General features: G+C 37.1%; 4 protein-coding genes across 6 annotated transcripts in view; 2 read left to right on the top strand and 2 right to left on the bottom strand.

Annotated features, from left to right (window-relative positions):
* Nucleotides 1-11,479: 11,479 nt before the first annotated feature.
* Nucleotides 11,480-22,892, bottom strand: LOC128220725 (type-2 ice-structuring protein-like). The gene is made up of 2 exons (XM_052929226.1): nucleotides 22,405-22,892; nucleotides 11,480-12,610 (listed from the first exon to the last, which is right to left on the bottom strand). The coding sequence occupies exons 1-2, from the start codon at nucleotides 22,741-22,743 to the stop codon at nucleotides 12,224-12,226; spliced, it is 726 nt and encodes a 241-aa protein (XP_052785186.1). The 5' UTR covers nucleotides 22,744-22,892; the 3' UTR covers nucleotides 11,480-12,223.
* Nucleotides 22,893-27,248: 4,356 nt separating this feature from the next.
* LOC128219119 (type-2 ice-structuring protein-like) lies at nucleotides 27,249-27,620 on the bottom strand. The gene has a single exon (XM_052926940.1). The coding sequence runs from the start codon at nucleotides 27,618-27,620 to the stop codon at nucleotides 27,249-27,251; it is 372 nt and encodes a 123-aa protein (XP_052782900.1).
* Nucleotides 27,621-35,513: 7,893 nt separating this feature from the next.
* On the top strand, nucleotides 35,514-113,922 carry LOC128219718 (TPR and ankyrin repeat-containing protein 1-like). 3 transcript variants are annotated; one of them, XM_052927653.1, is made up of 54 exons: nucleotides 35,514-35,675; nucleotides 41,278-41,416; nucleotides 43,208-43,379; nucleotides 44,012-44,099; nucleotides 47,163-47,334; nucleotides 51,531-51,666; nucleotides 53,220-53,267; nucleotides 54,555-54,730; nucleotides 55,586-55,711; nucleotides 56,183-56,320; nucleotides 59,078-59,328; nucleotides 59,595-59,748; nucleotides 60,874-61,038; nucleotides 61,843-62,082; nucleotides 62,735-62,903; nucleotides 65,413-65,510; nucleotides 66,205-66,358; nucleotides 68,080-68,194; nucleotides 68,988-69,147; nucleotides 69,553-69,740; nucleotides 70,110-70,233; nucleotides 71,273-71,411; nucleotides 72,092-72,228; nucleotides 74,217-74,419; nucleotides 74,852-74,993; nucleotides 75,728-75,868; nucleotides 79,659-79,781; nucleotides 81,082-81,237; nucleotides 81,715-81,860; nucleotides 82,346-83,335; nucleotides 83,672-83,876; nucleotides 84,388-84,562; nucleotides 84,896-85,070; nucleotides 86,112-86,322; nucleotides 86,647-86,808; nucleotides 86,958-87,079; nucleotides 89,610-89,738; nucleotides 90,056-90,172; nucleotides 90,973-91,128; nucleotides 91,540-91,659; nucleotides 92,273-92,597; nucleotides 93,202-93,329; nucleotides 93,424-93,670; nucleotides 97,558-97,685; nucleotides 99,126-99,234; nucleotides 99,825-100,046; nucleotides 101,632-101,798; nucleotides 102,794-102,952; nucleotides 104,469-104,633; nucleotides 105,701-105,789; nucleotides 106,501-106,643; nucleotides 106,836-107,053; nucleotides 107,770-110,625; nucleotides 111,026-113,922. In XM_052927653.1, exons 2-54 carry the CDS (start codon nucleotides 41,317-41,319, stop codon nucleotides 111,209-111,211), a joined length of 11,865 nt encoding a protein of 3,954 aa, XP_052783613.1. In that variant the 5' UTR covers nucleotides 35,514-35,675; nucleotides 41,278-41,316; the 3' UTR covers nucleotides 111,212-113,922. The 3 variants fall into 3 exon arrangements, with proteins under 3 accessions (XP_052783613.1, XP_052783611.1, XP_052783612.1); XM_052927651.1 differs by having other exon boundaries at nucleotides 35,514-35,683; XM_052927652.1 differs by having other exon boundaries at nucleotides 35,514-35,683; nucleotides 41,263-41,416.
* Nucleotides 113,923-119,904: 5,982 nt separating this feature from the next.
* The window catches only part of LOC128219864 (ras-related protein Rap-2c-like), a 20,241-nt gene continuing 13,853 nt past the window's right edge, over nucleotides 119,905-126,292 (top strand). The window contains exons 1-2 of the mRNA XM_052927992.1: nucleotides 119,905-119,989; nucleotides 122,955-123,699. Of these exons, the coding sequence (XP_052783952.1) occupies nucleotides 123,120-123,659 (540 nt within the window). The 5' untranslated portion in view covers nucleotides 119,905-119,989; nucleotides 122,955-123,119 and the 3' untranslated portion in view covers nucleotides 123,660-123,699. The remainder of the gene's footprint in view (nucleotides 119,990-122,954; nucleotides 123,700-126,292) is intronic.

Genomic DNA, 126,292 nt, shown 5'->3' with positions numbered 1-126,292 from the left:
TGCTTCGAATGAAGACTTTAAACAAAGATAACTTCACTATTTCTTCACCATTTTAAATGAAGCATAGCGCAGTCTACGCCGCTTACGGAGCCCCGCCTTCGGTCATCTACCAGATATTGATTGAGCGTTTAGTTTCTTAAAACAATTCGACAAAACTTTTCACAATACGGCCGTCTGACGGAGCACTGTCAAAACATTATTTTGGTAACAGGTTTTTCGAAGTGTTTGATGAAACTAATCACCTTATCAAACTTCGGAAATAAAATGAAGGCGGCGCTCTTAAGGCGGCATAGACTGCCCTTTGTTTTATTTAAAATGATGAAGTAAAAGAAAAGTTATCTTTGATTGAAGTCTTCAATTTAGGCAAAATATTGCCTTCCTACTTAGCATATATGACGTTATTTATGATGTGGTATACATACACTGTTGTATTGCCTGAGGCCAGAACACAGTGTTTTTTTGATAGGTGAGCAATTATTATAAGGGTCTTAATGGTACTTTTCGGAAGAACTATATTCATAATTGTTGTATACCCTGACAATATTTCTGAACTAAAATGCATAATGGCTATGTATTTCTAGTTCTGGTTAATATGGCAGGGTTTATAAAATATGACTTAAGGTATTTCCAAGAGTACTTTAAAGGCCCTAAGTCGCTCACTTAACATCAAACCACAGTGGCTTAGACTGGTATGTTGGAGAGTGGAGGATATATTTGAAGATAATGCTGATCATGGATTTGATACTCAAATATGGCACCTTATCTGAAGCGTCCCCTCACCTGCGTTTGAGACTAAAACTCAAAAACATAAATTTTTAAATTGGAAAAAAAGTTTATTAATTTCACTGTTATTGACACAATGCTTTATTTATTTATGTATATTGATTTTTTGCAAAAAAATAAATATTTGCAGTTTTCCTGAGTATAAAGTCTCGATCTGCAGCCTGTGCTAACCAGGCCTACACAGGTTTCTGTTAATCATGACTTGGTTCTCAAAAATGGCATCTTATCTGCAGCCTGTTTGTGAAACAGTGGATGTTGGGGAGATGCGAGTTTCTTCTTTATTAAGATGGTCATAAGGCCTCCAAGTTCACGTGTCACAACACTTGCACCATCGGTTCATAATTGTAAAGGTTAATCATATACACATCTTTTTGCTAGCCTTCAAAATGCGATTTTTTTTTTTAATTATCAAAATCACCTTTCGCCGGTTCGTTATATCTTTGAAATGCATTAATTTAGGAGTATTCACACTTATCTATAAGCTAATATTTAAAGATAAAACTTTAAACGTATACTATTCTTAATTTGTTTTTAGAATTAAAGATTAACATTTACGTGAGCAGTATAAATGTTTTTGATATATTCTTACAATAATCTTATTTAAAGGACAAACAAAATTGATATAAGTTTCCCGAAATTGTCAAAACATAACATTCCTTAGTGAATAATAGTGCTATTAAAAATACATATTTCTATCATATGTTAGTAATAATAGCTTGATCATCATATTTTTTTTATTATATATGATATGTAATATAAACTATTTGAATTTTATTCAAAATATCTAAAAAAAATTGTAATAAGTAACTGCATAGCTGACGTATATGTATGGGATTAGCAAGGTTTAGGACAGGATGGTGCAAAAAAGGTTCAGGGTGGTGCAGAAAAGGTTCGGGTCAGGGTGGTGCAGAAAAGGTTCAGGGTGGTGCAGACTCAGGGTGGTGCAGAAAAGGTTCAGGGTGGTGCAGACTCAGGGTGGTGCAGAAAAGGTTCAGGGTGGTGCAGACTCAGGGATGTGCAGAAAAGGTTCAGGGTGGTGCAGAAAAGGTTCAGGGTGGTGCAGAAAAGCTTCAGGGTTGTGCAGAAAAGATTCAGGGTGGTGCAGAAAAGGTTCAGGGTGGTGCAGACTCAGGGTAGTGCAGAAAAGGTTCAGGGTGGTGCAGACTCAGGGTAGTGCAGAAAAGGTTCAGGGTGGTGCAGAAAAGGTTCAGGGTAGTGCAGAAAAGGTTCAGGCTGGTGCAGACTCAGGGTGGTGCAGAAAAGATTCAGGGTTGGTGCAAAAAGGTTCAGGGTGGTGCAGAAAAGCTTCAGGGTTGTGCAGAAAAGATTCAGGGCGGTGCAGAAAAAGTTCGGGGTGGTGCAGAGTCAGGGTGGGGCAGAAAAGAGTCAGGCTGGTGCAGAAAATGTTCAGGGTAGTGCAGACTCAGGGTTATGCGAAAAGGTTCAGAGTGGTTCAGAAAAGGTTCAGGGTGGTGCAGACTCAATGTTGTGCAGAAAAGGTTCAGGGTGGTACAGAAAAGCTTTAGGGTGGTGCAGAAAAGGTTAAGGGTGGTGCAGATAAGGTTCAGGATGGTGCAGAAAAGGTTAAGGTTGGTGCAGAAAAGGTTCAGGGTGGTGCAGAAAAGGTTCAGGGTGGTGCAGACTCAGACTCAAGGTAGTGCAGAAAAGGTTCAGGGTGGTACAGAAAAGCTTTAGGGTGGTGCATAAAAGGTTAAGGGTGGTGCAGAAAAGGTTCAGGATGGTGCAGAAAAGGTTAAGGTTGCTGCAGAAAAGGTTCAGCGTGGTGCAGAAAAAGACAGTGTGGTGCAGAAAAGATTCAGGGCAGTGCAGAAAATGTTCAGGATGATGCAGAAAACGTTCAGGGTAGTGCAGACTTAGGGTGGTGCAGAAAAGGTTCAGAATGGTGCGGAAAATGTTCAGGGTAGTGTAGACTCAGGGTGGTGCAGAAAAGGTTAAGGGTGGTGCAGAAAAGGTTCAGGGTGGTGCAGAAAAGGTTCAGGGTAGTGCAGACTCAGGGGGGTGCAGAAAAGGTTCAGGGTGGTGCAGAAAATGTTCAGGGTAGTGCAGAAAAAGTTCAGGGTGGTGCAGAAAAAAGACAGGGTGGTGCAGGAATGGTTCAGGATGGTGCAGAAAAGGTTCAGGGTAGTGCAGACTCAGGGTAGTGCAGAAAAGGTTCAGGGTGGTGCAGAAAAGGTTCAGGGTGGTGCAGAAAAGGTTCAGGGTGGTGCAGAAAAGGACAGGGTGGTGCAGAAAAGGTTCAGAATGGTGCAGAAAAGGTTCAGGGTAATGCAGACTCAGGGTAGTGCAGAATAGGTTCAGGGTGGTGCAGAAAAGGTTCAGGGTGGTGCAGAAAAAGTTCCGGGTAGTGCAGACTCAGGGTAGTGCAGAAAAGGTTAAGTGTGGTGCAGAAAAGGTTCAGGGTGGTGCAGAAAACGTTCAGGGTGGTGCAGAAAACGTTCAGGATGGTGCAGAAAAGGTTCAGGTTGGTGCAGAAAAGGTTCAGGGTGGTAAGCGAGAAAGGGGACATTGTGCAGCATTCAAACGTTATGAATTTCATAGAAAATGTTAGGAATGATATTAAATTGAAGTAATTTAAGGTTTTAACTGCTAAATAAGTCAAGTTTGTATGAATTTGAAGTCCTATTTTAAGTTGTATCAATACAAAAGAAATACTTGATAAGCGTAAGCCTATAATTTTATAAAGGCAGGATGATTTACATGCTGGTCTCCATGTGGACAGAAGGGGTCATAACACTTTAGCTTAAACCCTATTACATGTTGTCCGGCTATAGCGTCGCGGCTTTGATGTGCGTTCTCTTACTTAAATATACACACTCACCGATCATTTAATATTTGTGCGTTTTCAGATATTTAATATCCGGTTACAATCTTGTTATCAATCATTAATAATATTCCTTAAACGCATTATTTAGTAAGTAGTTAAAGGTGTAAAATTTCAAAATTTATCTTTGTTATGGTTGTGTATGTATTGATTTTAAATTAGAGTGTCACTTTTTTAAAGCATTTTGTTCAATCTTGATAAAACTTGGTTAAACTGTTTATGGGCATCGACTGAGTTTGATCATAAGGCCGATTTCAATAATCTAACTCAAAATGCCAAATTCACCATGTTTCCTCCCTTACTTAAATATTTGTTATCAAGTCTCAAAACTCTTCCACATGTAGGAATATTACACAAATTATACCAACGCAAAAGTTGTGTGCTAAGCTTGATCATGTAATAAGAGTCTTAAAATTGTTCGAGAATTTAAGACCAGAGGTAGCCCACACCACCCAACACTGCTGAAACCCTAACCAACTAAAATGCTGTAGTCCAGTATAACATTGCATTGCTTTAGCCCTAAACAAGCTTACACTGGATGCAGCTCAACCCCCAATATGCAACTCATAATATTAGCAAACGAATAAATCAGACATAGGAAAAAAATATTCAAACAAGCATACAGTACGAATAGTGTGACGTCACGTATACGATTTTTTGTGATGTACATAGTTTCATTGTCGTGTAATCATATCCCGTTTAAAGTAGTTTCATACGAAATGTTGAATGTTGCAGCCATGCGTTCAGTAAACATGTTTGCGGCGAACGTTGGCTGTTTGGTTCCCCGCTTGCAGTGTATGCGCTGCATTGCAGCAGAGACATGACGCAAATACATTTGTGACGTTCATGGGAATATGTGTATTAAGTTTGAAATAAATTTCTTGGACTGTTTTATTAGTTTCGCATTACGACAACAACACTTACTTTACAAAGGCCTTCACAATACCCCCCAAAACAGACGAGCTGAAAATAAGGTTCAGAATACCTCCGGGGTCATGGCGTCATCAAGGCAATCACAATACCCCGAAAAACGGCTGAGCTAAAAATAAGGTCCAAAATACCTCTGGAGTCATGTCATCATCAAGGCTAGTACAATACCCCCGAAAGACGGCTGAGCTTAAAATAAGGTTCAGAATACCTCCGGAATCATGCCGGCATCAAAGCTAGAACAATATCCCGAAAGACGGCTGAGCTTAAAATAAGGTTCAGAATACATCCGGAGTCATGCCGTCATCAAAGCTAGTACAATACCCCGAAAGACGGCTGAGCTTAAAATAAGGTTCAGAATACCTCCGGAGTCATGCCGGCATCAAAGCTAGTACAATACCCAGAAAGACGGCTGAGCTTAAAATAAGGTTCAGAATACCTCCGGAATCATGCCGGCATCAAAGCTGGTACAATACCCCGAAAGACGGCTGAGCTTCAAATAAGGTTCAGAATACCTCCGGAGTCATGTCATCATCAAAGCTATCACAATACCATGTAGAACACGAGACCTAAAATAAGGTTCAGAATACCTCCGGAGTCATGCCGTCATCAAAGCTAGTACCATACCCCGAAAGATGGCTAAGCTAATATTAAGGTTCTTAATACCTCCGGAGTCATGCCGTCATCAAAGCTATCACAATACCTTGTAGAACACACGACCAAGAATAAGGTTCAGAATACCTCCGCAGTCATGCCGTCATCAAAGCTATCACAATACTTTGTAGAACACACGACTTAGAATAAGGTTCAGAATACCTCCGGAGTCATGCCGTCATCAAAGCTATCACAATACCTTGTAGAACACACGACCTAAAATAAGGTTCAGAATACCTCTGGAGTCATGCCGTCATCAAAGCTATCACAATACTTTGTAGAACACACGACTTAGAATAAGGTTCAGAATACCTCCGGAGTCATGCCGTTATCAAAGCTATCACAATACCTTGTAGAACACACGACCTAGAATAAGGTCCAGAATACCTCTGGAGTCATGCCGTCATCAAAGCTGTCACAATACTTTGTAGGACACACGACCTAGAATAAGGTCCAGAATACCTCCGGAGTCATGCCGTCATCAAAGCTATCACAATACCCTGTAGGACACACGACCTAAAATAAGGTTCAGAATACCTCCGGAGTCATGCCGTCGTCAAAGTCAGCTTGAACAACAGGTGTTTCGTGAATTTGTTATGTTACTGTAGCAAAGTGAAATGAAAACTGCATGTTAAAGCTGCACAAAAGATCAGATCGCAGATTTTCAAATTTTCGTACGAAAATTAACGTTTATGGCTAAAAGCGTTATGAACTGTTTAATAAAAATGCATAAAACATCAATTTTTGAACTTGAATATGAAATCTGCGATCTGAATTTTTGTCAGCAGTCTTATACCACTAGTTTCCATGCATTTTCGCATAAATTGCCTCCTTCCAAGACAAAAATAAAAAAGTGGTCAAAACGTTAAATCTGTGAGAGTGCAGCTGTAGGTAAATTTTAAAAGTAAAACTAATTACAACATGCAAAAAAATATATTTTGTAAAAAGCAAAACACATTGAAACAATTTTTACAACTTAAACACTGCCAAACAGTAACTCTGTAATGCATGCTCGTATAAGGAGCCATTGTAGTAATCTTAATTTTGACCTCTATAATAACCATTTGCTTAATAGCACTAGATGCCAGTGTGGTTACCTAGTTGAAGATGTAGACCAATATTTCTTTAGGTGTAATCTTTATACTCAGGAACGTATATCCATGTTTCGTGGAACACGTGCGTTTCACCCACTTAGCATTGCGTCGTTGGTATTTGGAAAACCCTCACTCTCCGACGATGAAAATATTGTATTATTCCATTATGTACACTTATTTATAAAACACTCTAAACGGTTTACGGATAAGCCCCTTCTTTAATTATAACTGAACCAGGTTGTTTTATTGAACAGTTTACCACATATCACCTGTGTAGCAGTGAGCCAGAATTATTCTTCTTTTCTTTTTACTTCCTGTCTTTTACTGACATTTCTTTCACTTATCCATTTCCTTACCTTTTTCTTATTTATATTTATTGCCAAATACTTATCAAGTTTATGTGCTCATGGGGAAGACGTTACTAATGTTGTTAGAACTTGTGTCCAACCCATTTGCTTTTTGCATACTCTATATCATTGTTGTAAATACCGATTATGTTGAAAAAAAGGCAATAAAATATGTTTAAATCAAATCAGTAACTTTAAACACAAAATAGACCTGAAAAATATTATTGAACTTTTTTCATTTGAATTTAAATAATATGCAAAACATATGCATTGTTTTCAAATATTTACACAATTAGTCTACCAGCTAATTCCATAAACATAGCATAGTAACATTTCTATTTTCGAGCCTTTTGTCACAAATTAAAACCTCAATAAATGCTACATGTATAGTCTAAAAACTGTATGCGGTAATTAAGTAAATCAATTATTTTCAACAACTGTAGTTTCAAGAAATCTATACTAGTTCAGTGTTATTTTATTTAAGAACCTTACTAAAAACGGGCATTCCTGTGATTGAAGGGTCACAAATGAATGAAAGAAACTTAAGTACAAAGTCATGGAAAGAGTATAATATTGGGTTGGAACCTAAAAGATACAAAATAATGTACATACATGTCGTATATCAATACAATTGAAAATTCACAACAAAGCATATTGAAAACTCATTGTCAATAAACTATTTTGATTTCCCGATGATGTTTACAAATCCTTCCGAAAAAAACAAAAAAGTGTTCAAAAATAGACGATGAAGACAGTAACATAAAACATGTAATAAACCGAATAATGTGTTTTGCCAAAACCAAAATACGAGCGATTTAGAGCGCACGGACGACTCCAAGCTCTCCCAATACCGGACACGACCCCAATGCCCTCACAATACCAGAGACGACCCCAAGGCTCTCACAATACCAGAGACGACTCAAAGGCCATCACAATACCAGAGACGACCCCAAGGCTCTCACAATACCGGAGACAACCACAAGGCCATCACAATACCGGAGACGACTCAAAGGCTCTCACGATACCGGAGACGACCCCAAGGCTCTCACAATACCGAAGACGACCCCAAGGCTCTCACAATACAAGAGACGACCCCAATGCTCTCACAATACCGGAGACGACCCAAAGGCTCTCACAATACCGGAGACGACGCAAAGGCTATCACAATACCAGAGACGACCCCAAGGCTCTCACAATACCGGAGACGACCCAAAGGCTCTCACAATACCGAAGACGACCCCAAGGCTCTCACAATACCAAAGACGAAAACAAGGCTCTCACAATACCGTAGACGACCCCAAGGCTCTCACAATACCGGAGACGTCCAAAGGCTCTCACAATACCGGACACGACCCCAATGCCCTTACAATACCAGAGACGACCCCAAGGCTCTCACAACACCAGAGACGACCCCAATGCCCTCACAATATCGGAGACGACCCCAAGGTTCTTACGATACCGGAGACGACCCCAAGGCTCTCACAATACCGGAGACGACCCAAAGGCGCTCACAATACCGGAGACGACCCCAAGGCTCTCATAATACCAGAGACGACCACAAGGCTCTCACAATACCGTAGACGACCCCAAGGCTCTCACAATACCGGAGACGACCGAAAGGCTCTCACAATACCGTAGACGACCCTAAGGCTCTCACAATACCGGAGACGACTCAAAGGCTCTCACAATACCGGAGTCGACCCTAAGGCTCTCACAATACCGGAGACAACCCAAAGGCTATCACAATACCGAAGACGACCCCAAGGCTCTCAGAATACCGGAGACGACTAAAAGGCTCTCACAATACCAGAGACGACCCAAAGGCTCTCATAATACCGATGACGATCCCATGGCTCTAACAATACCGGAGATGACCGAAAGGCTCTCACAATACCGGAGACGACCCAAAGGCTCTCATAATACCGATGACGATCCCATTGCTCTAACAATACCACAGACGACCCCCAGGGCTCTCACAATACCAGAGACGATCCAAAAGCTCTCACACTAATAGAGATGACCCCACGGCTCTCACAATACTAGATACGACCATAAAGTCCTCACAATATCGGAGACGACCCCAAGGCTCTCACAACATAGGAGACGACCCAAAAGCTCTCACCAAACCAGGGAGACAACCCAAAGGCTCTCACAATGCCGGAGACAACCCCAAGACTCGTACAATACCGAAGACGACCCAAAGGCTATCACAATACTGGAGACGACCCAAAGGCTCTCACAATACCACAGACGACGCCAAGGCTCTCACAATACCACAGACGACGCCAAGGCCCTCACAATACCGGAGACGACCCAAAGGCTCTCACAATACCGGAGACGGCCCAAAGGCTCTCACAATACCAGAGACGACCCAAAGGCTCTCATTATACCGGAGACGACCCCAAGGCACTCACAATACCAGATACGACTCAAGGTCTTTCATATTAACGGTGACGACCTCAAGACACTCACAATACCGGAGACGAACCTAAGGCTCTCACAATACCAGAGAAGACCCCAAGGCTCTCACAATACCGGAGACGACCCAAAGTCTCTCACAATACCGGAGACGACCCAAAGACTCTCATTATACCGGAGACGACCCTAAGCCACTCACAATACCAGTTACGACTCAAGGTCTTTCATAATACCGGAGACGAACCAAAGGCTCTCACGATATTGGAGACGACGCAAAGGCTCTCACAATATCGGAGACGAACCCAAGGCTCTCACAATACCGGAGACGACGCAAAGTCTCTCACAATACCGGAGACGAACCCAAGGCTCTCACAATACCGGAGACGACCCAAAGGCTCTCACAATACCGGAGACGACCCCAAGGCTCTTACAATACCGTAGACGAACCCAAGGGCCCTCAGAATACCACAGACGAGACAAAGGCTCTAACAATACCAGAGACGACCCCTAGGCTCTCACAATACCGGAGATGACCTCAAGGCTCTCACAATACCGGAGACGACCCAAAGTCTCTCACAATACCGGAGTCGACCCCAAGGCTCTCACAATACCGGAGACGACGCAAAGGCTATCACAATACCGGAGACGAACCCAAGGCTCTCACAATACCGGAGACGACGCAAAGGCTCTCACAATACCGTAGACGAACCCAAGGCTTTCACAATACCACAGACGAGACAAAGGCTCTAACAATACCACAGACGACCCCTAGGCTCTCACAATACCGGAGACGACCTCAAGGCTCTCACAATACCAGAGACGACCCCAAGGCTCTCACAATACCGGAGACGACCCAAAGTCTCTCACAATACCAGAGACGACCCAAAGACTCTCATTATACCGGAGACGACCCCAAGGCACTCACAATACCAGTTACGACTCAAGGTCTTTCATAATACCGGAGACGAACCAAAGGCTCTCGAAATACCGGAGACGACGCAAAGGCTCTCATAATTTCGGAGACGAACCCAAGGCTCTCACAATACCGGAGACGACGCAAAGTCTCTCACAATACCGGAGACGAACCCAAGGCTCTCACAATACCGGAGACGACCCCAAGGCTCTCACAATACCGGAGACGACGCAAAGGCTCTCACAATACCGGAGACGACGCAAAGGCTCTTACAATACCATAGACGAACCCAAGGCCCTCACAATACCACAGACGAGACAAAGGCTCTAACAATACCAGAGACGACCCCAAGGCTCTCACAATACCGGAGATGACCTCAAGGCTCTCACAATACCGGAGACGACCCAAAGGCTCTCACAATACCGTAGACGACCCAAAGTCTCTCACAATACCGGAGACGACCCCAAGGCTCTCACAATACCGGAGACGACGCAAAGGCTATCACAATACCGGAGACGAACCCAAGGCTCTCACAATACCGGAGACGACGCAAAGGCTCTCACAATACCGTAGACGAACCCAAGGCTTTCACAATACCACAGACGAGACAAAGGCTCTAACAATACCACAGACGACCCCTAGGCTCTCACAATACCGGAGACGACCTCAAGGCTCTCACAATACCAGAGACGACCCAATGTGTTTCATATTAACGGAGACGACCTCAAGACACTCACAATACCAGAGACGAACTTAAGGCTCTCACAATACCGGAGACGACCCAAAGGCTCTCACAATACCGTAGACGACCCAAAGGCTCTCATAATACCGGAGACGAACCTAGTCTCTCATAATACCGGAGACGACCCCAAGGCTCTCACAATACCGGAGACGAACCTAATGCTCTTACAATACCGTAGAAGACCAAAAAGCTCTAACAATACCGGAGACGAACCCAAGGCTCTAACAATACCGGAGACGACCCAAAGGCTCTCACAATACCGTAGACGACCCAAAGGCTCTCACAATACCGTAGACGAACCCAGGACTCTCACAATACCGTAGACGACCCAAAGGCTCTTACAATACCGGAGACGAACCCAAGGCTCTCACAATACTGGAGACGACCCAAAGGCTCTCACAAATCCAGAGACGACTCAAAGGCTCTCACAATACGAGAGAAGACCCAAAGGGCTCTCACAATACCAGAGACCCAAGGGCTCACACAGTACCAGAGACGACCCAAGGACATTCACGATAGCGGAGACGACCCCAGGGCTCACCAGTACCAGAGACGACCCAAGGCTCTCACAATATGAGATCTTTTATAAAAAACAGACGAGCTACAAATACACAAGTTTGTTCATACATGTTTTTCTCAGCAAGAACTTTTTTACCAAATATAATTTATGGAAAATAGTGGCAAATCAAAAACAAGAACATAATATGTTTAAAATTTACCTTTATTGAAAATTGTAACACAAACATTAAAGGAGCAATGTATAAGGCTCCACAATGATTGTTATATATCCGTTTGAGTTATATAAGCAATGTATTTTAATTTTTGACGTTTAGCTTCTTTATGTAAACCAAAAAGTTCATTTGTCATGAATGTTTTAATAATGCATAACAGTGCACTTTATTTCTAATACTCTAATTTTTCTTGTTTTATTTATTTTATACCAAGATTAGCCTTCGTTTCTAGTAATCTTATTGTGTATCACAATATAAGAGCATTACTTTATGTTGTATGTATATCATTCATTTGATGAAATAGTTTTGTTTTGTAACTATAGTCTCCTGCAACTCATTCTTTGACCGGCAATTCATAATGTTATAATATCATGAAATGTATACAGTCAAAACTCGATATGTCGAAGTCACTGGGACAACGTATATGCTTCGAGATAAAGAACAATCGAGCAAACCGAAATTTAAAAAAAAAATGTTTAACTTAACCCAACACATTTTAAAAAAGTTCGACATAACCAGATCATCGATATAACATAGTTCGACATAGCGAGTTTCGACTTATATCGCATGTTTATCACAAGACTGCTGTGACGCCTTCTATTGCTATATTTAGTAACAACCATCTTACACCAAGTCCGAGATAAGTTGAATTGATGAGACTTTAATAAACTACCAAACTCAAACTCTATTGAACCGTATATATGTTCTAGAGAAATGAACGTATACTAATTTTATTCATACTTGACGTTCATATTTATTTCAGTTTCAACTTTCAGGCTATTTTCTCGCACACGTACCGATATGCGTGCATGCAATCCCAGTCATGCCACCCGTTGTAAGATATTACCCAGATGCCCATGCAAAGGTAAGTTTTAAGATATTCCCAGTCCTCGTAGCCCCACGCCTCCCCCGTCTCCCAGAGCCACGGATTCTTCGGGCTTGCTCTGCTCCCCCCTAGCCAGTAAAAGTTTGAGCCATACGTTTTTAGCAGGTCTTTCAAATACGTATTTTCGGTTTGGTCTTTGATCGAGGCCAGAGTCGCTCCCACGTCCATGCACCTGTCCCGGGCGGTGAACCAGTCCGAAGGCTCATCTGACACAAAGTACGAAGAGCCTTCGTTGCAATGCCATCCATCTCCACACACTTCTGCGTCCTGAAACTGAAAATATTTTTTCGTAAAGATAAAACAATATCTTTCGCTTAGCGATTTTTTCCAACATGGCCAACTTTGGAGAAATCCAGTGAAGCGAAAATGCCTAAAGAGTTATATAGGGAAAATGTGGTTAAACAGTTCTCACGAATTAGTGTTTGAACAGATCAACTTACTTAACACATATAATTTAGGGTAATTCTTGCCATTAAAGATGATGATTTTGTTTAAGTTGCATGATTGTTTACGTTTTGGTCCCTTTAAGGGTTTTGTTGGTCACCCAAAGTTACATTGAATTCAGAAGGAGCTAAAAATGTTTTGCTATTTAAGGTTATTTTTATAGACACTCGATCGCTTAGCTTCCAACGGATAACGATGCAGAATTGTTTTCTCTTTCAAATGCACTTTTTGAAAAAATGAATTTAAAAATATGTTTTGATCATTTTTGAACATTTATGTAAAATAAGTAGAAAATTGGTGCCAAGAAATTGTGTATTTAACTGTACGATAATTGTTTGAATGCCCCTCATGCGGCTTTTCACGGCAGGGTGACAAGTTTATGACTCTTTGGGTATGGCATGTGCAACAAAGGTTGTCATTTATAGTAATAAAATTATTGTATTTATAAATTTTATATCTATTCTCAATATAACTTTTTCGCTCCTTAATTCGATCTGAAAATAATTTGTGATTTATGCTTGCCTGCATTTTTTTGCTTATATCATTATTATTTAATTTAAAAAATGATACTTGATGTGAGGTAGATTACAAGTAACACTTTTCTTATAAAATATTAATGTTTCAGATTTAATTGGCAAAATTGGAAATAAATATTGGCTATGAAAGATAATAAATGAGGATATTGAAAGATAATAATTTGCATATCTTCATCGAGTCAACATGTTCATTAGTAATGCTAAGTGCTTTTTTAAATGTATGCACTTAACCCAACCTGTTTAAAATCATATCGTAAATAAGTATATTATGATTCAGCAAAAAAATGTGTTACATTAAATATGTTCAGCATGTTTTGGTAACGAATGCACTAGGTTTACATAACGTGTTCAAATGTCATTAAATCGACGAGCTTTGAAATAAAAAAGGTAGACCTGTCTGATTGACAATACATCGAATACAATATTTATATGAAAAGCTATAGAAGTCCATGAAGCCATATGATAAGGTAATACATCATGGTCACATGCATGTGCGAATCTTTTAATTATTTATTCCGTAGAACACAACTACATGAATTCGTTTTCAATTACAAAATTGCAACGAGCAATGTTAGAGAGCATGTTAATCCGGAAATGTGCAAATCATTGATTAAAATGTTAAATATGGATTATACTCTCCTTCATGCTTTTGATTGTTATAAATGTTTATACGTTGTCTAAACATACATGACATTTTAAATTGTTATCGTAAAAGACCGGTACTAAATGATAGCAACAGCAATTAATATTCCATTTCATCGCCTGCTTAGCGATTCATAGGTTAATCGCTACAATTTGCATTTTTCTAGTTGAGGCTTACATGAATAATACATGTTTGTATTATGAAACTGAAACTACTAGTTGTTTAAGTAGCGAACTGGCTGTAAATCGATATCAATATAATACAAACTGTCAAGTCGATGATAACATGTATAAAAACCGTACGTTGTATGAAGCTGAAGATATTTCAACACGCGTTACCGATTGATCAATATGTTAACAATTACAGTGCTTCCTCCGAGTATTTAAGTGTTTATGAAAATAAACATAAATAACGTACATGTAAACACCACTATTAGAAATTTACATTTTTTGTCCCTAAATGTATGCGGTTTTAAATCTAAGCTGCATTGCCCCGAATTCATTGATTTAGTAAACCAATATGACGTTTTTGATTTCATAGAAATCAAGGGTTATGATATAGTCACTAAAAAAATGAAAATCTATCGTTATTTATTCGCGCAAGTCAGGCGGTATTGCGCTTTTAGTTAAAAGTAATATATCTAAATAAATAACAATTGTAAACACTGATAGTAAGTTAGTTAATGGTTCTCCATAAGTAAAGAGCTAGTAAAAACATATACAGATATTTTATGTGGTGTAGTATATTTAGCACCTGAAAATTCGTTACATATAATAGAGGACTCTTTTTTAAATATAAAGAGCGATCTTGAGACGCTTTCTCACCAATACAATTATATTTGTATGTTAGGAGATTTTAATGCCAGAACTAAGTGTTTTGATGATTTAACTTTGGTAGATAAAGAATTTGCTGAAAGGCAATACTTTGAAGCAGTTTACGATGAGTTTCTAGGTGAACTTAGTAAGTTTGAAAACTGGGAAAATGTATTAATTAAACTCAATAATAGTGACAAATCCATTAATAATTATGGAAGAAGGCTTATCGACTTCCTTCAGCGAAATATTTTTTATTTTTTATTTTGAATAGACGAACACATGGTGATATGACAGGAAACTCCATCTGTAAATGCGTTGGTACAGTTGATTATTATATATGTACATCAAGCTTATTTAAGAATATAAACTGTCTTAAAGTCAATTTTATCCCATGCACACAACTCTGTTAGTTTGACATACAAGTTCGAAATGCAGGATAGCATGCATCAAAAATTCGTGCTAAGGTGCATTTGGCCTAACAAATTCCAGTAGTTGTAATAAATTGAAAGATCATGAACATAATATCAGTAAAGAACACTCAAAAACAATAAGCCATGTCTGTGTGGCATCGATCATGTTAAAAATGAGCATATAAAAAGTAAAAAGTAATATAATCAAGGATACATATGAAATTGTATTCAATTTTATCTTAGACAAAGGAACTGTTCCACAGTGTTGGACAACAGGTGTTATTAACCCTATCTATAAAAATAAAGGTGATCCTAGCCGTCCGGAAAATTATAGACCGATTATATATTATTAAGTTGCATTGTTAATTTATTTGCTTGTATAAAAATTAACCGCCTCGATAAATACGTTTAATCTAATAATATTATCGATGGCAGTCAAGTCGGTTTCAGAAAAGGATATTCAACGACGGACAACATGTTTATACTAAACCAGTTAATACAGTATTCGAATAACAGAAAAAAGAAACTATTGTGTGCATTTATAGACTTAAAGCAAGCATTTGATACGGTATGGTGATCTTACTTATGGCAAAAACTAATTAATACAAATACCAATGGACAATGTCTGCAACTTATACAGAACATATGTAGCAACATAAAATCGTGTGTTACTAAAGATTCCAAATACTCAAACTTCTTTCCAAGTAAAATTGGCGTCCGCCAAGGGGAAAATTTATCCCCGCTCGTTTTCTTGCTGCTTTCAAACGACTTGCACTCCTATTTCCCCAAAATATAATGAATGGCGGTGTTGATATTCAAGATCCTGCTCATTATGACAATATGCATACGTTCCTTAGATAATTAATTTTATTACATGCTGATGACACAATTATCTTGTCAGAGACAGAAATAGGACTACAAAATGCTATTAACAAGAGCAGTAATGTCAGGTGCGTCCAGGTTTCCTGGTTCATTGATTTGGCTGAAAAACGTCCTCGATTCGGTGAGTATTAACACTGTTTTCTATATGTTTCAACGATATATTTTATTAAAGCATTTGTGCACCGAATGAAGAGCAATTGTTTGTTTACGATGACGCTTGTTTTAGATGAAAATTATGTCTGTATTAAAATATCTCGTGAAAACAATGCACGTTCTTACTATGCTAACCGACTCACTCAGTGCACTTTATTCTTCAAAACTACGATTTAAAGCCATTTTATTTTGTGCAAACCTCATCCGATAGCCTGTTTTGGTCAATGATAGTATTGTTATTGTTTTCCGAGTGCAGATAGCCAGAGTTCGAGATGAATCGGCACATTTAAGGAAATGCTTACTGGTTCATTCTGTACATTTTTAAAACGCAGTTCATCCAGAATCATTCCTATGCCAGAATGCCTAGCATTACCTGTTGACCTACGGATAGAACTCTTTGATAAAACAATTATAACCTATTTTGTTATATGGTGCATAATTTTGGAGATTTGATAACAATAGCTTACTGGATAGGGTTCAACTTAAATACTTGAAATGAAAGCGATCAACACCAAACTACATGGTCTATGGCGAAACAGGCTTGAAACCTTTATCAATAGATATAGAAGAAAGAAATATAGGTTTTGGGGAAGACTACATACACTATACAATATTACACAAGAAAAAACTCTCATCACTGATATATAAAGTGATATATAACTTAGCACTTCCATTAGATGACAGAATAACAAAGAAAAAATATCCCTGGATATATAACATTAGAACGATTTTCATCAAATGTGGCCTGAATAACCTGTGGCTTTATCAAGAAGTAATACATCGCAAGTGGTTAAAAAACAATGTCAAGCAGAAGCTAATGGATTTATTTTTTAAATGATTGGTCGTCGAATACACAAAAAGCAAGCATCCGTATATTTTATAGAATAAAAAGGACTTTGGCTTTGAAAAGTATCTCACGAGATTTCCAAATAAACAATTATTTTCATTCATCAAATTCAGAACAAGAAATCATAGAATGTCTATTGAAATAGGCAATTGGCGTTGAATACCACTAAACGAAAGAGTGTGTACTTATTGCAATGATAAACTAGGAGACGAATTTCATTATGTAAATGTAAATACTTAGACAAAGAAAGAACAGCAACTAAAACCTTACTTTATTAGACAATCTCAATACAAATAAATTAGGAAAACTAATGAACACAAACAATAAGCCAAGACAAATAAATCTCTATAGATTTTTTAATATTATTCTTTCCAAAATTAAGTAACTACATGCAATTTAGTGAATTGATAGTATTTTTAGTGAAGTGCTGTATGTATATACATATTTAAATACCTAATTACACTTATTGAAATTTGTAATTATATGTTAATCAATGTCGATTTGCAGATTTTTCACAAACATATATGTATGACATGGGCTGTAGTATTAATTATTATAATTGTGTAAAAGATTATTACTCTAAAATTGTCGTAAAACGATGTTAGTTAAAAACAAGCTGTGATGTATTATTAACATGTCAGAAAAAACAAAATACTGGATTGAAAACCCTTTAACTTCCTATATTTTTGGTTCGGATAGGTGCTCTCATATATTCAGGGGTTTTCGTATGACTTTATAAGAACAGAACAGTATTATAACAGTATTTCGAGTTTATGGTATGAGTGAAAAAACGGTGATTAACTTGGATTGACTTGACTTGACTTTCCGAAATTTGACACCCAATTTTGTTTTGAAAAGGCTATGCATTTTTTTTTAAACTGTTTTCATAAGGGTGTGCAAAATGGCATACATTAACTGTTTTGTGAACGAATAATTATAGAATTAGATTGTTTAAAAAAGCGCATAATGGTTTCCGAGTTTAAATCACATTTCCTCCAACATCTAAAACAATCCCGTGTATCTTCACCTACATGTAGATATGTAGCGTTTCTCTTCTAGATTAATTATCGGGCCCCTAAGTCTCGAAACGTCTTAAATCCATTATGTATATCATAGCATTAAGCCTACACCCATTACTTTTGTTTTGGTATAATATGTGAAATATTTACATTCTTAAGACATTGGGAACTTAAGAAGCAAATAAACCTAAGTATTATCACCATTAGCTATTTTTTTAAATAATAACATTAATTTTAAGTAAGACTTTTGATAAAAGAAATAAGATGCTAAAAGGGGTCTGATATTGACTATTTATAATCAAAGCGCTGATAGCGCTGCGTAAACAGGGTTTTATACGGGTTTTCACCATAATGATTCACGATCATGTGTGTATTAATAAGGTGCTGATATGTAGCACAGCGAATCTAAGTGTCCCCGTGTAAAACAACCACAGGGGCCGCCCCAGGTTTATTGAAGCATGATGGTAAATGACAAATTAATATTTTATTGACAATAAAGTTTATGTCGCTGTCTAAGCAGGCAAACAAGGATGGATAATGTAACCAATCCCAGCATAACTCCATCCTATGATGTTACAATATAAGTTAGGCTTGCCAAGGATTTATTAACCAAAGAAATTAAATAGAAATTGGTTCAACATCCAGGGTGAATTTAAAATATACACTAAAACCGTTTCCGGTTGGTAATTAGATGTTGGCATTAACACAGACTATACTAATTATGAAATTGAAAACGATCCTTTTCAGGGCCACTGTTAAAGATTTAAATAGTATCTTACAATAATATAAACATTATTTATGTATTGCTCAACGTCAAGGTACTAAGTGACAGGCCGGGTCAAACTCGTATGGATGAAGGGAAAACGTAACACAAGCTTTGAATGAAAATAGGGCATTTATTAATGCCATAAAAGTGTTTTTACGAAATATCGTAAAATAAAACATAAGTGTCAATAGCATGTGTATAATAACATTTCCCGAAATACATTCCTGGGTGGAAAAACCGCCACAAGGAGAATCCTCCGCCGCCACCCAGAGAGACCGGACTGAGATTACTACGAGTTCAACCCAGGTCATGAATGCAAACGGACAAGGAAAGGCAGAAAAAGTTGAAATGATTAATGGTAAAACACTGGAAAACGAACAGACACAATGTGCTTACTGCATATTCAAATACATGATGTGGTCGAGAACATGAGAAAAATATAAAAACAAACAACAGAAATGCAATCCGACTGCGGCCATAAACCGTCAGTAATTGTATAGTATTATCCCAAATGAACATTTATAAGTGAAAGCATAAAGATGCGGCACTACCATCTAAATAAATAAAAAGAATAGATACAGTGATTGCGGCCTAGAACAACAAGGTGAAAACAAAGACATGAAAATAAAAACTGCGGCCTTTAACCGTCAGAGATTGTACAAAAATTGGCAAGAATGACCATTTGGCCATAGAGGCTGTCTGAGATCAAAGGTAAAAGAAGGTTTCATGACACTAAATAAAAACTGCGGCCTTCAACCGTCAGACTATAAACACAAAAACAAAAACGCAATACTTTAAGGCAAAATTTAACAGTTGTTGTAAAACATTTAGCACAGGTTTACCGCGGCCTTAAACTGTCGGTTAAACCAGTGTAATTCATAGAATAATATCAGTAAACATACAGGTACATAAAAAAGTCCACCGCGGCCTTAAACCGTCGGTAAAACCAATGTATCTTCAGTACTACATCAGTCAACGTACACATAAAAAAGAGCACCGCGGCCTTAAACCGTCGGGTTAACCAGTGTATCTTTAGAACTACAACAATGAACAACATATAAAAATGAGCACCGCGGCCTTAAACCGTCGGTGAAATGGTTCTAATGTTTATACAGCAAATAACAGCAGGAAAATGGAAATTGAAAAACCACCGCGGCCTTAAACCGTCGGTGAGACTGCGTTTATGCAAAGTGTAGTGTTAACCGATGGTAATGGCATTCAATATGCTGGGATACTTAAGAGTGATGAGTAGATCTGTTATATAGAACCGTCAGAACTAGTGGTCAAGACGGATATGAAATAAAGGGATGATCTGCTGCCTTTAACCGACAGATCAAAACCGTGTAAGTAGGAATGTAAGCATGAGGTGAGGGTTTCAACATGTGAGAGTTGACGTGTATTATAAGGAAGTAGCTGAATCCCGCTGGCCAGGTTATTGGATATGGAAAATAGTGATGCTGTTTGTGCACGTATAGCTGAAAATGAAACAGGTGGTAACCTGTATACCAGAAAAGGGAAGAAAAAAAAGAGCATTGAAAAGTGCGGTTTGAGGAAATAGGGTAAGAGGGCCTGAACTAAGCACAACGTAGTGTGCACCTGAAAACATGGGGGGGGGGGGGGTGATTTATGTTTGACCAGTAAAATTGGTTATACTGTGCCATGGTAATTTGACGGTGTCTCGTTTGCTTGAGAACTTGCAGTGGTAGGCTGCGTGGGACCCGCTGCAGAAACCACATATGTGAGGTTGCGGGCATTTGGCATTGCGACAAAGCGTTCTTTTGTTGAAATTCCAGCAGGTCTTGTCATGGATACGGTGGCTGTGCGAGCTATTGGTTGTATACACTGCTGTGAATTTGATAAAATCTGATGTCCAGGACTCTATGGTTATGATTTTCTTGGTGCGGGTGGAGGGTCGAAGTGTAAAGTTCGAGTGTTGATCGAGTTGAAATGAGAATTGGGGATCGCAGGTAGACGAAGGGAAAGAGGGTAGTAGAGAAGAGAAGTCGATGAATTTATTTCTCCAAATATCTTTGCAGATTGACCTCTTGATTTGGTTGAGGATGGATGTAGTAATTGGCTCAGTGTATTGAATGCCATTAAATGTCAGCTTGCTTGTGTGATTGGGACTGGCGTGTTGAAAATCATTAGTTATGGAATCATCAGAATCATAAGCACTGTCGATCTGCAAATGACGCGGGAGAGGTTGACTCAATGTCAGGCGATGTTGAGAGTGTGAAACAACTGGAATGAAAACAACCCTGTTCAAAAACGGCTATTCCGAGCACTCTTTAACCTTAACTCTCTTAAATGTTTTCCTTTCCTTTATCAAACAAACTGCTAATATATGTATATATATAATTTTTCTCTTACTTCCTTGTCATCAGATTATTAAAGCTGTCCTTCCACAAATTGACCATTTTTACATATTTCTAGATTCACCTCATTTTGGCATCAATGCCGGCCTTTGATTCAGTCAAATAAGATAAGACAAAATAGCTTGAACAGATCTCAATTGTTCGAAATAAAGGCCGAAAGTAATTGAATCTCGGTATGATAGAGTAAAATAGTTTTTTAAATAATTGAGTTCAGATGTTTAACATGGAAAACTTTTTTTTGTCCAAACCTTTAACTAAATCTGTTTGTTTTCTTTCCTGAATTGGCGCATTTTTTCTTTTGATCCTTATCATTATTTCACTATACATTTATACAACAGAAACACAGCTCGAAACATTACTGCGAACCGGTTTAGTAAATTATGCCACCACGTTGACAATCACACTCCCACGAAATCGATCGAACACCTCGGTTCTTTGCCTATGCTGTCATTCGGAACTCCTCGGCCATTTTTATCGAAAACAACCTCGGATGTATTTGGACGGTTTACAAACTCAAAAAGTGGTACGTTTAAGTCCGCTGCAAGTAGATCGCGTAGTAATTTTATTTAGCAGTTGAACTTTATGACTTAACTCTTTGGAATCTTAATGATGTTTGCAATAATTCAATTCACTGGCAATCAATTTAAACTAAGATCAATAAAACACTACGTTTAATTAATGACATAATTCAAAAAATTACGAACTACTTCAAATGATATACCGGCATACATCCGAGGTTGTTCTCGATAAAAAAGGCCGAGAAGCTCCGAATGCCTATACTGCATTACGACAAAATTTATGTCATTCGGAAATCCTCGCCCATTTTTATCGCAAACAAAACCTCAGATGTATTAGGAAGGTTTACATACCCAAAAAGTGGTACTAGTAGATCGCATAGTAATTTTATTTAGCAGTTAAACTTTATGACTTAGCTTTACGAATCTTAATTATGTTTGCAATAATGCGCTTCACTGGTAATCAATTAAAACTTAAATCAATAAATACAAGTCTAAAACACCACATTTAATTAAATATTTACGAACTACTGCAACCGATGTATCGGCATACATCCGAGGTTGTTGTCGATAAAAAAAAGGCCAAGAGCCCCGAATGAATTTATGTTAGCATTTTCAGCCTTCATAGTCTGTATAAAGAAAGAAACACACATCCTACATACCTGACTCGCTACAATTGTCCACGAGCCATCATTAAGCCATCGTTCTGTGCCCGTGCTACTGCGAGATATCAGTTCACAGGCACGTGTCTCTCCGTGATAACGAGCCGCATGACAACGTTCATCGTCCTCCTCGTGTTGCGCGCACAGCGTGGTGCACCTGACCAAAGAACGGGCCGTTGTTTTCGCAATACTGGTGCCCGTGATCTCCGAGCTATCTGTGTAGCGCTGGTATTCATGAGTTGAAATTTCACCGTTTGTACTCGTCCATAACTGCAGCAGCGACAGGCAAAACAGGGCAGCTTTCATGTTGACGTCTTTCTTCAGAGCGACCAACAGCATGAGAGCTGCAGTCGAGGACTTGTGATTTAATTGCCTCGCAACAACAAGTGTCGACTTCTCACATCGAAATCATCAACCGAGGATCTGCACCTGTTGTTAAGATTGCTATAGATCATTTACCGTTTCCAGAAAATCTGAATCGGTCGATAAACGAGCACAAATAAATGGTTCTGAACGTTTTCCGAGCAATGAATGCTATGATATTGGTCGACCAAAAGCTGGATTTATCCTGTATTTTTTATTCTACACTGCACAGCAAAAACAAAAGACCACACACAGACGCTGATACTTTAAAACAGATATTAGTTTGTGCCAAGAATCAGAAAGCATTTTTGAACAGCTTAAGATAAAAATATAAAAATAAATTCCACTATTTTTTCACTAACACGTGAAATGTTGTTGACACATTAATTTATTCTGTTTTGGTTTTAGGCTGCAGACTTTTATAACCGTATCTCGGAAATCCCATCGACAGATCGACATAACATTTTTAACAATTGACGAATTAATGCGCGCATGAGCGCATCAAACCCAGCGCGGTTTGAACTGCGGTGGTCACCGACCTAATTTACATTAACATTTACATCGAAAATACCGAGTAAGCAATGTGCTCTTATAACTACGGACTGCGTTCTACATATTAATTAGCTTGCTATAAGTAGCAGCGCTGTAATGAGTTTTCAATCTATGTTATGAGGTTAATGTAGTTCGAATAAGCTGCGTTTTGCGTAATATAACGCAATTGAAATTGTACAAAAAGCAATTATTTTAACATCGGCGAATTACAAAACGCAATATAATAAGCAAAATCCGCAAATAGCTTTAAAATGATCGCGTACTAAATCAAAATATACCCGTGTTTAGATTTTGCTTCGGCCGAGGACCGATAATATCTACATGTACAGTAGTTAAGAATAGAATGTGTTTCATCGCATTCGGACGGGTTTATTCCCCGGAAATAAACTCTGAGAAGTCGTTAAAACCCGGAAAATTATGGCTCGTATTATGATGCAATTAAATGCTCATAAGGCGTAAAATATCAATTCAAAATGTTTAAAAAGAAATTATAATACATGTACTACATTTTATCCTACAATCAGTTATTTTGGTGATTGTAGTTCATTTATATATATATTTTCTATATTTTAAATTGCCTAAATCAGCTATAACTTGACAATTTTTATTGAGATTGTTAGTTTTTTCTTGTGTTTGTAAAATGTGTGGCATAAAAATAATATCTTGTGTAAGTACATACAAACAACCTTTTAACCATTACTAAATGAATATTATACACTTTCACCAAACCGCATACGCCAGATTCTTCACCCCCTCATAAGTTTCGCCAGTGAAAAGAAATTCGGCTTTACTTTACAAAGGCAACTTTTTCAGACAAGTATAGCACTTATACCCGATTCAATGTTTTAACAATACATGTTCCAACTCCAACATCGATTTTTAAATAACAATAAAGAAGTTGCTTGCGCAAATATAACAATATGTGTACCCTAAATAACACACAGATATTACGGTGTATTTGGCTCCATTGTTTTGTCGAGTAAAACAAATATTAACTAAATCATAATTCTAAAAAAAAACAATTGTGAAAATTGCACTGTTGTTGTTCAAGAAGGGCTTTTTATGTGAAAATCATATTACAGTCAGTGATCATGTTAAAATTGCATTGAAACAGGTACATGTAAACTTCAAACGATGTTTGTACATTATAATTGCTTTCGAAATAATTTTATTTCATTTTGAAGTGTTAATTCCGCTGAAATAACTCGGTAAATATGAACATTTCTGATGTGCCAGCAAAGCAAGCCTCAATTACACTTTGTGTTCGTGGGAATTTAACTAACATCTTGTCCAATTGACCTATTTGTAGCCACGGCAATCTTCTATGAAGAACTACTGGCTCTCTAAATGTACAAAAATTGACCCACAGATATAGAAGATAAGTGGTTGTGGTTATGGTTATGTTGTAGTAGTAGTAGTAGTAGTAGTAGTAGTAGTAGTAGTAGTAGTAGTAGTAGTAATAGTAGCAGCAGCAGCAGCAGCAGCAGCAGCAGCAGCAGTAGCAGTAGCAGCAGTAGTAGTAGTAGTAGTAGTAGTAGTAGTAGTAGTAGTAGTAGAAGTAGTAGTAGTAGCTAAAGTGGTGGTAGTAGTAATAGAAGTTGTTGTTGTTCTTCTTCTAATTTTGGTTGTTGTTGTTGTTGTTGTTGTTGATGATGATGATGATGATGATGATGTTTTTGATGACTAAGATGACTTTATTATCATATGTTGTGGTGTAATTTCATGAAAAATAACATGAAACGCTAGCATAAAATGTTTGAAAAAACAACAAAAAAGGTTGAACGTCATTATGATTGCGATAATTTCTGACCCAACCGTTGATATTTTTTGTTCATAAAGCATAAAAATGCATCACATATCACATATCATTTATACTTGCAGAAAACACGCTGGTCTTCGCTAAGGGGCGCGTTTGTTTATAAAGCCACCAGAAGATGCCAACTTTTTTTTCACTTACTGGCACTTTGCGGAATTTTATATATTTTTTTGTTTCGACGCGACGTCAATAAATTATAAACTGTATTGTAGGCTGGGTTTATGTAAAAATACACTGTTTTTCAGTGAAATGAGGAGTGAAATGACAGCATTAAAATATCATTTGATAATATCACTACAAATTAACTAATGTCAGTTACGTCCTCAAGATTTAGTTATATATATTGTATATGTTTAAATTGAGTGATTCTTTTAAATAAACATAAATAACAGTTTATAAAACACAGAAAACAAGTTTATTTCCAAACATAGCATCACACATATATACATCAATGTCATAGTCTATGATAGTCCTTGATCATTTTTCTTTATTAAACAGTTGCTTGGCGGTTGATATAAGATTTTTAACTAGTTGATATTCTTTACAGTAACATAAATAGCAGCAAATGTTTAAACTTTTTTCAGATATATTGCGAATCCTTATACAACTATTTAACAGTTGACACTAAAACATATAATAATCATGAATGTAAAGTAATGAAATTCTTTCTCAGAGCAAATGTTTTATTCATGAAAATAAAGAGCTTCATCAACAAACCAGTATGTTCTGTATTCAGCAATTCTATGATTTTATACATATTTAGATGAGTACGATAACGTCGTAGAATATATTCAGATCTAATATTTGTATACAGGCTGCATTCAATCAAAAATGATATTCATCTTCTAAGACATTACAATGTGGACAAAGTTTTTGTTCGAAAACTGTATTATTCCACCTTCCAACTTTTATATTTATCTGATGCGAAGATAATCTGAACTACCATTTTAGCCAAATACTGCCGCCTAAAATCTGAAAATGAAATACCAGTCAACAATGTACACAAAGGGTAACACGCTTGGCCCCAGGGCCTTCATAATATCGGAGACGGCCCAAAAGGCTCTCACCATATGGGTGTGTTTTTTTTTTTAAAAACAGACGAGCTTAAAATACACTAGCATGTTTTTTACATTTCGCAGCAAGCACTATTGCACAAGACATGAATAATAGAAAATAGTGGCAAATCAAAAGCAAGAACAAGTGTTTAAAATTAACCTCTATTGAAAGAAAAAATAAAGGAACATTTTATACAATGAATTTAATATTGCCATGGTAAGTTCTTGGTAATTGTAAACTTTTCACTGATATCGCACGTTATTGAACGTTTACCTTGACAACATGGTGAAAAGCTGTACGTCACGTCATTCAAACACCCGCGCATTTATAATCCGTTTTATTTATGCAAATTGAACTTTTAATATTTAGCTTTTTTACGTAAACCTAAAAGTTCATTTGTCAAAGCTTTTTACTTCCATTTCTTAATTATGCATGATAGTGCGCTTTGTTTTTAATACCCTAATTGTTCTTGTTTAATTTTATTTTTATACCAAGATTAACCGTTTGTTTCTAGTAAACTTATTGTTTCTCACGATATAAGATCATTACTTCATGTTGTATGTATATCATTCATTTGATGAAATAGTTTTGTGTTGTAACTATAGCCGCCTGCAACTCATACTTTGACCGGCAATTCATTTAAATGTTATAATATCATGAAATGTATACAGTCAAAACTCGATATGTCGAAGTCACTGGGACAACGTATAAACTTCGAGATAACGAACACTCGAGCTAACCAAAAAAAACAAAAAACATGTCTAACTTAACCCAACACATTTGAAAAAGTTCGACATAACCAGATCATCGATATAACATAGTTCGACATAGCGAGTTTCGACTTATATCGCGTGTTTATCACAAGACTGTTGTGACGCCTTCTATTGCTCTATTTAGTTACAACCGTTTTACACTAAGTCCGAGGTAAGTTGTATTGATGAGACTTTGATAAACTACCAAACTCAAACTTTATTGAGCTCTATTTATAATTAAGAGAAATTTACGTATACGAATGCTATATTCAGTCATACAGTCATATTTATTTCAGTTTCAACTTTCAGGCTATTTTTTCGCACACGTACCGATGTGCGTGCATGCAATCCATGTCTTGCAACCCAATGCTAGATATTACCGAGATGCCCATGCAAAGGTTAGCTCTAAGATCGCTCCAGTTCTCATAGCCCCACGCCTCCCCCGTCTCCCAGAGCCACGGACCCCCCGAGCTCGCTCTGCTCCCCCCTAGCCAGTAGAAGTCTTCGCCGTACGTTTTTAGCAAGTCGTTCAAATACGTATTTTCGGGTTGGTCCTTGACGGAGGCCAGCGTCGCTCCCACGTCCACGCACCTGTCCCGGGCGGCGGACCAGTCCGAACGTTCAGCTGACACAAAGTACGAAGAGCCTTCGTTGCAATGCCATCCATCTCCACACATTTTTTGCGTCCGGAAACTGAAATTATTTTTTGTAAAGATTATAAGTATCTTCCATGGCCGAGAGTGTAAGATTCCGACCCGAGCGTAGGGTGCTTTGCGGAAACGAGGTTACCGAGTTTCCGCAAAACACCCCGTGCGAGGGTCGGGATGAATCTATCTTACACGAGCGGCTATGGTAGATGGTCTTTCTTCCACCTCAGTTAAAAAATAAGTAAAAATGTATTTTTTGCTGGAACTCTTTTGTGCTTAGTAAAAGGCATTGCGTATGGATATGCGATAATTCGTGGTTGTCATGGATATGCGCGCAGTGATTCAGATTATGTTAATAGTCAAATCGGTCTTTAAATAGTTCTAAGGAGAGTAAAGCATTTTTTTCTTGAAAGGTGCATGCAAATCTGTTTTATGGTGACAATTGAAGCGAGAAATAATTAATTAGCGTTCTAAATATTGCCACAAGACAAGGTTTCCATGATGCTACAGACGACAGTCTTTAACAAGGGAGGTAATTACAATGTGATGACCATTAAAAAGGAGTTCCATATGGGCATTTTATCTTCACCCGTGGGCAAGATAAGAATTTCTAGCATGATTAAATTAATGGATCTACTTATCTGAGGTGGGAGAAAAAACAATATCTGTCACTGTAACGAATTTCTTCCTACTATTTTTTTTTCCAAACCTTTAACTAAGTCTTTTATATCCTATATTGCCTCATTTCAAATCATCTTCTTTTTTTTATCCTTATCATTATTTCACTAAACATTTATACAACGGAAACATAGTATTTTTTTTCTCATTTATTTTGAACATAGATAATATAATAACTGAATGATAATCTCAAACACATTATAAATCAAAAACAGAATTATCTATATTGTTTCATATTTTCAGAATATCAAAAACTAATCACGCAAGCGCAAAAAACAAAACACACACACACGCACACACACACGCACGCACCCACGCGCACACGCACGCACATACGCACACTTACACTTCCCCTTCACTTATTGATGATTTTACTATATGTGGTTGTGTAAAAAAAAAGGAAAAAAGGAATCTATACTATTTATATGCATTCTGGTTCTGTATACAATCGGTATCTTAAAATTGATTATAATTTTAATACATTCCATTTGAGAGTGTGGTAATCATATATATCGTTTTGCATTGCGATATCTCCTTTTGTCTGAGAGTTAAGTATTGTAAATAGGCATTGAATGATGGGATAGTGTTTCGGTATTTCATTGAGAATATATAGAATTTTTATTAATAAAATAAGGAAATTACATATTGGTATGTGTTTAAATTTGATATGGATACCGAAAAATGCTATTTCGTTCATTATAACGATATTTATCGATCGCTGTTTTATAAAGTCATTTAGGGCACTCCATAGTGGTTTAACTTTCTGACAGTTCCAAAATAAGTGATTGTCTCGATTTGTACGCTACAAAAATCACATAGGTTAGAATTTTTTATTCTACATTTATGCAAATATGTATTTGTGGGTATTATTCTTACTAGTAAGAATTTATATAGAGAACTTCGTAATGATGTATCATTCGAGCTTATATAGATTGTATTATATATTTTTTCCATCCAATATTTTCTTTATTCGGGAATGTTAGATGCCATTTAGTTTCTGATGATGGCTTGATTTTTTTTTGTTGTGTCGAATATAGAAACTTATTTGTTTGAATCGATTCCTTTATTTTATCTGTAATTATTTGGGGTCTGTTTCGACTGATATTCTCGGATTTAATCTTCGTTTTCAAATGAATTAGGATACAATTAACTAGTGTCAAATATTTTAAGAAATCGTTTTTATTTATGTTGTATAAGCTTATTATTTCTTCAAAACTGTAAAACTCATTTACCCTGTAGTCGTATAAGTGTTCGAAGAATTGTATGCCTTTTTGATACCATTCTTTAAAATACAGTGTGTGGCCGTTTTGTTTTATCTCTTTGTTATTCCAAATTATTGTTTTACTTACATTTATTTTCGACAGCTCTTCATAAAATGCGGTTTTTAGTTTTAACCAGGGTTTAGTACATCATTTAGGAAAGTTCCTTCTGGTGTTATATAATTTATAACTGTTTGATCAAAATCTGATTTTAGTAGTAGTTTATGACCGTAGTTTTTTAGTTTTCTATGAAAGAACACTTTCCAGTCTCCATTATTTGACGGGTCTATATATCTTTTTATCCATAATGCTTTAATTGAATTCAAAAATGATTCTATATCTGTAAAACATAGTTAACTATACACCCACGTTGATCATCACACTCCCCTGACTGGTACCCAGCGTACTCTGCACATCACACTCCCCTGACTGGTACCCAGCGTACTCTGCACATCACACTCCCCTGACTGGTACCCAGCGTACTCTGCACATCAAGAGTCCGATAATGAAATGGTAAGGGCAGGTAACCCAAGGAACGAATCCAATCGGAACACCTCGGTTCTTTGCCTATATTGCATAACGAAACCCATTCGGAACTCCTCGGCCATTTTTTTTTCAAAAACAACCTCGGATGTATTTGGACGGTTTACATACTCAAAAAGTGGTACGTTAAAGTCCGCAGCAAGTAGATCGCGTAGTAATTTTATTTAGCAGTTAAACTTTGTGACTGAACTCTTAGAATTCTTAATTATGTTTGCAATAATTCAATTCAATGGCAATCGATTTAAACTTAGATCAATAAACACAACTCTGAAACACTACATTTAATTAAAGATATAATTCAAAATTTTACGAACTACTTCAACTGATGTGCCTGCATACATCCGAGGTTGTTTTCGATAAAATGGCCGAGGAGATCCGAATGAACGAAACCATTTATGTTTGCATTATTCACCCTTCATAGTCTGTATAAAGAAAGAAACACACATCCTACATACCTGACTCGCTACAATTGTCCACGAGCCATCATTAAGCCATCGTTCTGTGCCCTTGCTACTGTGAGATATCAGTTCACAGGCACGTGTCTCCCCGTGATAACGAGCCGCGTGACAATGTTCATCGCCCTCCTCGTGTTGCGCGCACAGAGTGACGCACCGGACCACCGAACGGGCCTTTGTTTTCGCAATACTGGTGCCCGTGATCTCCGAACTATCTGTGTAGCGCTTGTATTCATGAGTTAAAATTTCACCGTTTGTACTCGTCCATAACTGCAGCAGCGACAGACAAAACAGGGCCGCTTTCATGTTGACGTCTTTCTTCAAAACGACCATGAGAGCTGCAGCAGAGGACTTGTGATCTCGCAACAACAAGTGTCGACTTCTCACATTGAAATCAAACGAGGACCTGCAGCCGTTGCTAAGATTGCTAAAGATCATTTACCCGGTCCAGAACATCTCATTTAGTCGGTAACCGAGCGCAAACAAATGGTTCTGAAGGTTTTCCGGGCAATTAATGCTTAAATATTGGTCAACCAAACGCTGGAATTATCCTGGTTTCTTTTTATTCTACACCGCGCAGCCAAAAATACCGCTAGTTATTATTATTATTATTATTATCATTATCATTATTATTATTATTATTATTATTATTATTATTATTATCTAATTTACCCCATAAGAAGTGCGATTTAAATTTACTTATGTGCTATTTTTTCAACTTATATCTTTTATTTTCAAACTATAAGACCGCTTTATGCAGACTACAAAGGCAAGATTATAGACGAATACAATAGGGTTATTAGTACTGCGTTTTGATCTGGGAGGTTGTATTCGACTCGAGTGGATTTTTGCAGATTCGGATCAAAATCTGCTAACATTCGCGAGAGTCAATTACGACATTCCAGATCTAAACGCAGTTCTAATAACCCTTTTATTAGATACATTACTGGTTAGATCACTTAAAAGCCACATGTTTTCATAATAAATGTCATTTAAACCACGCACTTTTTTGTTTTATGACGTCATTTTAACATCGCGCAACGATACTTGTTATGGCGTGACGTCACAAGAGTGGAATACGGCCGTATTACCGTAAACACCACCATAGTCAAACAGATAACCCGATATGATCATGAAAACATACATGTATTTGTACTGTATTGGTTACTTGATAAAGTTGAGTGTAAGTAAGGCGTGCGAATACGAAGAGATCACTTGAGTGTAACTCCCCCTTGTCCCACTCAAGTGAGCACTTGAGTGTCCCTTACGTGAATGTGGTTGGAGTGTGAGTGAGAGTGGACGTTCTTAATTCGGCCCTGATACTTTAAAACGGATATAATTAATTTGAGCGAAGAATCAGAAAGCAACTGTCAATTTTCGAACAGCATAAGATAAAAATATTTAAAAAATCCAATATTTTTCTACTAAGACGTCAAATGTTCTTGACATATTTATTTATTTATTCTGTTGTGGTTTTTTTTTAAATATTGTTGCATTTTGTTTTTGAAATTATAATTTATTATTCAAATATTAAATAATTGTCATTTTTATCCTTATGCAGATGACAACTGCCTGTCAATTAAACAGCATATATTTATTAAAAATCTACCTACAAACTTCCATAATTTACCTTCTTGGTTTATATGAGTACCATGCTTACGTAACGTGCGACGTCAAAGACGCAACATATCCATTCAGGGAAAAGCATGCTCGTCCCTGAAGGGGGTCCACTGGTCTTTATATACAGTAAAGGGCTTTGCTAATTTGCATATTACCAAACAAGTTCATCAACGTACTATGAACGTACTTCCGTCTATAACGGAATGTTTTACTATGAACGCACATCAGCCTACAGCGGACCGATTAATTACTTTCCCCTCCGAGAAGACTCGTCCGAGTCTTGGCTGGGAAAATCGTGGGTAAGAAAACTCCGATTCGGCAGTTGTCAACATCCCACCGCTGCCAACAATTGTAACGTGCGACTTCAAACAAGGCCAACAGATCCCTTCAGAGAAAGCATGTCCAACCCTGAAGGGGTCGACTTGTCTTCATATACAATTCTCAACCCACACGGAGCCTGGGCTTTGCTAATTTGCATATTACCAACCAAGTAAACATATGTACTATGAACGTACTTACAAATTCTTCACTCTCTTAATGATGTTTGCCGTCGAAAAGAACATTCTGCTTTACTTTACAAACGCAACTTTTTCAGGCCAGTATAAGAATGTTCAGCACTTATCTCCAATCTAATGTTTTAACGATACATTTGCCAATTCAAACATTAATTTGTATATATATAATACTAAAGTAGCTGAGAGTACTAGTGCAAATAAACAATACTCTCAATAAAACATCGATATCACTGTGTCATCATTGTGTCCTATTTGGTCCCATTGTCGTGTCGAGTAAAACAAATATTAACTTAATCACAGTTCTGAAAATTACCCTGTTATTGTTGAAGAAGGGTTTGTATGTGAAAATCATATTTCAGTCAGTGGTTATGTGGAAATTGCATTGAAACAGGTGAATGTAAGCTTCAAACGGTTTTCGAAATAACTTCATTTTGAAGTTAACATTCCGTTGAAATAACTCGGTAAATATGAACATTTCTGATATGGCAGCAATCCCCAAATACACTTAGTGTTCGTAAAAAATAATTTACATACTGTCCCATTGTCCCATCTGTAGCCCCGGCAAACTTCTATGAAGAATTACTGGCTCTCAAAATGTACAAAAAGACCCCAAAGATATAAAAGATAAGTGTATTGTCATTTGTATCTGTAATGGCAGAAGTGGTGGTTGTGTTGTTGTGGTGTTGTAGTGGTAGTAGTGGTAGTGGTAGTGATAGTAGTAGGAGCAGCAGCAGCAGCAGCAGCAGCAGCAGCAGCAGCAGCAGTAGTAGTAGTAGTAGTAGTAGTAGTAGTATTACTACTACTACTACTACTACTACTACTACTACTACTACTACTACTACTAGTAGTAGTAGTAGCAACAGTAGTTTTGGTTAGTGTTGTTGGTGGTGGTGTTGATGTTATAAAGCAAGTTTAAAACTTTAAAAAGGTTTCATGTGCGTATAGATATGTGATAATTATTGGTTGTCATTGTAATGTTTATTGTTATTTAAATGTCAACCTGTCAACCACGCCTAGCTACATTGGCACCGCCTCCAAATATTTATAATTGGTTTCACTTCTCTGTTTTATAGCATCATAGCAAGCAATTAATTTTAGAAGTATTAAAATATATATAGTCCTATACTATGAAACTCATCTATTGAAATATCATCCGAAAAAAATCCGACCCTCGGGCACGCTGCGTAGCCGGTAACTCGGCAAGCCTCGTTACCAGGCAACGCAGGTGCCCTCGGGTCGGATTTTTCTATCCGGAACGGGAACACATGACAGATATTATTAATCTTGCCCACGGGCGGAGATAAAATGCCCGTATGGAACTCCTTTTACCACATTGTAATTACCTCCCTTGTTGAGGACTGTCGTCAGTAGCATCAATGAAATCTTGTCTTATGGTAATATTTAGAACGCTAGTTAATTATTTCTCGCTTCAAATGTCACCATAAAACAGTTTTTACGCACCATTCAAGAAATAATGCTTCATTTTCCTTAGAACTATTTAAAAAGACCGATTTGACTATTAACATTAACTGGATCACTGCGCGTATATCCATGACAACCACGTGCTATCGCATATCCATACGCAATTATTTTCACTAAGCAAAAAAGAGTTCCAGCAAAAAATACATTTTTACTTAATTTTGTTTAACTGAGGTGGGAGAAAAAAGCATCTACCATAGCCGCTCGTATAAGATAAGTTCATCCCGACCCTCGCGCAGGGTGTTTTGCGGAAACGAGTTTCCGCAAAACACCCTGCGCGAGGGTCGGGATGAACCTATCTTACGCTCTCGGCCATGAAAGATACTTATAATCAGGGGTTGGAGAAAAGTAGATCCAAATATTTGGCCATGCTGGAAATCCTTATCCTGCCCACGGGTAAAAAAGTACCGGCATGCATGGAACTACTTTTTATTGTCGCCAGGCAATTAACTCTCTTGTTGAAGATCGTCGTATGTAGCACTATGTCAACCTTGTTCTGGCATTATCTAAAATCCAAATAATTCATTTCTCGGTTCAAATTGCACCGAAACAAGTTTTCCGGCTGCATTCAAGAAATAATGCGGTACACTCCTTAGAACTATTTAAAGAACGATTTGACAGTTTACATATTTTTAATCATTCCCCTGCGCATATCTATGATAACCACAAATAATCACATTCCACACGCGATTATTTTCACTACGCTCAAAAGAGTTCCAGCGAGTTAATTAATTTGTTACACCTCGCTGAGGTTGGAGAAAAAGCACCTCCCATGGCTGCTCGTGTGAGATAGGTTAATCCAAACCCTCTTACACGAGCGGCCATGGAAGATATTATAATCGTCAGCTTTTCTTAAATTAAAAATCGACATAAATTCATAAAAGATTTCAAGATTTATTTTAGATCATGGGTTATTACAACCATGTGATCAGAACAATAACGCTTTAACAAACAATTAATTAAACATATATATATAAACAAAGTGGACATATATTACATACAGTTTCCTATAATAGGAAGTACTAAGAGAAATAAGTCGTATTGTTTTTAAAGGAGAATGACTATTTGACATTAGATAAAAGGGATTTACAAAATATAGCCAGTTAAAAGAGGGAGATCGCTTTCGTGCGGAAAGGGGACATCACTGCGTTAGAAATTAGAAGCATATCAGCAATGGTAATCGATTAACATTTGCGTCGTATGTTACACTTGCTTAAGCATTATCTATATCGCATAAGACTACGTTATTAAAAAAACTCCTTATAAATACAAAATGATATAGTAACCTTGAATCATATTTACTTTATTTATCTCCTTTAACTTTATCGGTTTAGAATTAAGCTAATCAGATAGTTCCAATATGGCGGGAAACAATTGACATTTTACGGGAAAAGAAAGTAGAAGTTCAAAAGTCATTTTCTAAAAAATATCGGCCATGTCATCATTCTACAGATAAGCGTTATGAAACATAACCAAACACAGAATGAGTAATAAGACCATTCGTTACGTTTTGGACCTGAAAAGTCTTCATTAAACGTTTGCAGGTTTTAAACTTTTTTGCATTTTTTTCATGAATTTACTGATTGTGATGTAGGCGACAGAATCAAAATATTTTGTCATGTTTTCCCTAGCCCATATGTATACAGTTTTTACACAGGAGACTGATGCAAATTTGATTTGATACATATATGTGTTTACAAAGGGGTTTGTCTCAATTTTCGTTATCATGTTACATTTTGTATTTAAAATATATATAGGATTGCGCAATCGGTGTTCTATTCCTTGTCAATATATAATTATGGGGAAAAGGTGTTTCAAATTAAGATGTTTTTATTCTACCCAAAACAAAGAATTAATTTAATTTTTAAGAAGTGCTAAATAATAATAATACTACACATGGTAGTATAATATTATGGAACGCTTGTCACAAGTTTCATTTGTCACACAGTATGTTTTCACATATAAAAGCTGGTCAAATGTCTTTCAGGTGCCAAAAGGTGGTTGAACTGTTATCAGCACACATTTAGGTGGTTAAACCTTAAAAAAATGAGCATGAAGGCTCTTGTACTGTAAAGGAATTGTCAGGAAATTAAAATACCACATTTAAATAATGTTAAAGTAGAAACCATTGCAAAAAATGTGTTTTTGGAGCTTAAACATCATTAAAAGTATCAAATTCTTGCTTCCCATATTTGTAAACAACAGACTGGTCAAAGGTTTTCCTTTAATAACTTTTTTATTCCGTAACCTAGAAGCATGAATCCGAGGGAGGCCTGGTAATTGTAGAGCCGAATGCGTGTCATGATATTTTGGAAACATATACCCTGCAGTCTTCCCCAAATGTGCCAGTCCCCGGACATGTCCGGCAAATTTTGTACGGGTCTGGCAGATCTTCCGAAAATGATGGTCCGGATGACCGACATATTTTGAGACGACTGAATAGCGAAAAGGTATTTGAAAGCGAGATGTCATAAAAACTTTCGCTGATTATTTGCCTTTGCGGTAGTTAGTCGATCCCATACTGATATTGACGTCACATAACATCGCCAAAAGTCGGCAATTTCGGATTTCCGATATGCTATCATGATGTTGATTTCCGGGGATAAATGAGTAAATATGATTCATCAGTAAAGGCATTTTATTACAAGTTTTGATTGGTTCTTGGTTTGCAACAAAGTACAATCAAAATCGTCGGCACTCAATTTATTTCGTCTGCAGTCAAAATGGCGGCGGTTGGTGGAATTACCGGACGACAAAAAAAAGAAAGCACCTAAATGGCGGCGGTGTTTAAATATTTTTTTGCGAGACCAAGTGTGTTTATTTTTACTAAACAACATGTCGATGTAGTGTTTATATGCTGTTGTTATTTTGTGAACTAAATCAGGAAAGCATTAACAGTTGACATTATTTTTTTTTGCTCTTTTAGTTTATCTATACTATGACATATTTGTTCGGACAGGCAAAAACTTCCATAGTACCTGTCTGGCAGACAGGCACATTTTTTTCAATTTCGGGAAGACTGATATACTTAATACTACTTACCAGGCGAAAAAGGGTCCCGAAATCCTATTTTGTCATTGTTTCACCGCTATCTTGAATATAAGACTCCAAAATCTCACTTAAATCACTGCAGATTTGGAATACATGTACGGTGTACCCCCCTGATTAAGTGCAGACGACTGCGGAATTGTGTATGTTAATTAACCCGCCAAAATGTCGTAAAATTTTATACATGGTAGATAATTAATAACACCTTGGGCATGTTGTTTTCTATAATGTTTCATCAGTTTTACTATGTCTTTGAGATTAAAAAAAAATGGATGCCAATTAACAAAAAATATTGATGTGTGGTCTTTTGTAACTTAGCTTCTTGGCTGAAGAATGACCGATATGACAAGTTGTTTATTGCACCATGATCTTTAGAGTGACAGGTTATTGGGGGTATTTTAGCATGGTTGATAGAATTTTGAGGTTTTTAAAGAAAATTTAAGGCCAATTTGAAAGAACTTTGAGGTTTTTATATATTAGAAATATATATAAAAAAATATATTGTTTTTATTAGAAAACCTTTCAACAGCGGTAGATTTCGATGTGGGAGCGGTATAGCGGTAGAGGGGTCTCAAAAGCGGTATATTTTACCTACCACTGGTAGAAACAATTCAATTATTACAACCAACACTTATATAAATTGATTTCACGTATGGCTAGTTCTGCACGTTTTTGTTTATTTAAATCAATTTTGCACTTCAGTACGACCAGCGGATTTGGTACACCTCTAATTATATTGTAGTCTCAATAATTTCATAACAATGGCAGACGACAGGAGTGAGAGTGAATTCGTTCGAAATCCCAAGGGAATTTTTTCTATAATCGTAGTTTTAAATTTTTCAATATTTTGACAATAAAGTTTCCTATTTTATCAACTGATGGCTTTATTTTATGTGTTTTGTTTTAAATTGCCCTTATAAGTAAAAGAAAACCTATTTTATTTCAATTCATAAGGTCTTGCAATATATTGCAATATATATTACAAAATGTGTTTTGGATGTAATTTTTGTTAGGTCTAGCAACATTCAAGTACGATCTTTTGGCATAAATTTGTTTTTTGTTTTTAATGGACTTGCTAAAACATAGGTCGTGTTGGCAATCATGTTTGTGTTCTGTAAACATAGGTCATGTTGGCAATCATGTTTGTGTTCTGTAAACATAGGTCATGTTGGCAATCATGTTTGTGTTCTGTAAACATAGGCATGTTGGCAATCATGTTTGTGTTCTGTAAACATAGGTCATGTTGGCAATCATGTTTGTGTTCTGTAAACATAGGTCATGTTGGCAATCATGTTTGTGTTCTGTAAACATAGGTCATGTTGGCAATCATGTTTGTGTTCTGTAAAGTGAATGTTATTGAGTTTAAATGTGATGTGATTGAATTTCTTATTTTCTGCCAACTAGAGTTGGCATTAAGTTGAGAACAAGGTACATTGAGGCTCTGTGTTTCTTAATATGTACAGAGTTCATTCGTCAGTCTTAAAGGATGTCATGTGTCTTTTTACATTTTTTGGTATCGGCAGACCTGTGGTGTCCATTCTGCCTGTCATTAACTATATATTTAAAGTTTAAAGATATCGGGTGAGAAAATTCATTGGAATTACCAGTTAGTTAAAAAACTAATATTTGGCATGGAAAGATAGACAGGTGCAGGGCTTTTTCTATAGTACCCACGGGTCCGACTATCGGACCCATTCCCAAAGCAAAATATAAGATATTTTTCCCAATCTTCAGAAAAAAATCCCAATCCCCCCCAAAAAAAAAAAAAATTTTTTTTTTTTTTTTTAGAAATTATTTTTACCTGTACTGGTTCATTTTCAACATCCTAATAAATTATGTCATGTGAAGTTTTTTTGGTAATTGAACTCAGAAATCATTGATTTTCATCACATTCAGAAATCGGAAATATGAAATATTATCTGTCATGATTTATTGCAATAGATATTTACACCCCAATGATTGATATTTCAGCCATTGTGGGTCTTTTAAAGGGGAAAACAACTAATATTAAATCATTACCTAATTCGCAGGAGACTAAACAGCTTTTTCTGTAAAATTTCCCAATTTTGGCATTTTCACGACGCAAAATTTCCCAAAATGTCTAGGGTCTTTTTCCCAAAATGGGCAGAAAAAGCCCTGAGGTGCCAGCGCGTAGCTTGGGGATATATTGGATTACACAGATTAATGCCTTTGGGGGGTATATTAATCCCTTTACACTTAACCCCCTTCAGTTTTTATTTCAAATTCGGGGTCTTTGGTATGACAAAATCTTTGACCTATCTAAATTTCATTACGCAACTGCATACAGTCAGCTACGCCCCTTGGTGCTAATCAGTGCTCTCCTGTTATTAAGTTTATCTTTACATGGTGTAAACAATGAAGGCATGCCAAAAAACTGATAAATAAAAAACTGTATTGTAGGCTTGGTTCATTTAAGCATGTTCTGATTTTCAGTTAAATGAGCAGTGAAATAACAACATAAAAATATCATGTGATAATTTCACTACAAATTAAGCGATAACAATTACGACCTAAATTTTTATTTTTTACAATTATTTGAAGTTACAGTTGTACCTTCCTTGGTAAAATATGCCCAAAAAATAATCTGACATAAAACAATATTATATATGTTTAAATATAGATAAAAAAAAATAAATAAACATTTCAAATAACAGTTAATACGGGGAATGGTATTTGTAGTTTGAAATGTTTTTCAAAAGGACCACAATGGAAATAAGAGTTTTCTCTTTTTTGTGTCATCCTTGGTTCGGTGTGCCTGTCATGGCTATTGAAAATATCATGTATGTATAATGTTATTTACTATACATGTTGTTTATTTTAAATGTCCATGTATGTGCATTCCTTACTGAAAGAAATCTATCTTTATCTATAAAGCTGAATGCTCAAACTTTTCCTCTTGTTTAAAATCAACCCGAAACGAAAAACAAATGGTTAAACAAATTTTAATGTTATAGCATCTATTAAATATCGTATAAAACTGTCTGACGTTGTTATAAAAATTTCCCTGGATTTTTTTTTGCAATATTTGATTGGCTAAACTCAGGGCTTGAAAGATTTGTAAAACATAGAAAACATATTGAGGAAGTCTTGATACGAAGTCTGCACAAAATATCTTGCAGACGTTCCTATTGTCTTCTGTATTGCAGGAGTTTTATGTGGAGTTCCTTTTCCATTTAGTAAGTTTGAAAGGACGGTTTATTTAATTTTGGCTTCTACGTCAGATTGGTTTGATCATCGCCATCAGCTGTCGTTGAGTTTAAATATCCATGGGTAAAAAAATTGTGATTTTTTGTTTGTCATGATGATGGGCTGGGCCTCAAAATTGATACTATTTTAGCCAAAATACTGCCACCTAAAATCTGAACATGAAATACCAGTCAACAATGTTCACAAAAGGTAACACACTTTTGTATAATTCATCATTTTGTGTGTGTATACGAGGAAAAAGAAAGAAGGCAAATTGAAAGTGGCTCTTTTTCGAGAGTTTTCACTCATTAAATTTTGCAAGCATCTTAGACCTTCACTCCGCATAAATCACTTTGTCAAATGTCAACACCAAAGCGTTGCCTACAGTTGGAGAAAAACTGAGCTACAAGAGAATCAGCCTGATCTCTGACAGTTAGTGTGATGTGATACCATGAAAAAAAATCAGAAAACTTTTTAATTAAAATGGTAAAATTTTGTAAAGGTTAATCCACGGTTGTTTAGTTTCACATTTTTGGCTTTTCATATATTGGCGACTTGTTCAATTTGGTCATTGTTTTGTAAATTATCTTTCATGTTTTTGAACATATATACATTATTCGAGGTTTAATGCTAAATGTTTAAAAATAAAAATGTCCATTGTTTAAAATATAATCCAATACACCCTTTATTGCCCCTACAGTGTACATCTATCAATGTTGTTGGTCAACTAAGTCGTGTTTTACCACCTCATGACGTTTGATGTTTAAACCAAGAAAAAGTGGAAGATGATAAGAAAAACTGTCAATTTTAATATATTGCACAACTTCTTTTTAGCATGAGAAGTATTTTATTTTAATAATATAAACAGCTTTGTTTTTTGCAGAATTGCAGTGTCAGGGTGTAGCTGACAGTTGAAGACACAATGTCGTATCATGGTGGGAGAAGTGGGAGGGGAAAGGCGAGAGGCTTTAATAGAACGGAAGAGCTCTGCCATAGCTTAGGACTACATTACCCACCAGATGGTAAAATATGGTTGAAGATTGTTTTTATACCCCCCAAAACAAAGTTTGGGGGGGTATACTGGAATCGGGTTGTCCGTCTGTCTGTCTGTCCGTCTGTCCGTCCGTTTTTTTTTTTGTCCGGGATTCATCTTTGTCGTTATTGAACAAATCTTTTTCAAACTTTCAGATATTAATGGCCATGATGTAAACTTGCGCCTCTGTGAAATTGGTACGGGTCACATGACCCTGACCAGAGTTATCTCCCCTTGATGTGTTAAAGTAGGCAAAATAAGCCCTGTCCGGGATTTATCTTTGTTATTATTCAACAAATCTTTATCAAACTTTCAGAAATTAATGGCCATGTTGTAAACTTTCGCCTCTGTGAATTTGGTACAGGTCACATGACCCTGACTGGAGTTATCTCCCCTTGATGTGTTAAAGTAGGCAAAATAAGCCCTGTCCGGGATTCATCTTTGTTATTATTCAACAAATCTTTATCAAACTTTCAATATTAATGGCCATGATGTAAACTTGCGCCTCTGTGAAATTGGTACGGGTCACATGACCCTGACCAGAGTTATCTCCCCTTGATGTGTTAAAGTAGGCAAAATAAGCCCTGTCCGGGATTCATCTTTGTTATTATTCAACAAATCTTTATCAAACTTTCAGAAATTAATGGCCATGTTGTAAACTTTCGCCTCTGTGAATTTGGTACAGGTCACATGACCCTGACTGGAGTTATCTCCCCTTGATGTGTTAAAGTAGGCAAAATAAGCCCTGTCCGGGATTCATCTTTGTTATTATTCAACAAATCTTTATCAAACTTTCAATATTAATGGCCATGATGTAAACTTGCGCCTCTGTGAAATTGGTACGGGTCACATGACCCTGACCAGAGTTATCTCCCCTTGATGTGTTAAAGTAGGCAAAATAAGCCCTGTCCGGGATTCATCTTTGTTATTATTCAACAAATCTTTATCAAACTTTCAGAAATTAATGGCCATGTTGTAAACTTTCGCCTCTGTGAATTTGGTACAGGTCACATGACCCTGACTGGAGTTATCTCCCCTTGATGTGTTAAAGTAGGCAAAATAAGCCTTGTCCGGGATTCATCTTTGTTATTATTCAAAAAATCTTTATCAAACTTTCAGAAATTAATGGCCATGTTGTAAACTTTCGCCTCTGTGAATTTGGTACAGGTCACATGACCCTGACTGGAGTTATCTCCCCTTGATGTGTTAAAGTAGGCAAAATAAGCCCTGTCCGGGATTCATCTTTGTTATTATTCAACAAATCTTTATCAAACTTTCAGAAATTAATGGCCATGTTGTAAACTTTCGCCTCTGTGAATTTGGTACAGGTCACATGACCCTGACTGGAGTTATCTCCCCTTGTAGGCAAAATTAGCTTTGTCCGTCCTAACTCCAGGGCAAACAACCTAGACATGGAGGGGTGGGGGGTATTCGTTAGCCTATGGCTTACAGTTCTAGTTATGAATATGGAACTAGCCTTAGGTGCTGTTGGATACCATGCCTTTACTGGCATCGGGGAAAGTAAACAGGAGAAAAATAGCTGAAATTGCCAAAGAAAAATTGAGTTAATTAAATAATTAGTAGGACATTTTTAACTTCCTATAATTATCATTTACTGAGAATCAGGCTTAAATGGTTTATGGTAATTGACATAAGAATGAATGTATTGAAATTCAGGCTGGTGACTGACATTGTTTATGAGGACAACAATGGTGATTTTTTTATGAGAACAAAAATGATGATGATATTCATGATGACAATGATAACTGAACAATTGCAGCTGGCCAGGTATATGGATTCATCCAGCTGATTAAGGCTGATGCTGAGAAGTTTCTAAATGTTGGTGAACTTAAACAGGCCGAGAATCTCTACACCATGGCCCTGCTGGGTTTTGACCTCTGTCCATATGACCCTGCAGTGGCCAGTGAGAGGCATAAACTACTCTGTAACAGGTAAAACACACAGATTGATTGGTTTGACAACTTTATTTTTTTTCTTTGAATGAGCCAATTTTTGCGGAAGTATCTGCAAACCAGTGATTGAAGGCTGCTGACAAAAGATCAGATCACAGATTTTCATATTTCTGTTCGAAAATGTATGTTTTATGGCTAAAAGTGTTACTAACGGTTTAAGAAAAATGCATAAAACATTCATTTTTGACCTTTAAATATGAATATCTGCGATCTGTTTTTTTTTCAGCAGTCTTATATCACTGGTTTCCATGCTTTTTCGCATACATTTGCTCGTTATTAGACAAAATATATAAAAAGTTGTCAAAACTTTAAATCTGTGAGAGGGCAGCTTAAAAGTCCAGAGGTTACTTAAAAAATGGGCGGATGTTGTTTTATTTTTCACAGAAAAGGAGAGTGAGCGGCCCCGTAATGTTAAGTTAACCTACTTGTAGCTTCTGCAGAGAAGAATTGGATTTTCCAGGATGAGTTCATTTTATTTTATAAAATTGAACACATCTCTTGCAAAAGGCCTTACGCTCTGATATTGAAAGATGCTGACATATGCCAATATTATAAAAAAAAACATATTGAATTTGATGTTAGCTAATTTGATCTGTTATTTTTTTTTGAAGGTCATTGGTGTACCTGAGGATGAGGAGATACAAGGACTCTGAGCAAGATGCCTCGCAGGCAATAGCTGTTTGTCCATCGTTTATCAAGGTACAATATAAAATGCCGCCCAGGCAATAGCTGTCTGTCCATCATTTATCCAGGTACAATGTAAGATGCCGCCCAGGCCATAGCTGTCTGTCCATCATTTATCAAGGTACAATGTAAGATGCAGACCAGGCAATAGCTGTCTGTCCATCATTTATCAAGGTACAATGTAAGATGCCGCCAAGGCAATAGCTGTCTGTCCATCATTTATCAAGGTACAATGTAAGATGCCGCCCAGGCCATAGCTGTCTGTCCATCATTTATCAATGTACAATATAAGATGCCGCCCAGGCCATAACTGTCTGTCCATCATTTATCAAGGTACAATATAAGATGCCGCCCAGGCCATAGCTGTCTGTCCATCATTTATCAAGGTACAATATAAGATGCCGCCCAGGCCATAACTGTCTGTCCATCATTTATCAAGGTACAATATAAGATGCCGCCCAAGCCATAGCTGTCTGTCCATCATTTATCAAGGTACAATTTAAGATGCCGCCCAGGCAATAGCTGTCTGTCCATCATTTATCAAGGTACAATATATAAGATGCCGCCCAGGCCATAGCTGTCTGTCCACCATTCATAATGGTATAATATAAGATGCTGCCCAGGCCATAGCTGTCTGTCCATCATTTATCAAGGTACAATGTAAGGTGCTGTCCAGGCAATAGCTGTCTGTCCATCATTTATCAAGGTACTATGTAAGATGCCGCCCAGGCAATAGCTGTTTGTCCATCATTTATCAAGGTACAATGTAAGATGCCGCCCAGGCCATAGCTGTTTGTCCATCATTTATCAAGGTACAATTTAAGATGCCGCCCAGGCAATAGCTGTCTGTCCATCATTTATCAAGGTACAATATATAAGATGCCGCCCAGGCCATAGCTGTCTGTCCACCATTCATAATGGTATAATATAAGATGCCGCCCAGGCCATAGCTGTCTGTCCATCATTTATCAAGGTACAATGTAAGGTGCTGTCCAGGCAATAGCTGTCTGTCCATCATTTATCAAGGTACTATGTAAGATGCCGCCCAGGCAATAGCTGTTTGTCCATCATTAATCAAGGTACAATGTAAGATGCCACCCAGGCAATAGCTGTCTGTCCATCATTTATCAAGGTACAATGTAAGATGCCACCCAGGCAATAGCTGTTTGTCCATCATTTATCAAGGTACAATGTAAGATGCCACCCAGGCAATAGCTGTTTGTCCATCATTTATCAAGGTACAATGTAAGATGCCGCCCAGGCAATAGCTGTCTGAATTCACCAATCCAAATGGCATGCATCAAAATTTGTACAGTCTGTGCTCCTGTGAACTTAAGCATAGAAGGGTCCATCTCTATTTGCCAATATCCTTTTGCCATGTCCATTTTCTAAAAATACTTTTCCCATTTTATTACGCCTTCCTTCGAAGAAGAGGGTTATATTGCTTTGCATATGTTGGTTGGTCGGAGACCAAAGCATGTCGAAGTGATATCTCAGCAATTTCTGGATGTATGGTCATCAAACTTGACATGAAGGTTGGGCCAGACCAGTAGATGAACCATATTGATTTTAGGGGTCATGGAGTCAAAGGTTAAGGTCACCGTGACCTTTAATGGTAAAAGGATTTGAAAGCTTGTCTGAGTGATAACTCAAGAATGCCTAGACCTATGGTCATCAAACTTGACATGGATGATGGGCCTGACCAGTAGATGACCCCTATTGATTTTTATTGATTTCATAAAATTGTCCAAATAATTCTGACAACATTGCGCTCAGGGGAGGCATAATGTTCGACAAACATCTCTTGTTAAATGTTTCAACTGTATTCCCATTGATTCGGCATCATTATAAAACTGGCTAGAATACACTTATGTCTTGTATACAACTACGAATACACATTGAATGTGTGTCTACATGTCTTTGTATAAAACATTGCAAATTGTTGTAGCATTTCCATTGTGCAATTTTAAAGAGAAGGGCTTGAACAGTGGTCAAAGTATTATGATTTGCCATCTTTGAGTACCGTAAATGATTGGTTATAAGACACTTTTTTTGATTTGATTTCGAACAGTAACAAGCTTTTAACATTTTTTTTCTGAGGTCGATTTCAGGCCGAAATTGGCTCTAATTGGGAATAAATGCGTCCTATAACCCATAAGATAGATTAAAAGTTTTTTCTCGAGTTGTTCGTGAATTTTTTTGGCTGCGTTTTATAATCACTATCGTCTTTTAAACAGTCATTTGCAGTACTTAGTAGCATTCTCTCTGTTCTAAATTTGTGAAAATATGTCCTTTTCTGGTAAGTCATAAGCTGATAAAAATGTTTAGTAAATTAAACATATTTTCTGAGATGGAATGTTTCTATTAGGTTTTAACCTGTTGAAACCTCGTATTCAGAACACTGACTTAAATATATTTAGGTTAAAAAAGTGAATATTTTCAAGATTTTAATATTTATAATTCCTGCCTTGAGGACCTGTACATGTAGCTTTCTTCAAGGATTAAAACTGCTTCCAGCTCATTTACATGTCCATTTACTATTTGACCCATAAACACAGTATGGTAAGTTTGAGTGAGACTGGTAAAATCTTTGCAATTTACATTAAAGACGAAAAAATGTTTAAAAAATTTTTTTAATTGGTCTGGCCCCAGTATCACGAAAATGCTTAAGTCAAACCTCAATCTCAATATCTCATTTTAACATATAACATCAAAAATCAGATGTGTTTTTACACCTTTTAAGAGCACAATCTAATATAGAATATCTTGATTAAAACCTTTGGTCAAGATTACACTGGAAAAATATTCTACAGCCAAAATAGTGTTTGAGTATTATCCCTTATTTTTAACAATTACCCAAGCATAATATTTTCTCTAGATTTTTTTTCTTTAAAATATTGACAATTTTTTATCTACACATTCCATTAAAAAAGTATGTTTTCAAAAAACATGAAAATAATGGAATAGTACTATGCTTTTAACAGATAAAATGAGTTGAGTCTGAGATTGAAATTTGACTTAAGTATTTTTGTGGTATTGGAGCCTGGTAAAAGCTAGCATTTATTTTACATCACAAAGGGTTACTGGCGAGGTAGTCAAGCAGTGAAGGGTGGGTTTAACGGTGTACAGCGGGCAATGCCCTATCTGATCGAGGGCCTGCATCATGCCAACGGAGATGATGGAACCCAGAGTGACATCGTTACATTCCTCACAGAGATCTTTGCTCTTATACCAAAGGCCCCTCGTACAGGTTTGAGAACACTTTTGTTGTGTGCTATATTCATGTTATACACGTTTATTTGGTTGGCTTGTGTTTTAAAATAAAACGGTTGAGTTTTTTTGATAGCCTTGCTTGAGCTACCGATTAGCCTCGGTTGAGGTTGGCATCATTGTTGTCGTGCAAGAGTAGAGGTATTGAAAGCACTTTGGTAATTATGACCCCCTTCAAAGAAGAGGGGGTATATTGCTTTGCACATGTCAGTTGGTCCGTCCATCGGTACACCAAAGCTTGTCTAAGTGATATCTTGACAACTCCTGGATCTATGGTCATCAAAATTGACATGAAGGTTTGGACTGACTAAAAAATGACACCTATTGAATTAAGGGTCATTGGGTCAAAGGTCATGGTCAAAGTGACCTTATATGTTGTCATTCCTTGTCCGAGTGATAACTCAACAATGCCTGGACCTATGGCAATCTTACTTGACATGGAGGCTGGGCCTGACCTGTAGATGACCATATTGATTTTAAGTTTCATCAGGTCTAAGGTCATGGTCACAGTGGCCTTGAATGTGAAAAGGTTGCTTGAGTAAAAACTTGATAATGCCTGCACCCATGGCCCTCAAACTTCAGTTCTCTTTATAGGGACTAGAAGTATTTCATTTCTCCTACTAGGGACAAGGAATATTTCATTTCTATTTTCTGTGGACTAGGAGTATTTCATTTCTCCTTCTGGTGACTATGAATATTTCAGTTCTCCTTCTGGGGACTAGGAGTATTTCAGTTCTCCTTCTGGGGACTAGGAGTATTTCATTTCTCCTTCTGGGGACTAGGAGTATTTCAGTTCTCTTTCTGGGGACGAGGAGTATTTCAGTTCTCCTTCTGGGGACTAGGAGTATTTAAGTTCTCCTTCTAGGGACTAGGAGTATCTCATTTCTCCTTCTGGGGACTAGGAGTATTTCATTTCTCCTACTAGGGACATGAAGTATTTCATTTTTATTTTCTGTGGACTAGGAGTATTTCATTTCTCCTTCTGGTGACTATGAATATTTCAGTTCTCCTTCTGGGGACTAGGAGTATTTAAGTTCTCCTGGGGACTAGGAGTATTTCAGTTCACCTTCTGGGGACTAGGAGTATTTCAGTTCTCCTTCTGGGGACTAGGAGTATTTCATTTCTCCTTCTGGGGACAAGGAGTATTTCATTTCTCCTTCTGGTGACTATGAATATTTCAGTTCTCCTTCTGGTGACTAGGAGTATTTCAATTCTTCTGGGGACTAGGAGTATTTCATTTCTCCTTCTGGGGACAAGGAGTATTTCATTTCTCCTTCTGGTGACTATGAATATTTCAGTTCTCCTTGTGGTGACTAGGAGTATTTCAATTCTTCTGGGGACAAGGAGTATTTCATTTCTCCTTCTGGTGACTATGAATATTTCAGTTCTCCTTCTGGTGACTAGGAGTATTTCAATTCTTCTGGGGACAAGGAGTATTTCATTTCTCCTTCTGGTGACTATGAATATTTCAGTTCTCCTTCTTGGGACTAGGAGTATTTCAGTTCACCTTCTGGGGACTAGGAGTATTACAGTTCTCCTTCTGGGGACTAGGAGTATTACAGTTCTCCTTCTGGGGACTAGGAGTATTACAGTTCTCCTTCTGGGGACTAGGAGTATTACAGTTCTCCTTCTGGTGACTAGGAGTATTTCAGTTCACCTTCTGGGGACTAGGAGTATTTCAGTTCACCTTCTGGTGACTAGGAGTATTTCAGTTCACCTTCTGGGGACTAGGAGTATTTCAGTTCTCCTTCTGGGGACTAGGAGTATTACAGTTCTCCTTCTGGGGACTAGGAGTATTTCAGTTCACCTTCTGGGGACTAGGAGTATTACAGTTCTCCTTCTGGGGACTAGGAGTATTTCAGTTCACCTTCTGGGGACTAGGAGTATTTCAGTTCACCTTCTGGTGACTAGGAGTATTTCAGTTCTCCTTCTGGTGACTAGGAGTATTACAGTTCACCTTCTGGTGACTAGGAGTATTTCAGTTCACCTTCTGGTGACTAGGAGTATTACAGTTCTCCTTCTGGTGACTAGGAGTATTTCAGTTCACCTTCTGGGGACTAGGAGTATTACAGTTCTCCTTCTGGTGACTAGGAGTATTTCAGTTCACCTTCTGGTGACTAGGAGTATTACAGTTCACCTTCTGGTGACTAGGAGTATTACAGTTCACCTTCTGGTGACTAGGAGTATTACAGTTCACCTTCTGGGGACTAGGAGTATTACAGTTCACCTTCTGGTGACTAGGAGTATTACAGTTCACCTTCTGGTGACTAGGAGTATTACAGTTCACCTTCTGGGGACTAGGAGTATTACAGTTCTCCTTCTGGGGACTAGGAGTATTACAGTTCACCTTCTGGGGAATAGGAGTATTACAGTTCACCTTCTGGGGACTAGGAGTATTACAGTTCACCTTCTGGTGACTAGGAGTATTACAGTTCACCTTCTGGTGACTAGGAGTATTACAGTTCACCTTCTGGTGACTAGGAGTATTACAGTTCACCTTCTGGGGACTAGGAGTATTACAGTTCACCTTCTGGGGAATAGGAGTATTACAGTTCACCTTCTGGGGACTAGGAGTATTACAGTTCACCTTCTGGTGACTAGGAGTATTACAGTTCACCTTCTGGGGACTAGGAGTATTACAGTTCACCTTCTGGTGACTAGGAGTATTACAGTTCACCTTCTGGGGACTAGGAGTATTACAGTTCACCTTCTGGTGACTAGGAGTATTACAGTTCACCTTCTGGTGACTAGGAGTATTACAGTTCACCTTCTGGGGACTAGGAGTATTACAGTTCACCTTCTGGGGAATAGGAGTATTACAGTTCACCTTCTGGGGACTAGGAGTATTACAGTTCACCTTCTGGGGACTAGGAGTATTACAGTTCACCTTCTGGGGACTAGGAGTATTACAGTTCACCTTCTGGGGACTAGGAGTATTACAGTTCACCTTCTGGGGACTAGGAGTATTACAGTTCACCTTCTGGGGACTAGGAGTATTACAGTTCACCTTCTGGGGACTAGGAGTATTACAGTTCACCTTCTGGGGACTAGGAGTATTACAGTTCACCTTCTGGGGACTAGGAGTATTACAGTTCACCTTCTGGGGACTAGGAGTATTACAGTTCACCTTCTGGGGACTAGGAGTATTACAGTTCTCCTTCTGGGGACTAGGAGTATTACAGTTCACCTTCTGGGGACTAGGGATATTTCAAGGGCATATGAATGAGTTATCAGTAGTGTTGTGCCGATGATTGATTATAATCGACAATTGATCGGAAAGGCCTACGTCGGCGACAATCGATAGTAAAATTTGAACAATCGATTATAGTAACAAGGGACATAACCGCTTCCGACTAATTTTCTTGTTAATGCTAGTTCATGTTGAAACATTAAGGTGTTACTATGTTCAGTTAAATTTAGTCATATTCTTATCAAGTCAGTATGTCACTACAGTATCTTACTACAAATATTCTTTGTAATTTAAGTGCTAAAGGATTGGTTCTCAATTTCAAATGTTTGTGGTTTAAAAGTAATTTTTAAAACATATTCCTGTTTACTTTTTACAATGTAAGAATTTACTTTTTTCAGTTTTTTGAAAGAATATGTTCTTGTAAAATATATAGAATAATCAACTGCTTGTTGTACTTGTTACTGAATGATTATTAAAAACAAATTGATATATTTCTTAGTTATTATTTTACACATGTATACAATACTAAGTGTAAGACAGAAATTAGAGCCTGTGATCTCATGTTCTGTAATAGCAACTTGTAAACACTAAGGACAGTTGCCTTCTGAATAAATAATGTATTAATGTATACAAAGAATTGTAAAAACAATATTGTAAGGGAGCGTTGGTGCTTAAAACTGGTGCATGTACTGTATCTGCATGCCTTAAATGACCAAATATAATTGAATAATAATTAAATCGATTAATAATTGATCATTGATCGGTTTCATAAACCGATTATCGATAGTCGTTTTTCTGTCTGATTCCCATCACTAGTTATCAGTTATAGTAAGGACATTGGTGTGACAAAAATCTTGGCCATAACTCCAATGTTCAATATGTTGACATGAAGCTTTGTACACTTATAACAAGTGACAATACACATACACCTATAATACTTATATGTTTAACAGGGTAGGTACTAAATATTTTTTCATTCATTACAGTGCAAATGGAATGCCTCTTGAATGATATCTGCATGCCAGATGAGGAGGATGTAGAAATATGGTACAAAGTGATCGCGAAGCTGGCTGCTGGACATCACTGGGAAGGGCTTGGAGTAGTTTACGGCTTTTATCCCAAGTATGTTATAGTGAACTAGGTATACGCTAGAACAGTTCAATTATGTTAGGGATAAATATTCACAACTTTTTTTTCAAATTGATGAGGTGGAGAATATTAAACTATGCGAACATATTACCGTAAATAACTGCTTATAAGACGATAGCGGGTATTAGACGCAGACAAAAAATCGTGAAAAATCTGAGAAAAAAACTTTTAATCTATGTTTTGGGGTAAAGGAAGCATAGAAAATATGTCCAAAACGTCTGTCAATTTCGGCCACCATGTTCGTTGACAGTGACGAAAAGTATATCGTAAGCGATAACCTGTCGAGAATGAAAAGTAAAGTTATGCATAAACCTTATATTGTACGGGTTTGTTCTCAAAATGTCAACACCTACAGAAAAGAATAAAGTTTGCGGAAAAGTGCGAAAAAACAAGACCATGATCGCATCAGTTTGTAGTATTGGTATGTTAAACAGAACTAAAGGCAGTGCAAGTTTTTCACACCTTATCGTACAACTGACTTATTTTGACAGTGCCAAACTTTGCTTTTTTATTTGCATGTTTTACTATTGTTTAATTCAATTTATTATTCAAAATAATATTGAATAACATTAATAAAAAAAAAAATTTGTTTAAATTATAAACGTCTAACGATATACCGTATCCCAATCTTCAACTGCCGTTTTAACCCGTATTTACTCAATCAATATGACGCGAGTAACATCCCTTTCTACATAAATCTAAACAAACTCTTGGCTTGAAATCGACCTCAGAAAAAAAGTTAAAAAAATTGTTACTGGGTATTATACGCAAAAAAAATTGTTACTGGGTATTATACGCAGGCATTTTTTTACATCGAAATCTGAGGGGAAAAAGTGTGTCTAATACCCAGTCATTTACGGTAGTTTAACAATATTTGACAATGAGTTAAATAGCAATGGCGTTGCAATTATAACTTTGTGTTATTGGCCTTATCTATAATTCATAAACTTACTTACTTTGACTGTTTCATTGAATTGGTATGCACCAGTCAATTGTAACCATGGCTCCCCCAGGTCCGGGGAATAACGGGACTTTGACTTTTGGTCCAGACAAGCCGGGGCAAAAGCCCCACACTGAGAGGACGAACTGCTGGCAAAATCCCCGCCAAATGCCCCTGCACCACAGGGATCTTAGGTAAGGCCCATTCCTGGCTATATTTGGCGCGAAGACATAACCACCGCATTCATCCAGCACTGCTGGGCCACCTGGAAGGTAAAAACACGTCCCATTTTCCCGGCTATCCCTGGTATACCACCAGACCTGGGGAACCGTGGTTACTATCGACTGGTGCATTAAAAAGCAATGTTACAAGTAGGTAACATGCACACACAATTAGTTGAGTGATGAATTTTTTTGATGAAATGCATAATAACTCTTTAATCTTTTCATACTTTGTGTGTAGTTAAGTATGAAAGGACTTGCACTGAATGTGAAATTTGTGGTTAGTGTTTATGTTTTACCTTTAAGATTGATGGTTATAAATGTGCTCGCATGTACATACAACCCTTCTGTTTTTCTACCCACAGCTGCCCATCAAGTTCAATAGACGACCTGGACATTGATTGGGAAGGAAGGCAAGATATTATTTCTCGCAATTTCAGTGGTTGGTTATTCGAAGAACAAAATTGAGTAATTTTCATAGCCTTTGTTTACTTATTCCTTTTAACTTGATTGTGATGAAAGCTGATAGAATCACTCTGGAGTCTGGGTAGAAACCAGTACTGTGTCCTTTTCGAAAGGCCATAAGAAGGTAACCCTGGTGGGGATCAAAACCTCAACGGAATGGGTGAAGATGAACCCCTATGCCACAAGACCACTCCCACACTTTCTCTTACAGCCTTGAATTCTGCGCTTAGGTGCTAAATCGTTTACCTTAGCAATTACTTAAAAAATATTCAATATATTCACATGAAACTTTATTGCGTAACCGGTGACAGTCATCCATGTTAAGAGTCTAGCAAGATCCATAAGGCAAAAATAAATTAATTGCTAGTTTTTCATCCAAGTTTTTTTTTAAATGGAGGCGGTGGGTGACATTTTATTTTTTTAAGATGACTGTTTTACAGTTGAATATGAGTTTATGCTCTTTCTTACTGCATAAGAGACCATATACTTGTGTTACTAGATGATCAATGAACATGATTGTAACTATTATCCTTTTTTACATGTGAATGTTATACATTGACACTCTAGGTATGAATGAACGTCCTTCCCGGACAGAACCGGACCATATGCAAATACAAACCCTAGTTCAACATTTTTATCGGAGTCAATAAAATTTAAGGGGCGGGTTGAAAAAGAGGGGGCGGGAGGAGATGAAAATCTAGCAATTAATGTATAGTTGCCTAAACCTAGTTAAATAATTGTCTTATTGTGCACCTTGATCTGATCTTCAGATTTACTGTTATTATTAAGGTAATAATATTTTCAAAATCATGGCATTTCCAGTTGTAGGCTATTTTCATGCCCCCTTATTGTGGAATATAGTAATTGGATAGTCTGTCCATCTGTCTGTCTTTCTCAATCCTTTTTTACATAAAATTTTCAATTTTTCATACCATACTTCTATTCTAGGTTTTCAAAATACGGATGCATTAACATTTATGGTTCATGTGGTTCTTCTTGAAAATAAGCTCCTAAAACATGGAGTTTTATGTGTTTTTTTTTCAAACAAAAAACAAAACAAACCAAATAGCTCATTACTCTTTTGTACATTCATATGTGTAGGTGTTTTATAGCAGTAAGCAATGTTATGAGCCCCATACATAAAAAAAATGAATAATGCTTATTGGTTAAAAGTGACTTTTTCACAATTAAATGCATCTATTTTTACAAAAAATATTAAAAAATCTGTATTTTAGTTGCCAATCAGTTAGTCTGGGGACCATGCTGTGTGAGCTGCAGGACAGTGCTGTCAAGTCATGGGGAGAAGATTTGGCCACATGTCTTATTGACAATGGGGCTTCTGTGGACGAAATCGGCCAGAAAAATGGCATACCGACTATCCACTTTGTGGTCAAACTATCCTTGAGAATAAGTGAGTGTTTCAAGTATGAAGGTCCCATTGTCTCATTAAAGAACATATTGTATGATCGCTTTCAAATTGCCGCGCTGAGTAGTAAAGGTAGTGCTTTCTAGTGTTGGGAGTTGGTTCCAGTTTGACTTTCGATAATCGGTTCCATTCAAGAAGCCAATTAGCGATATTACAATTGTTTTTTGACTAGATCTTAATTGTAATTTTATTCTTGTACAATAGCTTGTAATCCGTAACTATTTGTATGTTGGAAGAAATGATCATTAGGCGACCATATATCAAATTCCTTCACCCCTAGTCGATTCATAAAAAACATTTCGGTCAGGGGTGGAGCTAGTTTACTCTGTATGCCTCTCAATGTGTCTACCATTGTAAAATATTCTTCAAAACGTTTGATTTCTAAATTATTTCACAGAAAAGTTCCTTAGGTGATCCTTTTATTAACTTTTATGTGTTTTTTGGGGGGGGCAGATGGTGTCCAGTATGTTGTTCGATCAATAACTAAGAACCTTTTGTCCGATCAGGTGAACAATGTAGGGCCATCTTGGCCTTCTTGTATAGTGATCCACATAATACTATGTAAACTACTGACTAACTGTTTATATCTGCCGCTTCACTTGATTAAAGTCAATGACGGCTAACTGTTGTATAACTAAAAATAATTTATTTGCAGGCAAATTTGAAGAAAACTGCCTTTACATTGGACAAAATATTATGCTGACCACTAAGTGAAGTAAATTTATCTAAAATGTAGATATATTCAAAATATTTCATGATATATGATCATGACTATGTAAAGTATAGCTATTTATTAACAGTTTGTTAACAGTTTGTAAAACTGATTCCATCTCCATACAGAATCTTTAAATCTGCTGAACAAAGTTCTTGACAGTTTGGATGAAGACAAACAGAATGCCCAGAATGCGGACGGCAACACGGCTCTCCACATACTTACCATATTGGACAAGGCCAACTCTGACATTGGTGAGGTGCATATGTAGGAATAATCACCTCCTCCAGTCCTAGTTCTGTATTAAAAAAAAATCTTGCCTTTTATTTTGTATGACTGTTTTTCAAAGAAATAAAAGTCTGGGTTGTGACAACCTTCGTGTCTTCATTCTCATAGTGCAAAAAATTCAACCTTGTGCATAACTTAAAATCTTTGAGAATATTCAGATGAAACTTTGTACACATGTTGTAGCCAGGAAGGCAGATAACTCTGGCTTTTATAATTATTGAATTATGCCTCTTGTTTGATTGGGAAATAAAAAACGGGTGTTGGTGGTTGTTGTGCAATGCTTTTATTGATGTCAATGTTAATATGAAGCTCATAACATTAAATATGTTTCAATGTGAAGTTCTGAATAATCGGCTCACAACTCAGTCCAGTCAGTGTTCTAATACAGTCTCAGACGATCTTGTTTTCCTCAATCTTATGTGTAAATTGTTTTTCAGGTTTGATGGTTCTCGAGTGTTTGCTACGGTGTAAGTGCAGTACCACAATTGTGAACAAGTACAACAAGAAACCGATAGACTATCTGAAGGAGGAGGATAAGGCCTACCCTTTTCTCCTCAATAGTACAAAAAAATCAGGTAATTTAATAAAGTTAACTTCATACTGGGACTCAGCCATTGACTTTATCTTTAGTCCCTTAAAACAGGATTATGCTAAGCTCACTACTGTAAATGACTTGTTATAAAACGATAGTGGTTATAAGACGCAGGCAAAAAAATCTGTGGAAAACTCTTTTGTTCTATGTCATGGGTTATAGGACGCATTGAAAAAATGTTAAAATCATCTGCCACCATTGGCCACCATGTTTGTTGACAGTGACGAAATTATTTTTTTCGTGAAAATGGCGATGGTTATGCAATACTCATACAAAGCAAAATATTCTTTCTGACGGTGCATTGTAAATGATAACCTGTCGAGAATGAAAAGTTTCGTAAAGCAGAAACCTTATATTGTATGTGTTTGTTCTCAGAATGTCAACACCTACAGGAAAGTATAAAAAAAACAAGGCAATTTTTTTAGTGTGAAAAAACAAGACTATTATTGCAACAGTTTGTACTATTGGTATGTTAAACTGCTTAAAGGCAGTGCGAGTTTTTCACATCTTATCATACCACTGACAATTTTTAAGAAAAAAATTTTCGACAGTGCACAGCTATGCTTCTTGATTTGCATGTTTAATTATCGTTTTATACAAAATAATATTGAATAATTTTATTTGTACAATAATGAAAAATTAAAATAAACGTTTTACGATACACTGTATACCAATCTTCAACTGCCGTTTAAACTCAATTGAGATGATGTGAGTGACATCCATTTCAACATTAATTTAAACAAACTAGTTTTTTTACCATTTATTTCTCTGAAGAGTCAATTTTGGGCTGAAAATTGTCATCAGAAAAAATTGTCAAAAGCTTGTTACTGTTTGTGAGACGCAGGCATTTTTATGCATATTGCTTTGCACAGGCATGTCGGTATGTCGGTCGGTCTGTCGCTAGACCAAAGCTTGTCCGATTGATGACTCAACAATTCCGGGACGTATGGTCATCAAACTTGACCTGAAGGTTGGGCCTGACCAGTAGATGACCCCTATTGATTTTAGGGCTCATCAGTGATCTTTAATGGTAAAATAATTTTAAAGCTTGTCCGAGTGATAAGTCAACAATGCCTAGACCTATGGTCATCAAACTTGATATGGAAGTTGGGCCTGACCAGTAGATGACCCCTATTGTTTTAGGGGGTCATCGGTCTAAAGGTCAAGGTCACAGTGACCTTGAATGGTAAAAGGTTGTCCGAGTGATAACTCGACAATGCCTGCACCTATGGCCCACAAACTTGACTTGGAGGTTGGGCCTGACCAGTAAATGACCCCCATTGTTTTTGGGGGTCATCAGGCCAAAGGTCAAGGTCACAGTGACCTTGAATGGTAAAAGGTTGTCCAAGTAATAGCTCTTCAATGCCTGCACCCATGGCCATCAAACTTGCCTCGGAGGTTGGGCCTGACCAGTAGATGGCCCCTATTGATTTCAGGGGTCATTGGGCCAAAGGTCAAGGTCACAGTGACTTAAAAGGTTGTCCGAGTGATAACTCAACAATGCCTGCAACCATGGCCCTCAAACTTGACTTGGAGGTTGGGCCTGACCATTAGATGACCCCTATTGATTTTAGGGGTCAAGGTCACAGTGACCTTGAAAGCAAACTTGATAATTCCTGGACCTATTGTCATCAAACTTGACATGAAGGTTGGGCCTGACTAGTAGATGACCCCTCTTGACTGTGGGGGTCATCGGGCCAAGGTAAAGGTCACAGTAACCTTTAACACAAAAAAGTTAACAAATCTTCTCCCAGTGATATCTCAACAATGCCTGAACCTATGATCATCAAACTTGACATGCAAGTTGGGCCTGACCAGGAGATGACACTTATTGAGTCATTGGGTCAAAGGTCAAGTTCACAGTGACCTTGAATGCGAAAATGTTTCAAGTGATAATTTGACAATGCCTGCACCCATGGCCCTCAAACTTGACTTGGTGTTGTGTCTGACCTGTAGATGACCCCTTATGATTTTATGGGTCATCAGGTCAATGGTCAAGGTTACAGTGACCTTTAACAAAAAAATCTTGTCTGTGTGATAACTTGTCCATGGCCCTCAAACTTGACATTTAGATTTTTGGTGACCAGCTGATGACTCCTATGGATTTTGAGGTCATAGAGTCAAAGGTCATGGTCATAACACACTCTATCCTCAAACTTTGAATGGTCATTATCTTAAAACTGCCTCAACGGCATCCAATGTCACTGACAAATCAGTTGTCATTTCGGTCCATGCATATTTCATTCAATTGTCCATATAATCCTGACAACATGGGGCTGGGGGGGGGGGAATGTTTGACAAACATCTCTTGTTTTACATTGAAATCTGAGGGGAAAAAAGTGCGTCTATAACCAGTCATTTACGGTATTTTGTCCAGGTATTATTTGTGTAATATTTACATTTAAATACAGGGTTTTGAACTTAAAGGAAATTATTGTTATGATAATCACATTAAACTAAGTTTACTTAATCATATCAAGATTAAGTAAGAAATATGGCTTAATGAAATAAGTAACTTCAACTTTTAGCTTGTTACGCTTAAAGCTGCACTCTCACAGATATACCATTTTTACAACTTTTTTATTTTTGCCTTGGAAAGATCAAGTTTTTGCGTAAATATCTGCAACCCAATGATAAAAGATTGCTGACAAAAAATCAGTTGCAGATTTTCATATATTGAAGAAATAAGGGCCAGCATTGTATTTATTCAAATTAATTACTATTTCTTTCTTGATTTCAGTTGAAGAGTTGAAAAAAGACATAGAGGATCTCAAGAATGATGGCAACAACGCTCTCAAAGCAAAACAGTATGACAAGGCTCTCAAATATTACGACGATGGCATTAAGATTTCCCAGAAGTCCAAACTCCTGTATAAGCATGCGGCCATATTGTATAGTAACTGCGCGAATGTTCACTTCACCCTGTCTCGGTATCAGGAGGCGTTGACCAATGCCAAAGCAGCAATATCGTGGGATAATTCATATCATAAGGTAGGGATTTTTTGACAACATTATATGAATCAAAGGCAATGTTGTCAAACCATTTATTCAGCAAACCTATCGACATATTCATGAATTGCACTTACTGGCTTAATTTGCTATATGCTTATTTTACCTGGTTCGGAGAAACATATATGCTTTTATGGAGAGGAATGGGGCCGAATTTGGGCCCCAAAAAGGGCCTAAAAACACTGTTATGTGTTGATTTTCAAGTTGATTAACTTACACGATAAATATAACTAAAATATTAACTTCAGGGCCACTGGTGGCATGCCAAGACTCTAGTCACAATGGGAAGAATGGAGAATGCGTTCACAGCTTATGTGGACGGTTTTGTAAAAGCTGAAGTCAACACCGACACCAAGGTCAACTTTCTCATGGAGGCCGTGCTGCTGCTCAAACAAATACCCAGTATGTATAACTTTTTGTGTCACATGCTACAGTGTGTGTTTACCACATGATAAATAATTTCATACATGCTACGCCACAAGGTACATTTTGCTTCAAATGAAGACTTAAAACATATATAACTTTTCTTTTACTACATTATTTTAAATGAAGCAAAGGACAGTCTATGCCGCTTAAAGAGCCCCGCCTTCGTTTTATCACCAGAGTTTGATAAGGTGTTTAGTTTTATTAAACACTTTGACAAATCTGTTTCCAAAATAATATATTGACAGTGCTCCGTCAGACGGCTGTTTTGTGAAAAGGTTTGTCAAGTGTTTGAAGGAACTAAACTCCCAATCAAATTCTGGAAAAAAACAAATGTGGGGCTCCGACAGCGGTGTAAAGTGCGCAATGTTTCATTTAAACTGGTGAAATTATAGTGAAGTTGTTTGTTTAAAGTCTTCAAAAAGTTGCCTTCCGACGTATCATTTATGACGTTATTTATCATGTGGTATCATGGCAAACATATATAAAGATCACTTTGTCAGACTTCCTAGTCAAACATTCGTTTTTGAATGATAGAAAGTCTTTAAACTAGGTATGAGTATTGTTTATGCAGGTCAGTAGATGACCCCTATTGTTTTTGGGATCAGTAGGTCAGAGGTCAAGGTCAGTGGTGAACTCGACTAGAAATTCTTTGGGTGCTTCAGACCGGTGACACATCCAATTTAGGGAATTGTAGTGTTGCTTTAAATTCTGTTTATCATTTTAATATTGTTACAGTTGATATAATGTGTATCCTTGCATATGTTCAAGTCTAGGAAAAGTAGTTTGAAACTCAAACCTAGACTCACGCATTGAAGTATGGGTCCATGTGTTATCCACCATATCTGTGTTCCAAGTCTCATTTCTCCAGATTGCTTTATGATTTTCTTTCAGGGAAATATTTTGATTCTTGCCAATTTTGCAGTGTTTAGAATTTAATTAAACATTATTTATTTATCAGAAAACGATCGGGTAATTTTAATTACATTTTACGCTTCATATTACGCTGGGTTTCAAATTTATGATCTGGTTGGTTTAAATATGAAAAATTGCAGAAACCGTTGCAATAATGAAACTACGTACAATATCCATTGTTTATTTCAGAGACACAGCTAATCCATTGTTGTAACCAACTACGATTCCTGGATCGAGAGCTATGGCCTGGTATATTAGCCAAGCTGAGTTTGGTAGCGGACTGGCATTCAATGGCCATTCTTATCATGGGTCATGGCTACGACACAAAGTCAAGATATGGCAAAAAACTTATAGGTAATTTTTCTTCAAAGGCTTTTTCTCATCTACATGTGTTCTCATACTTTGTAGTCAAAGTAATGAATGGGTGAAAAGATTCAGTATTTTTGAAAATGCTATCTTTATACAGTCGAACACTTTTGCTCAAACTCCCGGGGACCGGCGAAAGTACCTCGAGACTTGGGAAAATTCGAGCCAAGGGGGATTGATCAGTTTTAAGAAATCAGCCCTTTACATCTAGTTCTAGCAAATGAGGAATCGAAGCCAAGCGAGTTTGAGCCAACGGGTTTTGACTGTATAATTAATGCTTTGTAAAAATTATATGTTGTAGTAATTGAACACCCTATGTTCAGTTTTTCTGACTAGTCAAACTTTCTCAAATGAAAATGTGTAAATTTTTACCATCAAGAATCATGAAATTTCAGTTTAACTAAATTTGTCCATTCTAAGTTATTCTTATGTTTCAAAGAAAAACCATTGAGGTATTGTCACTCGTGTTCTGATGCATGATTGCCAAACAAAACATAAACCTTAATTTACAGGAAATGCCTGTCTGGTTGGCATCCTGCAGCTAAGACCTTCATTTTAAACCAATGAAATGGCCTGTTTTAAGAAGAAACAGACTTGATTGTAAAAATATCATTTTGGCGCTCATTTGCCTGAAACTCTGTAATGTTCTAAGCCATTTAGAAAATACTATTCTAAATCTCTATGACTAATTACAATGGAACCAGCATACAAACACATTCTTTTGAATTTGGTGCATTAGAATATGTTTTTTATGAAAGCATGCGTTTAATCATATATATGATGTTCTTTCAGTTGAGACCATAGAGGAACTGTGTTCAGGAGTGGCAGGTTCCAGCAATACCCGTGATGTAAAATGCAGTACCGTTTTCGATTTTCTTGGCTCCTGTGGGGAAGTGAAGCATGTTGCCCATTGGCTGGATGCTACACTGTTATCTGTCTATTTCCATGGCGGACAGGCAACATTCCGCAGCTTATGTGTCGATGACAATGATACCATGCCTCACGCTGTTGTCAGATTTGCGCTGATTACAGGTATGTGTATTCAGGTTTTTAGCTATACTTGCCAAAGACCAGAAGAGCTTATGTGATAATGCAGTGTCCATCGTCGGTGTGTTCATCAACAATTGCTTGTGAACTTGATAAATATTTTTTCATCTGTACCTAAATCATCACCGTCAGCAACCAAGGTACTTCATTCAGTGATACGTCATAAGTGCTTGGGACAATTGAATGACAAAATCTCATTTTAATGAATATGCATGAGACAAGATAGACAACTCTCCTTCCAATGAAATGCTTGATATAATAAAATAACCATCAAGTGTCAGTTGGCTCCATGTCCGCGTGGTCTTGACTGCTCTCAAAAGTGATTGTACTTAAAAGGTAGACCCAGTTCAATAGCTGGCTTTTGCCAGAAAGCATCTTGTACGTTGAGTAACCAATGAAACTGCTTCATCCATTATTCATGATTATAAGATTTTCTTTGCCAAAATGCCCACTGAACACAACAAAGCATAGCTTAAGTGTATTGGGGGTATCTGAGGGTGCTTAATCATGTTCAATGTTTTCATAAAAAAGTCTAAAGAGTTAAACATGACAATGCATTAAATTTAAAAAACAATTTTTGGATCAACTTTTATTGTGCGCCTTTAAAGAAAACATTTTATTGTTTGTTTTATTTCAGGTCGAACAGGGCTCTTTGAATCAATCCTCATTCAAGTCTCTCTTGAAGCGTCTGCCAGTGAAAACAAAGTTGGAGACAGCCTTTTCCACACTATCACCAAGCTGCGTCCGCTTCCGGGAGCCAAGATCCTAGGAAAGGTCACCGAAATGCTCATCAATAAAGGGCTTAGGTAAACACTAGTTGGTATTATTTAAAAATGAATCAGAATGATCGAGGTTTTAGGTTCAGTTCTGTTCAAGAATGATAATATCTGTCTTGTGTTTTGAGTCATAAAAGAAAAATACAACCTGAGGGCCTGTGTGTTAATCAGTAACAAGGTTTGCCAAGTTATCTGCAATACTTGCTGCCCAACTGTCAGAGTTTTCTAACTGGACAAAAAACACATGATTGAATTTTTTTCATACTTTCCTTAATTTGTACTTTTGTTTAAAAAAATTAATATTGTTACAATTCCTTTTAAAAAAAAAAATAGATGTCTAGTTAATGTTGTTGTTGTTCTCAGCAGCATTATGAAAAACTTAAACCTTGGTCATAACTCAAAATGGGTTCAAGAAATTCAAATGAAACGCATTTTACTAGTTACTGGTGTCGCGTCACATGATTTTTGGCCAAAAGTTGGAGGCCTTGATTTGGAAAAAGTAATCATTGAACTCATAATAAATTGAGCTATTGTACATAGTATTTTAATAACTTGGTTTCACCAAAATTTAATTTTTGAGACATTAATCTTGGGTTACACCACATTATTTATAAGCGTACACAGGAAAATTTAGTTCAATGCCTACCTAATGTCAGAAATTGAATAGTAACTTGTTACTGTAGATTCAAATAGACCTGGGGCCATATTCCAATATAAATCTTATCCTTATCTTAAGACATGCCTCAGCAATTCCCCTCAACCTATTAGTCATTTACAACAAAATATACAGGCCAATCAATTCACTTAGATTCTAGTCTTAAACATAACTACAATCTAAGGTGAGTATTGAATAGGGCCCCTTGTCAACTTTTCCCGGCTTAATTATTTGTTTCAATATATATCTCATAGCGAACAAGGGTAAAGGATTGAAAATAATGGAATGTAATTAATAATACAGTCGAAACTCGTTGGCTCGATATCTCATGGCTCGATATCCTCGTTGGCTCGAACCAGATTAAAAGAACTGATTTTTTTAGTCTTTGTTCATATAAAATTCGATCGGATGGCTCGATATCTTGAGGATCGATTTTTTTCCACGCTCAAAGTCATTTTCGCGGTCCCAAGTAAGAATTTCACACATTATTTTGTTTGCTTGGGTCGATGTCATTTTCGCGGGTTCAGTTAAGAATCTCACACATTGATTTGTTTGTTTGGCTTCATTTAGCACAAGGCGCTAATCGATTCAAATTGCTTGACTGGTATTAATTATAATTATTGTCAAAATTAAATGGTTTAACAGTTTGAATAAACATGTCATCACTTTAAGTTCTGTCTCTAATTGCTATCCATCTATAAATTTCAATGCATTTTGATATAACTTATAAGCTATGTTTGTGTTACCCACTGTTTAAAATTGCTTGTGTCTTGTTTTCGCATAAATGTATTTTTATAATAAATAAAAAAAATCAAATGATATTTTCTATGTATCGAATAAGTCATGTTACGAATTTTACGATGCGTAACTATGTCCAATAAATACTCTTCTCTTCTCTTGCGGAGATAGCGTAGCCAATAACAAACGAGGTAAACAAGACTTTTTGTAAAGAATAAAAAAACATTCTGTAAGCAATCCCGCTTGGCTCGATATTCTCGAGGCTCGAAGTATTTTGGCCGGTCCCTAGAATATCGAGCCATCGAGTTTCGACTGTACGTATGTTACTATGATGGCCCCCCCATAATGTTAGAATCAGATTATATTATATACTTAACGGTCATTGATAGAGATTAATCAGTGAAATATAAGTGATATTTCAATGTTTCAAGCAGTGAAGTAATATTTTGATATTTTTCACTTCTTCACTGTTTTTAAATTTTAGCTCGCTCGTAAATCCAAATCAAACGTCAGCAGGCAAAGGGCTGGGACACAATTTCAACGAAGTCATGTCTGAAATTACCTTTTATTCGAATACAATTTGGCATGCTTTTCTAAAAAAACAGCAATCAACTGTCATTTTATATCCCTTTTTAGGCATAAAATATTATGAGTCTTTTTGGTTCACTGTAACATCGAAATATATTTCACCTCATGAGCACAAAAAGTATATATTTCACTTGTGGCTACACTTCCTGGAAATATAGCTTTTGGTGCTCACTCTGTGAAATATATTATGATCTTACACTGAGACAAACAAATATCCTCTGTATTATGTATGTACATGTATTGCACCAGTCATTTGTAACCACGGCCCGCCTAGGTCCGGGGAATAGCGGGGACTTTGACTTTCGGTTCAGCCAAGCCCGGACAAAATCTCCGCCCTGCGGGGGGGATCTGCTGGTAAACTCCCCGTCAAATACCCCTGCACCCAAGGGACCCTAGATAAGGCCAATTTCCCACTATATTTGGCGTGAAGACAAAACACCGCATTCACCCGGCACTGCGGGGCCACCTGGAAGGTAAAAACACGACCCATTTCCCCGGCTATCCCCCGGGGGCTGTGGTTACAATTGACTGGTGCATAAGAATGTCACCCTGTTTCAGTGTGATGCGGAAGGACTCCACGGGGAGGTTGCCAGTGGACTATCTGGACAACAAATACCCAGGACACATCTTTGACCTGTTCTTCAAGAAAACTAGCCGTATGTCACCTACCTCTTACTCTCAGTAACACACAATCTCCACATACATTTAGCTATTGATATCTTTTAAAAGGTGCACTCTTACTCCCATATAAGCAGTACCACAATTAATACCATTGATTTAACTTACCGAAAAGGTTGAATTAATATCGAAAACAATGGTTCTTATAATGAAGGATACTGTGTTTAATTTGAAAAAAAGTTGCATAAAGAACAGTAGCTCTACCATGTGGGCGATAAGAGATGAGTTGATTACTGTAAATCATTTAGGACTCACCAGTCATTTAATATTTGTGCATTTTCAGCTATTAAATACACTGTCACAAGCTTGTAATCATGCAGTAAATGATTTTTTTCATTAATGCATTATTTAGTAAGTGGTGTAAGGTTTATCACTAAAAATTTATGTTTGTTATATTGATTTTAAATATCTTTAGAATAACTGATGTACAATGATGTAAGGAATTTGGGATTTCTGGTGACCCCTTTTTTTGTTTGTGTCATTTAAAAGGGGTTTATTAGAAGAAAAAATATGTATCTTAAAATTATACCGAGATTTTTTTTGGAAACAACCTATGCAAGATAGGCCATTTCACATCTGACTTCTGTTGAACATTAACTAGCGTTTTCATTAGTTCCATGGTGCTTTTGTTATACAATATCCTTAACATGACTCTACATGTGTTTTTTTTAGATGTGTCGATTAAAGAGATTTTGCGGCTAAAAGATGAGGGGAATATTCAGTTCAAGAAAGGCCAAACCCAGGATGCTGTACATTTGTATTCGGAGGCCATCAATATCTTCAAGAACTGTGGTTCACAGACCGCTCATACAAATTTCTCTCAAAGGTAAGCAGTTCAATGTGACATGTTGCTAATCTATGATGTTATTTTTGAAGGCCATTTTGTTCTTTAACTCATATACGTAAAAGTCAAGTATTAACATAGCACTATTGTCATTGTCCTGGACTGTGTTGTGCAAGATGATTAAGCTGGCTATAACTCACACATATTAGCAGTGACAAAATGAAAGTATGTGTAGCAACGTCCATTATTCTGGCTTTAAACAGTGTGTGAAGTTATAGCCAGCCCTTGGCCATTGAACAAGCATTTGTATTGCCTTGCTGTGCTTTTGTTAGTAGCCATATGTAATGGTTGTTTGTTAATGTGATGATACATGAACCTTGGTTTTGTATGTGTTGATACGTGAGCGTTGGTGATGTTTATGTGATGATATGTGAAGTTTGGTTTCTGATGTGATGGTTGGTTGCTTATGGGATGAAATATGATGGTTGGTTGCTTAAGTGATGGTTGGTTGTTTATTGGATGACATGTGAAGGTTGATTGTTAATGTGAGGGTTGGTTGTTTGTTTATGAGGTAATATGTGAAGGTTGGTTGTTTATGGGACAATATATGATAGTTGGTTGTTAATGGGATGATGTGTGATGGTTGTGTACAGTACACTCAACGAGTTAGACCCACTTTCCGTTTCCCTCCGCGGATTTTTGCTATCGCGGCCAACACAATGATTTTATCGACTGTCCGCATTCCTCGGAGTTTGAATTTAAGGCTCTTGGAGGGTGATCAGTCGACCGAAGAATAACAAACTCAGCGGAGGGGTTAACTCCGCGAAACTCTTCGGACACTAGATAAGAATCTACGCTAATGTTATATTTATTTTATTAAAATTTTCAACCGAATACGAGGGCTCCAGTAAATTGCTATTATTCTTTTTCCTCTGCCCGTTTTGCATGAAGTTAGCTTACCACAAGAATGCGGTCGTATTTCACTAGTTGCACATGCATCTTATAAACGTGTTTTTGCTAATGACTGATAAACACATTTCTTCCGAGAAATTCTAGGTTACACATTTTCGGAAAATCAGGAGGTCAAACACGCGTTCAAAGTTCACAGCGCATGGTTTTGAAAGCCTTCTTGCCTCGTTTTCTGTTGAAAATTCCATGAAACGTCATAGCTATTTTTAACCACCAATAATAAATAGTATATTCTACATTGTATTGATCACGCGCTTGACGTCAGAGGTCATGGTTCAGAATCGTGTAAATAGTCGGCTCCTTTATGATGCAATAACTTAGTGGATATACTTTAATGATTCAATGTTTATAATTCAAGACAATATTCAATTGGCGTTTACGGACATAAATACAAATTAAACGCTGGTACATGTAAGAATCTTTTACGCTTAACAATGTGCATAAGCATAAAAATAAATAACTTCTTAACAAGAATGATTTCTTGCTTATCTGATTAGACTCGGAGTTCCACTGCGGGATCATAAAATCGGACGATTCTCAACGCTATCGTTCATATTACACTCGGCGGTAAGCCAGCCACTCGGAGGAACTCGGGGGGATTTTAGCGAGGGCAACAGTTTTACCCTCGGAGGAAACCCGCGGTCATCGACTTTATCCCTCGGAGTGAGCGAGGAAAGTGGGTCTAACTCGTTGAGTGTACTGTATGTAAAAATTTGGTTGTTTCTTTGATGATTCCTTGTTTATGGGTTGATGTGTGATAGTTGGTGATGTGTATTGTAATACTTTCTCTGCAGGGACATAGCTGTGTTGTATGGTAACAGATCAGAGGCATTCCTTAAGCTGCAAGAGTTTGATCTGGCCTATGCTGATGCTATGGACAGTGTATCTTTTGATGGACATTGGCACAAGGTAGGGCTTTAGATGATTTTAATAATAAAAGTTGATAACACCGCATGTGCAGTTGCAGAATTTACTGAAAGTTAAGTATTTCCTTAGGAATGTTGTGACCTTAAATTATGCATTGAGATAAATTTATATGTAGAACTCATGATTGTTTTAATTTTTTAGCACGCTTAAAAGTAGATCTTCGTCCTAGCGGAAATGCAAATTCCCACTAAAGCATTGATGCATTGTGGGAATTAACTACATTTCAAACATATAAGTACATATATAAAGAGAAACCACTTAAAGGGACTGCAAACCAGATTGGCACCAAAAAAAAAAAAAGAGTTCTGTAACGAATCTCAGGACAATTTTTAATTATAATGTTTTACTCTTTGATATCATAATAGTAAAACATATGCCAAAATGTAAGACAACATCAAGTTGGAGACCGGGCTCAAACCGGTGCCGCCAAAATTGGAGTCCAGTGTTGTATCCACTGTGCTACGAAGGCATACCCTAAACCGTTGGAATATTTAAGCTATATACCTAACTTGGTAATAACATGTGATAACATCATCTAGCCAATCACGCATTAGAATGAATTTTACTAGGTAGACATACCTAGTAATCTTTTTAAATGGAAAAATACAAAAAAAAATGCGAAAAATAAATTAATTGTAAACTATGTGGTACTTCAGTTAGTTTCTATGCATTGTGCACAAGTTTATGTCAGTTTTGGACAATTTTCTTTTTTTCGCTATTTCATCATATGGTGTTTAGCCCCTTTAACTCAGTTCAAATACCTTCTTTCTTCTAGGGTCACTTGAGGGTTGGCCGGGCACTTGCAGGACTGGGCAAGTACACGCAGGCATTAAAGGCACTGGGCAATGCATACCATGACGTAGACCGTGGAACAGATGACAAGGTGAAGGTTGAAGTCCTTGTGGAGATGACAAGTGTCTGCTCTTACATTCCAGGTAATAGAATAACCATTACAAAAATTAACTGGAGATTGATAAAGCTGTCACTAATTTTTGTGGACTTCTAATAGGCAATTCAGGATTCAGATACATGTATTGTGATAACAAAAACAGGTGACTTGAGATTGGTATTTTGAGAGACATCACTAATGATTGAGGTCCTTTATAAAGCAGTTCAGAGATCAGGGGCATATTTGATTAAAGATCTTAGTCATAAAGTAAAAATATGGAAGTGTCATAGCCAATATAAAAAAAAAAACAGAACATAATTGAGGGAAAAAAAACAAAAAAAATTGTTGCCATATACTAACTTATAAAAATGATAATTTCTGGGCTTTTGTTAAGAGAAATATTTCACACTGATTGCTTCATTTGCACTCTGTATTTATGTTTCCGGCTCAGGTAGAAGGCGAGTGGAAGAGATACCCCGTGGTGAGGGTCATGTTTGGGCCCAGGCATGTTACGAGCTAGTAACCAAGGGCAACTGGGACCTTGGGGCTGTCGCCTTTCATCAGTATGACGTTGGGCAGCGCAAACAACCTCATCTGACCTTGACCCTTAAACCTCTGTGTAACCTTGAAAGACTCAAGGTGAGTGAAGGTCATTTGAACCCATGTTTGATGATGAAATAATTTCATTTTAAATATCAAACTTCTTCAGTTTGGGAAACAATTTATACCAATAAAAATTTCATGAGCATATAAGGGAAAGGCTGAAGATGAGAGAAAGTTGGTGATCGTTTATAAAAGCTTATCAGACAAGGGACCTTGCATGTCTCTTAAACCACTGTGTGACGTAGAAAAGCATAAGTGAGTAAGAAAGACTGTGAATGTTGAAGAGGGTTTGCCTGATTATGAGGATGTTTGTGCCACAAACAAAGCCTACTGACTTTGACCCTTAGAACCTCTGTGTGACACATTAGATATGTGGAATTCTAGTATTCTATACCCTGATTCCAGCGGCATGCATGGGGTGTGGACCTGATGAGATTTCTCCTTGAGTGTGGATCGGACAGAAGGACAATCTCACTGGTGAATGGTGACACATATCTGCATGCTGTTGTCCGGATCACACTCCTTGTTGGTGAGTATAACTCGTTTTGTCTGTACAATTTTTCTACTGTTATTCATTAGTTAATAAGATTTCTCTTTGAGTCTGGGTCAGACAGTTGGACAATCTGGACAGAGAAAGTGGACACATATCTGCACACATCACACTAACCGTTAGCAAGCATTTTGCCTGTACAATTTTTCTACTGTTGTTCATTATTTGATGATATTCCTCCTTTAGTTAGATGGACAATCTCATGATACATAAAGGGACACATATCCGTACGCTATTTTCTGGATCACATTTCCCTTATGGGAATATATTTTATCAGATCAATCTTACTTGTTGGTGAGCAGTTGAAATGAAAATAAACTAAAAAAACAAATTCACAAAGCTTCTGCATGGCAGCCCAAGCTTTTCATATTTCAAATAATGTTCTCCCAATCCATTGAATGCAGGATTTTTTGAGGCCAATGTGATCCAAAAATTGGGAAATTTGATACATTATATCTTTGAAATGGGAAATAACTTTTCAAAACTGGGAATAGCTGCATGAATTAAATGGAATTTGCCACTGGAAATGTTAGATCATTGAAATGGGAAATAAACTGTCAAAACTGGGAATTATGCATGTATTAAAAGAATTTTGCCTCTGGGAATGTTAGATCATTGAAATGGGAAATAAACTGTCAAAATAGGGAATTATGCATGTATTAAAAGAATTTTGCCTCTGGGAAAGTTATATCTTTGCAATTGGGACATAGCTTGTCAAAACTAGGAACTCTGCATGAATCAAAAGGATTTTGCCATTGGGAATATTAGATCATTGAAATGGGAAATAACTATCAAAACTGGGAATTCTGCATGAATTAAAGAGTTTTGCCACTGGGAATATTATATCTTTGAATTGGCAAATAACATGTCAAAACTGGGAATACTGCATGAATTAAAAAGTTGCCTTTGGGAATGGGTCAGACCATTTGACCCATGAGATGCCAAGAAAGAGCGGTGGAATGATTGTGTATGTATGGGACAAGTCTCAATATTAATGTTAAATTTTCTGCATTTGGAGGTGTGAGCACAAAGTTCCTGCAGTATCTTGTCCATCAGTATTGTGGTCGTGGCAATATGGACCAACACAAGCTAGATAACCATGGAAACACCGTGCTACATACTGCTGCTCTTGAGAGAGGGGTGGATAGAAACAAAAGGTATAGTGTCTTTATTAAGGTTTGAAGGGATGCATTCACAGAATTTATGTTGGCCATTTTTTATTTTTAAATTGTTGAAATTTGGTTGTTTTACTGACTTTCATGAACAAAGACCAAACAGCAACTGCCAGATACACATTTTCAATAGGGTTACTAATTTTTTTTAGCAGAATAGAGCATCTTTTTTAATTTTTTAAATAATTACTAAAAATAGAGCTGATTTCAACTTTTGTAAATGTTATATCTATGCTACTAGCATTTTATTCTCATTTCACACACACACAAAAAATGAGTTCCTTTAAAGATGCACATACATGTATATTTGGACTTCAGTTGAGTAGCCAAGTTTGATTGGCCTAAATGACTGATATAAATGTCTCCAAATGAGCTAGATCTCTATGGTAACACAAAGCTACATATTGCTTCACTAGAACAAAGAGTTGATGGGTACATTCAAAAAGGTATTTTCAGGTTTGAGATTTAATATCTGAAATATATTGATATATGCATGTCATATAAGCATATTAGACCCACAATGTGAATATAATAATAGCAATACAATGCCTATGATGAACAAAACCAGATATTTATATAAATTCATGATCATTATCAAAATGTCATTCCTTCCATCAATCAATCTTTCCATCCAGCCTTGAAGCTTATGGTAACATTGATTTCAGACAAGAGACGTTAGTCCTGTTGCTCCAGCATGAAGTGGACCCCAGAGTTCGCAACCATTACTCTCATCTGGCTATAGAGTACCTGCCCCCAGAGGAATATCAGAACAGGGAACTGTTGCGGAAGGCCTTCTACAAAGGTGGGATTTGAAGTCTCATGTTATAAGATATTCCAGAATGGTTGTGTGATGATGATGATTATTTTTATGATGATGACGATGACGGCAAAGACAACGACGATGTGGTGGTGGTGGTGGTAGTGGTGGTGGTGGTGGCGGTGGCAATGACCATGACGATAGTGATGATGATGATCTAGAAAGGAGATACATGATTCCTGATCCTTTTTCAAGCATATCATTAATTTGAAGTTTTTAGGAGGGAAATATTGTTATGGCGTTGCCCATCAATCCATCAAACTCACTATCTTTACCATATCTTGTTAAGGACTGGTATGATAATGTTGGTCAGAATGATCCCCTTGGTCATGTTTCTAATGCTTGGCAAGGTGGATCACATGGTGTCAAAAACTAGGTCACTAGGTTAAAACTTCTTAAAAAAAATCTTTGGAACACATTAGAGACGTTTTATTTGGGCCAATATCCCTTGATGAGCTCTTAGACAAATTTAAAACTTGGTCACAAGTGATCACAGGTCGCTTAGTAATTTTTTTGGTCAAATTATGTTCAACTTGGACAGAATGTTACCCTTGTTCAAATCTCACCGCATTATAAAAGTGGGTCACATGGTGTCCAAAACTAGGTCACTAGGTCAAATCCTGAAATTATCATGGGAACATACTAGAGGCATTATATCTGGTTTAATGTTTATGAAAATAAATCAAAATGTCTTCCTTGATGAAATCATTGACTGGTTTGAAGCTGAGTTATTGCCCTTGATTTTTTGAAAAATGCACATTCACAGCCATTTCTCAGTTACTAGCTGGCAGAATTTCATGAAACTTAAAATAAATATGAATTACTATACTGGGATGATGCCTGTTCATTTTTTTTGGATTGGTCAATTGTACTTGGAGTTATTGCCCTTGATTTTTTGAGAAACTCTCATTTACAGCCATTTCTCAGTAACTAGTTGGTAGAAATCTTGAAACTTGAAATAAATATGAACCAACATACTGCGATGATGCCTGTTTATTTATATTTTGGATTGTGTAATTTCTATATGAGTTATTTGCCCTTGATTTATTAAAAGATCCATGTTTGCAGCCTTTTCTATGCAACTAGCTAGTAGAATTTCATGACACTTGGAATAAATCAGAACCAACATACTGTGATGTCATGCCTGTCTATTTTTCTTTTGGATTGGTCAATTTTCCTTAGAGTTATTGCCCTTGATTTATTAAAAAATCATTGTTTGCAGCTGTTTCTCAGTAACTAGCTGCTAGAATTTAATGAAACTTGAATGTTATATGAAACAACATCCTGTAATGAACTTCTTCGGTGAATTTCTACGGCTACATTTTTATCTCAACTATTTCGTACTATTTTGCAATGATTGATGTTTCTGAGTAAGCAGTTTCGGAAAAGGCAGTTTTATTTAATCATCCCTCTGATTTATTTCGTTAAAAATTTTTATCATAAAGTAGTCCCGGTCGATATTTTATAATTTGGCTCGGAAAGGGATAAACCAATGTGCTTATCTTATTCTTTCTGAGATTTTTTTTAACCTTCAAGCCATCAAGCACAAACAAGCCATCGTTGGCGGGGGATATCTTTTCACTGAAAATGCTTGTTTTTTTTATTTTTTTAAATTTCCTTTGAAAGGCATATTTGTATATTCTTAACCACATTTTCATAATGGGAAATCAAGTTATTTGAATGACTTGCTTCATTGTTTGGGCGGGCTGGTGGGAGGGCAGCATCAAAGTCACCTTATGTATCGAATAATTTTAGTTATGTTTGACATAAAGAGACCAAACTTGGTATTATTGACTCGTTATTGTATTCTAAGTCAAAGCGGCATAGTCGAGCGCGCTGTCTTACGACGGCTCTTGTATTTAAACCTTGAATTGTTACTGAAAAATATCACAACATTGTAATTCACATATATTGTATACAGAAAACATTTTTCAAAAGTGTATTCATGTATTTTTCCTCTTTTTCATTTTCAGAAAATATATCAAAATTCCTACCATCCCAGCATTCATCAAAACAAGCCAACCAATCAGGGACCAGAGGCAAGCCTCCTTCTGCAAGCAGCCAATCAGAAGGAAGCAGACAGCAGCCTCAATATCAAGGCAGCCAATCGAACAAGCCAAAAAAAGCACAAGCCTGTGATATCTGTGATGATCTCTATACTCAGGGAAATATAAAGGTGAACAGTTTCAAAATATCTTTATTAGCTCTTACATTAAGCATGAGTTACTCAAAAACATTGAGGTATTGTAAATTTTGTATTTTTCATACAAATCCAATTATATAAATTTCAAGATCCTGGGAGTATGAAAATGTCAAGACATAATTATAAAACTATTTCTATGTTTCTTTCTTTTCATTTTCACATTGTTCGACACACAACATGAGCTATGTAAAAAAAAAAAAAAAAATTGCAATAAAATCAAAATACTCCGAAAAAGGTGTATTTGAACCCCATAAAAATGATGTTACATGTGTATATCATTCTGGCAATGTCATTTTTTATATCAATCTATACATTCCAAACACCTAATATGCAGAAAGGTAGTTAACAATCAACTGGGAGAATATACCTTGAAAACTGTTCAACAATGTTTCAACTCCTTTCCAGTTAAGTGAAGATAATGTAGAAGATGGTTACAGCAGATTAGCCGAGTGCCTGGGCCAAACCCACAAAAGTCTCCGGCATGAGAATATTGCTGCAAAATGTGTCTCCAGTATAGTTGGCAAGCTTGCCGAGTCCCATAACCCTGGTATGAACATTTGTGTGATTATATCTCTTGTTATGAGTAAAGCTTTATCCGGACCAGTTGCCGTATTCATAAAACATCTTGGTAAATATTTTCAACTTCATGAAAATTTCATAATTTTTTACTACGATATTGAAAAGTACCCTCTACTTTTCATCAAATTTATCCATATGCATATTTTGTTTAGACCATTGTCTTGCTTATTTTCATTACTTTTGGTGGTCAAACATTGTAAGCTATCTTAAAATTCAACTTTAAAAATTGTTTCTAAAATGCTTTATGAATTTTACTGTTCTCGCAATGTGTGTTGTATGCCTTTTTAATACATATTTCTTCTTGCTTTCGCTGGAATTTATGTCTGTAAATACATCTACATGTAGGTTGTCAATGAAATGCCATGTATACGAATTGAAAATAGTCAGAAAACTAGTGAATGTCAAGCGTTATTCCCAACAAAAACAGACACATGAAGGTCACATTAAACGGTACACTGATTAGAAATGAAACAAAATATATAAAAAATATTGGCAAGTTCTCAGCGTCTATTTTCATAAACTAAATAAAGGTAAATAGATATATTCAATATGTGGACTGCATGATAACGCAACGTTTATTCAACTATTTAATTGAAATGGTAGATACCACATAATCATCTTATTTTAAACTGACTGGAGATCTTACCTGTGCAAAAGCTTTTTAGATCTCTGCTACACCTGCTATACCTTGTTATTTCCTAGAAATCCACAGCAGTCTTTTGGGGCTTGGCAAGCTGTACGTGGGTGATATACTAGAAAACCTGGCCACCAAAAACAAGTGGAGACAGCTTGACATTCTAGTCAGGAGATACAGAACCAAACATGGCAGTGACCAGCTTAAAGGTAGGCGGGGAAAAGCTGCAATATTCTATCCTAATGACTCAACATATATCTGCTCAATGAAGAATGTATTTTAGTTAATTTACAAAGCTGTTATGAGCGGTTGTTTTTTTGTAAGGAATACTTTATTCAAGCACGTAGTAGCAAGGCATGGGACCAAAAAGATCTTAGCCGATTTTTTAGTCATCAATAATTTAAAAATACCTTAAATTATATTGCCATTTGTGACATTTGAACAGGTTTGAAGGAGCTAGACATCAGATCGTCCATAATCGGCAAATACAGTATTTCACCAAAACAAATCTACAATTGTCAATGCCAGCTAATAGGAGGCCGATAATACAATAGGGTTATTAGTATTGCGTTTTGATCCGGGAGATTGTATTCAACTCCTGTGGATTTTTGAAGATTCAGATTTCACGCGGGGCAGGCTGAGTGAAATTAAAATCTGCAAAAATCTACGAGAGTCGAATACGACATTTTGGATTAAAACTCAATACTAATAACCCTTTTATTATATACATTACTGGTTAGATCACTTGAAAGACACATGTTTTCATAATAAATGTCATTTTAACGACGCACTATTTTGTTTTATTACGTCATTTTAACATGACACAATGATACTTGTTATGATGTGACATCACAAGAGTGGAATACGGAAGTATTTTGCACTGGAGTGGAATACGGACTACCGTATTTTGTGATATGAACTATATGTGGATTTATGATGGGTATATAATAAATCATTTTACATGATTAAAATCATAAATAAACACAGTTTAAATGTGGGATTTTAAGTGGTAGACAACCCCAATAAATTTTGAATTGGAAAAATGTGTTATAAGCTTTAAGTGATACATCAGTAAGTAAGGCTCAATGAGTGTACACAATGATGTCAATTTTATGTAAGGTTTTGACAATTTTCTTTTTTTCTTGCAACTGTATCATCTGGTGTCTAGTCCCTTTAACGTAATTGTAGATAACAACTAAAATTCTATATTGAAATGGCCCTTTAAAAGAAATGTTTGAAATTTATAAATAATAATATAAGGATATTATAAGACGTAGTATGTAAATATGCAAAATACAATTTTCTTTTTAGAGGGGTTGTGATATATGATGGCATTTTAAGAGTTGCAGTTTAGTTTAAATGTTGTTTGTGAAATGTCACTCTGAACTTGTCCTTAAAATTTTGTAACAGTTGATCATAACCCACTTTCCTCATGCTATCGTACGTGTCATTCAAATTATGTTCAATGTGCACATACCTTGATGACATAGTGCACAAGAAAAGTCCATAATGACATAGTGCACATGGAAAGTCCACACATACACCAGTGGGTTTTTTTCCGCTTATAAGGGAATGATGGTAGGGCTCTTTTAAAGGGAAAAATAGCATCGTTTTGGCAAAAAGGGGAACAATACTAAAATGATTCATATAATTTTCAACTTGTTTTTCAACCTTTTATTTAACAAACCTATGAACATATTCATGAATGGTTCTATATTTTTGCAATTGCTTAATGTCAATGCTCCTCAAAAATGTTTTTATGCCCCTGAAGGTGGGCATATTAAAATCGCACCGTCCGTCCTTCCGTCCATTCGGCTCTGTAACTTTCCTTGTATGGACAGATTTTAAAATAACTTGCCACAAGTGTTCCACATACCAAGACGACGTGTGGTGTGCAAGACTCGTGTCCCTACCTCAAAGGTCAAGGTCACACTTAGTGTTTATTCACAATGGAGTGCTGCATATAAGGACATAGAGTATAGGTTGTCGTGTCCGGGCTGTAACTTTCTCTTGTATGGACAGATTTTGAAATAACTTGCCACATGTGTACCACATACCAAGACGATGTGTCGCGTGCAAGACCCGTGTCCCTACCTCAAAGGTCAAGGTCACACTAAGTGTTTATTCACAATGGAGTGCTGCATATAAGGACATAGGGTATAGGTTGTCGTTTCCGGGCTGTAACTTTCCCTTGTATGGACAGATTTTAAAATAACTTGCCAAATGTGTTCCACATACCAAGACAACGTGTCGTGTGCAAGACCGTGTCCCTATCTCAAAGGTCAAGGTCACACTTAGTGTTTATTCACAATGGAGTGCTGCATATAAGGACATAGAGTATAGGTTGTCGTGTCCAGGCTGTAACTTTCTCTTGGATGGACAGATTTTAAAATAATTTGCCACACATGTTCCACATACCAAGACGACGTGTCACATGCAAGACCCGTGTCCCTACCTCAAAGGTCAAGTTACACTTAGTTTTTATTTACAATGGAGTGCTGCATATAAGGACATAGAGTATAGGTTGTCGTGTCCGGGCTGTAACTTTCCCTTGTATGGACAGATTTTCAAATAACTTGCTACATGTGTTCCACATCCCAAGACGACGTGTCGCGTGTAAGACCTTTGTCCCTACCTCAAAGGTCAAGGTCACACTTAGTGTTTATTCACAATGGAGTGCTGCATAAAAGGACATAGAGTATAGGTTGTCATGTCCGGGCTGTAACTTTCTCTTGTATGGACAGATTTTAAAATAACTTGCTACATGTGTTCCACATACGAAGATGACGTGTCGTGTGCAAGACCCATGTCCCTACCTCTAAGGTGAATGATACACTAAGTGTTTATTCACAAGGGAATTCTGAATATAAGGACATAACAGTGTAGGTTGTCAAGTATGGGTGGTATTTTTTATGTTCAGAGGCGATTTAAAATAACTTGCCATATGTATTGACACGTAAAGGCAAGATCAACTTTTCATGTACTGACCTTGTTCGTAGGTCAATGTCACATTCGGGGGCATTCGTCACATACTGTGACAGCTCTTGTTTTAAGGAAATTTAAAGGGATTTTTTTTAGTTGGGCAGTAGTAAAATATTGACTTTTTATGCCCCCGAAGGTGGGCATATTAAAATCGCACCGTCCGTCCTTCCGTGTGTCCGGCTCAATAACTTGGGTCCGGGCTGTAACTTTCCCTTGTATGGACAGAATTTAAAATAACTTGCCACATGTGTTCGACATACCAAGACGACGTGTCGCGTTCAAGACCCGTGTCCCTACCTCTAAGGTCAAGGTCACACTTAGTGTTTATTCACAATGGATTGCTGCATATAAGGACATAGAGTATAGGTTGTCGTGTCTGAGCAGTTACTTTCCCTTGTATTGACAGATAATAAAATAACTTGTCACATGTGTTTGACATACCAAGACGATGTGTCGCGTGCAAGAACCGTGTCCCTACCTCTAAGGTCAAGGTCACACTTAGGTGTTTATTCACAATGGAGTGCTGCATTATAAGGATACAGAGTATTGATTGTTATGTCCGGGCTGTAACTTTTTCTTGTATGGACAGATTTGAAAATAACTTGCCACATGTGTTCGACATACCAAGACCACGTGTCACGTGCAAGACCCTTGTCCCTACCTCTAAGATGAAAGATACACTTAGTGTTTTTTCACAATGGAATGCTGAATATAAGGACATAAAAATGTAGGTTGTCAAGTATGGGTGGTATTTTTTTTATGTTCAGAGGCAATTTAAAATAACTTGCCATATGTATTTGTTTGATCTTTAACTTTCCATGTACTGACCTTGTTCATAGGTCAATGTCACATTCGGGGGCATTCGTCACATACTGTGACAGCTCTTGTTCAGGAGGGGAATGGGGCCAATGGGGAATAAACCACTTCATTCCTGTACAAAAGTGTTTCTCAATTTCACTATTATGATTAAAGCATATCCTCAACAGTATCAAATGAATACAATATGCTCTGTTTCAGGGTTTGCCTGTAGCCTGTCGGTGGTGCCCGTGATCAGGGAACTGTCTCTACTGGGAGCCGAGGACGTTAAACTGCAGATTGTAGTCAACTTGCTCAACAGTGGGGCCTCTCTTGGCTCTGATAGTAAGTCATACTAATATTTCTTATTTTTCCATTTTGTGGAAGTGGTCAGGGGCTGTATTCAATAAGAAACTTTAAAAAAAAAAAAATTAACTTAAGTTTAAGATTAAAAAATTAACAGTTTTGATTTAAAAAATTAACACTTTTGATTGGCCTGTATAGTTAGCTGACTGAATGGACACACTGATGCATTTCTAAGGATAAGAATAAGATCAATACTGAATACTAGCTAAGGGCTGTTTGGATTGTGAAAATAGGGACATGTAAATTGTGAAAGCCAGACATTAGTTACTCAATGCACAAATAAGCTTGTCATGCCATCAAAGCCATTAGGCACTCAATGCACAAATAAGCTTGTCATGCCATCAAAGCCATTGGGTACTCAATGCACAAATAAGCTTGTCATGCCATCAAAGCCATTGGTAGTTACGTTACATTTTGATATCAGGTGACGTCAAATAATTTTGGTATCATTCCAAAGGGTATGTATGCTATCGTAAAATTAATGTCCGAAAACACAGTAAGATATTGTTGTTTGTTTTTTTGTCTTTATTTCAACTGTGAAATGATCTTCCGTAACTGCGCTTTGATTATGGCTTGGCAAATTATTAAAATATCTTGTGTTATTTTAAAATTAAGTATAGTACCCATTTGTGCTTATTGTTGTTCATATTCTGATTCCTTTAGTTTTCCACATAATACATAGTAAACTACAGCAGGTGACAATTTATAAATATAAGACGGCTGATGGTTTTATTGTAAAATTGTCAACTAGTGGAAATACTGTCAGCCCAAACAACTCAATGAGATCATAATTTTTTGTTGATTCAAAATGACATTTAAATTCTATTTATATCAGAAATAAAATAAAATTTGGTAGTCTCCGCATATTTCTGTACTGTTTGAAAGTATAGCTTTTTACTGTAAAAATTCACCCTTTGGGAGCCAGTAACTTAATACAATACTGATATCTACCAATAGCTTATGGGACAATTGCATTATAAATGTAATTAATGTTTAATAATTTGGATTGTCTCCCCCTCCCGTTTCATCGTGGAACTGAGTTTGTTGACACTGACATGATTTTGTTTGAAACATCATTTCTAATGTTTGTTTACATTTTTGACAGCGCGTATGAATACTTTTTTCTGTGATGCGGTTACCTTATTTGCATAGTTATTACACTAGTGATATATGAAAATTATTGCATGGGGTTATATCACTCCTGCGCCATAACGGTATGTTATAAAAAAATATATAGTCAAAGTTTTTGGACTGGTGCTGATTTTGATCCCTGTTTCAGATGGACAATCAGCTATCAAGTCAGCGGTGGAGGTTGAACATTTCCGTGTGGTATGTGAGCTGGTCAAGCGTGGTGCCGATATATCGGGGATGTCAGTGTACAAGGGGGACACTCCCATACATGCTGCCACTCTCATCGTCTTGGAAAAGGAGAAAAGTAAGTGATTATAAGGGTGTGCAAAATTTATGCCCAAAGTGAAACAGGGGCTGTATTTAATAAACACCTTAGATTTAAAGGATAAAAGGTTATAATGGATAATTCACCCCATGATGGTTATAACAGATAAAAAGCCTGTTCTCACCCCGTAATAGTTATAATGGATAAAAGGTTTCACCCTTTGCTTTTATAATGGATAAAAGCTTGTTTTTACCCCATGTATCAGACTTAAAATCGATAGCCTTATAATACCATGAAAAACTCTAGACATAATTCTGAGGAAATTGAAGGAAAAAACCGCATCACTTCAAAATGAATTTATTTTTACATGTTATACAGTAAAATGGCTTTGGAGTGAACTTAAATGGCAAGGATTGTTTTTCCATAATGCTCTTCCAAGAATGAATATCAGTTCAGAAGTAGATAGTACCTTCTTACAGTTAAGAGTTACAATTGAATGGTTTACTTTTGTTTCAGACCTGTCCATGTTAGAATTCTTGTTGGATCAATATGAGGAAAGTCATGAGAAGTATCCTCATTTGGACCCCGAACAGTCGGACAAGAACGGAGACTGTCTGTTCCACCTTGTAGCTCGCGCCAAGTATAACTCCCATGTGCTCAAGGTGGGTATAGTGGAATAGTAAAATATTGAAGTGAAACTCTGATTCAAAATTGATACATATACATGTATAACAAACATAAATTTTAAGTGATAAATCTTTTACTACTTACTAAATAATGCATTTATGGAAAATATTAATTACTGATAACAAGATTGTAACCATGTATTAAATAGCTGAAAACGTAAAAATATTAAATGATTGGTGAGTTCTAAAAGAGTTACTGCGATCTACTATAGTCTCATAAGATAGAAACACCATGTTTTCTGCACCTTACTTTCAAATTAAATTTGGTATCCTTCATAAAAACCATTGTTTTTGACATTTTTTCATCCGTTTTGGTACATTAAAACTATTATATTAATGGTGGTAAATCTTATTTGGGAGTAAGAGTGCTTCTTTAAATTTTGGTGTAAATCAGCTTTATTGGGCTGGTGAATTTTGTGCAGATTTTTTTTTTCAAAACCTGTACAATTTTTACTCTGCAGGTGACCGAGGCTCTTTGCAGACGGACCTTGTCTGCAAACTATTGCAACAAAGATGGCAAGCTGCCCCAACACTACATAATCAAGAAAAATGACCGCAGGCTACAATTTATTCGACTTGCGACATCTGTCCAGCCATCAAGGGAGCAAACCTACCTCCCGAAACACCAGCATAAGGGGAACCACTCTTCCTCCAATCTTGAAGAGTTAAATGACAACTCAAGGCCAGCAGATAGGGAACTAAGCAGAGAAACAGTTCCAGAGGTTGTGAAGACAGTAAGTGTGAAAGAGAAAAGGAGGAAAGACATTGAAGGTTTGATCCGACTACTGCCTGATAGCAGACATTCCGTATTCAGTATCGACTCTAGTCCTTCTACTAAGAAAGGTACAATTGATGGTGCCGGAGATAGTGGAAATGTTGGTAAAGCTGGTAAGACTGATGCTGGTGAAGATGAAATGGGAAGTATAAGTGAAGCAAGTGCTGTTAAAGATACTTGGGAGGATGAACTGAGTAGTAATTCTGAAATTGATGATGGAACAGTGCTCAAAGCAAATCGTTATGCTGAAGGAAATGATGCTCCGTCTACCAAACAAAGTGCCAACAGTATTGACACACTTGATGACTCAGCAGATGAGGACAGTTTTGTAAGTGCCTATGAGGAACTTACCAGTGCAGACACTGAAGTAAATAACAATGGAAATGTTACAAGGAGCAACATTGCTTGTGATAATGTTGTTATAAATACAGTTGATGCAGTTACGGAAAAAGGAGATCACCGTTTTGATACAGGAAAAGATGGTGAATTTGTCGACAAAGCAGAAGAGAAACTAAAAGTCAAGACCAAAGATGAAAAACAAGCAGGTGTTGTCAGTGAACAAGAAGGAAAGGGGAATGACAAAAATGTTGTTGAAAATGTGGATACTGACATTGAAGAAGAGCAACTTGTGGAATCTGATGATGAAGAAGAGGATCAGTTTATCATTGATGCTCAGGTAATGGAAGAGAACTGAAATTTCAATAAAGCTTGAATGCCTCTGGATGAATTTTAATGGAACTTGCACACAATATACTACCATATGCATGTGTAGATACAAGCAGCTTTCCTAAGTTTGTTAAGATTGTATAAGAATGGAATGACGTTCCCATATACACTAGATTTAGTATTATATCCCATCATATAATCGTACCCTCAAACTATTATACCTAGTTGAGATGTCTTAGATTGTAAGAGAGAAAACTGCTACAAATTAAATAAGCCTTATGGTAGGGTTCATGCGTGTCATGTAAATCTACCTTTAAAAATGAATTATATGTTTTTTATACTCCAGGTATTTGACAACTTGGAATGGGAAGTTGAGTGTACCGCAGAAGTGTGGAAGACGCTGCGAGATCGACACGTAACCACAGAGCTAAAGCAGCGCATTGTACACAAGATCCAGCTACTGGCTAGCGGGGACTGGCAACCCCATCTGTGCAAGAAACTGAGAAATGTGCCTGCCACACTTAACCTGTTTGAGGCAAAGTTCAGTAAAGGTAAATTGGATTTAGCTATTTAGATTTTAGCAAAGCTTATCCGGTACAAGAATCAGCTTCTGGCTACCAGGGATTGGTGGCCTCATCTATGCAAGACCTCCCACGCATACCTGTTTGAAGCCAAGTTGGGTGTAGGTTGGTTGAGTAAGTGATTTACTGTAAGCAACGTGCCTTCCAGGCTTGATCTGTTTGAGGCCAAGTTAAGTGAAAGTTGAATTGAGTTAGTGATTAACTTTAAGCAACGTGCCTTCCAGGCTTGACCTGTTTAAGGTCAGGTTTGGTGAAGGTTGAGGGAGTTAATGATTAAATTTAAGGATTTGCCCACACGTTTAACCTATGTGAGGCCAAGTTCATTGAAGGTTTGTTGTTAAAGTAAATAATTTACCAAGTGAAATAAAATACTTTAGCTCGTTATACTTAAGATTTTTATGAAATAGAGGCAAGATTTTGATCAAAAGCCCAACAAACATTTCACAAGTGCAGAGATTGCAGATTGCGCTAATTTTGACAGGGAGAAGGATCATCTGGGAGCTAGCTGTAGCCTTCTCTCCAAGGCTGAGTGAGACAGCAGAGCGGCGTCTACATCTAGAGCAAGAGGAGATAACACAGGCAGTGAAGGGAGGAAGAATCTACTCTGAAATCATCCGGGTCTGGGACATTGTACTGGACCATGACAAAATTTACAGGTTTGTCAATGTTTAATTGTTTATAAAGGTCTGCCCACACCATGAATTAGCAACATTATGGCTCAGATTGCTTTTGATTGCAAATTGTGGTCTTACATGTGACGTCCTACACAATAACAGGTCAGTGGAGGCAGTCACACTAAATCCAATTGTTGGAATTAATAAATCAGTGATCATAATGATTGCAATTGAATTAAAGACCAAATACTCAAATTATTTTACAAATGGCTGCAATTGCCTGCTTATTGTGCTGAATTGTAAATGTGACCATGTCCTCCACAGGATTCATTTTCACTGACTATGTGTTCATCATATCCTATATGCCATCCCTAGGAGTGTCCAGCGTATTAAAAAGTCGCACCAGAGGGGGGAGGATTGTATAATACAGAAGAACCTCCGGGGAATGAAGACGGACGCACAAACCTTGCCCCTAGGGGCGGGGAAACGCTACCCAATACTGTACGCTGAGGAGGAAGTTTCTGAAGAAGCGATGCAGAAACAACATCAGGTGAGTTGTTCTGAGTCTAAGGTCCTTAATAGATAACTGTGTTGCCTGCAAAGCATGGAAGACACATAGGGATTACTTTGTCCGTCAGTGTTGACCCTGTCAGCAGGGATATAACTTAGCACTCGCCCACTCGCCAATGGCAACCTTTTTCTGATCTGGGCGACTGAAATTCAAAAGAAATTGGCCCGAGTGGCGAGTCCGTTATTTTCGTAGGGGTCCGAATAATATGCTCCCGGTCGCAGAGAAAACCCTCTTGCAAAAGAGTACCGGGCGCCGGGAAATAGGATAATTGCGAGAGCCAATCATGCATCAGAAAAATCCAATATGGCCGTGCCCATGTAGACTTAAGAGGAAATTTCTTGAGGGCGTTACGAAGCTTGCAAGGCCGAATAACAAAAGCATTTTGAAGAATATGAAAAAATCAAAGGCCAGTGCTTAAATACTCCCTTAAATGGGCGCCAATACCGATAAAAAAAAGTTCGCTCGAAAGGCGAGTGGCGAACTACCGCCCATGGCCGTGGAATACCAATCATGGTTTGGTTCGTTTTTAGTACGTCTGCCGGTTTTGTAAAATATTTTTGTCATTACTGTGAATTGTATAAACTTGACAGTATTAAAACATGAAACAAGTGATACACACAAAAGGCCCCTTGCTATTCCAAAAGGTGAAGAAAAGCCTTTTGAAAACATTTAGCCAGCAAACATTTTGAGAACCTTAACAAAGCTGCCTATGCCTATTTGAATTGTTTTTAACCTGTCATTCCCTTGTAAAAAGCAATGGGTGAGTCAGTGATTTAAATTGGATGTCAATAAAATATGTTAAATGAAGGGCTCGTGGGTCTGATGCTGGGGTCGTTAATTTAAAAAGCTACGAGCCCAGCTGGCTAGTGGTCCCGAAAAGTTAAGTTATATCCCTGCTGTCATCTGCTTAAACACTTTTAATTCTGATCACAATAAAGGGAAAAATAAACTTTTTTTCTTATTATAAGCTGGACAAATTTGTCTTTATCTCAGAATCTAAAAGACTTTTTTCTCCAACAGGAAATGCAGAGGTTTTTCCCACCAGCCAGTTCCAACGACACGGAGTACCACATCCTCAAGTTCTACTCTTTTTCATCCATACTCGTGAGCCACGTGCTACAGAACATTGAGACCAAGGTGGATTTCCCATTCCGCGTGACTGACCTCGAACATGCCATTATCAACTTGGAATCAAGGGCTCCCATATTACTGCTAGGCAGGAGTGGCACAGGTGGGTGAAGTGAAACATTGGTTAAATGTACTGTTTCATGTGGATTAGGTTTTAGTTTGTCTGTATTTCATTGAAAAAATGGTAACCTGTTTTTCGATGAAGATAGGTCGAGGTATTGTAGTGTTGTGGTCGTAGTACTGGGCCTTGATATTTACGAGCGTATTATAACTGACAACAAGTATACAGTTTTTGAGTTTTGGTGAAGGTTCAGGCTTTGATAATACTCTATAATTACTGGGATTTAGTTGGATATGTTGGGCTTAATTTTCGCAATAGTTTTCCTGTAGGTTTAAACATTTAAAGATTAAATATATGCCTTAACAGGAAAAACAACTTGCTGTATGTACCGCCTATGGAGTCAGTTCCACAAGTACTGGATGAAGGCACGTGAAGCAGACGCCCCATTACTGCCCCGATGTGTCGAGTTTGTACACCAAGAAATGGTAGAAATACTCTCCGAGGATGAAGAGGAGGAACCTGAAGAAGGTACCTTTAGTCGGCTCCCACATATATCTAATTTGCTATATCATTTAATAGGGTTGGCTCTTAGTTTGCCATTACATTTAAGTACAGTCCAATCTTGCATCTAACCAGCATAAATCTTACGCTTAAAATAAAAGCAAATTATCATTCAGATTCCAACACAGGCAGATATGAGAGTGAAGGAGCTACAGCAAGAACAAGTACACCGGACCCTGGAGTTGAGCCAGAGGACCAGATGGCAGAAGGGGACATGTCCTATGACCATCTACACCAGGTAATCCTTATCTTATAAGATGATACTGTTAGCCAACAGTGAATGACACAGTAACTGTGTTGCTTGTAAAGGCAAACTTTAGATATTACTTTAGGGGTCATTTGAGGTGGCAATGGCAGCATTTGAAAGACCTGGTGCAGATGCGACCTTTAGTATTCATTATCCAATTATGATTAATCTTGGTAGCAGTGTCTGTGGGCATTATGTCTGACAAATAAGCTCAAAAAATCAATCAATTACAACTTTTTGCTCCTTTTATATCAAAACATGTATTATGAATAGTTTGACTATGATGGGTAACCAAACAAACAGATGACCGTAACAATTTCAGAAACATGGCATATTTTCTGTATAGTCAGGATTCAACTCTAAGGTTGAGTTCCCTGAACTGCATAGCAAGAAAATCATCTCTATGATTGAGTTCCCTGAACTGCATAGCAAGAAAATCATCTCTATGATTGAGATCCTGAACTGCATAGCAAGAGGATCATCTCTATGATTGAGATCATGAACTGCATAGCAAGAGGATCATCTCTATGATTGAGATCCTGAACTGCATAGCAAGAAGGAGCATCTCTATGATTGAGATCCTGAACTGCATAGCAAGAAGGATCATCTCTATGATTGAGATCCTGAACTGCATAGCAAGAAGGAGCATCTCTATGATTGAGATCCTGAACTGCATAGCAAGAAGGATCATCTCTATGATTGAGATCATGAACTGCATAGCAAGAAGGATCATCTCTATGATTGAGATCCTGAACTGCATATCAAGTAGGATCATCTCTACGGTGAACTGCATATCAAGAGGATCATCTCTATGGTTGAGATCCTGAACTGCATAGCAAGAGGATCATCTCTATGGTTGAGATCATGAACTGCATAGCAAGAGGATCATCTCTATGGTTGAGATCCTGAACTGCATAGCAAGAGGATCACCTCTATGATTGAGAACCTGAACTGCATAGCAAGAGGATCATCTCTATGGTTGAGATCCTGAACTGCATAGCAAGAGGATCATCTCTATGGTTGAGATCCTGAACTGCATAGCAAGAAAATCATCTCTATGGTTGAGATCATGAACTGCATAGCAAGAAGGATCATCTCTATGGTTGAGATCATGAACTGCATAGCAAGAAGGATCATCTCTATGGTTGAGAACCTAAACTGCATAGCAAAAGAGGATCATCTCTATGGTTGAGATCATGAACTGCATAGCAAGAAGGATCATCTCTATGATTGAGATCATGAACTGCATAGCAAGAGGGTCATCTCTATGGTTGAGATCATGAACTGCATAGCAAGAAGGATCATCTCTATGGTTGAGATCATGAACTGCATAGCAAGAAGGATCATCTCTATGGTTGAGATCATGAACTGCATAGCAAGAGGATCATCTCTATGGTTGAGATCATGAACTGCATAGCAAGAGGGTCATCTCTATGATTGAGATCATGAACTGCATAGCAAGAGGATCATCTATATGGTAGAGATCCTGAACTGCATAGCAAGAGGGTCATCTCTATGATTGAGATCATGAACTGCATAGCAAGAAGGATCATCTCTATGATTGAGATCATGAACTGCATAGCAAGAGGGTCATCTCTATGGTTGAGATCATGAACTGCATAGCAAGAAGGATCATCTCTATGGTTGAGATCATGAACTGCATAGCAAGAAGGATCATCTCTATGGTTGAGATCATGAACTGCATAGCAAGAGGATCATCTCTATGGTTGAGATCATGAACTGCATAGCAAGAGGGTCATCTCTATGATTGAGATCATGAACTGCATAGCAAGAAGGATCATCTCTATGGTTGAGATCATGAACTGCATAGCAAGAGGGTCATCTCTATGGTTGAGATCATGAACTGCATAGCAAGAGGGTCATCTCTATGATTGAGATCATGAACTGCATAGCAAGAAGGATCATCTCTATGGTTGAGATCATGAACTGCATAGCAAGAGGATCATCTCTATGGTTGAGATCATGAACTGCATAGCAAGAGGATCATCTCTATGGTTGAGATCATGAACTGCATAGCAAGAAGGATCATCTCTATGATTGAGATCCTGAACTGCATATCAAGTAGGATCATCTCTGTGATTGAGATCATGAACTGCATAGCAAGAAGGATCATCTCTATGGTGAACTGCATAGCAAGAGGATCATCTCTATGATTGAGATCCTGAACTGCATAGCAAGAATGATCATCTCTATGACTGAGATCCTGAACTGCATAGCAAGCGGATCATCTTTATGATTGAGATCCTGAACTGCATAGCAAGAAAATCATCTCTATGATTGAGATCCTGAACTGCATATCAAGAAGGATCATTTCTATGATTGAGATCCAGAACTGCATAGCAAGAAGGATCATATCTATGATTGAGATCCTGAACTGCATAGCAAGAGGATCATCTATTGATCAATAACTGGAAGTTAAAAGAATTTTTCATTGACAAGACAGCTGACAAAGTCTTTAAGAAATGTTCTATATGATTCAACATGTACATTATTATTACAGGTGTTCATCACAAAGAATGCTGTCCTTTGTAATGAGGTGCAGAAAAACTTCAACGAGCTGAGTCATGCTGATGACCTCATGGTAGAGCATGTGCAGCATGAGGACGAGGCCCTTCCTCCCAGACTTCAGGTATGAGGCTCTTACAGGGGTATTAGTAAATTACATACCTTAAGTATGTCCATATAAAAACATTCAGTGGCTGGACTACATGTACGCATTTAATATCTGAAAGGCTGAATAAAAAAATAAAACAAGACAGTTCATGTATTTAAAGTCACATGTTAGAAAACCTGATATACTTTACAACTTACCAAAAAAATGAACATCAAATAATTACAACTCACTCTGAGCGTTGATCAAAGTTACACAGTCAGCTTAATAATTTGATAATAAAAATTGCACAGGATGCAAAGTTATACTCCGTATCATTATATTTAACACTGCAGGACGTTGAGGACTATGGCTTCCCGATGTTTGTTACGTCCAGACAGCTGCTCCTGATGCTCGATGCCTCCATTGGACAACCATATTTCTTTGACAGGAAGGAGGATGGGAGTCTGAAGGTTGGAGTAATATATTGTATTGCATAGTGTGATAGTTGACTCTCCTTTTAAGGTTGTAAGCTTTATCTCTACTTCCTACGGGCCAGAAGAGCTTATGCCATGGCGCGTTGTCCAATGTCTGTGCTTGCATTTGTCTAAACCAGCCAGATCCGTTCATGCATGACTGGATTATGGTCCTTGAAAGAGATTTTTGTACATAAATGTTTTGTTGTAGTAGTTCTTTCCCTTAGCCCTTTGTGAAACATGGTTCACTGATTGCTTCCGTTTGAATATGAGTACATTTGTACAGTATATTACTTAAAAAAGGCATGCCAGTAGAGCATAGGCCCTCATGGGTCTCTTGATCAAAGAATGTTAGGTTATTGTAATTAATGTCAGCATTGTTGAAAACTTCAATTACTCTGTTTATGGTATTAGCATAACATTTGGTATACATTTATGATCAATAGGGCAGTATGTACATGTGAAGAGAATCCCATATCTCGGGTTGAATTTTTTGTAGGTACTTTAAGTATCGCTTGCATTGGAGTCTTGAAACTGTTTGGTTCTTTAACTATAAATCGTTTGGTGAATTATATCTTTTCTCAAATTAGCTTGCTGACAAGTGCTATTTCATCTACTTATGTTTGAATTAACACATTACCAAGCCTCACTGTCTATTAACCCCATAAACTGATGTAAAAACCATTGATGAAGAAAAACACATGGACTTGGAAAAGGAATTCTTGAATGAGCCAAATTGAAATATACATGAGTGTTTATTCTGCTAATGGTTACACATAATATTTGTATTTGTGTAGGTGGACATTGCTGGATGGACAGACCTCGATGGTCCTCTTAGTTTCCTGCCTCTTCTTCATGAGGACTCAGACGCAGAGGATGAAGCAGAGGAATACATTGAAGAAGAAGAAGAGGTGGAGGAGATTCAAAGCGGAGCCAGTGGAAAGAAACTTAAGGTAAGCTTTATATGTTTTATTATAGTAATGTGGACTGCATTTAGCTGAGTATCAGACAAATGGATCATTCTAGAAAGACCAGATTTCTTTAGCACTGCTGGATATAAACGAAATGAGAGAGCATGCTTGTTTTGTACTTAGAGAAAAAAAGAGGTATTGTGGTAGCCTTGTGGTTGAGGGTGGTGGTGTGTAATAGGCCGTAACTCAAACACTGATAAAAATATTCTCATAAAACTTGGTACACATGCTACCAAGTGATGATGGTGAACATGTGTACCAGGGCCCATAACTATGGCTTTGAGAATAGTCAAGTTATTCCATTTATTGACATCAAAAAGAGCGTTGACATCTCTTTCCACTGTGCTTCTTTTATGATGCGGGAATGAAATTATATTGTGCATGTGTTTGAAGGTTGATCCTCGCCGGGAGATAACCTACACTGTGTTTGTGGAGGAGATTTGGCCTCGTATCAAGAAAAAGGCCATCTACCATCCATCCCTGGTGTGGACAGAGATCATGTCGTTCATCAAGGTATGGGACTAGTCTATTAAAATTTATCAGAATCTGAATTATTATCTATAATTTATTTATATATAAATTTCGATTTTACAAGTGGTTTCCCACATTATCAGAGACAATTGATATATATTGCAAAACTAGTAAAGACTGGGGATTTTTTGAATTTATACATGATATCTTCAATCGTTGTTAAAATTAAAGATAACACTTAAAAAAAACACCACAAAAAACCTGGAGTAAGCCAACACAAAGTCCAAACATAAGTGTGATAATTATTTGCAAATATTTTGGAACAGTTCAGCTTGATTATATTGTGCAGTTGCGTTATTTAAAATACAATTTTACCAGACTTTCAAATGAAAATCCAAAGATCAGTGCTGGAGATCACTCTGTGGCACTTTTGATCTCTTGTTTTATGCATTGCTTTAATAGTGAAATTTGAACAAGCTGCAAGCCCCCTGCAAGCCTAAATCATGGAAGAATTTCCAAAAAAAAATGGGTTTTTCATTTGATTATATATGCCAGGTTTTAATATTATATATGCCAGGTTTTAATCTTAAAATATTATTATGAATTTGTAGTATCCAGGGTTGACAAGGCAAATCTTTATTTACATGTATTGTAGGGCTCCTTTGAGGCGCTGTCCAAACCCAATGGCTACCTTGAGAAAGAAGAGTATTTCAAACTTGGTCGCAAACGAGCTCCAAATTTCTCTGAAGAGCGAGACTCCATCTACTCCTACTTTCTGAAATATGAACACTTCAAGAAGCAGAACTCGCTATTTGATGAGACCGACCTGGTTCACGACACATTCCGTCGACTTCGAGTCTTGAAGTGGCGTCCATGGGTTATCCACCAGATATATGTGGACGAGACTCAGGATTTTACCCAGGCAGAACTGTGTCTGCTCATCAGACTGTGTCAGAACCCTAACGACATGTTTCTTACAGGTATGTGCTATTATACTGTATGCTTATGGAAGTACTCTTTGTAATGCACTTTAGAGCCTCAAGGTGCTTAAATTATAATATTAAAGCATTACTGAATGGTTGAAATAAATTCATTTCACTAGGGGTAGTGAATGTGACGCTTTAACCTGATTGCCCGAAACATTTCACTACTTCTGTTTCTCCTCTGAAGCATGGCAGTCACAATAGAGATTGATTGGGCATGGTCATCCGAGTTGTTTGGCATCACACTTGTTTCTGATGAATAACTTGAACTGTTTGGTGTACAGAATTCATACTTGATATGCACATTGGTCATGGTCAGTAGATGACTCCAAATAGATATTGGAGTTATTTGGTTAAAGGTCCATATTTTGGTGATGTTACTTAAAAATCATTTTGGGGTCAAAGGTCAAGGTCATGGTGAAAACTAATAAATATGTGCAATGCTCCAACATAACAAGGATGGCCATTATATTTCAAATCCAACTTGCAGGTTTTTCTTTGATATAAATCTTTTTTAGCTCCTAATAAATTCTTGAATTTTGTTATGTCCCTTTTTATCGAGGGTGATACTGAAGTTTCTTATGTCCCTTTTTTGTCACAGGTGATACTGCCCAGAGTATTATGCGAGGCATCTCATTTCGATTTAGTGATCTTCGGTCGCTCTTCTTTCAAGCCAAAGAATCTATGCAGGCAATGGGCAAAACATCGGCTGTTGAGGTCCCAAAACAGGTATTCATATACTGTAAATGTCTGACATTTTACAACTGTTCAATTTTCTTATGTTCATCATTACTACATAAAATACCCCATGTTTTCCGTTCAGGTCTACCAGCTTACCCACAACTACCGTTCTCATGCCGGTATTCTCTCCCTGGCAACCAGTATTCTCGAACTCATGGTTGAGTTCTTCCCCGAGTCGTTTGACCGCCTTCAGCCAGATCAGGGCTTGTTTCATGGTCCCCAGCCAATACTACTGGAGTCGTGCAGTTTTGGGGACCTTGCTGTGCTCCTCAGGGGGAATCGGAGGAAGACGTCACATATTGAGTTCGGGGCCCATCAGGCTATTTTGGGTTGGTTTTACTTTGCATAAACTTTTTCCTTAAAAGGTCTTTATGTGAAAAAGTCTTCATGTAAAGTATGTAATTAGAGATTGTGTTTAATACATGTAATGTTTTTACCCTGTGATAGAGCTATAGTGTGATAATTGATTTAGTACAAAAATTACTGAAACTAGGATTCCTGCATTTGTATTTTCACTTACAATTTAACTTGAATGTTATTATGTGGAATGGTGAGCTAAAGACTCTTGTAATGAGTCTTTTGTTGACGTTTTATTAAAAGAATGTTAAATATTTGTTATAGTGGCAAACTAGTAAATAGAGAGTTAGGGCTATTCCATTTAAACATATAACCCCCGGGGGGAAGGCATTTTTTTAATTATGGCACCCCACTACAGAAGCAAATTAAACCTTGTTGGGTCCAAATTAGCGAAAAAAGACACCCACCTATATACTAATTAAATAATTGCCTTCCACCCGTTGGTTATATGTTTTACTGGAATAGCCCTTAGCACAGACATGAAATATAATTGAATTTTAATTGTAATGTTACAGTGGCATACTAGTGTAGTACATGTTCCATGTTGTAATGTTACAGTGGCATACTAGTGTAGTACATGTTCCATGTTGTAATGTTACAGTGGCATACTAGTGTAGTACATGTTCCATGTTGTAATGTTACAGTGGCATACTAGTGTAGTACATGTTCAATGTTGTAATGTTACAGTGGCATACTAGTTTCTTAAAAGTTTCATGTAGTGATGTTACAGTGACAAACTAGTGTATTACATGTTGTAATGTTATTGTGGCATACTATAATATTACATGTTGTAATGTTAAAGTGGCAGACTAGTATATTACATGTTGTAATGTTAAAGTGGCATACTAATGTATTACATGTTCCATGTTGTAATGTTACAGTGGCACACTAGTATATTCCATGTTGTTATGTTACAGTGTATTATATTTGCCATGTTGTAATGGTACAGTGGCAATCTAGTGTATTTGCCATGTTCATGGGTGAAAGTTTTCCATATTAATACGTATTTTCGGTCTTCCCAGGGGTCATTTTTCTAAATCATGTATATCCGGCGAGTTTTTCGGGGGGGGGGGGGGGGGGGGGGGGGGGGGGGGATTTACCCCAAACCCCATCATCAACATCGCGATCTACTCAAAATCAAAGATAAAACAAAGTTAAATCTACTGGTTTCCCAATTTCGTTCTATAACTAGCGTTGCCATAAGTGGTAAAATTCTGTCGGCGATATCAGTCGAGCGTTTCCAAGAATAGTCGTTTCTTTTCATAAAAAAAACATTGTCATTCCAATGTTCTCCGAATAACCTCGGCAGTTTCTGCGCCAACAAAAACTTGGATGGCGGAAAAAGCCGGTTTTAGCCGAATATTTACGGTCAGTATCCATTACGACTTTTACGCCATACCGCAAATTGGAGGCAAAAATAAACAATGAAATAAATCTAAATACTGCTGTAAAAATTGAACAATGAAGTTTGTACCCCCAGGGTATAATACTAAAGAGCTTGAACAGCCTGCGAAAAACAAATGGAGGTGGCAATGGCTGTCAAAAGTCAATTCGAAGGGTGTGAAATGGTCCGATTGGTAACTTGATAAAAATACAAAACACTTTTCAATATAAATCTTTTAATTGGATTCTGTTTTTCATTTTTTAACTTTTATTGAATGAGTTACAGAGTTAAATGAATTCTTGATTAATGAGCAAGAATTGAAGTATTGAGGGATGTTTCTGTCAAGGGCCTTATGTACATGCATGTTGACAAAAGCTGCGAAAAATATTATAAATATACAACATAGATTTGATTGATTAAAAGAAGGAAAGGCTTTGAAATGTGTTTTAAAATGCTTAATTCCGGGGGCTGGCGGCCCCCTGTGCCCCTGGCCAGGGCTATGCCCTGGACCCACCAGGGGTCCTGCGGCCCCCCGGCCCCCAGCTTAATTTTTCAGTATTTTGAAAATTTGCAACTTTCACCCATGCATGTTGTAATGTTACAGTGACAAACTAGTGAAGTATATTTTCCATGTTGTAATGTTACAGTAGCAAACTAGTGTATTATATGTTCCATGTTGTAATGTTACAGTGGCAAACTAGTGTAGTATAGGTTCCATGTTGTAATATTACAGTGGCAAACTAGTTATGTTACAGTGGCAAACTAGTGTATTATATGTTCCATGTTGTAATGTTACAGTGGCAAACTAGTGTATTACATGTTCCATGTTGTAATGTTACAGTGGCAAACTAGTGTATTACATGTTCCATGTTGTAATGTTACAGTGGCAAACTAGTGTATTACATGTTCCATGTTGTAATGTTACAGTGGCAAACTAGTGTATTACATGTTCCATGTTGTAATGTTACAGTGGCAAACTAGTGTATTACATGTTCCATGTTGAATTGTTACAGTGGCAAACTAGTGTATTACATGTTCCATGTTGAATTGTTACAGTGGCAAACTAGTGTATTACATGTTCCATGTTGTAATGTTACAGTAGCAAACTAGTGTATTATATGTTCCATGTTGAAATGTTACAGTAGCAAACTAGTGTATTATATGTTCCATGTTGTAATGTTACAGTAGCAAACTAGTGTATTATATGTTCCATGTTGTAATGTTACAGTAGCAAACTAGTGTATTATATGTTCCATGTTGTAATGTTACAGTAGCAAACTAGTGTATTATATGTTCCATGTTGTAATGTTACAGTAGCAAACTAGTGTATTATATGTTCCATGTTGTAATGTTACAGTAGCAAACTAGTGTATTACATGTTCCATGTTGTAATGTTACAGTAGCAAACTAGTGTATTACATGTTCCATGTTGTAATGTTACAGTAGCAAACTAGTGTATTACATGTTCCATGTTGTAATGTTACAGTAGCAAACTAGTGTATTACATGTTCCATGTTGAAATGTTACAGTAACAAACTAGTGTATTACATGTTCCATGTTGTAATGTTACAGTGGCAAACTAGTGTATTACATGTTCCATGTTGTAATGTTACAGTAGCAAACTAGTGTATTATATGTTCCATGTTGAAATGTTACAGTAGCAAACTAGTGTATTATATGTTCCATGTTGTAATGTTACAGTAGCAAACTAGTGTATTATATGTTCCATGTTGTAATGTTACAGTAGCAAACTAGTGTATTATATGTTCCATGTTGTAATGTTACAGTAGCAAACTAGTGTATTATATGTTCCATGTTGTAATGTTACAGTAACAAACTAGTGTATTATATGTTCCATGTTGTAATATTACAGTAACAAACTAGTGTATTATATGTTCCATGTTGTAATGTTACAGTAGCAAACTAGTGTATTATATGTTCCATTTTGAAATGTTACAGTAGCAAACTAGTGTATTATATGTTCCATGTTGTAATGTTACAGTAGCAAACTAGTGTATTATATGTTCCATGTTGAAATGTTACAGTAGCAAACTAGTGTATTATATGTTCCATGTTGTAATGTTACAGTAACAAACTAGTGTATTATATGTTCCATCTTGTAATGTTACAGTGGCAAACTAGTGTATTATATGTTCCATGTTGTAATATTACAGTGGCAAACTAGTGTATTATATGTTCCATGTTGAAATGTTACAGTGGCAAACTAGTGTATTAGATGTTCCATGTTGAAATGTTACAGTGGCAAACTAGTGTATTATATGTTCCATGTTGTAATATTACAGTGGCAAACTAGTGTATTACATGTTCCATGTTGTAATGTTACAGTAGCAAACTAGTGTATTACATGTTCCATGTTGTAATGTTACAGTGGCAAACTAGTGTATTACATGTTCCATGTTGTAATGTTACAGTGGCAAACTAGTATATTACATTTACCATGTTGTAATGTTACAGTGGTGAATGATGCAGCTAGAGAATCCATACCGGAAGAGCTGAGACTTGGCCTTGTGTTGACCATATATGAGGCCAAGGGTCTTGAATTTGATGATGTACTTCTCTACAACTTCTTTAAAGACTCACAAGTAATAATACAATTTGACACGTACATCTTCGGTCACGAGATATTGTTTAAATAGCTCAGCTTGTTGGTTTTCAAAAGAAAAAAGTCAGGGTATTGTGATAGCATTTGCGTCATTGGCTTCCTTGTTAACTTTAACTGTTGCCATAACTTGAAAAAATGTTCAATGTATTCAATTGAAACATGGTTATCATATTCCCAGAGAATATACACACATGAGTGTAAAGGCCCATAACTCTGGCTTTAATAACTGTTGACTGATGCCCCTTGCTCTTATGGAAGCAACAATAGACCAGGATTGGCTTTGATTCAGCATCATTCTTTTTCTTAGGTTGAAGGGCTTGTGATGAATGTTGTATTTTCCCTCAGGCAGCCATTAAAGAGTGGAGAGTGGTAACAGAGTAATAGAGAGACAAAAATGTCATTATTTTTAGTATAAAAAGGGCCATCAATGTGACAATTATTAAGCATAAGTTACATAACTTGTTAGAAAAGAGCGTTTTATTACTGTGAGCACTTTAATAAAGAAGGTTTGAAGTTATGAAAAAAATTCAAACATAATATCTTGATCATTTTAAGTTATTAACAAAACCATATAAGAAACCAGAAAAGCACATATTGTTACTGTGAGAAAGCTAAGAAAGTATGAATTTGATATCTTGACCGCCTGATAAGTTTTTTACCAAAAAAAACATATAAAATGTGGACTGACAGTCAGATAGACTGACAGGGTGATAATTATAGTGCAGCTGCAATTTTTTTGCATGACCCTAACTAAGCCAACAGACATACTAAAAAATGATACCGTTTATTACTGGGTGTAAGACGGTAAAGGGTATAAGACGCAGACAAAAAAATCCATGAAAAATCTGAGAAAAAAACTCTTAACCTATGTTTTTTTTAAATTTTAAACGTCTTACGATATACCATATCCCGATCTTCAACTGCCGTTTTAACCTGTATATACTCCATCAATATGACGCGAGTAACATCCCTTTCTACATAAATCTAAACAAACTCTCGGCTTGAAATTGACCTCAGAAAAAAAGTTCAAAAAATGTTACTGGGTATTAAACGCAGGCATCTTTTTACATCGAAATCTGAGGGAAAAAAGTGTGTCTAATACCCAGTCATTTACGGTATGTGCATGAAATATTGTGCAGATTTTTGTGTCCCCTGATAAGCATGGCCAACACAGGAATGAGTTTGTCAGGCACTGACATCTGGAACAAGTAGATGACCCCTATTGATTTTGTGGTCAGTAGGTCAAAGTCATGGTGACCTTTACTAGAAAAATAATGGGTGCACCAAACATCCCGAGAATTGTCAAGTTGAGTGAGGTGATCACTTAGATGATGATGATGATGATGATGACAGGTGTCACATTTGGATCATTGAATTCTAGTGTGAATATCCCATACCTTCATGTATACTTTCCCTCCAGGCAAACAAGGAATGGCGAGTGGTAACGGAGTACCTGGAGAGACAGCTAAGCCAGCAGACGCAAACAGGAGCCCGATATGTGTATGACAATCTTGTGCAGATTGATAAAGGTAGGTTCTGCCTAAGTAGCTAATCAGGGCATAGTTTCATTACAGGGTTTTAGTTGTTACTTGCAGGCTCTAAGATCTGTAGATAGGGACAGTCAAACCCCATTGGCTCAAATTCGGTTGGTTTAAATTCCTTGTTGGCTCCAACTGGATGTAAAGGCCCAATTTCTTTATACTGAAGCTAAGCATTCCCGTTTGGCTCAAATTTTTCAATGGTTGTGGTATTTTCGATGTAGCAAATCCAGCAAGCAATATAATGCCTTAGCGTTCACACTTTGTGAACACATATTAAATACAAAGCAATTCTTATACTGTTTTAATTGATTTAATTTGAAGGTATGATGTTCTCATTGAAAATTAAGGAAAGAAATCTGTAATCAGCATTTTACCCCTGTGAAAAAGTAATATATTTGAAAAAAAATAATATTTGAAATGTCCTCTTATTACCATTTGTCAAATTGCATTCCACTTGTCTAATTAGATTGCAGCAAAAAGGTTAACAATGGTTTCAACACTAAATGGTTCATGCTAAATTAATGTCACTTTTTCTTTATAGAAAATACCAGGGCAATGTCAATATTCTTTTATCACAGACATCCTAGCAGCCCCAAACAGACCACGGCCCCTGAATTTCAACCCAAATCAACACAAGGTGCTCAACTCTGAACTGAAGCACCTGTATACAGCGTTGACACGAGCCCGCGTGAACGTGTGGATATTTGATGAGGACGATGATAAACGTGCACCCATGTTTGAGTACTTTAAAGCCCGCAAGCTGGTGAAGGGACTGGAGGTGGAGGAAATCAATGAGAAAAGTGAGTATGGCCACTTGTATAGTAATTTATTCATGTTGAGCTGTATTCAATATCATTCTTATCCTGGTTCTTAGACACGCCTCAGTGATTTCATTCAGTCCACTGGCTAGTTACATGAAATGAATAATTGATACTGTCCTCATAATTATCATTAAAGAGAAATTTCATTTCAATTTATACTTACGATCTTAACAATATCTATTTTTAATATATTTCTGTACTTCAGTTCGCAAAACTGCTACCTTATTTTGTTTTTCTCAATAAGATTTGCGCGTATCACTTCATTTTTGTGTCGCCTGAAAAGGCGACATATAGGGGTTGCTTTTGTTGGCGGTGGTGGCGGTGGCCGTCGCGTTCCATTTTTCGCTTGTCTGGGGCATATCTCGTAAACTATAGTTATTGCCCTTTATTAATTTTCATGCTTAAAGTTTGCCTGGGTCATATCTTGTAGATATAAGAGTTTACTTGAAACTTCTTATGAAGATAGATCTCATGAACGGCAAGTGGAGTGTACAAAAACAGTTACTCTTGCTTTCTTAGTTTTAGAGTAATTGCCCTTTGTTAATTTTCATGCTTAAAGTTTTGTCTGGGGCATATCTTAAAGAATATAAGAGGTATCAACTTGAAACTTCATACATGTAGCTAGATATACCTCATTGAGGGCAAGTGCAGTGCACAAGAACTGTAACTCTTGCTTCCATATTTTTGTTATTGCCCTTTGTTGGCGTCCGTGTCCTGTTTTCACTTGTGCGGGGCATATCTCATAAACTGGTATAACTTTAAATTTCATATGTATATAGATCACATTGAGGGCAAGTGCAGAGCACAAGAACTGTTTCTCTTGCTTCCATGTTTACAGAGTTATTGCCCTTTGTTAATTTTCATGCTTAAAGTTTTGTCCGGGGCATATCTTGAAGAATATAAAAGGTATCAACTTGAAACTTCATAGCTAGATAGATCTCATTGAGGGCAAGTGCAGTGCACAATAACTATAACTCTTGCTTCTGTATTTTAAGAGAAAATGCCCTTTGTTGGTGTCCGCGTCCAGTTTTTACTTGTCCGGGGAATATCTCGTAAACTGTTAGTGGTATCAACTTGAAATTTCATGTGTAGATATATCTCATTGAGGGCAAGTGCAGTGAACAAGAACTGTTACTTTTGCTTTCATATTCTTAGAGTTATTGCCCTTTGTTAATTTGCATGCTTAAAGGTTTGTCAGGGGTATATCTTGTAGAATATTAGAGTTATCAACTTGACACTTCATATGTACAAAGATCTCATGGAGGGCAAGTGCAGTGCACAATAACAGTACCTCTTGCTTTCTTAGTTTTAGAGTAATAGATCTTTGTTAATTTTCATGCTTAAAGTTTGTCCGGGGCATATTTTGAAGAATATAAGAGGTATCGACTTAAAACTTCATACATGCCATATGCCACCTACACATGAAATTTAAATGGCAACATCATTGTCTATAAATGAATAAAATGTGAATCCAACAGCTATAATGTCGACAGTAAATAATTCGTCAGGCGACACATCCGAATCGTGGAGTTCTAGTTTTCACCAAATATTTGTTTTTTTGCAGGCCTGTCTGAGACTGTATTTGCTGAGAAGTCAAATCCATCAGACTGGTTGAAGCGTGGTGAAGATTTTATGCGCCATTCTCTGTACACAGTAGCAGCCAAATGTTTTGGTATGGGTGGGGATCATGATAGGGAGACAGTAGCCCTTGCCCATGGACAGGCACTTTTGGTAGGGCTCATATAAGTTGTTCAATGATCAATTATAAAAAGTCTAGTGACCTTCAGGTAAAAAAAACGATATGTTGGCGGTGATCTAAAGCTGAAAAATGCTTTCCACTTAATAACCAAAGAACACATGCACCCAGGAATTTCATACTTAGTATGCCTATTGGTCATGACTAGTAGACGACCCCTATTGACTTTGAGATCAGTAGGTCAAACTTCAAGGTTAAGGTGCCCTTCGGGTGAACAAAACAACAGTTTCTGCTCAATAGAGAATGCTTGCACCCAGGAACTTCAAACTTAGTATGCCCCTATTGACTTTCAGGCCAGTAGGTCAATGGTCAAGGTGACCTTAAGCTGAATAAAGGTTTCTTCTGAATAACTAAAGAACGCTTAGGCGATTTCGTACTTGGTTTGCTTATTGGTCTTGATTAGTAGATGACGCCTTTTGATTTTAAGGTCAGTATGTCAAGGTTACATTGACCTTCAGGTGGAGAACAATTTGTTGGTCACCTATCCGTACATCACACTCCTTTCCATTCAATAGCTTAAGAATATTTGGACCCAGGAACTTCATACTTGGACCCAGGATCTTCATACTTGGTATGCAGGTTGGTCATGACCAGTAGATGACCTCTATGTTTTTTTCTTCTCCAGTCCAAAAGTTCAAATTTTTATGTCCATCATTGAATATTTCTCACCTACGACTGCACAATTGGGGAGACAAGCAATTTCTAGTTTTCGATTTATATTAATTCGCAATGATTTGCATTCCGAACATATCCTAAGATGTTGCGTACATCGTAAAATATTTGCAATTGCCAAAAGGCAGTTCATTTGAAGAATGGATGTTGAGGTATAAATATTGTATTATAGAAGCTGAGACCCTAGACAGCTGCTGAAAAAGTTTCTATATGTGACAAAGCACTACAGAGAGTGGAACCAGCCTGCAAATTGTGGCCTCAGTCTCTAACCTATCACTTAATATTCCCAACCATACAGGCATCCAGACTAAAGGACAACCCCAGAAAAATGAGGGATGAGTTTCTATATGCGGCAGAACTCTACCTTGAGTGTAACAAGCCTGCAAAAGCTGCCCTGTGTCTTCAGAATGCCAAGGAGCGGGAACTGGCTGCTGAACTGTTCGAGAAACTGGGACAGGTTTGTGTCAATATTATCAAGAAAAAATTCCTAATCCCTGCAATAAAAACTAAAACATGTCATAAGTGGCACCATTGCATTGGGCTATTGTATTGCTGAAAAACATAATAAAAATATAGTTTGAAATATGTGTTTTACCTCCATAGGGATCTAACATTGTACCTGTTAAATAATGTCACAGCTTCAAAGATTTCATCGTGGTTGACTATATCCAAGTAAAATTGGAAGGTAAACATACTCGAGCTGAAGAATTGTTGGTATATGCTGGACAAATGTATGATTTAAATCACTGACGTTGACAGTTCAATTCACTGATGATTATAGTTCAAATCACTGACGTTGACAGTTTAATTCACTGATGATTATAGTTCAATTCACTGACGTTGACAGTTCAATTCACTGACGTTGACAGTTCAATTCACTGGCGTTGACAGTTCAATTCACTGACGTTAACAGTTCAATTCACTGATGATTATAGTTCAAATCACTGACGTTGACAGTTCAATTCACAGATGTTGACAGTTCAATTCACTCATGTTGACAGTTCAATTTACTGATGATTATAGTTCAATTCACTGACGTTGACAGTTCAATTCACTGACGTTGACAGTTCAATTCACTGATGATTATAGTTCAATTCACTGACGTTGACAGTTCAATTCACTGATGTTGACAGTTCAATTCACTGATGATTATAGTTCAATTCACTGACATTGACAGTTCAATTCACTGATGATTATAGTTAAATTCACTGATGTTGACAGTTCAATTTAATGACTATGACAGCTCAATTTACAGATGTTGACAGTTCAATTCAATGATGATTATAGTTCAATTCACTGACATTGACAGATCAATTCACTCATGTCGACAGTTCAATTCAATGATGATTATAGTTCAATTCACCGATGTTGACAGTTCAATTCAATGATGATTATAGTTCAATTCACTGATGTTGACAGTTCAATTCAATGATGATTATAGTTCAATTCACTGATGTTGACAGTTCAATTCAATGATGATTATAGTTCAATTCACTGCATTTGACAGTTCAATTCAATGATGATTATAGTTCAATTCACCGATGTTGACAGTTCAATTCAATGATGATTATAGTTCAATTCACCGATGTTGACAGTTCAATTCAATGATGATTATAGTTCAATTCACTGCATTTGACAGTTCAATTCGCTGACATTGACAGTTCAATTCACAGATGTTGACAGTTCAATTCAATGATGATTATAGTTCAATTCACTGACATTGACAGTTCAATTCACCGATGTTGACAGTTCAATTCAATGATGATTATAGTTCAATTCACTGCATTTGACAGTTCAATTCGCTGACATTGACAGTTCAATTCACAGATGTTGACAGTTCAATTCAATGATGATTATAATTCAATTCACTGACATTGACAGTTAAATTCACAGATGTTGACAGTTCAATTCAGTGATGATTATAGTTCAATTCAATGACATTGACAGTTTAGTTCACTGACATCTACTTACAGTTTGAAAAGGCTGCGGAGATCTACAGACGCATGAAGCAGCCCCGTGACAGCAGTCGCTGCTACGAACAGTTAGGGAACTTCAACAAGGCCCTAGATGTGCTCTCGGAGAACGAGAATTATGACATGGCCATCGATACACTCCGTCGGTACAACATAAAAATCAAGGTATTTAAACATATCTTCTTTAATAAGCTTGTTGTTCTTTTCGTTGGTGCAAAAGCTAATCCTGGGCCAGAACTCTAAAAACTATAAATGTATTAAGGTACCAGGGGGCAATGATTTAAAACTAAATAAGTTATTCACAAGTTCTCGTTTGTAGTTTGTGCATGCAACCTTTTTATTTGGGCAACAGTCATTATTGGATAAATATTGACCAATCAATAATACTTAGTTGTTTTTCCCCCCCCCCCCCCCCCCCCCCCCCCCCCCCCGGTCATTGAAGGGAAAACATATTGTTTTTCTTTGTGTAGATCTGTCTTTCTGACACACTTTCGTGTTTCTCGGTATCTGCTTAACCCTTGGAATGGTTTCCATAAAGACTCATGTCAAATGTTCACCACATTTAGATGATGGAACCTAAGTTCCATGAGCACCAGCTCCATGTCAAGGTCTGAATTCGAAGTCAAAGTTTTAAGTAATATATTTCGTGTCCATGCCATATCTTCTAGACTCCTAGTAGGATATTCATGAAATTCAAGAGAAATGTTCACCCCATCGAGACAGCATAGTAGCGACATATTACGCAGGCCGGCTCAGGGTTTATGTCATATTTCAAGGTTCAAGGTTTGAGCAATAGATTTTGTGTTTTTTCCATATCTCCTAAACCCTTGAAGGATTTTCATGAAACTTGGGTCAAAGTTCACCACTTGAAATGTTGAGGTCCAATACAGGCACATAAGCTCAATGTCAAGGTCACAGTTCAAGGTCAAAGGTTAAAGCCATAGATTTTAGGTCTGCTTTGTATCTCCCAATCCTCTAGAGGATTTTTCATTAAACTCAAATGTTCACTACATAAAGACGACATGCTTAACCCACCGTGGAGGCGTGCCAATTCAAGGTCAAGGTCACAAATCAATGTGAAAGGATTTTCATGATTTTGGGGTAAACCTCACATTCATCTCATCGACACAACACCCACAATCCTCTACATAACTACAAGTATCTTGGAAAACAATGAGACAAGCATGTGGGGAAATTGTCAAGTTTATTTTGAAGTTTACTTCAAATTACAGGAATTGGAACGGAAGGGCCAGCCAATACCCCAGCAGCTGATTGACCACAGGCCAGAGAAACACTATACAGAGGAAAAACTCAGTCACAGGTTAGTATGATGGTACTATGTTTACTATAGGAAGTTTGTCCTAAGGGCACAGGCCAGAAAGGAATAACTCAGTCTCAGGTTTGCATGAAAGTACATTGTTTCCTGTAGGAATTTTGTCCTACAGTATGCTTTGTAGACATGTTTCATAGAATAGAAGCAATCAAATCAGTCATGCATTTGGGCACAAATATTAATTTCTATTTTAGCATAATCTTAAGCATAATGCTCTATGAACTAAATGCACTCATTCAAGTTTTCCCTCATAATTCTAAGCTTGTCTGGTTTTCGAAGATGACCTTGATGTTGTTGTCAGCTTCATCGTCAAAACCTTAATGCCTTGTCTAGAACTGAAAAAAACACATTTGGAAATGCAAAAATACCTTGGTACACAAGTTGCTGCATACAATACACAGGGCTTTGTACCCTGGCATAAATAATTGTCGAGTTTACCCCTTTTTTGGCTGGGGGAAAAACCCAAGGTAAGCCTTGGTGTTTGACTGCCACGCTCTCGTTTATTTAGTTAGCGAACACCTAAAAAATGATATATGTAACATGCTTTCTAAAGATTGAACTCTAAGGTTACATAAAGCTTAACTACAGTTGAGTTATGTTTTGACTCTTCAACCCCCCTTTTTCACTAAAATGACCTTTTTCTTAATGTCGAATTAAATTAACCTTGAGACACATCTAGTAAGCATCATGTTACCACAGGGCAGCTGAGCTGTTCCATAAGTACAAAAATGAGGACAAGATGTTGGAGGCAGTGGAGAAATTCCAGCATGTGAATGACCGTGTGGAGTTCCTTCGTAACCGTGGATACATACTGCAGGCTGCTAAGATACGGGAGGCCAATGGTAAGGGTTTAGGTCAGGAGGGTCTTGATGAAGACACATTCTCGATAAAAAATTTAGTAAACTTAATAATATTTTGCTATTTTATCCAAAACATACCTGCTATCAATTAATTGGAAAGTGGCTGGGAATTATAGTCTTTCATTGCTTAACAATTACAATAACAATTAATTCAAGATGTCTTGTCATACTTAGGCGATCTGGATGGAGCTGCAAAGATGTTACTGATGCACGGTTGGTTGGAGGAGGCCATCTTGATGGCCCGGAAAACCCTTGACGAACACACGATAGCCACATGCCTGCTCGCCAAATGCCGTTACCTGTCCCACAAACAGGGAAAACCGGAAACCGATCTTGCTGCTCTCACCAGCTGTTTTAACGCGATGGCACAGGAGGCTGCAGATATGTTCAAGGTTGATAAATTTGATATAGAAAAAAATAAAAAAATTCTGAATAATATGAATATTGTCTAAAAAAACATGAAGTTAACCTCAATTATTTGGCTCAATTTTAGATATATAATGCTTTTACAAAAACAATTTTAGCAATTTAGGCAATACATACCCTAAATAACCTGCATATTTGTTACCATTTCAATTCAACATACAACAAATTTGTGTGGCGAAATTACTTAGCATTTTACTTTTGAAAGATTGCGAACCGTGTAGATACATGTATTACCTCTGTATTACTAATGGTCAATCATGTTATTTACACAATCAGGAATGGGATTTGTCTGTTGATTTCTGCCAATCTGATGGCTCCTTTACCATTAGAAAATTTAGATTTTATTTTATTTTCAATTTCTTTAAGAGTTATAAAATAGCTGCTTTTGGTTTTTATTTTGTTTGTTGTTAATATTGAGTTTTCGATGAATTTGAAATCAGGAGAGCCCTCAATATCAAGTTTTGTTATGCAGCAGAGTGCTGCACCTGTTATTGGGGCCAAAACTGTTTCAACCCTTCAGCTGCCAGGTCAATTACATCCCTGATAAAATAATTGTTATACATGCAGTCTTTTTGCAAGAAAACATGTTTTTGTTTTGCGTAACTTATTGTAATGTTTTGGCCACTGCTTTGAGTTAAAGAGATATTCCGGCATTTGTGGATTTTCAAACCTTTCTTTTCAGGCTTGTGGAGACCAGGATGGATTGGGATGTGTGTTGCTTCTACAGGCAGATACATCCGGTGAGGATGTCCTTATCAGCAAGGCACTCCAGGCCTTCCAGGAAGCAAAGCCGTTTGAAAACATCGCTGGCAGTGTGGCGTGTTGCGAATGGCTTGTAAATAAGGGAAAGTTGACAGAGGATGAGACTCTGAAGACAGTGATTAAAGGCATTGGACATATGTTCAATCTGTGCATCGCTCTCATGTATCCGCACAGATCAGCCAACATGGAGAGAGTGAGGAAGTATGAGCAGTTCTATGGCTTACATCCATGCAGCCAAGATAAAGTTGAAATTCATCCTAAAGAAAGGCCGCTGTGTTTGGGTATGTTACCAGATCTGTTCAAATCTAAGGGAGATAAAAGCAAGAGAAGATTGGAGGTCATGAAGACTGCCGCCCATGAATCTGTTGTTGAGTATTTACTGAAGCAGACCACTTTGTGGCTTGAACCATTGTGGAACAAGCTGGAGGCCCGAAGGGAAAAAGTCCTTGAATGTGAAAACTACAGCATGGGTATGGAATGCGAAGAGAGTGGGAATGTAGACAATGGGTGCAACAAACTGCATAGAGCACAGACCAAAGATGACTTTCGGCTCATGATTGAAGCTGATTTGATGCTGATTGAGTTTGAGGCTACAGTGCAGTCCGGAGCTATTTACTTTAGAAAGAACTGTCCAGTAAAACTGATACCAGCTGTTGAGGAGTTTATCGGCGAGGGGGAGCGAGATTTCAGCTGGAAGTACCGGGCTGTGACGAAACTGTGGGAAGATCTGATGCCCAAGGGAGGTCACCCCTTCTTGATTGATTATGACAGCAAACAGCTGCTGGACCACATAGTGAGAAATGACAAGATTCAAGGGCACTTAAGGAGGTACCTGCAAGAAAAGTGGGTTAAAGCTGTCAAAGAGAACCGGAGACTGAAATGTTTAGCGGTACGAGAGACAGACGTGTTCTTGGTCTTCCAGATGGGGTTCTATATGTTCAGGCTGAACTTTGGAAGAGAGAAGCTTGACAGGACGCCCAATGCCGAGATGTTAAAACTGGAGAATGAATTAGACAGAGAAATTTCTGAAAAGAAGAAGCCCATTGAGTTCAAGGGAAGCATGAGGTTCTATTCACTGATGATGGACCCAGACAAGTATGGGAATATGAATGTCCAATGCATTGCAAGAAGATTTGCCGATGCCTATGAACATTTGATCTCATATAATCCATATGAGGCTGTTTTCAGCTATGGCAAATTTGTGAAACTGCTTCTTGGCAAAATGGGACTTGATTTCCATGACATCGGCCTATACATCATGTGGATGGAGTTTTATGCCGTCCTGGCATTTCTTGTGATTGCCAAGTTGAAATCCCAAAACTTTCGCAATTTTCTCTTTGTAGCCCCAAGCCACTATATCAGTCTACTTAAATTCATTGGAGCCATGCTACCCTCCCATGCAAGCAACAAATCACTAGTAGAAATTGTACATGCTTGGAAGCCTAGCTACTCCCAAAGTCGGTCAGGTGATGGCCATATGCAGGAAAGGTTGAAATATATAGCATTTGCGGTTGCTGGATTTGGATTCAGAGAGTTCAAAATGATGAAGATACTTGTTGAGAGATGTCAGGGAGAGCCGACATTGTATGCATCTATAGAGAGACTGCTGATACTGGCCATGACCTTAGTATGCAACATCAGTAAAACCGTGCCAATTGAGAATGAAACCAGCCTCATGCGTATGATGTGCCATGCAAATTTACCTTCTGATGCCCCTTCAAGAATGCACCAAAGTGTCAGAGGCCTGCAAGATTGCAATGGCATTGCTGATGTTGCCGGTGTACTGATGAACCTTTTGAAGGTCCGGGGGAGGGGAGAAGAGATGCTTGTTTGTTCATGGAAGGGTGACAGGAAGAAAGACCCACTGGAGATGGTTTCTGTAGCTGCCTCAATGGACCTCTTCAACTCCTCATTCTTCAAGACAGAGGCCACATTAAATGCAATGTGGCTTCAACACCAGGTTGAGCACCAGGATCAGGAAACTATGGAGGGAATGCCCGAGGTTGAGGAGCAACAGACAGAGGAAGAATTGAGGCAAAGTCGGCAAGAAAAACAGGATCAGGAACAAAGAGAGCTTAAAATCTGGGCTGTTAATGCTATCGCTAGGTGGTACCGAAATATCATGGAAGTAAGGATGTCTAAGGATGTGAAGAAGCCGGAAAATCAGGCCATGCTGTCTGCTATAAAGATCGATGAGACACACTGTGGGATATGCGGTGTCTTCTTTGAACAGATATTGAAAGAGCGCCTGAAGTTAGAAAGTTCAGTAGTCGTTGGGGATGAATCTGTGTTGAATGAAACAACTGTTGATGGGGCAAGTAAGCAGCGCAGTTTTGAAACTGCAAACAATCCCTGGGAAAAAGAGCAAGAGATTAAGCCTATCAGTGAAGAACAGAGGAGACAAAGGATGGCGGGAATCCATAAGGCACATAAGAAACAGAATTCTCATTCACAGAAGTATCAAGAATTCCACAGATTTAAGACAGACTACAATGAAGTCGTAGAACCACAGCTGAAGAAAATTCGAGAATTTGTATATGACTCTGGTGTTGGACTGGATAAACCACAGTATGTGGAGCAGCATTACAAGAGACACAAAATGGAGATTGAGCGCATGTTACGATTGATATCACAGATTGAACAGGAAATTCACTTGCAAATCACAAGCCATCGTTGGGCGGGAGCTGGTCGTGTAGGGCAAAATCTGACGGAACTGATGACTGACTTCCAGACAGTGGAGCCTTTTGTGAGAGAGGTTCAGGCTAAACTGAAACAGGTAAGTATTTTTATGTTTTCATATATTATATTTATTGGATTGAATGGCAATAGGGCTGGTTTAAATTTGAAAATATAAATGATTTTAGAGTAGAATATGTAGAAGCTGGTCTTTTACTTTACTATTTGAGACAGTTCAACAGAAACTGATTGACAACCCTGGCCATATATATATATATATATAGTGTAGGCATCCCTTTGAGTAGAATTTGTCACCTTTAACAATTTTTCAAATAAATCAATAAACTTATTATTACTATACCCTTCAGTTCTGATGATTGTGTAAGGAAAATGAAATCAACGCTTTTTATTCATTGGGTAAGGTGAAATGTATAGAAATGTTTTGCTTATGTATAGCATGAAACTACTAATCCTCAACTTTTACCTTACTCCTCAAACAGGACGAAGAGGACCGCTCCCGCCAAGCATCTAGTGCCTCCAATGGGATGACCATGCAAGGTCGGGCCATGTCAGAGAATGACGATTTGGAAGACATAGAAACTGTTGTGGAGGAGCCGTCTGTGCACGTCCGGAAAAGGGACCCAAAGCCACGCAGGAAAGGAAAACAACGATTACATAACCGATAGTTCATCAAACCGTCCATAACCAGGGACGAAGAAAATTGGAATACCATAACTCGTAGTTAGCTCAGGGGCAAAATTTGTGATTGATGGGACATTTTAAATGTCAAATTGACGTTTTTTTCTGTTATTGATATACAGTGGACATTTTGTTACATTAAAAATTTTCATTAGAGCTACATGACATGTGTACTCTAATTGAAGTCTCTTGACATAAACATTCACTTTTTCCATGAAGTACATGTACCTTTTAACTAAACTTGATTATGAATACGATTGACCAGTCGCCAGTAGACAATAAAAAAAGTAGTCGACCAGTAATATTATACTTTGACAATAAAAAAGGAGCATGTAATTGCAATATCCAATGGATTAGATAACAAACAACTACCATGTGATCTAGTTAATTTTCGCGTAAATGTCTGGAAACCAGTGATATAAGACTGCTGACAGAAGATCAGATCGCAGGTTTTCATATTAAAAAAAAAATCAAAAAAATCCAGACATTTACTAAAAAATAATGGCTCATCTCAAGACAAAAAAATCAAAAAAGTTGTCAAAACGGTCAATTTATTGGAGTGCAGCTTTAAAGCTATGGTTGTAATCAACCAGTGAGGCGTGGTAACCCTGGACAACTAAAAGCATGTAGACTTATTAAGAGTTTAAGTAGGTTATTAGGACAATATGGCGGTCATAATTCGATCCAGAATCCTCATTTGTTCTGGCAAGTGGTCAAATACTGTGACTACTTCAACCCAAATTCTCCATTTAGAAACTGCGACATTAATGGTTGGCTGTTTTCTGCACAGTTTTGTGCTATGAGATCTCAATTTAAATGTATCATAATTGTTTATTACATTATTTTTCATTTATTTGGTGTGTTGTTTACTTGTCTATTGGTTTATTCATATTTTACTTAACTGTAGTTTGTTTTTTCTCAAATGTCTAATGTGAATAGCGTTAATATAATTGAAATGACATTTACCAAAGTTAAAAATTATCTTTTAGACGAAAGGGTGGGAGAACCAAATTATGGTCATTTTTTAGTCTTAAAACGTATGGAGGCTACTGCTTATATAAGTACTTAATTGATTTAGGCTCATTTATCTAATTGCAATGATGGAAATTCGATTTTGTATGAACAAGCCAAAAATCTTAATCTAGAGCTTGGAACAAAAAAAATCAAAAAGCCCTGCTATATAACGTCCAGGATTTCAGCTTGCAGGCTTGTGCTTATTTCGATCACCGTAATTGTTATTTTTGTCAACTCTTGGTTTGATTCAAATCAGTTGTTAACAATTTCTCTAACATTAAAACATTACTAATTCATAAGTGCCTTATAACATGTGCCATTATTTTTTGTGTGCCATTTTTATTCCATTTCAGCTGGGATAGGTCCATTTGAATGTCTGTATCATCATGTTTAATACCTTGCCTTGTTATATCTGATAACTAATGCAAGTTTTTGTTTTTTTATTTTTTTTATTTTTGAGTTTTGATTTGCCAATGTTTTTCATAAAGCTATGTGTGGTGCAATCCTTTGAAGTGATAACCTTGTTGACGCTGTCGTTGGCGTCATAGTACAAAACCTTGACCATTACTCAAAATCTGAACAAGATATTCTGTAACTTTGTGCACACATACTTTGACCTTTGTTGTGAACTCTATTGTTTTGAAAATTGACATTTGTATCCTGAAAACTGAAATATGTATATTTTATGTTCCAATTTAACTTTACATTTACTTAATCATTTAATGATGTTATATTGATTTTTTTCCCATTTTTTAAGACCTTTCAATGAAAAATATGTCTTAGTTGAATCTTTGAATAATATAACATGGTGTTCTTGTATTTCTTGTGATAAGATTTGTTTAAGGAAAACACCATTTACATTTTAGAATATACATGTATGCATTCAGTTTCCTTTAAAAAGCATCTCCTTCAAACCACTTGACCAATTTCAAGCAAACTTCACAGTAATGTTTCTTGGATGATCTTCAGATTCTTTAAATTAAAATTGTTCCATGTAAGGGAAAAACTTCTCCATAGAAACCGCTGGCCATATTCCAAAATAATTCACAGAAATGTTACTAAGGTGGCCCTTGATCAAATTCCTTCAAGCCATGTTGGTTTGTTACAAACATGGCTGACAGTTTTCACAATGTATCTATATGTAAAGTTTTGAAAATCTCATTGGAAACCACTGGCAAGATTTTAAAATAATTTCAAGGATATGTTTCTGAGATAACCCTTTGTTAAATATCTTTAAGCCATGTTGGTTTGTTGAAAACGATGGCTGACAGTTTTCGCAATATATCCATTTGTAAAATTTGAAAATCTCAGAAACCACTGGCAAGATTTTAAAATAATTTCAAAGATAAATGTTTCTGAGGTAACCCTTCTTCGAACTCCTTCAAGCCATGTTGGTTCACTAAAAAACATTGCCAACAGGGGTTTGGTTAGATTCACACTGACCTATATGAGGAAAACTTGTGAGCTTAAATGGCCATCTTGGCCCGCTTGTTTGTAGACATTTTTGAAATGAGGAACCCTAGTATTAGATTTATTTCCTTCTGTATATTTATTCACATTACTTTCTTTTCGTTTGGTTAAGTTTTTCATTCTGTTCCTATTTTTATTTGTTGAAAGTTACTTCACAAGCTGTTTTCATTTCACTTTGTTAATGTTATGTTCACGAGAATAAAAGTTTCATTTAGTTGTTGTTAAAGCTTTGTTTTGCCTCAACATTCAGTATGTGCACAGTTAAAGACAACATCCACCACATGACTCGGGAGATATTAAGCTTGTCTGTTTTTCCTTGGTGACAGTATGACTGGAGGTACATGTATTCTTTATGGACAGATAGCCTTGAGTATGTAACATATTTTCATGAAGACCTCCCTTCTTTCCTATAATATTGATCTGTAGCATTTTTAAAAAGCAAAGTATGCGCATGGAAATAATAAGTCACTGCAACATGGAGTGGATGTCAACTACTCTTTGGGCCTAAGCGTTATTCAGTTATTGATAGAAAATGGATTTTTATCTAAAGATCACAACCTTGACCCACTGACCTCAAAATCATTAGGGTTCAAAGTCACTTCAACCTTGACATTAGAAAACGTTGCTGGATTGAAAGCCATTATTATTTGAGCTTGTATGGACAGATAGCTTTAAGTATGCGACATATTTTTATGATGATCTTGCCATGAAGTTTTGGAAATATTAATCTGAAACAGAGAGCAAGGTATGAACATGGAAAGTCACTGCAATCATTGTTTACACTTACACTTAGGCCCAGAGACTAGATGAGTCTCTGGGCCTAAGTGTAAGTGTTCTTCATTTATTTATTGGAAACAGACTTTCAGCTAAGGGTCACCACAAACTTGACCCACTGAACTCAAAATCAATAGTGTTCATCTGCTGGTCATAACCAACCTGTCTCTCTGGGCTTAAGTATTCTTTAGTTATTGATTGGAAAACAGACTAGTTGATTAGATAATCACGACCTTGAACTTTGACCCACTCACCTCAAAATCATAAGGGTTCATGTGCTGGACCCATTCCGTCACTCTCCATACCCAAGTTCGACCCATTCCATCACTCTCCATACCCACGTTCGACCCATTCCGCCACTCTCCATACCCACGTTCGACCCCTTCCGTCCCTCTCCATACCCACGTTCGACCAATTCCGACACTCTCCATACCCACGTTCGACCCCTTCCGTCAATCTCCATACCCAAGTTCCGTAACGCTCATTCCAAAACACGACCTATTTCGTTATTCTCATTCGCAAGTACGACCCATTTTGTTACGCTCATTCCTAAATACGAACCATTCCGATACGTTCATCCCCAAGTATGACTCATTTCGTTACGCTCATTCCCAAGTATGACCTATTCAGTATTTCTCCATACCCAAGCTCGACACATTGCCTTATGTTCATTCCCAAGTACGACCCATTCCGTTACGCTCATTCCCTAATATGACCCATTCCGTTACTTTTCATACCCACGCTCGACCCATTTCGTTACTCTCGATACCCACGTTCGACCCATTTTCTTACGCGCATTCCCCAGTTTGACCCATTTCGTCGTTCATTCCCAAATACGGCTTATTCCGTTACGCTCATTCTTAAGTATGAACCATTCTGCCACTCTCCATTCCCAAGTATGCCCCTAGCTCTTCATACACCAGTTTGACCCATTCCGTTACGCTCATTCCCAAGTATGACACCTTGCGTTACATTCATTCCCAAGTTTGACCAATTCCGTTACTCTCCATACCCCAAGTCCTACCTATTCCGTTACGCTCATCCTTAAGTTTGACCAATTCAATTACTCTCCATACCCCAAGTCCTACCCATTCCTTTACGTTCATTCCCAAGTATGAACCATTTCGTCACTTCCCATACCCCAAGTCCTACCGATTTCGTTACGCTCATCCCCAAGTCTGAACTATTTCGTCACTCTCCATACCCAAATTCGACTCATTGCGTTACGTTCATTCCCAAGTTCGACCCATTCCGTCACGATCATTCCCAAGTACGAACCATTTTGTTACGCTCATATTCAAGTACGACCCATTTCGTCACGCTCATTCCCAAGTACGATTCATTCCATTACGCTCATTCCCAAGTACGGCCCATTTTGTTACACATTCCATTACGCTTATTCGAAAGTACGGCCCATTCCGTTATGCTCATTCCCAAGTCTGACCCATTCCGTCACACTCCATTCCCCTGTTCGGCCCATTCCGTTACGCTCATTCCAAAACACGACCCACTCCGTTACGCTCATTCCCACATTCCCAAGTATGACCCATTCCGTCACTCTCCATACCCCTGTTCGATCCATTTCGTTTCGCTCATTCCCAAGTACGACGCACTCCGTTACCGTCACTCTCCATACCCCTGTTCGATCCATTTCGTTTCGCTCACTCCCAAGTACGACGCACTCCGTTACCGTCACTCTCCATACCCCTGTTCGATCCATTTCGTTTCGCTCATTCCCAAGTACGACGCACTCCGTTACGCTCATTCCCAAGTATGACCCATTCCGTTACGCTCATTCCCAAGAATGACCTATTCCGTTAGGCCGTTCCCACGTAAGTTATCTGGAAGGTGTATAAAAATGTCATAATATGTATTGTTTTTTTAAAGTGCATTTATAATTTCAATGTAATTTGTAAACAATTCGTTTTAACGTTGTGCGAAAATGTCAAATGTCATCCGTTTCATGTTTACTAATTACAAGTTATCAAATATTGGTTTCAGATAATATATGATTATTCATTTTAGTGAATAACCCAAATTAAAACGATTATTACTATTTTCACGGAGTGGTTCCGTGAAATATAGTAAAGTAATTTGCGTCGAAAGTGTTATTGCTTATTAACTGTTCGAGTAGTGCATTTAATCTTGGAGAAGGTTTGATATTTGCCCCTAATTAATTTCAGCTATTTTGATGCACCCTCCTCTGTATGGTTTCTTTTTAATGAGTATATTGTTCACACGGTGTCTATCCAAACACTATCAAACATTATATGCAACTTTAGTGTTATATACTTAATACTTATATGTAATAAGCTGTAAATTGTTGCTTTTTATTATTATCATGATTTGGAAATGGTTGTGGGTAGGTGTGTAAGCTTTTTTATACTCACTCTGGCCGTGCCCATTCTACGAGTGCTTCGTGAAAGTCCTAGTTTAATCCTTCCAGTTTTGGAGGTTTTATTATAGAAATGGACCCAAAATGGCCCTATGCCAATAAACAAATAAACAAAATGGCCCCTACTGTGACATCAATGCAATTAGCAGGAGATGCACAGCAGGAGATTGTCATGCAAAACATTCCTCTAAACTATGCCTTTCAGATTGTAAGTCATTTTAGGTTTTTGGAGAATAGTGCACAGGCAGAATGTAATCCTGTTAGAGCTACCCTGGTTCTTTAACGTGCGCCAGTGTATGACACTGTCACACGGAGCCCCCATTTAAGGTCCTTACCGGGAGTCGTTTTCATTGATGCGACGGGGAATCGAACTTGTGACCTCTGGCTGATTGAAATTATTACGTGATGTTATCAATGTATTGTTAAAATGTAAAACATATCCATCATATTTGTAAAAGTCCTTCTGGTCTAATGGTTAAGTCGTCCGTTTTTCTAATATTTTCATGACTTCACCGGTGAAGGTTCTCACCGCACTTAGCCCAAAATATTTTCTAAATACTATAACTGTATTTTTCTGCAATTTCGATATCATAGATAAAATAATGATAAAACAAGTACGTTCACATTCAAGTCAAGTCAAGTCAATATTTATTTATTGTCGGGTACTATCATCAACAGTTTAACATAAGCTATGAATAGCTTTTGACCGACATTATAAAATAGCATAATTTATGTAACTAATATATTACACACATGAGTTCATGCAAATAATAATATTCAGTATGTACACTTGAAACAAATAAATAATTCTTATAGTAAAATCACATAAACATATTTGGCAGTTGAAAGACATTAGACTATATATAGAATGTAGGTAGATTAGCATAATTTATAGCATAAGTTAATCGAAAATATGAATCACAAGGTAATACGACAATGCATTTAGCATGGGAAATAAAAGTCACAATTAATTAACATGATTTAAATCAAAGACACATTGAAAGAGACCAGCAGCCTATGCAGTCTAAGCTCGCGAGGTCCCATCCAACATATCTTTGATTAAGTTATATGACAGCATTCTTATATGCAAAATGAGCATTTGCAGTCATCTCCGCTCCATGCCCGGACTAAACTCTTGAAATGATTAAAATTAGTTTCTTCCCTGAAATGTTGTGGAAGGGAGTTCCAGAGTTTAGGGGCACCGGAGCGGAAAGAATTGCACCCATATGTTGTAGTTCTTACAGTTGGGATAGCAGCCATCATCTTATATCTAAAGTTAAAGGAATTTTCTTTTATTACCACTAAGTCATGTAGATACATTGGACCCTGCTTGTGGATAATTTTATGGGTTTCTATAGCAATGGACCTTAACCTTCTAAGCTTGAGAGTTGGCAACATTGATTTAGATAAAAGTGTTGGGTAATCAGATGTGTAATCATTGTATATGAATCTGAGGGCTCGTTCTTGTACTTTTTCAAGCTTCTTAGTATGCACCTCGCCACAAAAATGCCAAGTAATTGGACAGAAATTGAAACTTGATAGGATAAATGAGTAATATATGTTTAATTTTCCTAGTTTACAAAGGTTATGACCTATTCGCTTTAAAACATTAAGCTGTCTTGAGGCTTTCTTGCAAATGCTTGAAATATGGACATCAAATTTAAGTTTGAAGTCTATTGTGACACCCAAGAGTTTGACACTGTCTTCACATTTTATAGTTGTCTCATTCAAGTTAAAGGTTATATTTTGGTCCTTAGTTTTCTGTCCTATTGCAATGGCTTGAAATTTTTCAGGGTTGGCTTTCATATGGTTATCTGAGAACCATTGTATTAATATATTACTATCCGACTCCAAAGTTTGGACAACGTTGTCTATGTTTTTGTCGCTATATGATAGAGTATTATCATCAGCATAATTATACAGATTGCTTCTATGTATAAAGTTGAAAATATCGTTGATAAATATATTAAAAAGCACAGGACCTAAAATGGATCCCTGCGGTACTCCTTTACAGATTTGTTTCAGTGGGCTTATTTCTGTACAAAGTTTCACATATTGTTTGCGATTGCTTAAGTAATCAGAAATGAGCTCTAGTGCACTATCAGTGACACCATAACTACCAAGTTTCATCAGTAATAAGTTATGAGGCAGACAATCGAAAGCCTTAGAAAGGTCCATCAGAATCGCTGCCACATACGGGCGATACTATTTCCCGGTCCCGGTCTCATCCGGTCCCGGTCTCCTCCGGTCTCTGTTTTCAAAATGTTATTGTAGCTATCGGGCGTGATCGAGAAGGTGTGAATGACAGCAGGGGTAATAGGATTATAAAAGATTACAGTTAATTAAAACATTAGATATTTAATGATAATTATTTCACCATTTATTTTATATCAATAAAACAAAATATAAATTAAGGCAAAGATAAAAACATAATATATGTACATGTTCTAAAATTAATGTAATGAATAACACATTGTGTTTTTTTCCTTATTAAATTCAGTTATAAGTAAACTTTTGATAATAGTAATATAAATAGAAATGCAAGTATCGCCCGCCACATACTTGTTATCATCAAGAGCCTTCTTCCAATCTTCAGTAATTTTTAGGAGGGCACTCTGACAGCCATATCCCGGTCTCTAGGCAGAGAGTGAACTATTAAAATGTAGGTCAAAGAACTCCGTTAGCTGAATGTTTATGGCTCTTTCAAATATTTTTGACATTATCGGGAGTATACTCGCTGGCCTGTAATTGCCTTTGTCTAATGTGCTGTTCTTTTTGTGGATAGGAGTCACCTGGGCCAATTTTAGAGTCTCTCTATTCACATACAATAGCATACTGGTAATACCTTTAGTAAATGAAATCTGATTTAAATAGCTTGCATCATATGAAATGTAGCAAAGAAACTACTTTGTGGCCATCGTCATTTTTATTATAAGGAATATTCCTTATCAGGATAAGTAATCCAGGCCAGCGACGCTGCAACTTTTAAAAATAACTGTTGTGTGCTACTTTGTTCTTCAAGGGAGACAAAAAGTGAAATGGAGGAAAGTCATGATTTCATTTCCGGAGTTTAAAATTTAGTCATTTCACTACAAACAGCGACGGCGTTGAAGTAACTATTCTTGATTTATATTGATAAAATTAAATGCTATGAGTCTTGTCACTGAAATAGTGTGTATCTAGTAACATTGGGTTTGATTGCGTGAAAGTGAAAAGTGATAGATCTGTCAACGGCGATGTCATTTCATTTATAAAAAGAAGCCAAAAGCCATTATTATGTCTGATATTTATTCTAAGTTAAGGAAAACGATTGCAGGTTTTTAAATATATTTATATTGACACTACTCTGTGCGACAATTTCTGTAATCCATGCACTCAATAGATTTTACACCGCTGGATCATTGCAAATTTGGTTTGACTGTATCTGTTCTAATATAATACGTACTTCTAATGCACCAGTCAATTGTAACCGTGGCCCCCCCCCCCCAAGGTCAGGGGAATAATGGGGACTTTGACTTCCGCGTCTTGAGGGGACGAACAAATGGTAAAAGTCACGCCAAATGCCCCCACACCCCAGGGACCCTAGGTAAGGCCCATTCCATCTATATTTAAAGTGAAGACAAAACCATCGCATTCACCTGGCACTGCAGGACCACCTGAAAGGTAAAAACATGGCCCATTTCCCCGGCTATCCCCGGTATACCTCCAGACCTGGGGGGGGGGGTAGTCCAAATAATTGTACGTTGACGGATTTTTTTTAGATTTTTGATATGGCAAATCCTTCACGTACAAATTGTTTAGTATCAAAAGTGGGTAGTTGTTCCGATCAGGATTCCGGGTTAAAGCATATAGCGTATATAAAATATACCAGATAATGTTATTTTATATTAGTTCCGTACACAAAAAAATAAATATCCAACTTATAATTATGAGTTTGACGGCTTTTTTTTCATTTCATTCTTTCCAAACATAACGATATATACATGAAGGGCACCTGCAAGGCTTTAGGGCACAGTTTTAAATCGCTCGGAACATTTCGGCCATGGCCGAGTTGTTACGATTGTATAACGAGGTCTATCTCGAAGCTTTGTCGGAGGAGGCCGAGCTATTACGATTGTATCGAGTTGTTCCCCTTCGCATAATTGTTGTCTGTGTCAGTCAACTTTCGTTTTATTGGAAAGGTAAACAACTTGTTTTAATGCATTAAATGCTTGTTTAGTGCAAAATAACATTTCACTTACATGGTAAAATATGAATACAACTCTTTATGATCAATTTCAACCATAAACTACTTCACTTCAAACAATTTCAATATTTTTAAAACACCCCCGTTTTTTGCACATTCCCGTTTAGACGTTAGGGATTGGAAGAATGCCGTATAACACATCTATTATTTTAGACTGGGGGGGGGGTTACAATTGATTGGTGCATGAGGGTCACTTCTGGCGTATATATACAATCTGAATTCCTGTAGGTGGAAGAGGTTTCATTTTAATATATTTTTTAGATGTTAATATTTTAAACTTGGTCATGTCTAATTCTTATGAAGTGATCTCACAAAATTCATATTTAGTTTAAACATATATTTCACAACAATTGTGAAGAAAGCTATATTAGCAGTTTATACTAAGGCACGCTGTGCAGAAAAGTGTGGTCTGTTGTGGGGGAAACCAGAGTACCCGGTGAAAACCCACTTGTCAGACTTGGTGATCACTAACCAAACTCACATGCTCCCAGGCTGGGAATTGAACCCGGGTCGCCTTGGTGAGAAGTGTGGCCGCTAACTACTGCACTAACCAGACAGAATTTATATTTAGTATACTAGCCCAGACACAGCCCAGGTTGGCAGACTATATAGCCCATGTTAAGTCTGTATGGTTCAGATTGAAAGACGATATGGCAAAGGTTTGCAGATGATATGGACAAAATTAAAAGACTAAATGCCAAGAATTAAAGATGATACATCCAGATTATTGTTCAACCACATGCTAGTTTAGACTACGCACCCGGGCCCTATAGTACACAAATCCTGGTCCTACCAGATTTGTTGACATTGTAGTTAAGCCGACCAGTCTTGGTGATATGGTATATACTGTGTACCAATTCGTCAAAGTACAGAAATATAGTAGCCATCACTTCAGGCTGTTTCCTTGTGATCATCCCTAAATGCTTGTTGGCCAACGCTTCCAGAATGTCATAAACATATTTGAACCTGATAAAATTACGAGAAATTTTCAACGTGTTTGAAATAAACTTTACAGTTTCAACTTTAAATTCTTTTATTTACGATGCTAAATTTAAAAATATTCATAAATCTTTGGCTAGTTTATATTATAATTTCTTGAAAGGTGAATTGTGGAGAAAGCTGACAGTTTATAGGATCTTTCTTGAGTCAATTTTCTGGGTAGAAACCATTACTGGTGTTTGTTTGAGTGGCCATGAGAAATTACCCTTGTGGGGATCAAACCAATACCATTGATCAAAGTTTGGACGGGCCATTTTCAAAATCATCGTTAAACTGTTTTCAGGTTTGTAGTAAATAAAAAAAAAACACTATGATTTATACAAAAGTCAGAATTTTATTTGTTTTTCTGTTACTTTTCAATTACATTTATAAAAATATAGAAAAATGGGCTTTTTATTACATTTCATGGGTTGAAGTTATAGGTCACAATGTCATATTTTTTTTACTCTAGAGGGCAAATAATGGATACTTATTTTATGTGCGAATGGGACTTAAAAAATATTTTATGAGCGAATAGCTAAATTTCAATTCCAAAAAGAGCAGATAGTACAGTCATCGAAATTAGACTTTTGGATCAACAAGCCCAAATTATTATACTATTGCTTGGTGTCAAGTTTTTGAACAAGCTCTGCTATATAAAATTCAGAATTTGAGCAAGCCCGAAATACATTTTACCAGTGCAGGGCTTGCGGGCTTGTGCTAATTTCGACCACTGTAGTAGATCCTTCTAAAAATATTATCCCGGTCCGCTACCATTCTTCACATTAAGTTTGTGATTGTTACATTAATGATAATAACAAGTCAAAGATAATTTGTTTATTGTATATTTCAGAAAATCCACAAGATCTGCAGTTCTGAAGAAGTTAGAACAATGAAAAGTGATACCAAATACTGAATGTTTGTAAAAATGATGACTAGAACCAAGAAGTGAAAGTTTTAAAAAAGACAGTATCAGTTTTGCTACGTTCAATTGTTGAGAGAATTATTGTGACGAAAAATGAGGGAATACAAAGTTGTTGTTCTTGGGAGTGGTGGTGTGGGAAAATCAGCTTTGACTGTTAAATTTGTATCAGGGACCTTCATGGAAAAATATGACCCGACAATTGAGGACTTCTATAGGAAAGAGATAGAAGTAGACAATGCTCCATCAGTTCTTGAGATTCTGGACACAGCAGGAACTGAACAGTTTGCATCCATGCGCGACCTATACATTAAAAATGGGCAGGGATTTCTTATAGTATACAGTATTACTAGTTTACAGACATTTCAAGATATTAAGACAATGAAGGAACAGATTATGCGAGTTAAAGGAGTAGATAAAATACCAATGATTCTCGTAGGAAATAAAAGTGACCTTGAACATCAAAGAGAAGTTCCGATACCCGAGGGAGGGGCTCTTGCATCGACTTGGGGGTGCCCTTTCATGGAGACGTCAGCAAAAAGTACAAACAATGTGAATGAAGTTTTTATAGAAATTGTACGTGAAATGAACACAAGTCCTGTGAAAAAGAAGAAAGGATACTGTACACTGTTATAACGGCCGCTTCCCAGTACCATCTTACCTTTACAATAACTAGGTTTGTTGGCTTTGAATTGTTTTATTACCTATATTATTTAGATGCAATGATGACTATTTAAGATATGCACATTATTAATCATCCAAAATTAAATCCTTCGAAGTACTGTCTTTAGCTAGAATGTTGTTGTTTCAACCGAAAATAGGGCCGAAATTCAGCCCATTCACTATCCCAAAAAGTATACTTTTTTCAAAGAAAATTACCCAAAATTCCAATTCGGAAAAAGTGGGGTAATTCAACACTAAAGTAGTACAATGAGTAAAGATACCGTAAATATCCTATTAGACATACATGCCCTAGAAGACGCGCCAAGGTCTTTTCTTGGGTCTTTTTTTCCAATTCTGTGACATGAACAATGAATACCTCAAGCCTTTCAAACTCAAAACAAATTGATAAATGAGGAAAAGGATATATATGTACGGACGCCATTTTAGGGCATTTGCTGACGTCATGCATTACGAAAAAACCTACCCTTCTGTACACAATGACAGCTGTGATAAAATTGCCTAATTTAGTTGTGTATTTATATATTGAAGCCTTTGGATCATTTTATTGATTTACACAGCATGGTAAGGCCAGAGTTTTTTTATCTTTAGATTTACGGGAGATTTTTCAAAAAGTTAGGTAAGGAGGAGGAAATAAAAATAAAAATAAAATGCATAAAATGTCCCAAAGGAGAAATAAATAAAAATAAAACGGATTTTTCTCCGATTTTTTTTATTTTTTAAATCTTCTTATATCATGAAGATAAAACACACCTTGCTTGTGTCAGCTATTTCATAGGCTGAAAAAAGGGTGATAGATCACCATAAAGTTTCAAAAGCATAATAAAAAGATCCTTTTAATGACTGAAAATATTGACCTCAACACTGTGAGTTCAAGTGCTCATTGAAATTAATTGTATATATTTGTTCGAATGCATCTATGCATATGAGGTGCATATATTATCAACCCATGGATTTTATGAAATATGTCAGTGTAATAAAGAAGTTTAAATGGCCAATTCTAACCTTTTGCCCACAATATAAGCATATCCTTTCCATTGTGAAGTAACCAAACATTGAACACAGTTTCAGACACGGTATAATAAGGAGGTCAAATGTGTTTTTCTGTCTTTAACGAAATAGCACCGTGACAATTTACCGTGATGTGGTTTTTATATAGAAAATATAACCAAAAAAAGTAGAAGCCCTGATGGAAATTCCTCTTCACTTCAAAGTTTGACAGAGCTTACGGATACACAGACAGTCAAAATCTACATTTATGTACTTCACCAAAGAAAATTCGGGAGCATTAAGATAAATATTACAAGTGTTATATATGTTTAAAAAAAAACAGGTCTAAAAACTGATTTTAGAATCAGTCCTGAAAAATATCCTTCTAATTCCAGCTATGCCCGTTGGCAATAAGCAACGGATAAGTTTGACTTCTTGCACTGACTGCCAGATATCTTATGTTCAGATTTTTTCTGTTTTATCGGAAACACACACTATGTTATTATTACATCATTTTCAGTATTCTATAACGATTTAAATTCTAAATCATTATTAAACTAATTAACAACTACGAATATCACGATACCTTGTGTTTTTCTCTTCAAATATGTGATCGTGAAGCAGTGTGTTCAATGCTCCCCAGAGTCAAATTCAGAAAAAAATATCCATTTTGACTATGATGAACACGATATCATTTTGCAGTTTGTGTTAGTCAGAAGCTATACATTTTTGCGCTGTAATCCAATTCATCCTTGTTAATATACGACGTGCGCCAACGACTTTTAATAGACAATACAACCCACAAATTTCTGTCTCCTTATTTTGACCGGAAGTTTCGCAATCATTCCACGAAACGCGAACAACATACTGAATCTACAAAAAAATCACAATAAACACGCTCTAAGTTCACCACGGTTTGATTTAAATAATGAAACATAAACATCGGAACTTTTTGTAGTAAAACATTTCTATATAGCTGCAGAAATTGTGAGAAATAAGGGGTATGACAAAAAGTACTTTCACTTTTGACAGGACGTTGTTATGGTAACGGGTACCTGTTCTGTTTCCCCGCGTATTTCCGACTGGTTTACGTGGTTTGTGCGGTAAAAGACCGATAATGAATGACAATTGGTACACCAGTTGGTTCTGAGATATGGGTTATAGAACACTAATTTTATTTTTTTCTTAACATTGGAGCAACGTTCGTCGGAAAAAATAAAAATAAAACTACGAAAATGAATTTTATTTTTATTTGGGTTTTGCAATATTTAGGTACGGCGCTCCCGTAAATCTAAAGATATAAAAACTCTGGCCTAAGTTGACAGCTAAATTGAAGTGAATACTGATCACTATTTTAGCTCATTTTAAAGACTAGCTATATTGGGAGAAATGGTTATTTTTTTAGCGCATGGTGTTTTCAAAAAGACACCCGCCCTGTGTGTTTAATAGAACATATACGATATGTTTACTTCAAGTTCTTTAAATCCAGGATTTTTAAAGGGCATTGGGAATTTTTTTTGTTTGAAATATTCTATGGCAAATTAGCCCATTAGTGGACACATTTTAAGTGTTTGAGATACTTAAAACTTCCATATTTC

The sequence above is a fragment of the Mya arenaria genome, chromosome 15 (genome assembly GCF_026914265.1).
Source record: "Mya arenaria isolate MELC-2E11 chromosome 15, ASM2691426v1".
Lineage (NCBI taxonomy): Eukaryota > Metazoa > Mollusca > Bivalvia > Myida > Myidae > Mya > Mya arenaria.
The sequence above is the reverse complement of the archived record's forward strand: the minus strand, read 5'-3'. Positions and strand labels throughout refer to the sequence as shown.

What these genes read in the sequence shown, in the direction of transcription:
- LOC128219119 (XM_052926940.1), bottom strand. Translation starts at nt 27,620, where the DNA reads ATGTGTGGAGATGGATGGCATTGCAACGAAGGCTCTTCGTACTTTGTG.
- LOC128219718 (XM_052927653.1), top strand. Translation starts at nt 41,317, where the DNA reads ATGTCGTATCATGGTGGGAGAAGTGGGAGGGGAAAGGCGAGAGGCTTT. An exon ending in GGGGTGGATAGAAACAAAAG is followed by an intron (nt 71,412 to 72,091) that starts GTATAGTGTCTT and finishes CATTGATTTCAG; the next exon opens with ACAAGAGACGTTAGTCCTGT. An exon ending in ACTTCTTTAAAGACTCACAA is followed by an intron (nt 97,686 to 99,125) that starts GTAATAATACAA and finishes CTTTCCCTCCAG; the next exon opens with GCAAACAAGGAATGGCGAGT.
- LOC128220725 (XM_052929226.1), bottom strand. Translation starts at nt 22,743, where the DNA reads ATGCTGTTGGTCGCTCTGAAGAAAGACGTCAACATGAAAGCTGCCCTG. An exon ending in GGACAATTGTAGCGAGTCAG is followed by an intron (nt 12,611 to 22,404) that starts GTATGTAGGATG and finishes AAATATTTTCAG; the next exon opens with TTTCAGGACGCAGAAGTGTG.